The 136,794-nt window shown below is 41.5% G+C and overlaps 1 long non-coding RNA gene across 1 annotated transcript; it reads right to left on the minus strand.

Annotated features, from left to right (window-relative positions):
- Positions 1–40,248: 40,248 nt before the first annotated feature.
- On the minus strand, positions 40,249–118,709 carry LOC138793738 (uncharacterized). Its single transcript, XR_011363329.1, has 3 exons — positions 118,369–118,709; positions 116,264–116,302; positions 40,249–40,369 (listed from the first exon to the last, which is right to left on the minus strand). It is a non-coding gene; the product is annotated as an uncharacterized lncRNA (long non-coding RNA).
- Between the last annotated feature and the right edge of the window lie 18,085 nt (positions 118,710–136,794).

Raw genomic sequence — 136,794 nt, forward strand, 5'->3', positions numbered from 1 at the left:
CAGCAGTGAGGAGATGGACCAACAGATTCTGTTTGGACAAATGGGTGTCAGAGGGGGGCAGCCATAGGAGTACTAGTTGCGAAGTTATAACAATAGGTTTGCCACACATCTCTTTAATGGCTGCAATCACCTGCGTCCAGAAGGGGGTGAGGAGGGGACATGTCCAGAAAATATGGGTTAATGTGCCTCCCAGGCTACCATGCTCATTGTTTATGGTGGATTTTATTTAATGACAGTATAGGTGTCCAGTCACTCTATGATGAAGGTAGCGATCATGGTATGACCTTTATATGCTTGTATTATATTAGTAATATTTTCTTTATATAGTGGACTTTATTCAGTGACCACACAGGGCACAGATGTCAAACTGTGGTTCTTCAGCTGTCGCAAAAATAAAATTCCCATCACGCCTAGACCGCTAAAGCTTTGGTTTCATCCACCCATAAATGATGGGAATTGTAGGTTTACAACAGCTGAAGGGCCTTGAATCTGATACCCTTGGTATAATGATATTGGTCATTGTGTTGTTATGATGGTCGTGGTCATGGTCTCATTACCTATATTGCCATTATATGTAAGAAGAGATAGAATGGTTAAAGGGGTTATCCAGGATTAAAATAGATGTTAAATTGAAAGGCATTATTACAAAGTATAATTGGTCCCACAGAAAAAGCTGTCATATGGTTCTGTAATTGGACAAATAAAAGAGTTATGGCTCTTAAAGGATGACAAGGAAAAAAGGAAAATGCAAAAAAGACCAATAATGTGGGATCAATAACATTATATTTAAAAAAAAATAATTGAAGAACAACAAAATCCAGCACTCACCAATATCCAGCAACAGACTTCAGTAAAGGTAATGGCACAGGGAGGAGAAGCCCTCGGGCTGGTTGCCCTTCTGACTTTATTGTTCTCCCATTGTTCATTCATGACTGCTGCACTATTGCTACCCTCAGTCTGGACAGTAGTCAAGAGCTATTTTATAGTGAACTCCAGGAAAGTACATGAATCCAGTGTTAGTGGCGGTTAGTGTCTGCTTCTTACCAGACTTATTATATTTTAATATTTCACAATTTATGACATACATTACCATTTTTTTTATGGGGGGGGGGGGGGGGTTACAGTTGTTATTATATAGTTGCTATTAGAAATTGAAAAATTTGAATTAATTTTATTTCAATAGTTTTAAACCCTCTCCCATCTTTTTTAAATGTTTTTTTTTACACTTTTTTAGTTGCCTGAGGAGTTTAATAACCACCTGATTTTTTTTGTACAGATCATATCTATCTATCTATCTATCTATATGTATTGCAACAATCTGTTTAATTAGCATTCTACTAGGGGCAGTCTACAGGCAGCCATAATAACTGATTAACTGTCTAGATTCTGTGATTACTGGTCTCTGATACCAGTCATTGACATTTCCAAATAGCAGAAAGCACCTGCTATGTATGACCAGCTCCATATTTTCCAACATGTACATTTATATTTTGTGTAAGGAAGGGGTTACTGTTTACTTGTAGACCTCTTAAATAGACTACAAAGCAAGCACAAAATGTAAAAATAAAAATTTAAAATTGGATTAACCCATGTACAAAACTCATCAATAAATAAATAAAAATTAGTTTCATACAAGCATAATACTGGTACATTTCTACAAGTTCTGGCCAACCCATGGGTCTATAGATCCAACCTGACAGCATCATAGTTATATGTTATGAATTAAGATTTTGAGATCCAGGTTCAGGCCAGGATTTAAAAGCCATAATATTGGCAATGTACTTGTATTGGAAAATGTACAGCACTTAAATAAAACTGGCCTTAGTTTATGTTCACACACTCAGGCCTTTAATTGTAATTATTCAATACAAAGCAAGGAACAGATTATAAATTCAGGACACATATAAATGAAAGACTGAGGCCTCTCCTCCCCCCTTTCAAATCTATTTGTGCCTTTGGATTCAATAATTGCAATTAAAAAACCTGAAGGTGTGACCACACCCTTATTCTGTTTAGTTAATTAGGTTTGTACACAATGGTATATTCTCTGCGGTCACCTCGGGGAGTTCAGAGCGGGGCCGCGCGGTGACCCCGCTCTGAACCGCCACGGTCCCGGGTGCAGCATGTAGCTCGGGACCACGGCTATTAGCGGCCACGGTCCAATCGGCGTGCGCGCTGATTAAGGATTCAGATGCAGCTGTCAAGGTTGACAGCTGCATCAGAATCCTTTATGCAGCCTCATCCCTGGTGTCTAGTGGGGGGGATCACCCCCCGGGATGTTGTCCCGGAGGTACAATCCACATGTCTGTACTGGTCGGGTGTCTGCGCCGTAATGGCGCTGACCCCGTCTCGGTACTCGATTGCTTCCGGCTGCGGCAGCCGGAAGCAAACGAGTGCCTATCTCATTGATCTATGCTGTATAACTTTACAGCATAAAATTCAATGAGAGATCAGTGTGCATATGCTAGAAGTCCCCCAGGGGGACTTCTAGTATAAGTGTAAAAAAAAAAAAAAAAGTGTTGTTGTTAATAAATAGCCCCCTCCCCTAATAAAAGTTTGAATCACCCCCCTTCTCCCATGTTATAAATAAAAATAAATAAATAAACATGATTGTTATCGCCGCGTGCGTAATCACCCGAACTATTAATTTATTTAATTACTGATCTTGCATGGTAAACGGCATAAGCGTAGAAAAATCCAAAAGTGGAAAATTGCACAGCTTAATTGGATTGTGGGCACAGCAACAAACACAATGTAAAGTACGGTCGGCAGCCGTACTTCGTATTGTGTGTACAACTACTTTCTACGGCTGCCTCCATAAAAACTGCAGCCATAAAAAATAGAGATGCTCATTATTTTCTGCGGTCACAGTTCAACAACCGCCATAGTGTATACTGTGTGTATATACTACGGTGGTTGTTGCATTGAAATCAATGCAAACATATTGATTTAATTACCAACAGATGTAATTTTCACTGAAAAGAACGGCAGTTGTTAATGAAATTAGTACATTGTGTGAACATAGCCTAAATTGTGTTCCAACCATATTTAATAAAAATATAAATCTGTGAACGACCGATCAGCGTCTTATTCCATGCGAACGATTTGCAAACAAGCAACGATAAAAATAGGTCTAGGTCTCACTAAGCAATCAACGATTTCTCGTTCGTTGTTTAATCGTTAACTGCTATTTAACAGAACAAGTATCGCTAGTTTCCAAACTTCCAGGGTAACGGCGCATGCCCCGGGAGGGCTATATATGGCATCACTTAATTCTGGCTCTCATCACTGGAACGTACATCTGCAGTGTGTAATGCGCTATTACTACAAATATAAATCTGCGATTCTTGTTATACTTTTTGGTAAAATTTTATGAGGATCTCTATTACATCAAGTTGATAACATGACAGGAGATCCCATACAAAACAAATTCACCTCTTTCGGGGTTAGACCTTCAAAAGGAACTGAGTCATTAACAATGTATATAGTACTGTGGCATGTATCGGTACTTGTAACTAATATATATATATATATATATATATATATATATATATATATATATATATATATATATATGAGTAATATTGTTGTTCTTCATGACTTGCTATTTTAAAGTGGAGGTAAAATATAATAATATATAGGCAGCTTCTGTACCCTAAACTTGCGGTGCTTAATGACTTGAATACATTAGGTTTCAATTGATAGCCATAGTTGTATATTAATCAGTTTATAAGATTTGCCTTTCAATAGCATAGTGCATTTATATGTTAATTTCACCATTGTACCATTTTACCTGCAGCTTTTCTAGGAATGTATATCCCCCTCTTCTGAAATGTTATCACGTTTAATTGCCTGATCTTATTTGGGTTGCAATCATAGTCATTAATTAGCAAGAAGGTGAGGGACAGCATCATATCTAACTATCTGTTATGGCTGCTTTAATGAGGAAAATACCTGCCATCATTTTAAAGGCATCTTGTATATTTCACAAATACAGCTTGCTGCTGCATTCTCATTTAGACTGTGAACATCAAAGGAAATTGGTGTCAGGTGTGAATGGAAGCTGTTGAATACATTATGCGTTGAAGAAACTGAATATTGTGTCTGCATTAGCTGGATGTGGGGCAGATTATAACATTATCAAAACTATAGGTAATTAGCTAAAACTTTTAAGGGGATGGTGTGCAAAATTGGCTGTAATTATTTGCAGGATAATTTGAAATGAAGAGACTACTATTTGTACTCGGTGGAAGCTTTTATTATGGTTAAGGAGATACTTTTTACGTGAAGCACCATAAGTACAATTTGTGATGTAGAGTGATATTAATATTACAAGTGTGCGCAATATGCAGTGTGTTTAAATAAATACTCGCTGCCAAGATGAGACTATTGAGCCATAACAATATGAAAACCTGATACTCTAATGTAGCTCTACTGGTAGACACACTCTTTTGCTTGCAATTTGTATAACACTGCATGCATTTATAATTTGTCAACAAGCCCCATTATTGGTCTCTTACAATATACATTCAGTCCAGGTGCTTAAAAAAATCAAAGATTTAAAGGGATCCTTTACTTTATTTTATGTTTGATATATTTAAAGATAAAATAGGGCCTTTGTTATAGGTGCTATAGTGATGTGTTATATCATACAATGTACACATATTTAGCATTACTATGTACAGGAGAACTAGAGGATTAATTTGTGGGGTAAATATTAATCAATAATAATATGTGAAAAAAGACAGGGAGACAAATCAGTGAAGAGAGGGGGGCAGGGTGACCAGTGTGCAGTGGGGGCAGACTGGGGGCAGAGTATACAGGGTGACCAGTCTATTGTGAGGTTAGAGACACAAGAGAGCTGGGTCATGGGGCAGTTTGTGTGTGAAGAATGGCGGTATGTTGGTGTAATTTGGGGTCTGAATTAATTTTGGGGTCCAGTGTCTGTATTTAGCAGTCTGGTTGAGGTCTGGAATAATGTTGTGAATTAAATTGGAAGTGAGGGGGTAGTACATTATTTTATACTTTAACCCCTTGATGACACCGTTCTCCAGCCTTGCTGCATAGAATAACATTACACTAGGGCTTGAGCTAAAGATGGATCAGGAAGCTCCGCCTCCTAATTCACAGGTACAAACAGCAGGGAGCGGAGACAATGGCGCCTCTGTTAAGGTACTTAAGCACCAAATTCAAAATGGAAGTAATTTAGAAAATGAAAAGGGAGCACAGTCCTGCCTGATAATCATGTTTTTTTTTAATTTTTTTAAAACTCTACATGTACACGGTAAATATGACATTATCTATCCCATACTATGAACACCACGCTAGTGCTGCCATAGTTACAGTAAGGTGGGGGTGGGGGCCCAAGTTTGGTGAACAGCCCCGGGCCAATGGTAAAGTTAATCAGACCCTGGTCATGATGCTCACAACTCTTGCTCTTAGAGGTGGTTAATGATCAGAGACCCCCCTCCCCTATACTATCCATAAGTTCTAAATAAGTGTAGAAGTAGACCTAATGATACAACAGAGACATGTTAAAACAGAGACATGAATTAAGACCTTAAACATCTTTTTGACATTTCCTTATGGTAATTCTGCACTTATATGAAGATTTTAGCTATCTAAGATCAACTGGTAGCTGACAGTTTGTCTCAACACCCCTTAAAAAAGACTTGTTGTTATGGAGTGTATCACAAGAGACCAGACTGTCAGACCTATTGTGTAGATCAAAGGTAGATTGGTGCTGGGTAGAGATGAGCGAACCAGGTTCGGGTTCAAGTCCACCCGAACCCGAACTTTCGGCATTTGATTAGCGGGGGCTGCTGAACTTGGATAAAGCTCTAAGGTTGTCTGGAAAACATGGATACAGTCAATGACTATATCCATGTTTTCCACATAGCCTTAGGGCTTTATCCAACTTCAGCAGCCACCGCTAATCAAATACCAAAAGTTCGGGTTCGGATGGACTCGAGCATGCTTGAGGTTCGCTCAAATCTAGTGCTGGGCTAACAGCTGAGTAGGGAAAAAGCAATGTACAGTACTATATCATTCCAACTGAGGTATTGTTATATTTTCAATTAAAATATATACTGGTGAAAACAATATTAAACCTTGCCTTAGCTATCATTTTACTAATTGCTGCTAAAGATTCTTTGATAGCTATTTTTACACCTTTTTCTAATTGTATTTTTATATGTACACAAAGGTGCTTATATAGAGTACAAAATGATTTTTCGGTATATCAACCATGTAAGAGAACAGCATTGGAAATGAGGACCAGTGAGAACAGAAGACATCTACAAAGCATATCTGTATCTGAGGAAGAGTCCCACAGAAATCACACCTCTATGAATTTGCCCATGGTGTGACATATAGTTGCAAGGAGATGTACACTTTCCTTTAATACATTTATATAATTATTTTATTAATTGCTTCACAACAAAGCACAATCTAAAGCATCTAAAATGCCTAACAGTGTGCCAGCCCAATCCTCCTGTTGTTATAGGAGAAAATAATGAACTCTCCCTGTAACATGTGTCCTACCAGCATTCCTCTGTATGCAAAATCTTCATCCATAGAATATCATGTCATTTTGAGGCTATGTTCCATCACAGTATGTTTGCTCAGTATCTTGGTCAGTATTTTTCAACCAAAACCAGGAGTGGATTGAAAACACATAAGTTCATGCACTGAATGTGTGTGAATTATTGGCAAATAGCATTATATTAAAATAACGGCAATTATTTGCCTTTAAATGATGGCCATCAACTAAATTTCGACAGTGTGTGAACATAGCCTTTTGTTGTTTTCAATTCATTCCAAAATACTAAGCAAAAATACTATGTGTGAACATTGACTGAATTGTAAGCATTTGCTTCAAACATTTAATATATTTGAAAAGACATACAGAGTAGCAATCTAAAAATGTAAGGTAGCTGTCATGATTGTACCTGATAAACCTGTGGTTTCAAGATCTGGCCGCCTTTACTGTGCCTGATGCGGCCATAGCGTTACATTGTGTGCCTATACTCGCTCCATACTCTGTGCTATTTATCTTGACTTATTGGTGTTCTGACTATGGCTCATGTCGCTGACTATGTGTTTGACTTTGATTTGGTCTTTATTTTATTCCTGGTGTGCCTCATTGATTTTGTTTGTCTTTTGTACTAGTATTGCTGACCACGCACCATTGTGTACTCTTGTAATTGTCTTGTATTTGTTGTATGTCCTGTAACAACTATTTTTGCGTAGGGGACGTCTCCAAGTCGTCCCATGACGCTTAGGATAAAATAAGGTAAATTGGCAGTGTCAGTGGGAATGGGACAGTGTCAAGGCTGCACTTGTCTCTGTGTCTTCTGTGTGTACCCTGACCAGTCCTGACAGTAGCTGTATCTTTTGGTACCTCTTTTATCATGATGAAATTATAATACTTTCCTTCATGTTGGGTCTCATTGGACACTTAAAAGAGACATTACACCTACTGTGGCTAGGCAGCTTAGGGTATGCAGGTATGTTTATGTTAATATTTCTATATCTCTTATATTTCTATAAATTCTTAAAGGGGTATTCCCCCCAAGAGCTAAAAAAAATGAAATGCTCCCAAACCTAGCTGGTCTTACTCACCAAGTCCCCCTGAGTGTTTTGAGACGTCTCCCATCTTTCTAGCTGCTGCCATTCCTGAGTTACAACTTTTTCTAAAACATGGTCTATATCCAAGATAGGAAACTACATTTCCCATCATGCAATGCTTCTACCTGATGATGGTGAAGTAGCAGAGCTGAGACAATGAAGGAGATGATGATACTGTAGCAGAGCTGAGATGGCTGTGCCGATGTAGCAGAGCTGCGTTGGCGGGGACGCCGGTGTAGCAGAGCTGAGTTGGCGGGGACGCCGATGTAGCAGAGCTGAGTTGGCAGGGACGCCGGTGTAGCAGAGCTGAGTTGGCGGGGACGCCGGTGTAGCAGAGCTGAGTTGGCGGGGACGCCGGTGTAGCAGAGCTGAGTTGGCGGGGACGCCGATGTAGCAGAGCTGAGTTGGCAGGGACGCCGGTGTAGCAGAGCTGAGTTGGCAGGGACGCCGGTGTAGCAGAGCTGAGTTGGCGGGGACGCCGGTGTAGCAGAGCTGAGTTGGCGGGGACGCCGGTGTAGCAGATCTGAGTTGGCGGGGACGCCGGTGTAGCAGAGCTGAGTTGGCGGGGACGCCGGTGTAGCAGAGCTAAGTTGTCGGGGACGCCAGTGTAGCAGAGCTGAGTTGGCGGGGACGCTGGTGTAGCAGAGCTGAGTTGGCGGGGACGCCGGTGTAGCAGAGCGGTGGCGGTGATGCGGGCAAATGCGAGGGGCGGAGCTTGCCGCAGGTGATCGCGGGGGTGGAGCTAGTTGTGGACGATTGCGGGGGCGGAGCTAGTCGCGGGCGATTGCGGTGGGCAGAGCTAGTCGCGGGCGATTGCGGGGGCAGAGCTAGTCGCGGGTGATTGTGGGGGGCGGAGCTAGTCACGGGCGATCGCGGGGGGCGGAGCTTGCCGGGGGGTGCCGCGGGTGAGTGCGGAGGCTATGCTGCGGGTGAGTGAGGGATGCCACGGGTGATGGGGGGGGCGGTTGGTTGTGGGCCAGGGGGCTGTGTGCTCCGGGTGAGTGCTGCCAGGAGGCTTTGGACACGGGGTGAGCTCTGGGCTGGTGGTGACCGGGTGGCTGCTGTTAGAGAGGGATGCAGTCACAGCTGCGCTGATCACTGTCTCCCTCTGTAACAGCAGCCACCGCATCAGTGTTCTCAGTCACTTCACTGTGCTGGGACTGAGGACACGTGATGCCGTCTTGGAGGGTGGGGGCCAGGAGCAGGGAGCGTGTCGGTGTGGACTGAGGTCTGATGATTCTATGCAATCCATGGAGGTGAATGCAGCTGGATAACAGCAAAACTGTGCAGAATCCATAATAACTTTATATTGGAAAGATGGAAAGCTACGGGTGGGCAGCGTATTAATGCAAAAATAATTTTGGGGGGAATACCCCTTTAATTTCAACATAATCCACTAATCAGCTAGTTAGTGATGAGCGAACATGTTCATTAATGTTCGTATGAACATAATGCTAATTGTTTGTGCTCGCCGATCATGAATAATTTGTTAAATAATCAGAAATCAAATGAAATGCGTACGCAAATGCATACGCAACTGCGTAATTTACACTTTGCACCTGATAATCTGTATGCATGTGCGTAGACTGAAATGCACACTTCTACTGAATGTTCGCCATTTGTTTGTGAATGTTCAACGAACACAAACTGATCACGATAATTTTTTTTCTTCATGTTCGTGTTGGGGATCTAAAGCAAACATCGGGATTCTCACTCAACACAAGTGCTAGTATTTGCTTTAGAGCATATCAAGTGTGTACATAACATAGATAAAACCTTGTCTCCTGAAGAATGGGGTCCCAGCCTTTTGATTTAATATATAATTGGGTACCAATTGGGTACTAAGAAGATGTGGAAGACTCCTGTCTACAAAAGAACTGGGAGCTGGATGAATAATCTTGGCAGAGGCAAAACCAGGAACTGGGCTCCCTCTCTCCATATTTTCTTATATTATATTATGCATATTATATTATATATTTTACATATTAAAATGGTTGCAATGTGAAATATTAATTTCCATTAGGCTTCAAAGCACAGAAGCATAGCACACAGTGTAACAAATAGACCACAGCATGTTTGTCATTTGTATTTCTTAGCTCACTTTCTAAGGTTCCCCTCAACAGAACACAATATTCAGTAGTTATTTTGTTCAGTAGTAATGTATTCGGTGTAATACCACCCTGCATTTCCTTTGCAGCAGTTTGACACTGACCTGTATTTGTAAAATAACCCACTGACCTGCATATGTATATTATATTATTGTGACTGGTGTTTGCAGTGTCAGCAGATATCAATGCCAGGTGACTAAACCTTATTCTTATTGTGAGATGCTTATGAAAAATTCATACATACTTCTAGGCAACATTAGCTCAAGTGCTGGTCCAAGTTTATTTTATTTTCATTCTACATTAACCCATCGAGGTAACAGAAAAGGAGATTGTATTCGCTTTACAGTCTGAAGGAAGTCGCAGGGCCACATCAAATATATACATATAATGTGATTGAGTAACATTCTGAAATAGAAAAAGGTATCATTTTTTATAATCAAACCTCCCTTCCCAAAAATAACACTGAATCTTTTATTCTAAAAAAAAAAAAATTGTAATAGAAAACACTTTGGAATGGCGAGTCTATGGATTACTTTGCTTTTACACTGTGTCCCTCTGCTGCCCTTAGTAATGCATTCAAAGTTTGGAAAGTTCAGAGCTCCTGGTAGTATTGCATCAAACTAAAATAGATCGCCCCCCCCCCCCCCCCGCGATGCGATCGCTGACTGAGGGGTGATCGATTCTTCCTACCCGGGCCGAGCCTCAGTATCTGTATGACGCTGATCTCGGCTCGACAATAGATTGCTTCTGGCTGCAGAAACCCTAAGCAATCTAAAACTGATCTCATTGATCAGTGTATTGTAAGTACACTGCAGTGATCTCAATGAGAGATCACTGCAGTAATAATAAAAGTCCCCCAGGGGGACTAAAAGTTAAAGTTGAAAAAAAAAAAAAAGTTTTTTTCATCAATAAAAAATCCCCTCCCCTAATAAAAGTCTGAATAACCCCCCTGTTCATATTTTATGAATAAAAATAAATAAATAAATAAACAAACATATTTGCTATCACCGCGTGTGTAATCGCCTGAACTATTAAATTATTACATTCCTGATCTCGCACTGTAAAATTGATGATTTTTGATCACATCAAATCAAGAAAAATTGCAATAAAAAGCGATCAAAAAGTCGCATATGCGCAATAAAGGTACCGATAGAAAGGACACATCATGGCGCAAAAAATGTCACCTCAGTCAGCCCCATAGACCAAAGGATAAAAGTGCTATAAGCCTAGGAATAGAGCGCTTTTACGAAAAATATATTTGTTAACAAAATTGGTCGAAATTGGTCCAGTGTTTAAGGGGTTAATTAACACCTCATCCCCAGTTGGGTAGCTACCATAGATGCAGGGAAGGCGGTTGCTATGGGGCCAAGGGAAGATAAGTCTCCTGTGTCCTTTTGCTTAACCCCTTATTTACTGCAGTGTGTAAGTGACCCAGTGTTCTCTAACATGCTGCAAAACAAAAAAAGGGTTAATACAGAAGACAATTAGCTCTCTGCCTCACTACTCAGATAAAATAAAAGTTACACAAGTTACATATCGTTGTAATCGTAACAACTTGAGGAACATATATAAAAAGACAGTTTTACCTCATGGCAAACGGCGTAAAAAAAAAAAAAAAACAAATAAAAAAAAAAGTTTTTTTTTTGTTTTTTTTGCAATTTCAAACATTTTTTTTTCTGGTTTTGCAGTGTACCTAATGAAAAAATTCATCCCGTCATTGCAAAGTACAATTAGTTGTGCAAAAAAATAAGTGCTCATGTGGGGTTCTAGGTGAAAAAATGCAACTGCTATTGCCTTTTAAGCACAATGAGGAAAAAACGAAAACGCAAAAATCGAAATTGGTCCGGTGTTTAAAGGGTTAATTAACACCCCATCCGCCATGCCCGCATGAAAAAATGTAGTTATGACTAGGGATGAGCGAACTTTTGAAAAGTTTGGTTCGGTTCGATCCCGCGAGCTTTTGTGAAGTTCGGGTTTGTACGAACTGAACCTAAAACGAACCTTGCTATAATGGCTGAATATTTGCAGATACAATAGTGGTAGTGTGATAGGGTATAGTTTCGTTAAGTTGCAGTTGCTATTACAATGAAAAAAGTGAAAAATTCAAAGTGCAAAAATAATGAAAAAAAAATTGTGAATAAAATAATAATAATAATAATAATAATTATAGTAATATAAATAGGCAGCAATTGATTGCTCTCAGGCCAGTATTGTTGAGAACAGACAAGTTGAGCGGCAGGAGGAGGTAGCAGTTGATGGCTCTCAGCCCAGTATTGTTAGAACAGACAAGTTGAGGAGCAGGAGGAGGCAGCACTTGATTGCACCCAGGCCAGTATTGTTGAGAACAGACAAGTTGAGGAGCAGGAGGAGGCAGCACTTGATTGCACCCAGGCCAGTATTGTTGAGAACAGACAAGTAAAGCAGCAGGAGGAGGAGGAGGCAGCAGCAGTTGATTGCTCTCAGACCAGTATTGTTGAGAACAGACAAGTTAAGCAGCAGGAGGAGGTGGCAGCAGTTGATTGCTCTCAGGCCAGTATTGTTGAGAAAAGACAAGTTGAGCAGCAGGAGGGGGCAGTAGTTGATTGCTATAAGGCCTGTATTGTTGAGAACTGACAAGTTAAGCAGCAGGAGGAGGCAGAAGTTGATTGCTCTCAGGACAGTATTGTTGAGAACAGAGAAGTTGAGCAGCAGGAGGAGGAAGCACTTGATTGCTCTCAAGCCAGTATTGTTGAGAACAGACAAGTTGAGGAGCAGGAGAAGGCAGCAATTGGTTGCACCCAGGCCAGTATTGTTGAGAACAGACAAGTTGAGCAGCAGGAGGAGGAGGCAGCAGTTGATTGCTCTCAAGCCAGTGTTGTTGAGAAGAGACAAGTTAAGCAGCAGGAGGCGGCAGCAGTTGATTGCTCTCAGGTCAGAATTGTTGAGAACAGACAAGTTGAGGAGCAACAGGAGGAGGCAGCAGTTGATTGCTTTCAGGCCAGTATCATTGAGAACTGACAAGTTGAGCAGCAGGAGGAGGAGGCAGCAGTTGATTGTAGGGATGAGCAAACTTTTGAAAAGTTCAGTTCGGTTTGATCCCCCGAACTTTCCTGAAGTTCGGGTTCTGACGAACCGAACCGAAAACGAACCTTGCAATAACGGCTGAATAATTGCAGCTACAATAGTGGGAGTGTGATAGGGTATAGTTTTGTGTAGTTGCAGTTGCTATTACAATGAAAAAAGTGGAAAAAATCAAATTGCAAAAATAGTGAAAAAAAAATAGCCAGCAAATCGGCAATAATGCCGAGCCGACTCCCCTAATGGTTAATATATTTAATTGATAGAACATATTTTTGTTGTAACAAAGTCACTTTCGTTGTTCAATAATTTAATTTAAACGATTAATTAAATATACTGTTAAAATAAATATATATATAAATAAATGTATATTTATATATATTTTTATTTTTTTACAGTATATTTAATTGCACAAGTATGGATTCGTTTAAATTATTGAACAACGAAATTAATTTTATTACAACGAAAATGTGTTTTATTAATTAAATATTAATTATTACAGGAAGCTCTTTTAAAGCCGTTAATTCATATACCCGGTAAAAAGAGCAAACTGTAATAATTAATACTTTACTTTAATTAAAACATCAAATGTTTCTTCTAATTATGCTATCACAATTGCATTATTAGAAGAAACATTTTGAATCATATGTGCGCTGAGCTAATCAGCTGATCGGCTCAGCGCACATATAATTAGCGGGTCCGCAGCACAGTGACTTCATTGTGCTGCGGACCAGCGAAGAGGACACATGGAGGTGAGTATACAGCTCTCCCCAACCCTCCCCTGCACTGCAGGAAGGGGGGTCACTTAACCCCTTCCTTGCTGGGATGGGTGCAGTTTGACATTAGTCTGGCCCCCAAGGGGTTAAGGGGGATGCAATGCATCCTCCCTTAACCCCTTGGGGGCCAGACTGTAAGCAGCGATCTGTAAAGATGCTGAATACTGTAAGGAGCACAACACCTCTCACAATGATGGGTGTTGTGCTCCTGTTTGTGTGTTTTTTGTGTGTTTCTCCCTTTTTGTTTTTCAGATATCGGTATCCTGTGGATTACGTCGGATTTAGTGGACTACGTCGATGACCAGCGGTTGTTTGAATTTTTTTTAAAAAATAAAATGGTCAATGAGGGGTGTGGGGGTGTTTTTATTTGAATAAAAAAAAATTCACTTGTGTATTGTCTTTATTTCTTTACTTTATAGACTTAGTAGTGGAAGCCGTCTAATAGACGGAATCCATTACTAAGTCGGGGCCTAGTGTTAGCCGGTATAAAATGGCTAACACTTACCCCCCATTATTACCCCAGTACCCAATGCCATCAGGGCTACTGGGAAGAGTCGGGTGCCAGTGGTCCCGGAGCGTCAAAATTGGCGCTCCTGGACTGGGGCGGCAGCAGGCTGGTAATATTTAGGCTGGGGAGGGCCTAAACCAATGGCTCTTCCCACCCTGGTGTTACCAGGCTGCTGTCGCTTGGTTTTTAACCCGGCTGGTTATGAAAATAGGGGGGACCCTATGCGTTTTTTTTAAATTATTTATTTAAAAAAAAAATGAGTAGGGTTCCCCCTATTTTCATAACCAGCCGGGTTAAAAACCAAGCGACAGCAGCCTGGTAACACCAGGGTGGGAAGAGCCAATGGTTTAGGCCCTCCCCAGCCTAAATATTACCAGCCTGCTGCCGCCCAGTCCAGGAGCGCCAATTTTGATGCTCCGGGACCACTGGCACCCGGCTCTTCCCAGTACCCCTGGTGGCATTGGGTACTGGGGTAATAATGGGGGGTAAGTGTTAGCCATTTTATGCCGGCTAACACTAGGCCCCGACTTAGTAATGGATTCCGTCTATTAGACGGCTTCCACTACTAAGTCTATAAAGTAAAGAAATAAAGACAATACACAAGTGAATTTTTTTTTTATTCAAATAAAAACACCCCCACACCCCTCATTGACCATTTTATTTTTTAAAAAAAATTCAAAAAACCGCTGGTCATCGACGTAGTCCACCAAATCCGACATAATCCACAGGATACCGATATCTGAAAAACAAAAAGGGAGAAACACACAAAAAACACACAAACAGGAGCACAACACCCATCATTGTGAGAGGTGTTGTGCTCCTTACAGTATTCAGCATCTTTACAGATCGCTGCTTACAGTCTGGCCCCCAAGGGGTTAAGGGAGGATGCATTGCATCCCCCTTAACCCCTTGGGGGCCAGACTGATGTCAGACTGCACCCATCCCAGCAAGGAAGGGGTTAAGTGACCCCCCTTCCTGCAGTGCAGGGGAGGGTTGGGGAGAGCTGTATACTCACCTCCATGTGTCCTCTTCGCTGGTCCGCAGCACAATGAAGTCACTGTGCTGCGGACCCGCTAATTATATGTGCGCTGAGCCGATCAGCTGATTAGCTCAGCGCACATATGATTCAAAATGTTTCTTCTAATAATGCAATTGTGATAGCATAATTAGAAGAAACATTTGATGTTTTAATTAAAGTAAAGTATTGAATATTACAGTTTGCTCTTTTTACCGGGTATATGAATTAACGGCTTAAAAAGAGCTTCCTGTAATAATTAATATTTAATTAATAAAGCACATTTTCGTTGTAATAAAATTTATTTCGTTGTTTAATTTAATTTAAACGAATCCATACTTGTGCAATTAAATATACTGTAAAAAAATAAAAATATATATAAATATACATTTATTTATATATATATATATATATTTATTTTAACAGTATATTTAATTGCACAATGATGGAATCGTTTTAATTAAATTATTGAACAACGAAAGGGAATTTATTACAACGAAAAAATGTTCTATTAATTAAATATATTAACCATTAGAGGCATCGGCATTACTGCAGAGGATCGCTAACCCCGTATTGCCGATTCCTCTAATACTGCAAATGAATCTAATTCATTATGGTTCGGTTCGCTCATCCCTAGTTGATTGCTCTCAGGCCAGAATTGTTGAGAACAGACAAGTTGAGCAGCAGTAGAATGCAGCACTTCATTGCACCCAGGCCAGTATTGTTGAGAACAGACAAGTTTAGCAGCAGGAGGAGGAAGCAGTTGATTGCTCTCAGGCCAGTGTTGTTGAGAACAGACAAGTTGAGCAGCAGGAGAAGGCAGCAGTTCATTGCTCTCAGGCTAGTATTGTTGAGAACAGACAAGTTGAGGAGCAGGAGGAGGCAGCAATTAACTGCACCCAGGCCAGTATTGTTGAGAACAGACAAGTTGAGGAGCAGGAGGAGGCAGCACTTGATTGCACCCAGGCCAGTATTGTTGAGAACAGACAAGTTGAGCAGCAGGAGAAGGCAGCAGTTCATTGCTCTCAGGCTAGTATTGTTGAGAACAGACAAGTTGAGGAGCAGGAGGAGGCAGCAATTAACTGCACCCAGGCCAGTATTGTTGAGAACAGACAAGTTGAGGAGCAGGAGGAGGCAGCACTTGATTGCACCCAGGCCAGTATTGTTGAGAACAGACAAGTTGAGCAGCAGGAGAAGGAGGCAGCAGTTTATTGCTCTCAGGCCAGAATTGTTGAGAACAGACCAGTTGAGCAGCAGCAGGAGGAATCAGTTGATTGCTCTCAGGCCAGTGTTGTTGAGAACAGACAAGTTGAGCAGCAGGAGGAGGCAGCAGTTGATTGCTCTCAGGCCAGTATTGTTGAGAACAGACAAGTTGAGGAGCAGGAGGAGGCAGCAATTGATTGCACCCAGGCCAGTATTGTCGAGAACAGACAAGTTGAGGAGCAGGAGGAGGCAGCACTTGATTGCACCCAGGCCAGTATTGTTGAGAACAGACAAGTTAAGCAGCAGGAGGAGGAAGCAGTTGATTGCTCTCAGGCCAGTATTGTTGAGAACAGACAAGGAGAAGGCAGCTTCAGCAGCTGTTGATTGCACCTAGTATGTTTCCAAATAGACAATTGACGGTGGGGGTATTAGTAGGAAAAGTATTCTTTGGACCCAGAAGGGCCTAGTACAGAGAAATGAAGTTGGAAGCTAAGAATATGCACGATTGTAGAAATCATTTTATATACATGACAAAAAGTTGATGTAGAGTTCAGCACAGGACAATCAACGTTAAAAAAAAACTCTAACATTACAGCTAATCTAGTAGGATTCGGATACGGTTAAATAGACAGACAACCTCACCCACAGAATCCATTAGGTGAAGAAAGGACATTTAAAAAGGCACAGATATAAGAAGGCTTTACCCCAGTTCCATTATCTAAAAATACGTGTCCAATTTTCATGAAATGGACACCTCACTGGCACTTGCTTTACAAATTGATGCAACTAATCTGGTGTCAAAGCTGTTGAATCTGGGCCTATGGCTGTTGGTGAGACATATATATATATTATAAATAAATGTATATATAAATATATATATATATATACATATCTTTTTAACACTAGTATAATGTCCTAACCGAGTGTAGCACCCAATCCAATGGATGTATGCTTTTCTGTTGTTTTTTTTTAGTGTTGTCACCAGCTGGCTTAAAGGATAAGTATGGGCAATTTATAAGTTTCTGGGTCAAGTAAAGGCACAGAAAGTTATTGATTGCCTGGACTTATCTTTTAAAGTCGGTAGGGGAAAAACCCCTGATGGGGTTTGGGAGTTATCTCCCACCCTCGCTTTTGTCACTTCCAAAAAAAACTCACCCTATGGGTACCTTCACATGTGGCTGCGGGTCTTCTGAGTAAAATCCACAGGGCATTTTTATACCGTTCATCAAACGGTGTTCAGACTGGGTATTTGCGTCCAGCCCGATAGTACTGAAGGGGGCATAAAATCAGCCAACGATGCGCTGTGGATTTTAGGCAGCAGAGAACCCCAAAAAAGCCTCCCATTGTAAAGGCACCCATAAATAAGGCAAGTTAACATGCCTTTCAGCAACTATTTGCTGCTCTAACTAACTGCGGAGGTCTTTTATATCACAGTTGAAGAACAGCAGCCTCCGTGATATATACCCCATAGACATCCTTATTCCACGTGTGACTGCATGAGAGGCGTGAAATCATTCGCACACAGAAGAACCCCATCGGGATTTGCGGTGCGAGAGTTTACTACTCTCATGATATCAACAAATACCTCAAGAACAGTTAGTACCCGCTCACAAAACGCTGAGCAGTGTTCCTTGGCACAGGTGCCAGGGATAGAACCCCACAGCTATAGTTCACAAAAGGTAAAATCCCCACTTTGTGAAGCATAGTCGTGGGGATTATTTTAGGGATGGTACTGTTCTTGGGGTATGGGTTGGATGGAGTATCGGTGTGAGGCATTAAGCTGGTGTGGAGATGTTAAATGGCCAACACACCATGGGCATTAAATCTGGAGATGGGGATCTGTTTATTCAAATGTATCCAAATTAAGTAGGGAATTTTTAAGGTGTTTTTTAAATTTTGGGTCTAAGGGGGGAACATTACTTAATAAGTTAAATTAAGGAATTTTTACGTTGAGCACATATTTAGGATATTAAGGACAGTTTCTTGGACACTTGTCTTGCCATGCAAGACGAGTGACTGATGACTTAGTCATTCATATCAGGCAGGGGGGTGGTATAATCCGATATAATCCAGGCACGCTTCATCTTCACAAAAGTCAGCATCTCAACACTGTGGCAAGAAAGCCTTGTTCTTTGCGGTGTTACAATGTTACTCGCCACAGTGAACACCCTCTCTGACGCCACACTACTGGCTGGGCAGGACAGCAGAGCCAAAGAAAACTCTGCCAGTTGAGGCCAAATGTCCAGTTTCTCTACCCAGTACTGCATGGGGTCGGTGACACTTTGGGGCAGGGTACAATCCAGGTAGGCAGTGACCTGGTGGGTGAGCGCAAGCTGGTCCACACCATGAGTCCGGTGTTTTGTCCCCTCTTCAGCAGCTGGCTGCATGAAATCACTCATCAGGGATTGTAGGCTGTAGGGACTTCTCACACCTCCACTAGTGGAGGTGAGAGTGGAGCGCGCTGGTTCCCCCCGAGAGGATGTTGTCAAGGAACCTGGCTGGTCTCGCTGGTAAGTTGAGACCAACTGACTGGTGAGTAGATCCCGGTAGAACACCAGTTTTGCCTCCCTCCGTGATGGCGGGAAAAATTCTGCCATTTTGTGGCGGAAGCGAGGGTCCACCAGGGTGGCCAGACAGTATTGGTCCCTCTGGCAGATGTCCACAATCCGGCTGTTATTCCGGAGACACTCCCGCACACACCTTGCCATCTGCACCAAGGACAACAACGAGCGCCTCTCCTCTAAACTGTCCTCGGTATTATTCCAGGGTCTTCCTCTACCACCTCATCCTCCATCTCCTCCTGTGATCGAGAGACAGAGAAGCCAGGTGGTGGTGTGTGGAATGGCTAGGCATAGACATCTTCCTCCTCCTCATCCTCCATCTGCACTTCATCCAGCTCTGGGCTCAAGGCGATGTTCAGCCTTGGAGTGGTGGTGTGGAAGTCCTCGCTGATGATGTTGTTCAGCGCACTTTCCAGAACATGGAGGAGTGGGATGATGTCATTGATCTCATAGTCCTGCCTGTTCACAAAGAGAGTCGCGTCCTCAAAAGCGATCAACAATTGACAGACTTCCCGCATTAACTGCCAGTGTGTAACTTGCAAGTCGCAGTGTGGCGTGAAGCTGCCTGATTGTCACATGAGGTAGTCTGTAACGGCTGACCTTTATTCATACAGGCGGTCCAGCATATAGAGGGCAGAATTCCAGTATGTTGGCACTTCGCAGATTAGACGATGTTGGGGCATACTGCACTGTCTCTGGATTCTGAACAGGGTGTTCCATGCAGTGTAGGAGTGGCTGAAATGTTTGCACACTCTGCGTGACATCCTCATAAGGTCTTGTAGTGCAGGAAATGATCAGAGAAACCTGTGAGCTATGAGATTTATCACATGTGCCATATAAGGTGTATGAGTCAGCCCTCCCCTCTGTTCCTCCCATTGTCCGCTACGACACTTCCCACATTAGTTGACGTGGGGTCAGCCATTGATCTATCTCCTCCCTGATGGTCCGGAGGAGCTCCTGCCCACTGTGGCTCCGTTCACCCAGGCTCACCAAATGGAGGACAGCCTGAGAGCGCTGGGCCTGACATCGGTGGTAAGACACCGGGGCAGGTTGGACTGCAGTGGTGGTGGAGGCAGAACTTGTGCTTCCCAATGCTGGCCCCCTAAAGCAACGTGGAGGTGACAGTGGCAAGAATGGGCCAACTTCCAGATGGTCTCCTGGGAGGATGTTGACCCAATGGGCAGTAACGGACATGTACTGGCCTTGCCCATAATTAGAGGACCAAACATCATCACTCAGGTGCACGGTCTTGGACATCGAGATTCCCAATGAGTCACAAAACTTTTTCTTCAAGTAACTGTGCAGAAATGGGACAGCTTTGCCAGAGATTTAGTGGCGGCTGGGCACTCGCCATCTGGAGTGCGCACACGCCATGAAATCTCTGAAAGGCTGGGAGTCCACAAGGTTGAACGGCAGGGACTGAAGCATCAGCAGATTAACCAGGTGTCCGGTCAGTTTCTGGGCCATGGGATGGCTGCTGGTCTCGGTCAGGGATTGCTGCCTCATTAGGTGTGTAGATGGCAGTGACACTGTGCTGCTGCTTGCACCTGAGGCTGAAGAGGCCTGAGTTCCACTGAGAGAATGCTGCATGATGGGATCTGCAGTGTATGGTGCATCCTGACAGGAGGTGGTATTGGGGTCACGGTTCTTCCAGGCCTGTTGGTGTTGCCTTTCTATATGCTTTCGCATCAATGTTGTCCCAGGATTATCACCCCTACCACGACTGACCCTCTCAATGCACAGCAGGCACAGAGCGATGTGCTTATCTGTCCCCAGGCAGAAGAGCTGCCAGACGACAGAGGACCGTGGTTTGCTGACAGCCACGGGGGGTGGGGGGTCTTGCGGCCTGTTCACTGCCACTGCTGCCTGAGGGGGCCCTCTCAGGATCAAGGCTTTGAGGTAATCAACTCTGTCTGGTAGTTTGTCTTCTACCCCTCCCTCTTGTGCCTTGATTCCTTGCAACTTCGGGATGTTGCTGCGTTGGTAGCACCTCTATTTTCTCCCCCAATGATGCAGAGGATAATGCAGTTTGAGGGCGCCATCAGCGACATCATCATCACCACTGCTACTTTCCTCCGGTGGCTGGGACAGGATATCAGGTGTGGCACTGGATGCCCCTCCCTGGCTCTGTTGACCGCTTACAGCCAACACCTCCTCTGGAGTCTCAGCATCTTCCACCCGCTGACTTTTGGGGACTACCTCATCATCAACACTAAAAAGTAGTAGAGACTCCAAGGGCAGATCAAGGTTTGCCAAGAGTTCCCTGGCAGAAGGTGCCCCAAAGGTGAGTGGCATAGTAATACCAGGGGACAGGGCAGAGGACCGTTCCATGTAAGGGTCGTGTCGGATGATCCAGCCGATGGTTGACTCCTCGTTTGGGAGCTTTGGGCGGTGGAACTGGGTAAGCCAATCTAGAACCGCTGGCTGTGTTGTTTTTACATGACCAGTAGGTGTCTGGGGTAGCTGCACCCTGCTGCCACACCTGTTACCCCGGCTGCCACCGGGCCTGGTGCTGCCACTTCTCCTACCCTCACCGCCTGCTGTTGCAGCCCTTGCCTGGGAAGTGCTGGAAGTAGAACGCTTGGACATATTTATTTGGTTGGGGAAAATTTAAATGAGAATTAAAAAAAAAAAAAGTGATAAGCGAGTTATTGGCCGGAAGGCACAAAGTTTCAACGAGTGATGCTTTGTGGGTTGATGGCACCCAGCAAAGCAGGAATGGACAGGTTTTGTGGGGCGCTGACCTAGCATCACACTTTATGGAGGGCTTGAACAAGTTTTGCTGCTATAGGTTACTTCACATATAACAGCTTATGAGAAACAAACTTTTTTTTTCTTTACTTTTTTTAAATATTTTGTTTTTTTTTTTGTTTTTTTTTACTTTTTTAAACTTTATTTTTTGAAAACTTTTTTAAAACTTTTTTTGTTGTGGCTAAATGGGGTTGACAGCACCCAGCCGTTTTGTGAGGCGCTGACTTAGCATCACACTCTATGGAGGGCTTGAACAAGTTTTGCTGCTATAGGATACTTATACCTATAACAGCTTATGAGAAACAAACTTTTTTTTTAACTTTTTTGCTTGCGGCTAAACGGGGTTTACGGCAGCCAGCAGAGCAGCAACGTGTATCGTGTACTCTCAGTCACGGGACAGGAGCTGGTTCAATGCTACCTGCTCTGACTCTTTTCTCACTTTTCTCTCCCGATTTTTTTTTTATCTCCCTAACTCTCCCTAGATCTCCCTATTTATTTATTTAAAGGCCTATCTCTCCCTATGTCTTGATATCTCAGTCTCTTTCCCTATGTATCAGCTTATCTTCTATATCCAGCTTTCCCTGGAGCTTGCTATTTTTTTCTCTCTTCCTCTCTCCTGCTTCTCTCACTAACACATTCTATTCCTTCTCCTCTCACTTTATCTATCTAGTTGTTTGGCTATCTATGTCTTTTCCCTCCCTCATCTGATATGGAGCTCCTTTCTCTGTGAACTCCAAACACACACTGAGAAGCTGCTGGTGCGCACAGGCACTTCCTGGTGCTGGGGATCCCCAAATATGCAGTCCATCAATATTCTCCATCTAAGTCTATGAGAGATTATTGAGTGAGGGTCAGGCCTGGTAGAGGATCTTGCTGCTGCGATTTCTCTCCCCAGCTATATCTTTTATTCAGAGCAGATCTTCACAGTGAGACCCACTCTGACCAATATTGTTTGACATGTCTGATGAATGTGAAAAGTTATTTTTAGTGACAGTGTCAATTTAAGTTGTGTGTGGTATTATAATTCAGCTCCTTTCACTTCAATGGAACAGAGATGCAAGACCAAACCCAAATTGTATCAATCAAAATGAAACTTTCTTAAAATTACTCTGTACCCACAATCTGACCGCCCAAACCGCTTGTTCCTGCAGATAGCTGCTTTTAATCCAAGATCTGTCCTGGGGTCCATTTGTCAGGTGATGCAGTTATTGTCCTAAAAAACAATGTTTAAACTTGCAGCCCTGTGCCCAACGGCCGTGGCCTATATTGTGTATGCATTAGCCTGGCACAACCTCTCTGTCCCTCCTCCCCGCCCTCCTCATCATTAGTAATGCTCAAGGCAGATTTTCTACAATTTATCACCTGTGTCAGCACGGCACATGGGCTTGATCATTAAGGCACCTGTGTAGTTTTTACTGCAGAGGAATAGGAGGGATGGAGGGGTGGTGCATAGTTAGGGCATAGATACTCCAAACCACGGCCGTTGGGCACAGGGCTGCAAGTTTAAAAGTTGTTTTTTAGGACAATAACTGCATCACCTGCCGAATGGACCCCAAGACAGATCTTGGATTAAAAGCAGCTATCTGAAGGTACAAGTGGTTTGGGGGGGGGGGTCAGATTGTGGGTACAGAGTCGCTCTAACTCTGGAGGGCTCCAGAGGGTGTTCTGCTGCTCCAAATAAGATGACATTTGGGCAACGGACACTTCACATTATGTCCTAACATTATTAAACCTTATAAGTGCACTTCACTTTCACATGTAGCTGTCATGAATATGCTGGGGGTGCTGTACAGGATGGCACCACTAGATACTGCCAGTGTTGCTGGGCATTTTCCAGCTTGCAAAAAGAGGAGATTCCAAGTGTCATCATCCCAGATCCCAATCCTTGCTGCAGGGGCCTCCCAGAATTTGTGTGCCCACTGTCAAAAAAAAATTTAGTTTGACTGCTACACTCTACATCAGTGTTTCACAACTCCAGCCATCAAGTACCCACAACAGGTCATGCTTTTAGGATATCCCATGCAAAGAACACCTGTGGCGATACTTTATATGCTGACTGCAGTTGTAAGGAAATCCTCCAAACGTGATCTGTTGCGGGTCTTTGAGGACTGGATTTGGGAAACTCCGGTCTACGTCATTCAAGAGGGAAGCCGTGATTATCTGGCTAAATATTTGCGAAACAGTGAACAGTGTAGAAAATCTCATAATCCTAATCATAGTTTTTGAAAGGTTAGATTTCTGTTTCACCACCTGCTGAAATCCAATCACGTGTAAAGAATTTTAACATAAATATATTTTTTGGCTTAGTAATGAAGAATTGCTTTAATAATAAAGGGTGTTAAGGCCATTTGCAAGAGTAAGTTTAAACAAGCATTTCCTAGAAGATGTTTATACAGCAATTTCTTACTTTTTAGAAAGATGTGAACAACCAATCTGGCTGCAACTTAAGCCCAAATGTATGCAGTGGGTTAAATCTATTTCATAATCTTTGGCCAAATCATTAAAAGGGATTGTCTGAGACATTTAAATAAACTAGCATTGCATTGACTTTTGCATATTGTATGCTCTATATTTATTTTTAATTTCCATTACAGCACTTCTTTTGTTCTCAGGGAGTCACATGACCTGTGATTTCTTTATTTCCTGTGATGTCATGTTTAATGTCTGTTTCCTATTCCTTTAAATGAACGCAATGTCACAGTATGTTTACACTAGGTTAAAAAAAAAGAAAAGAAAGAAGGCATCAGCTTTTTCTTTTTAAAAAGACATCGGTTATTGCCACATTTTAATTAACTTCAATGCAATGTATGTCAATGGAATGATGGACGTCCATCGCACACGGTGTATTAAATGATGGTGATCTGTGTGGACAAAATAATGATAATGTCAATTATTTTCAGACGTCTTTTGCAAACAGTGGACATTATTTTGTAGTTGTTCACACACAGTTTTTCTTTTTTCACAATCCTTTCTGCGTCTTTAAAATTCAAAGAATTTTTCATTTAAAGACACACCCAAAGGGCAATTAGTCCACCTAGGGCTAGATTCCTACGTAACGGGTCCAAAGTGGATTTTATGCTATAAATTTGCAGCGAAATCTGCTGCGGATCCCTTGCCTTTAATTTTCAATCAGATTACATACGATTGACATCACACTGCGAGTATGTAAGTGATAGCTCCCTTAACCTCCCTGTCGGCCGGAGCATACATTACCTGTTTGACACTGGCTCGCTTCAGGGGCTCCCGGCGTCGGGTCATCAAGCCGGGAACCCCCAAAGCAAACCGGATCGTGGAGCAGATAATGTATGCTCTGGCTGGCAGGGGGCTAAGGGAGCTGTAACTTACATACTCGCAGCAGGATGTAAATCCCACAGCGAGTATGTAATCTGGTTGAAAATTACATGCTAGAGATCCGCAGCGAATTTTGCTGTGAATTTGCAGTTTGAAATCTGCTGCAAATCCGTAACGTGTGAATCTGGCCTAAACTAGAATAATGTACCAATAGCTGTCATTGCACTGACTGGCGGCCAAACAGCGAAATAACAGACGTCATTTTAAAAAATAATAAACGGGAACAAAACACTTTGTGGGAACATATCCTATGACCCAGCAGGTGTCCCTCCCATGGGCTGACTGGAATTCCATATTGATTTTAGCCCTGCTCCTGTAGGTGGAGCTAATATTGGAGCCCCCCTGGGGACAGGGACAAAGTAATGGCAATCTGTGTACAGCACTGCAGAATAAGATGGTGCTAAATTTTATATATATATATATATATATATATATATATATATATATATATATATATCATCATTTTCTTGTAAAGATCTACAGTTGCAGGCCAGTGCTGCCTATGTCTGTAATATGGAGAGGTTACTTTAGGTTTCTGCTTGGAAGTGCTACGTCACCATTCTTTTTACTGCCACGGCCATTGTTCTATTTACTGAACGGCCATTGTTTAATGCTATCTATGGCCGGAATTAAAGGAGAAGTCCAGGCAAAGCTAAGTGCTGGGGAAGTCAAGGATAAAAGTAATAACGCTTTCTTACCTTCCCAGCTCCAGTGCTGGTGGCCGCGTACTGCCGCTCTGGTACCCGGGTCTCCGGCTGCTTTTTAGACTGAGCTGGGGCCAGAGTCGTGACATGTAAGGTCCATTCATCCTGTCAGCAGCCGTAGCGGGGTCCTGCCTTGGCTGCTGAAAGGCTGAGTGGACCACACATATAGTGACTCAGGGACCTGGGGACTGGAGCAGCGGTACGCTTCCACCAGTGCTGGAGCTGGGGAGGTAAGAGTATGTTATTACTTTTATCCTCCCCCTCCCTAGCATTTGTCAAAAAAATAGCTTTGCTTGGACTTCTCCTTTAACCCCTTGCTTCCGCAGCCTGTTTTGGCCTTAATGCCCAGGGCCTATTTTTTAAACTTGACTACTCTCTATGTAGTGATAATTCTGCAATGCTTTTAATGATATATATATATATATATATATGTATATATTGACCTTGGAAAACTTCAAAATGTTGTGTGTTTTATTGTAATATTAAATGGCAATCATTTCCTTAAAGGCAAAAAAATAAATAAATAAATATAATGGTTTACAGAAGACAAAAGTATAGAAATATTGCAAGCTGTTACATTCATTATCCAATCTACATTTTGGACTATAATTGTATCAGGTGCTGAATCGGGAAAACTGAATAACAAAATTTAATTGTCATGATTTTTAATAAACTAGACACTATATAATCATATTATGATCCGTTAGTATCCAATATATGAGAAGGTTTTTCTTTTCCAACAGAAAGGTAACAAACTGAATTACGTGCAGGTCTCTTGAAAAGAGAAAATTACTAGTGTGATTTAATGTAGCCGCGGTGGTCATATGGAGGCTGAAAAACAAGTCTAGAGAATTAGTGGTTTAATGGTTTTACTAATATCTGTGGGTTGCTTTCCCATGCTGTGTGTTGTTGGGTATGTAATTGCAGTGCATGTAAGCCTGTGGGAAAATGACCTATTTCCAATCCAAGTTTCTTTCACCATTTGCAGATTGTAGGTTGTAGTTTATGTTTTTCATGGTCAGCACATAGAGGTCAGAAAGCATTCTATTCCATATTAACACTATAGTGAAATCTGGACAAAAAGACTTATTCAGCTGCATAAGGGCAAGGATACAAACTGACAAGCAGGAAGGCTATTTGTATAGTGGAATTAAGGTCCAAGGTGGTGAACACACCTCCCATTTCTAATTCCACAGCTGGGCTGACACATAACAATGGGAATTAATGGATGGCTTGCCTCCATTCACGCTTGTCACAATAGCATTCTACTTGGAAAAAGGTCTCTTCTCATAATAGTTCTTCTAACTTTTCCTTTTCACACAAGCAGGGCAATACACCTTAATTGATAGGTGTCAAGATCTAAGAACTTTTATTCATGGTAACAAAGGGATAATTTATAGATTTAAAGGAACCAATGTACAGCTAGTTTGAGAATCATTCTTTTCTGTTTAGAATCATTGGTTTGGATACATGCTTTCAATGTAGCCATTCGGAAAATGGGAAGTCCGTCTTACATAGATAGGTAGATAAAAAATACACTTAAAATAAGTCTATTGTCACATTTACTGAATATACATGTTAAAGTAATATCTATTTTTAGATAACATTTGCTAACTACTATTGAAAGGCACTTTTAGTACTTTAACCCCTTAGCGACCCATGACATACCTGGTATATTATGGAGTCACAAAGGGGGTTCAGCTCCGGGAACCATGGCTATTACCGCTGCAGGCCCATCGGTGCACCAGCTAATTAGGCATTCAAATGCCTATATCTAAATAGACAACAGTATTTAAATGCTCTTAAAATGTCATCCCTGGTGGTCTAGTGGATGATCTGTGCTTCTGGCAGTACCAGGGGTCTGCGCCACAATGATGCTGATCCTGGCTGATCTATGGGATCCAGAAGCCCAAAGTAATTGAGCACTGATCTCTATGAGAGATCAGTGCAGTCATCATAGAAGTCCCCCAGGAAGACTACAAATTACTGTAAAAAAAAATAAAAAATCATTAATAAAAATCACCCCCCCTTTTCCCATTTTATAAATTAAAATAAACATGTTTGATATTGCCGCGTTCAGAATCGCTCAAACTTTTAAATTATCACATTCCTGATCTTACAGGTTAAACGGCGTAAGCGCAAAAACCTGCAAAGTACAAAATTTACAATTTTTTGTTACATTAAATCTAGAAAAATTGGAAAAAAAGTGATCCAAAAGTCTCATATTTGCCAGCAACTACCAATAGAAAGTATAGAGCATGGTGCAAAAAATTACACCAAATAGCCCCATAGACCAAAAAAATAAAAGCAATTTTAAACACATTTAGATTTTTTTTTTTTTTTTTACGTTTACATTTTATTTATTCACTGACGTGAGGGGGGGAAATGGGCTTGTGCATCTGTAGGTGAAAAAAATGCAAGCAATATGGCCTTTTAAACATTACCATTTACCCACTGCTCATTGAAAAAACATTGATCCAGTGGAGGCCCATTGGCAGCAATGCCAAATGGAGGTCACACCACTCTGGAATCATAGGTTAATTTGGGGCCATTATTCAAGCAGCTCATCGTATGCCTCCAGCACCTTGTCCTGTTATAATGACATAACACACCCTTCCCCAGAAACATATATTGCTTATTATTTTGCTCTAGTTTTTAAATAACCAAGAATCAATTAGTTTTGTAGTTCTGTACTTCTCAGATAATCAATGTAATACCTGGTTGAGCAGTTGCTCAATAACCAGAATGCACCACCACTCCTCAGCTGTTTATCAGAGCTCTCCCCTTCTGCAGCACTCCTGCCAGTCCCCTGCCCAGAAATGGTGTACAACATTGCTTAAAACATTAGAACAGTCTACAGTACCTTCTGTATCATTGCATGTCTGTTCCTCTGCCTTTTGCATTGTTCAACACATGTATGCTGTAAACACACTTCATTTTTACCTAAATGTCCTAGAGGAGATAGGGAAGATCTGTGGAATGAATACACCAAACTGAAGATTAAAGGACTACACAACTTAATGTTAACCAATCAAAAGTATACGTCTTTGAGTTTTTTTTAAGCAAACATGCAATCAAGGCCTGCACAAAAATCACATATTGTAACTTGTACAAACCAGAAAACTAGCATACAAGCTTTTAAAAATAACCAAATGCAGATACAACCAACTACATTTTAAAGGGATACTTCGACAACTTTTTGTTCTTTTAAATCAATTGGTTTCATAAAATTATATAGATTTGTAATTTACTTTTATTAAAAAAAAAAACTGCCTTGCAGTACTTTTCAGCTGTTGTATGTCCTGCAAAAAGTGGTGTATCCTTTCCAGTCTGACCCATTGCGCGGGGGGGAGATCTGACCCACTAGACACCAGGGACAGTGTCTGACGTATAAAGCATTTAAATGCAGCTGTCATGTTTGACAGCTGCATTGAAATGCTTAATTAGACGGTGCGGCAACGGGACCTGTGCCGGCTAATAGAGGCTCTCCCCAGCTACAGATAGCAGCCGGGAGCAGCGCCATTCAGAGCGGGGTCCCCTCTCTACTCCCCTTGCGCCACCGTGACGCTAAGGGGTAAATTTATCCCCAAAGAGAAGTCAGAAAATTCACTCAACTCTAATGGCCACCTTTTTCATTCTCTGAAACTGATGGCAAAAAATAGGCAAAATTAGCTAAAGATTGTTTCTTGCAAGAATTGTTTATCTCTAGCAGGCAAGGGAATCTCTGATGGTTTAATATATTCTTGCTAAAACAGATAAGGTCTTTGTATGTGTATGTTATGGCTGTGAGTATACTATTTAATTGTGTCACTAACAAATTCACATTAGAATTAGCACATTTATTAGATATACATTTCTAACATTCAACGTTATTTTCTATTTGGTGTATTAAAGCATTTATACGAGATGTTAAATTTGTTAAAACTGTAAAATTATTTTTATTACTCAGTCCCATAGTTAAAAATAGTCATGCATAAAAGTTGCAATGGCAAAAGAATAATATTTTGTAACCGATAACCACACACTTATTTGCCGCACCTGGCTAGATACTCAAACACCATTTCTATAGAACTAGAGCTAGCAAAAGTAAGTTTTAACCTACCATACAAAATGAAATTTAAAGCTGCTATTCAGCCTTTCAGTTGTCAATGTAAGCTATCAAGGTGTTACTTTTTTAAAACAAGAACTTATTTCAGATGTGCTAGTCAGTGCAATATTAACCTTTTTTTATGGAGCGAAAACTGTTTACACAAGCCAAGTATTTTTTTAATAGTCATTTGTCATTTACATAACACTGAGTAACCCGTCTTGGGAAAATCTTAAACTACAGAAAAGCTTCTATAATATTTTTTGACACGCAAGACTTTATGGAGAAAAACTTATATTCATCAGCAGTAGATTCATAGTGCTTTCTGTTTGACTTCCCATATCCTAGTGGAACATTGGTGTTTTCTTTGGCACTATATGGAAGCTAAGACAGGAGAACAGTTGTGTGGTTTAACCTAGCTATAGGAAAAAAGGTGTATTTTTCTGTTATGTATATTTTATATTTTAAACATTTCTTTAAAGAAATGTGCATACTATGGGGGTACTAAAAATCCAAATCCAAGAATATGGAATATAGCAGCATTTGTGTCAGTAACAGTAATATGTGTATTTGATTTTATTAGTTTTATGGTCCTGGTCAAGTTGTTGAGAACTTACAGCTTGTTAAAAAATATTTTGTGACTTGTTCTTACTGAAATTTTAAAGGGCAATGCAATATCCACATGAAATAGGAACCAAAATGGAGCATATGTAAAAAAAACTCAAAGGGTGTAAAATATACACAGGTGCAAACTGCCCACAGCAACCAATCACAGCTAGTATTTCATTTTACCAGAGCTGAATGCTGAGCTGTGATTGGTTGCTGTGGGCAGTTTACATCAGTGTATATTTTACACCCTTTGATAAATCTCCCCTATGTGTTTTTGCATAGGTATGGAATGGGAAAATGATATAAACATAATAATGCATAGAGTTTTTTTTCACTTTTGGTGCATTTAAGGGAATGTATTACTTTTTTTTTAATACAGCATGCTCTAGGCATGGTGTTTCATGGGGTTTCTCTATAAGGCTTAAAATGGATAAACCATTCTTGTTAAATAGCTCCACTTAAAGAAAATGCCATCCAGTTTGTGAATTAGGCTTAAAGTGTAACTGTCATTTAACTTTTTTATTGCAGAAATCAATAGTACTAAGTGATTTTTTTTTTTTAAAACTCCGTAATAGGTTTTTATTAGGTACTCCAAAAGCAGTTCCCCTTTACTTCGTATCTGTGCATTATCAGGCAAAGCCATCTTCATTAGGGCGGGCTCACACTACGGAATTCTCGCGGACAAAGTCGGCGGAATTCCGTCCGCTGTCCGCCCGCACATCTGGGCGCTTTTCCGCTGGTCCCATAGACACCATTCTATGGGCCGGCGTATTCCGCTATATGCTGAAAGAAGTGTCATGTCACTTCTTTTAGCGGATCGCGGAATACGCCGGCCCATAGAATGGTGTCTATGGAGCCGGCGGAAAAGCGCCTGCCCGTTCGGGCGGACAGCTGACGGAATTCCGCGGACAATGTCCGCGAGAATTCCGTAGTGTGAACCCGCCCTTACAGAGGAGCAAAGTGAAGATAGGTTTGCTGAGTCCGTTATAACCTAAAGAGGTTGGAAGGGTTGAGGGGATGAGTGAGCAGGAAGAGGGCAGAGGCACATTATGCAGTTTGCAGACTGGCCACATAAAACACTGGATTCAGATGTCAGAAAGGACAGTGCTTATCTGGGAGCTTGGTGAGAGAAGATTGCAGGTTGTTGTTTTGTACAGTCATTCTTTTCTCCTCTCTGTGCTTACTCACTCCCTTCAGCGGCTCCCCTCTCCATAGAGCATAATGGACACAGAAATCCTGCTTCTTCTGAAGTGAGGGGGGAAGTAAGAAAATAGCTTTTTGAGTACAAAAGGAAACCTTTTGCTTAACAAAACCTATTACAGAGTTTCTTAAAATCATCTCTCCTATTGATAGTTATTGATTTCTGAAAAAGGACATTTAAATGACAGTTATGCTTTAAGCCTAATTAGTACTGCCCCGGACAGACCCCCAAACCGTTGTTATCTTTTTGCATAGGGACAGAGGAACAGAGACAAAAAAACATTTTACTCACTCCAGATTTTGTTTATAGTGAATTTCACTTTTCATATTGACTTCTATAACACATCTGCCAAACACAAAATGGCTAAAAAAAAAAAACTGGAAAAAATGTGAAGAACATGCAATTTAAAATTAAGTTTTGTGTGAAATCACCTTCACATTTTTTTTTTGTGTGCATGTTTTCTGACAAGTAAAAAACGTTGTGAATTATGTTTTGAGAGGCATTTGTTTTAGTGCTATAGCGTTCTTCATTTTGAAAAAAAAAAAAAACACAAAAAACTATGGACTAAAAAAATATACAAAGATATATTAACCCCTTAAGGACAGAGCCAAATTCGATTTTTGCGTTTTCGTTTTTTCCTCCTTGTGCATCAAAGGCCATAGCACTTGCATTTTTCCACCTAGAAACCCACATGAGCCCTTATTTTTTGCGTCACTAATTGTACTTTGCAATGACAGGCTGAATTTTTGCATAAAGTATACTGCGAAACCAGAAAAAAATTCAAAGTGTGGTGAAATTGAAAAAAAGAATGCATTTTGTTTATTTGGGGGAAATGTGTTTTTACGCCATACGCCCTGAAGTAAAATTGACTTGTTATGCACGTTCCTCAAGTCGTTACGATTAAAACAATATATAACATGTATAACTTATATTGTATCGGATGGCCTGTAAAAAATTCAAACCATTGTCAACAAATATACGTCACTTAAAACCGCTCCATTCCCAGGCTTATAGCGCTTTTATCCTTTGGTCTATGGGGCTGTGTCAGGTGTCATTTTTTGTGCCATGATGTGTTCTTTCTATCGGTACCTTGATTGCGCATATTCGACTTTTTGATCGCTTTTTATTACAATTTTTCTGGATTTGATGCGACCAAAAATATGCAATTTTGCACTTTGGGATTTTTTTGCGCTTACGCCGTTCACCATACGAGATCAGGAATGTGATTAATTAATAGTTTGGGCGATTACGCACGTGGCGATAGCAAACATGTTTGTTTATTTATTTATTTGTTTACTTTTATTTATAACCTGGGAAAAGGGGGGTGATTCAGACTTTTATTAGGGGAGGGGGCTTTTTATTGACAACAACACTATATATTTTTTTTTACACATATACTAGAAGCCCCCCTGGGGGACTTCTAGTATATACACTTTGATTTCTCATTGAGATCTCTGCAGCATAGATATGCTTTAGAGATCCATGACATAGGCACTCGTTTACTTCCGGCTACTGCAGCCGGAAGTAAACGAGTGGCGAGCCGGGGACGGCGCCATCTTGGAGGAGCGATCTCCGCCACTAGACACCAGGGAGACGCTGGATCCGGTAATGTTTGACAGCTGCATCTGATTACTGTATTAGCGGGCACGGCGATCGGACCGTGCCCGCTAATACCTACGGCTTGTAGCCCGGGACCGCTGCGGTTCAGAGCGGGGTCGCCGTGCGGCCCCGCTCTAAACGCCCTTACCGGCAATAGGGCGTACCTATACACCGTTTGTCGTTAAGGGGTTAAGGGCTGTTGCCCGTTTACTCACTTGACCGCGTCCTGTGTTCCCGTGATGAAACTACAATAAACTGATTAGCGTTTATGGATTGGTGAGTGCCTCATCTTTACTACTTACATAAAGATACTCCATTTATGCTCTTGCTGTTGCGGATGATTGAGTACCACTGGTACCGAAGGGTGGACTAGCTGCAGTTCACCTGCTGAGGTCAATAGTGCCGATGTGGGACTTCTGTTGGAGACAATAAATATATATATATATATATATATATATATATATATAATCTCAACAAGTTTGTACTGGCCTAAATATATCATAGTTTTCATACTATAGTGCCTGTGTTTTATAATCCACAGTCAGGGTGGCCTGCTAATCATGCTGAAACAATGCTGTGCTGATCTATCATTTACTGCTGCACAGTCCTTTCTCTTTTCATTCTAGGCACTGGGAGGAGTCAAAAAATCTTCTACTAGGTACTAAACTATGGCAGGGACCTGTATGTATAAATATGAATGTGTGTCTGTGTGTGTATCTATGAAGCAGACCGGTGTGTGTAGTATGGTTGTGAATGTTTGTGCAGCAGACATTTGTGTGTGTGTTGTGGGAAAAGTTTGGCAAAAGCTGTTACAGTATAACTATGCCCAGTGCTCAATGATAATTCTAAAAAGCACAGGGATATATTTTGCATCTCAATTATAATTTACTGAATGATGCCCTATGTCTGTTATTCCCATATCATTCCCATAAGGAGGACACTACTAGTAATCCAGTTAAATTGAAAGCTTTAGGCTATGTTCACACTACGTAAGTTTCCGGCCGTAGCGCGTTCCGTGAATAAGCGGCCGGAGACTTACATAGTTTGCGTACAATGGAAAGTATACGATGTACGGCTGCACAGTTCACACTACATACGAACTTACGCCCGGATCGTACGCGGCGCCGTAAAAAATGAACCAGACCATTGTTTGAGGACGAAAATGCCGTAGCTTACGCCCGTAGCGTTGCATGCGGTCCCGTACGTAGTGGTGATTTCTTCATTTTTGCAGCTTTTTGTGCCGATCCAAAAGGTTCTGTGGGGTGTCCGGGGCTAGCCGAAGATTTCCAAGTAAAAGACCGCTGTCATATCGCTACGTAGGGCGCTCAGGAAGCGTAAGTAGACTACGGGCGTAAGTTCGCGGTCCGTACGTAGCCGGCTGCAAGTAGCGTAAATCTCCGGCCGGAGTTTACCGCGTATATGTGAAAATATGCGGCCGGACATATTCGCAGTTTGAACATAGCCTTAAAGTGCATAGTATGAGGAATATGTATATATCATGAAGAATGTCTTAAAAGAGAAGGAGCTAAAAAGTTAAAGGATCTTTTGGTAGATATTGGCCATCTGGAAACAATAAATCCAACCCTTCTGCTGTGGTGAAAGCTGAATTGTCTTCTGTTCGGTAAAATATCCTATCCATACTAGATAAGAGGTCCTTGTGCCACAGGGATAAGATGACATGTATTTATTTTGAATATGGAGAGAAGTGTGATCGTCTTCTTGTGAGAACTATTAATCCTCCTCAGCAATAATCATACTTTTTCTCCATTAATTCTCTTTTCTAAGGCCAGATTTTCTTTACTTCAGAAATTCTTGAGGAATTTAGGTTGAAGTACACTTCCTTATATAACATAGGAGACAACTCTGTCAATGATCTTGGTTTCCATGAGGTACAGGCATCCTATTAAATTTGCTTTGCCCAGGATTCCAGCTGCAGAGGCATCCCAAATGGAGGTTGACTTTGACAGGGGGGGTTGACTGAGGTTTTGAAGTCTATGAATTGTATAGTTATTCTCTACATTTCTGGTATGGAGATAGAAAGTGATAGGCTCTCAAAAGGCGATTGACATAGATAGATCAGAATAATATATACAAATATAGTTGGATTATGACACAATAGATCTCATGTTTACCGAATTTATGGGTTTAAAATCTAGTTTTATGTATAGAATAATAATAATACAGAAATAATACAAATAATACAAAAAATACAAAAACACAAATATATATATGAAACACGAAATAAAAAATGAAATTGTATCTCAATGTGCTATGGTGAACTTTTCAGATGCAGTGAAGCAGCTATATACGGTCTTGTTCATAGTCTATCTGCTTACTTGATCGGTATTGACTTACTTATGTTTATATTTTACCATGCAGTATTAGTTCATATGCCACAATGAATAAAATATGATATAGAGTATAAGAAGATGATAAAAAATGTTAAAAAAATGATGGAATGAATATTGCCACTTTTAAAATAGAGAAAGCGGTGCAGGGCCCTTGCTTTACTGCATTTGCAATTGTTAGGTTCCCGTTTACATATCCCTTATACCTTAGATAGGACAAATATATAAAGTCAAGTATATATATATTTTTATGTGGGGGAAGTCCACCTCTCACCAGTCCTTGTGGGTTATAGGAGCTCCTGTATAGTAGTTATAACGCAGCAGCTGACGGACCTGTGCGGTGATAGTATCGTGTCCTGCAATATACAGCCACTGAAAACTTCTTTCCCACCGCCTATCCCGCATGCAAGGCACACACCGCATGCAAAGCACTTTATGCAAAGCACCTTATCCGAGAACCACGGGGGGGGACGCCCCCTGTCCACTTGGATCTGCATGATAGAACGCTATAGATTCAACCAGCCTTTGCTGTGGAACACTAAGTCCAACATAAGAAACAGTCCAACAGTGAAGAGAGGGGAGCACGCCAGCTGCCACGATACTATCACCGCACAGGTCCGTCAGCTGCTGCGATATAACTACTATACAGGAGCTCCTATAACCCACAAGGACTGGTAAGAGGTGGACTTCCACCACATAAAAATATATATATATACTTGACTTTATATATTTGTCCTATCTAAGGATATAAGGGATATGTAAACGGCAACCTAACAATTGCAAATGCGGTAAAGCAAGGGCCCTGCACCGCTTTCTCTATTTTAAAAGTGGCAATATTCATTCCATCATTTTTTAACATTTTTTATCATCTTCTTATACTCTATATCATATTTTATTTATTGTTGCATATGAACTAATACTGCATGGTAAAATAAACATAAGTAAGTCAATACCGATCAAGTAAGCAGATAGACTATGAACAAGACCGTATATAGCTGCTTCACTGCATCTGAAAAGTTCACCATAGCACATTGAGATACAATTTTATTTTTTATTTCGTGTTTCATATATATATTTGTGTTTTTGTATTTTTTGTATTATTTGTATTATTTCTATTAATATTTTTCTATACATAAAACTAGATTTTAAACCCAGAAATTCGGTAATCATGAGATCCATTGTGTCATAATCCAACTATATTTGTATATATTATTCTGATCTATCTATGTCAATTGCCTTTTGAGAGCCTATCACTTTCTATCTCCATACCACATATCTATTATAGTTCTAACAGGTGCAGAACTAGTTAGTGCACTCAAGGTTTTGACATATACCAGATCGCCCATAGACTTTTTCAGTCGAGCACACCATACTACCGTTTCTATTCTCTACATTTAGTAGTCCTTCAAATACACACATGGTCAAGTACAGCATATACTGTACATCTCATGACTGAGTTTAACACAATTTTGGTGTGAAAGGCTGATAAAATCTCACACCAGAAATCTCAGGATATGCTGAGCTAGGAGGTAAATTTAAAGAGGGTACATCTTTATCTCAGCAGCAGCAGAGGGCACTCAGGAGACATTATCATATTCCCCCTTTCTTCTTGAAACATCTGATATCGATTCTCCCTTCTACTTTGTGCTAAAAATAAATATTCAGACCCTTTAGGTTTACCCAAACTTTTGCACGATGGACCCAAACTTTGAGCCACAAAAATTGCTATAAAAAGGGTATTGGAAGGGGTAGAGGGCTGAAAATGCAACCAACATGTGAATTAAAAACAGGACAAGCTATTGCAAATTAAAAAGAAAATTTTAAATAATATGTTTATCGAAATTTCAATTTCCATTTCCTGACTGTAAAACAGCAACAAGTAACAAATATTAGATTAAACTGTTGCAACTAGAGATGAGCGAACCTCGAGCATGCTCGAGTCGATCCGAACCCGAACTTTCGAAATTTGATTAGCGATGGCTGCTGAAGTTGGATAAAGCCCTAAGGCTATGTGGAAAACATGGATATAGTCATTGGCTGTATCCATGTTTTCCAGACAACCTTAGAGCTTTATCCAAGTTAAGCAGCCCGGCTAATCAAATGCTGATCGTTCAGGTTCGGATCGACTCGAACCTGAACCCGGTTCGCTCATCTCTATTTGCAACCTTCTGCAGTGTTGAAAGTGGTAAGAAGAGTAGCGGTGATGATGCTTGCAATGGGGTAATGACAAGGTTCGAGGCCCCACATGGACTGAAGTCCATGAGAGCCTAGAGGAAGAAGAGGTTGACATATCTGCCAAATAGGCATCCTCCGATTTGGAAAAAAGAAACTCTGGAGAACTTCAAGAGCTGACTGCCTCACATCTTTGTAAATGTTCCAAGTCCAAACACACAATGAAATCCATCCAATTTAATTAGATAAAGTGAAGGATTGACGGGCCAATTCAAGGAAAGATGATGATCGATAATGGGAAAAATTTTACAGCAGCTGTGGGCTGATCCTGCTTGATTAGCATCGTTTACCTGGCGCATTTTCAGAACTTGGTGGTGCAGAGCTGACATGACAAAGCTTCTGCATAAAGTACATGGCGTGTGTATATTTTACACATTTTCACCCTGCTGCTTACCTGTATGCACTGCAACGTAACTTGGACCTTCCCACTCACCACTCAAATGTGACGTAGCCACAATGCTGCAGCGACTGTTCAAGCAGAAGCAGGCCATAATGGAGGATTGGGCAAAGAATTAGGAGGAAAAATTGGAAGATTCTCATGAGTGATCCGCAATATGAGCATACTGAATGTGATAAGGCCACTTTACCGTGAGGCAGAGCAGGAACTTATTGTGCACGAGTATGTGTACCCAGAACTCCAGGTAACGACCGATTGGGGTTCCCCACTCAACTTCTCGATAAATTGGACAGATTTTGCCCTTTTTTTTTTTTATTAAACTCATTTTATTAAAACTGTTGGATGTAAACAAGTAAAGTAATATGCATAGCACAAAGTACCGTAAAAGACAAATTCGATAAAAGCAAATAAAGAGCAAATAGAGAAATATAAGAAAACATTCTGCATGTACAGAAGGCACTGCCTTAAAAGAGTTACATAAACAACAGTGATAAACAATTAACCCCTTAATGCGGCGACCCCGCTTTGAACCGCCGTGGTCCTAAGTGCGCTAATCCCGGCTCGGCACTTGATTGCTTCCTGCTGCATTGTAGCCGGAAGCATTCCAGTGCCTATCTTATTGATCTATGCTGTATAACTATATAACATAGATCTCAATGAGAGATCAGTGTGCATATACTAGAAGTCCCCCAGGGGGCTTCTAGTATATGTGTAAAAAAAAAAAAGTGTGTCATTATTAATAAAAAAAGCCCCCTCCCCTAATAAAAGTTTAAATCACCCGCCTTTTCCCATGTTATAAATAAAAATAAACATGTTTGTTATTGCTGCGTGCGTAATCGCCCGAACTATTAATTTATCACATTTGTGATCTCGCACGGTAAACAGCGTAAGGTTAAAAAAAAATCCCAAAGTGGAAAATTGCGCATTTTTTGTCGCATCAAATCTAGAAAAATTGTAATAAAAAGCGATCAAAAAGTCACATATGCGCAATCAAAGGAACCGATAGAAAGAACATATCATGGCACAAAAAATTACACCTCACACTGCCCTTTATAGACCAAAGGATAAAAGCGTTATAAGCCTGGGAATAGAGTGATTTTAAGGAACATATATTTGTTAACAATGGTTTGAATTTTTTACAAGCCATCAGATAAAAGAAAAGTTATACATGTAAAATATCATTGTAATTGTAACCACTTGAGGAACATATATAACAAGACAGTTTTACCCCAGGTCGAACAGCATAAAAACAAATACCTCCCAAATAAACAAAATGCGTTTTTTTTTTGTTTTTTTTTTCAATTTCACCACACATTTATTAGTTTTTTTTTCTGGTTATGCATTGTACTTTATGAAAAAATTCAGCCTGTCATTGCAAAGTACAATTAGTGGCACAAAAAATAAGGGCTCATGTGGGGTTCTAGGTGATAAAAATGCAAGTGCTATGGCCTTTTAAGCACAAGGAAGAAAAAAACGGAAGAGCAAAAATCTAAATTGGCCCAGTCCTTAAGGGGTTAACCTATAAAACTGTTGGTACAGTACGTGTAATTCCAGGCAAACTCTCACCATCAAGAGAGCAAAACGTGTTCTGCGAGCACCAGCCCAGTCAATTCCCGCAGATAAATTCCAATCAGCAAACCACTAAGAATCAGGGACAACAGTCAGAGGGGAATTCTTCCAAACCTCCCTTATTTTAGAAAATTTTCTCGGGCACCCTCTTTTTTGGTAAACCACCTTTTCAAAAGGTATGACAGTATTTACCAACCGTTTCCACATTAGCAGTGTTGGCAAGTCATCCACCATCCATTTTAAAACAATAGTTTTACGTGCCAAAAATAATATTTCTCGTAAAAATATATGGGTGCAGGTCTGCCAGTGTTCCTCCGCCAGTAGGCCAAACAGACATATCTCAAGACTCTGAGGCACTGGTATCTTCAGCAAAGATGTAAGGAAGTTAGTAACCTCCTGCCAGAAAGCGTGTATTGGCGAGTACAACCAGCATCAGCTGCTCAACAACCTAAGCATTCCGAGGACAGAAGTGGGCACATACAAAATAGTCTAAGAGGGGTTAAAGAGGATTAATGTATAATATGCAATTGTATTAACTTAATATTGGCCGCTGGAGATACATGGAGGTGAGATTCCATTATTTCTTCCCAATCCTCATCATCAAATGTGCAGAGGGATTGTGTCCACTTGTCACGTACCGGCAAAGGTCTGAACGCCATTGTCTCTGAAAAGAGATGAGTATATAGTGTGAATACTAGACCTTGGTGACCCTGCGATTTAAGTAAATATATTAATGGGTATGAGGAGATAGTGGGATTGTCCCCCATTTGTCTAAAATGTTGCTGCAAAGCATTCCGTACTTGTAAGAATCATAAAAACTGCGCTCGCGGGACATCAAATTGAGTTTGTAGCTGGGTGAAGGAAAGACACATAGAGCCACTTTAGAAATCACCAATTGTACACAGATTTTGCCCTTTTTACATTGAAGGTGCTGGTTTGCTCTATGGCAATAGTGCTGTCCTAACAGGTGTTTCACAAAGCAGGGGTAGCCATCATAGACAAGCATATTCACCTATTCACAGCCAAAGTGGACAAGACAAGATAAAAATGTACTGTGATGTGAGGGAGAAAGAGTTTGAGCCCTGATCTACCAACAACTTCTGCCCCTGCCTGCTTAGCAATCTTGTTCTAGGCCTCAAGCACTAAAATAAATTAGACTGCAATGAACACATGGCAGAGGTAAAGGGGCTTTGGGTGGTGAAAACCTTCCCAAAAGACCCCATTTTTTATCAATTAAAAGGACAGGGGGTAGTTCTGCCTGCTGGGGAGAGGTTTCAGGTTTGAAACCTGCCTAGACAATTAATGACTTTCTCATGCAGAGGGTGTGTAGGAGAGGAGAAACTGTTAGGAGGAGGGATAACATGCAAGCCACTTTAAGAAGTGTCATAGACACTGCAGCAACGTAACATAATCTGATACCTTTCAAAAGTTTGCCATTAACATGTTTGGACACAATGAATTGATTTGGCAATACTGCAAACTGCTTAATTAACCACACTGTTATCCCCTTAATACAGGAAACCCTTTGTTATTTAGTAAACAGGTCAAGATTGTATTAGTGGCCACAAACTCTTTACCATTAGTCAAGCTGTGGTGACCCTCAGAAAAAAAAAAAGTTGCATTGAGTAAAAAATAATATAATTTTAGTTTTTAATATAATTTTTATTTGAAATGTAATTTTAGTTTAAATTTGAAATGTGCTCAATGTACTAATTAATACTTTACTTGAATTAAAACAGCAAATGTTTCTTCTAATGATGCTATTTTTTTATCACAATACCAACATTAGAAGAAACATTTAGATTTATATGTCCGCTCAGCTGATTGGCTGAGCGGACATATAAAGAGCCGGTCCCGCCACACTAAGCTTGGTGTGCCGGGGACCAGCGAAGAGAGAAGATAGAAGACATCGGAGGGTGAGAAGAAAGCCCCCCCCCTGCACTACACCCATCCCAGCAAGGAAGGGGGGTCACTTAACCCCTTCTTTGCTGGTATGGGTGCAGTCTGACATCAGTCTGGCCCCCAAGGGGTTAAGTGGAGACCCTTACTTAGCCCCCTTGGGGCCAGATTGTTCAGTATGGCACCTAAAGGGTTAAGGGGGATGCAATGCATCCTCCCTTAACCCCTTGGGTGCCACACTGTAAGCAGCGATCTGTAAAGATGCTACATACTGTAAGGTGCACAACACCGCTCACAATGATGGGTGCTGTGCTCCTGTTTGTGTGTTTTTTTGTGTGTTTCTCCCTTTTTTTCTCAGATATCGGCATCCTGTGGATTACAGCGGATTCGATGGACTACGTTGATGAACAGCGGTTGTTGGGATTTTTTTTTTTTATAAAATGGTCAACAAGGGGTGTGGGGGTGTTTTTATTTGAATAAAAAATATTTCACTTGTGTTGTGTCTTTATTTCTTTACTATATAGACTTAGTAGTGGAAGCCGTCTAATAGGCGAAATCCATTACTAAGTCAGGGCTTAGTGTTAGCCGGTATAAAATGGCTAACACTAATCCCCCCATTAATACCCCAGTACCCAATGCCACCAGGGGTACTGGGAAGAGCCGCGTGCCAATGGTCCCGGAGCATCATAATTGGCGCTCCTGGACTGGGCGGCAGCAGGCTGGTAATATTAAGTCTGGGGAGGGCCAAAAACAATGGCCCTTCCCACCCTGGTGTTACTAGGCTGCTGTTGCTTGGTTTTTAACCCCTATGAAAATAGGATGAACCCTACACGTTTTTTTATTAATTATTTATTTTATTTTTTTTAAAAAGGATAGGATTCCCCCTATTTTCATAACCAGCCAGGTTAAAAACCAAGCAACAGCAGCCTAGTAACACCAGGGTGTGAAGGGCTATTGTTTTTGGCCCTCCCCAGCCTTAATATTACCAGCCTGCTGCCGCCCAGTCCAGGAGCACCAATTTTGACCCTCCAGGACCACTGGCGGCATTGGGTACTGGGGTTATAATGGGGGGGTTAGTGTTAGCCATTTTATACCGGCTAACACTAAGCCCTGACTTAGTAATGGATTCCGTCTAATAGATGGCTTCCACTACTAAGTTTATAAAGTAAAGAAATAAAGACACAACACAAGTGAAAAATATTTTTTATTCAAATAAAAACACACCCACACCCCTTGTTGACCATTTTATAAAAAAAAAAAAAAAAAATCCCAACAACTTCTGGTCATCGACGTAGTCCATCGAATCCGTCGTAATCCACAGGATACCGATATCTGAAAAACAAAAAGGGAGAAACACAAAAAAACACACAAACAGGAGCACTGCACCCATCATTGTGAGCGGTGTTGTGCACCTTACAGTATGCAGCATCTTTACAGATCGCTGCTTACAGTGTGGCACCCAAGGGGTTAAGGGAGGATGCATTGCATCCCCCTTAACCCTTTAAGTGCCATACTGAACAATCTGGTCCCATGGGGGCTAAGTAAGGGACCCCACTTAACCCCTTGGGGGCCAGACTGATGTCAGACTGCACCCATACCAGCAAGGAAGGGGTTAAGTGACCCCCCCTTCCTTGCTGGGATGGGTGTAGTGCAGGGGGGAGCTTTCTTCTCACCCTCTGATGTCTTCTATCTTCTTTCTTCTATCTTCTCTCTTCTTTCTTCTATCTTTTCTCTTCGCCGGTCCCCGACACACTGAGCTTAGTGTGACGGGACTGGCTCTTATATGTCCGCTCAGCCAATCAGCAGAGCGGACATATAAATCTAAATATTTCTTATAATGTTGCTATGGTGATAAAAAAAATAGCATCATTAGAAGAAACATTTGCTGTTTTACTTAAAGTATTAATTAGTACTTTGAGCTTTATTATCGGCAATAGGTTTTGCCGGCAATAGAGCTTCCTGTAGTAGTTAATATTTAATTAATAAAACACATTTTCGTTCTAATAAAGGTATTTTCGTTGTTCAATATCTTAATTAAAACGAATACATACTTTTGCAATTAAATACATATTTTTTTATTTTTTTATTAACAGTATATGTAATTGCAAAAGCATGGATTCATTTTAATTAAGCTATTGAACAATGAAAATAACTTTTTTTTAATAATTAAATTTTAACTATTACAGGAATCGTCATTATTGCCGGGGATCGCTAACCCCGGTAATACCGATCCCTGTAATATTGCTTCCCTGCTTTCCCAGGGAGCAGTAAACTTTATTAAAACAGCTAAATAATTGTTTAGCTGTTTTAGTAAAGTTAATTTAGATTTGAATATTCGATCATATATTCGATCGAACTCGAATATTTCGAATACTGCAGTATTCGATCGAATAGCTATTCGAACGAATACTATTAGCTCATCTCTAGTCTCTACTTCCAAATCTATCCCCACAATTGTATTCCAACACTCTTCCTATTCCCTTAAGAACTTGTTGTTACTGAACAAGGATAACATGTTGAAAAAACAGAGCGCCAAAACTGGTCCCGCTACACTTAGAATGTAACAGGAAATAGGTCAACACAGGTGTATTCTGTACAATCATCAGCTTTTATATATGGCAGCGGCCTGGATGTGACACAGATTTTTTTTTTATAATTAGCGCAGAACGCCAAAATTGGCCCCACTACATATAGAATGTAACATCAAATAGGTCAACACAGGCATATTCTGGAAGTATGTGTGTAAATAGAAACTATACATTAATTTTAATAAAATAAAAACAAAATAATATAACTTTATTAAAACACTGAATTGACAGAAGGTTTTTAGTCTCTGGGGTACCCCTTTAATGTGAGTTTATTAGAAAGCAATCTATTCAAATTACATTTCGATCACATCAACCTTTATCAGATTCTATTAAAAGAAAAAACTGGCATGCCACGTTTGACTTTTATTTGATTACAAAAGGTGTATTGGGGGATTTGTTCTTCTTCTTTTTTTTCTAAGAAATATGCCCAGACAGGCTCCCCTACTTCCAGTGTTTTCATGGGGCTCCTTAGCCTGCTGTGTAGCAAGGGTTGGGGTATGCAGTTGCAGTTGTATGGTAACATTGGTTAAGTGGACAGGACCAATATTCCTAATTACCTATTCTGAATAGATTTTCATGTCTTCTTTTAGACTTATTTACATCATAGAACACTGTACAATATATTGGACAAAATTGAATTATCTTAATTTACCAAAAAGAGAAAGTAATTTGCAGAACATAATGCTGTATAATAAGAGTTTTGCAAATCTCTTTTTCTCTGACGTGTCCTTTCACTAAGCATTCTTCTTAACTCAATGTCCTCATGACCCCTTTGGTAACAGATACAATTCATTTCTTATGCAGACTGCCAAAAAGATTCACGATATATGGCACTGCATATCTTTACTTCATTATTTCCTTATAGCAAAAGCTTGAAACTGTAATGTGCGATAAAGAAAAGGTGCCAACACGACATTTACTACTGCTAATATGAATCTGATTTATTCTGCAACAAGTACAATCTTAACTCTTCCTTTTCTATCAACTGGAGTTCAATACCTGGGCTCAGGAGAAAATAAAATTGTATTAATTAAATGAACTTCAATAAAAGAAGGAAGCACCGATTTTAATGTATTCCTGAAATTGTGTAAAAAAGGAACACTGGCTACATGTGGGAAAGTGTTATCACTGTGCATTAATAGAATGCATGGTATTTCCTTTGGGTATCGTCCTTCAAGAACACAATCTAATAATTAACCTATGTTGCATTTGACATAAATAAAAAAAAAGTATTATATACAAGAAGATTACATACTGCGGCACTTCACTTTAAAAGCTTCATCTTTATTGTATCAAAAACACATAACAGGACATAGAGCTTCTTATCTTTCAGTGTTCCTTCCACTATTTCATCTTTCAGATTCCTACTAATCTGAGAGGTGAATTAGTGGACAGGAGACTGAAAGATATGAAGCTGAATAGAACATGGTTAGAGGATGTGGTACCGCAGAGGAATCATAATTTTAGGAACTGTAACATATGTGATCAGATGGTGGAGAAATAAGATATAAGAGTAGGAGGTAAATAATATTTGATAAAGGATTTCATCACGCCAAAAAAATAATGTGATATATTTACTTTTTTGTCCTTATAATTTCTATTACATTGGAGAAACCATTCGAAAAGTACAGATAAGGATGAAAAACATATGCGTTCACTTACTACTGATAAAGGTTGTCCCTGATTAACCCCTTAAAGACAGAGCCAATATCGATTTTTGCACTTCCGTTTTTTTACTCCTTGTGCTTAAAAGGCCAGAGCAGTTGCATTTTTTCACCCATAAGCCCATATGAGCCCTTATTTTTTGCACCACTAATTTTACTTTGCAATGAAAGGCTGAATTTTTTCATAAAGTACACTGTAAAACCAGAAAAAAAATATAAATGCGTGGTGAAATTGAAAAAAAAAAAAAGCATTCTGTTTATTTAGGGGGTATTTGTTTCTACGCCGTTCGCCCTGGGGTAAAACTGACTTGTTACATATGTTCCTCAAGTCGTTATGATTACAACTATATGTAACATGTATAGCTCTTCTTTTATGTGATGGCTTGTAAAAAATTCAAACCATTGTTAACAAATATATGTTCCTTAAAATCACTCTATTCCCAGGCTCTGAACAGCCTGAGGCGGCCGCAGGGCATAAATACACACCCGCGGTTGTTAAAGGAGAAGTCCAGCAAATTTTTTAAATTAAAGTATTCACCAATATACACTTATTACGGGAAATGCACATAAAGTGCTTTTTCCCTGCACTTACTATTGCATCAAGGCTTCACTTCCTGGATAAAATGGTGATCTCAGGACCCGACTCCCAGGGCTGTGCGGGCTGTGGCTGCTGGAGAGGATGATGGCAGGGGGACACTGAGGGACACATGGCACTGGTCGGACACTGAGCATCCCTCTGCTATCATCCTCTCCAACAGCCACAGCCAGCACAGCTCTGGGAGTCGGGTCGTGACATCACCATGTTATCCAGGAAGTTAAGCCTTGATGCAATAGTAAGTGCAAGGAAAAAAAAGAACTTTATAAGCATTTCCAATAATAAGTGTATATTGTTAATTTGTATAACTTTTGGCGGGCCATGCAATACTTTAATGAAAATTTTCACCGGACTTCTCCTTTAACCCCTAGGTGACCTAGAACGTACCGGTACGCCATGGGTGATGGTCACCAGACGTCCCTGGGCATACCATTTTGTCCTATGCTATGAAGCGCGCTCCGAAGCGGCATTTAAGTGTAAGTGACAGGGGCAGTACTCCTACACTTACCCCCGCAGTGTGACTGTATCGGACTGCCAGAGGTCTCTTACCTTGCTCCTTGCGGTCCGATCAGCGATCTGCTCATTGAGTCTGACACAGGCAGGCTCAATAAGCAGAACGCCTATAACACTGATCAATGCTATGCCTATGGCAGAGCATTGTACAGTGTCTGCAATCTAATGATTGCAGGTAAAAGTCCCCCAGGGAGACTTAAAATGACTAAAAAAATATGTTTTTATAAATACCCAAAGCCCCTCCCCCAATAAAAGTTAAAATCACCCCCTTTCCTATTATATAAATAAAACATATGGGAACTTATAAATAAATAAACATATATACCATAGCATGCGTAATTATCCGATCTATTAAAATATAACAATCGTCATCGGGAACGGCGTAAATGAAAAGAGGGGAAAAAACCGCCAGAATTACCATTAGAGAATCTGTGTAAACCTGCATATGTTTATGTTCGGGTGGACCTACAGAATATTGGTATCATGTCGCTTTTACCATATATAGCATCATGTAAACACAACCCCCCCCCCCTCAAAGTATTCTATTTTTACAATTACACCAACTTACATCTTCATAAATAATATTTTGGGGTTCCATTATACATGTTATGGTAGAATGAAAAATGCCATTACAAAGTACAACTGTTCCTGAAAAAAACAAGCCCTCACATGGCCCTGTAGATAGAAAAATGAATGTTCTAGAGCTCTTAGAAAGGGGCACATTTGTTTTGTTATTTGGAGTGTTTTTGGTTTTACACCATTCGCCCTGGGGTAAAACTGTCTTGTTATATATGTTCCTCAAGTCGTTATGATTACAACGATATGTAACATGTTTAACTTTTATTTTATTTGATGGCTTTTAAATAATTCAAACCATTGTTAACAAATATGTGTTCCTTAAAATCGCTCTATTACCATGCTTATAGCGCCTTTGGTCTATGGGGCTGTGTGAGGTGTCATTTTTTGAGCCATGATGTGTACTTTCTATCAGTACCTTGATTGCACAAATGCAACTTTTTGATCTCTTATTACAATTTTGCACAATTTTGCAATTTGGGATTTTTTTTTACCGTGCGAGATCAGGAATTAAATAAATTAATATTTTGGGTGATTACTCACACGGTGATACCAAACATGTTTGTTTGTTTATATATTTATTTTTATTTATAACATGGGAAAAGGGGGATGGTTCAAACTTTTATTAGGGGAGGGGGCTTTTTACTAATAACAAACTTTTTTTTTTTTACACTTATACTAGAAGCCTGCCTGGGGGACTTCTAGTATAAGTACACTGATCTCTCATTGAGATCTATGCAGTATAGTTATACTGCATAGATCAATGAGATAGGCACTCGATTGCTTTCGGCTGCTGCAATCGAGTGCCGAGCCGGGATCAGCGCCATTACGGCGGAGACCCTGGCTGGGCGAGGACACAGGGATCGCTCCTCTGCAACAAAGTTGCAGGGGGGCGATCCCTCCACTAGACACCAGGGATAAGGCTGCAAGAAGTATTCAGGTGCATCTAAATACTTAGTGAGCTCGACAATCGGACCGTGCCCACTACAAGCGGCACCCAGGACCGCGGCGGTTCAGAGAGGGGCCGCCGCGCGGCACAGCTCTGAAGTCCCCTAAGCGGCCCAGGATGTACGTGTACGCCCAGGGTCATCTAGGGGTTAATATCCCATATGAGTTAGTTCCACAGATCTGATAGAAATGTTTTAAAATTTGCAGGTTTGAAGAGGGTGAACCACATGAAAGAGGGAATATCCATAAGAAACTTCTACAAGTGGAAGCCTGCTATATAATAGAGACAAAATCAGTGGGCAGTCTCGGCCTAAATGTTAGGAATAATTACAGTGTATTTCTCTGAAGTTTTTGTATACATGCTTTTATATAATTCCTTTAATGCAAATGAACTGTGATTATATGTATTTAATTGGAAGTGATACTACCCTGTTTGTCTTTGGAAAGTGAAAGTGCAAACTAGCCCACCTGACCCCCATCCCCCCCCCCACACACACTAGCCCACCTGACCCCCATCCCCCCCACACACTAGCCCATCTGACCCCCACCCCCCACACACACACACACTAACCCACCTGAAACCCATCCCTACACACTAGCCCACCTGACCCCCATCCCCCCACACACACTAGCCCACCTGACCCCCATCCCCCCCACACACTAGCCCATCTGACCCCCCACACACACACACACACACTAACCCACCTGACCCCCATCCCCACACACTAGCCCACCTGATCCCCATCTATCCCCACAAACACTAGCCCACCTGATCCCCATCTATCCCCACAAACACTAGCCCACCTGACCTCATCCCTCACCACAGCCAGGGCTGTGATGGAGTCAGCATGCGGCAGCATAACTTTCTGTATGCGGACGCGTGTCAGCGAACATGGCTACGCGTGTCAGGACTGACAAGCATGTCATAGGTTTGCCATCAGGGCTCTAGGGTGAAGTTACGACCTCTGCAGCAAAGATTACATTCTTGGCCTTCTGTCTCTGCTTTAGTTGTGTCTTCCATGTTTGGACAGGTCTCTACTCCTCTGTTCTTCTGTATTTCTCTGCCTGGACCTATGAGTTTGTGTCCAGGACTTGGTTTCCCATAAAGGAATCTTCTGTCCTTCAGTCTGCGCTCTTGATAGCTTTGTCCAGCATAGATAGCTTTATCTAGCATTTGGTCTTGCATTCAGTGTTTCTGGTATTCTAACCTTTTGCCTGTTTTATTATTATTCTTTGTCGTTTTGATGCTGTATCTTGGTTTGCCCTCTGGTTGTGTTGCTGCTAGGCTTTTGTCTTCCATTTACCTTGTTACCGTCTCTGGTTTTCATCCTTCGTTCATTTTGTCCATCATTTCTCTTGCTACCATCTTCGGCTTTTGTCCTCTGTTTGCCTGTTTCTGAATACCCGTTCTTTCTTACTTTGTACCTCACTGCCTTCTCAGTTTTGACCTCTGGCTGTTTTTGTGGCTATACCTTTGTCTGCCGTTATTGTACTACATTGCTCGTCTGGTATTGACCTTGGCCTGTTTGACTATTCTATTCTACGTCTTTTTCTATTCTACGTTTTTACACTTATTTCAGAGCAGGGACTGATGCCCAGATCATGGACCCGCTCTGCAGGTAGCAGAGGGGTCCTGGCCCTAGGGCCCACTTGTCTTGTCTTTTTGTTCCCCTTGGCCCTGACAATAACTTTCTGATCAGTGGCAGTCTAAATGAACAACTCAATTTTTTTTCTGCAGAATTGGACAATGATGCAATGGAAGAAGGTGTTAAAGCTGATACACAATGCAAAAACAAACTCATATACAGTGCACAAGTGGGCAGTACTGTTAACTCTTTACTATGGGATATTTTTGCAGATATGTGGCAGATTCACATAAATCTATAAGTGACTGTATTTGCATTGTGTATGGATTTTGACACTCTCTTCCATTGCATCACTGTCCACTTCTTACAGTATGTGTGGCCAATTGAGGACCCTTTTGGCAATGAACCGTGGTTAGCATGACATGTCTGTGGCTATGCACCCTCACAGATAGCAATGTGTAATGCAGTGTGTTTTGACACCTTCCTATTATAGCCAGAATTAACTTTTTTTAATAAAAATAATTTGTAATATGCTCTTCTGTGACTTCAGACCAGTCCAATCCCCACACACATCAATGATCCACAGGTGTCTCATCCTGTCTCTGGTTCTCGGAATATCTTTCCCTGGAAGGCTTTTGGTTGATACTACCCAACTGCCATTCAACCATTGTCAAAGTTGCCCAAATCCGTATACCTACCCATTTTTTCTGTTTTTGATACATCATCTTTGAGAACTCGATGTTCACTTGCTGCCTAGTAAATACCCCCCCCCCCCCCCATGGTTGTCATTGTCACAAGATTATCAATGTTATTAATTCCACCAATAATCCCCTGAGTATGTTCAACGTTATAGATGATCATATATACAGTGTGTGTGTGTATATATATATATATATATATATATATATACCAACCACATCTATTTGGACACAACAAAGTGACATTCAGCTCATGTTTTTTTAAATATAAACACATGCTAAAAGGAAGTTATAGAGAAATAAAGGAGAAAATGTTTCTGTTTTGTTAGTTTGTGTCCTGAATGAGGCTTTTGTGTGTAAAGAAGAAACCTGATCTTGTGCCTGGAGCCATGCCCTCTGGTATACAGGCCACTGTGTCTGCCTCTGCCCTGAAGTACCACAGCAAGAGAAACTAACACGGCAGGCATCAACAGACTGGCACTGGCTTTTGTAAGATCTAATTTACTTTTACAGAATTGATGAAAAAGACTCTTTTGTGTCCTTCCCCAGTAGCCTGCACTTGTAAGCATATGACCTATTTCACGGGGATACACGCAATAAACATTATAGAGGGATTTTACTTTTCGATAATAAAACCTATACACCTTGACAAGTTTCCAGAAATCTGCTGCTTTCATTTCTCATCCCATCTGTTCTTCTTTCCCTGGTGCTATTTGTTCGTATTTCCTCTAGCTAAATGTTGTATTGCCCCCACTATGCTTGAGGGAAAGGGCAGGGATTGATCATTTTACAGGACAGGGAGACGTTTATTTTGGGCATGAGAGCAGTGCAATGAATTTCTTCGTTTCCTGTCCCAAGCTGCTGAAGAATAAAATTCTTTAGTAAGAAAGGAAAAAAAAAATCCAGCCTGTTTAGCTATAATGGAAGGGGGAGGGAATGTAGAAGCGGCAATGTCAGGAGGCCATTAGGCTGCTTATCTGTCTTTCTACTTTGGCCTGTGAAAGCTCCCAGCTCAGCATGCCATGTGTCAAATCTATCATTTGATATGTCAGGAACTATTATTCCCTCTTTTGTCACCAGTTTTGACCAAAGGATGAAAAATTGCTGTCTTACACAGACAAAATTATTGCTGGGAAAAAGGGCAACTTGAGCACACAGGGATACACCAAGGTGAAACATGGGGAATCTCTCTTAGATTAGGTGTAGGTTAAAAGAATATTGATCTGTGTGTTAAAACTGTTGATCTCACTCAGCAGAGGATGACAAATAGTTGAGATGGCAAAATTGAGAGTCTCCAAGGACATCAAAGCTTTTCCGTGATTTTTGAGAGTGTTTGTTTTGGTTTTGCTGTTCTGCTCTAGGGATTTCTATTACTTGAGGAAGAGGATGCAGTGGTTCTCACGAATTGCTCCACCGAGCTGCTTTGTCTACACTCTGAGCTGCAATTAAAAGCAATTAGTTGGCAATTAAAAGACAATGCTGTGCAGAGGGATAGCAGTGTGCTATTGTCTGCTGTCTTATTAACCGCTGGAGGAGTTGGTTAAATGCTACCGACAAGTGACTCAGATGCACACTGCCCAGTTTTGTAATTTAATAAGAAGATGATGTATGTGGTTCATCTGCATTTTATGCAATTTTTTTTTTCAATCACAAAAAAGACATAGAGGCAGTAGGCACAAATATGTGTAGAGGTGTATGACAGTTTGGCAGCATGCAGAACACAGTTGTAACATTTTCTTTCTGTTAGCTCCTATTCATATCACATTTGGCCATTCTTCTCAAACAACCGTTTTTTGGGGAGTGGGGGGGACTACCTATCATCCCTCACCATTCCCTCCATCCATCCCCTCCTTGGTTGAACTTGATAGATATGATAGATAGATAGATTTTAACGGGACAAAGCAAGACTACTAGAGAACACAAGGCTTGCAGCATTTAATTAACCCTAAGGCTGCCTGGAAAACATGGATACAGCTTCAACCATACAATGTTTGTTTTTGACCATTTGACGCCCATTGGGTCATCATTTCACGCCCATTATTTCAAAACAATGGCTGTTATCTCCACAGATAACGGACATTGTTTTACAATAATGGGAGTTATTTGGGCGCAAAATGGAAAAAAAAATCCATCAAACAGAAAAAAATGGGTGGTGGTGGCCATAGGCTATATCCATGTTTTCCTGGACTCCCTAGGGCATACTTCAATTTGGACAAACCTGAGTATGCTTAGTATCTCTAGGAACTACCTATTTCTTCTGTCCTATTAAAAAATTGATATATTTTTTTTGTACAATGCAAGTCTATGGCAACAGTATGTTTCAGGACAGGATAACTGCATCTTTTTATCATACCATACTGTCTGCCATTTTATTGTCCACTATTGTATTTTCCAACAAAACATGCAATTGGTATTAAACCTCCTAAATAGGTACTACATTTTGTCCATTTCAATAATGTATACTTTAAAGAGTCACTGTCGTATTTTTTTTTTGCAGAAATCAATAGTCCAGGTGATTTTAAGAAACTTTGTAATTGGGTTTATTAGCCAAATCTGCCATTATCTGCATGTAAAAAGCCTTTTCCCAGGCCCCCCCCCCCCCTCCTTCCTCTTTTTCATCCACTCCAAAAAATCTGAAAATTGTGACTTGTTGCAGGAGTCGTACCCTGTCTGCTCTAGGGAGAGGGGAGGGGGAGGAGGAAGGAGGGAGTTAGCGGGCAGCAGAAAGCAGATAACAGAGGATTACAGGCACAGAGCTGGGTGACAGCTGTAATCTGAGCTCAGACAGGTCACTGGTGATGGTCAGAAGAGATAACGGTGAGGGATTTGTAGATTAACTCTTTGTTGTCCTGTTTTGGTCTTTTCTTTAGCTCTCTCCATAGGAGAACAATGAAGACAGGGGGAAAGCTTCGAACTGCTTTTTCATGATAAAAATGCATTTTTCGGATAATAAACCCAATTACAAAGTTTCTTAAAATCGCCAGGACTATTGATTTCTGCAAAAAAAAAATTCACGACAGTGACACTTTAAATGTAATATACAGTATTTATTTTTAACTTTTAATTATCAAGTTTTTTTTACATATAATTTAAAAACTTTATTTAAAGTTTCTTCTTTAAGATGTTTTTAATCCCTCAAGGGTACTTGGCCACACTGTATTGCTATGTATTGCTCTTTGACCATTCTGTTAGTACACCCTGCATTTGCACTAAGATCGTAAGCCTAGTACCATTATTACAAGGGGTTGCAACACATGTGTAACTCAGTACTAGTTAGGTTCAGAAGTGCAATTTATACCACACGCATATTCCTTTTCAATTATCTTTTCCAGAAAATCGAGAAGGGGTATTACAATTAAAATATAACTTTTACTAATTCCTATTAAAACTTAATCCTCACATGACACAAACAAACTATCTACATATAGTGGCCTCAGACCTTCCAAAGCCAATAGAGCCACCGCAACAATCACAGAAACATCAGGGGTTGAGCAGACAAATGATAAATGCTGTTATCTCACCCATCTGACGTCTTGTTCAAGCAATGTTCCTTCTGAGTCACTTGCAGAGGTAGGGAGAGTCCAGCGTCCAGGTGTTGGAGACCCACTAGCCCTAATATGCCCTAATTGGGTTATAGGCCGTACTACCCCTGCTCGCACAGGGAACGACGGGGCACTCGCCCTTAAAAGGGCGACCCCTGCCCCGAACTACCCCTTTGTAAGAAAAACCCTAATTTTTCCCTTCCTAACGTGCAGGTCCCCCACCTTCCAACGCGTTTCTGCCAGGTATACTGGGGTTATCAAGGAAGCAAGGCACAGAGGGAAAACAAATATAAAACACAAGATAAATTAATCCAAAAAATTATTAATAAGGCTCCGGTATGGTGTCCGTGCCCATTGGGGTACGCATGGATGGTCGCCGCAGTGGAAGTTGACCCCCTTCTTGGCGTTCGTATAGAGCCAGGACGCTATGGGAGCAGTGGCTACCTGTTCCTGCGCCGATACACAGGGATTAAATCGCTTCAGTCCACGCTGCAAACCGTCCGACGTGCCGCGTCACTACGCATTGTGACGTCATCACGTCATTCTCACGGTGCGCTGCGGCATCACCTAAGCAACCTCTGTACACAACTCAAGCGCCGTCTAGTGAACCAAAAGAGCCCATTGGGTTTTAAGCAGGATATCGCAAACTGGCTACAAGGTTACTGGAAACAGGGAGATCTATTTACACTATGTATTTACACTATATACAAATGTACAAAAAACACATATAATAATCAAAAGACAACACGGTGAGAACCGAAAGCTTTACATCCCTAATGTGCATACTATATGAACTGTATATGAGAAATTCTCGAATAGCATGCTAAACGCCAATAACAGACCACAAGTTACAGGAAACATGAGAAACTTAGTTGCTCATTTAGCCCATTTGGCGCTGTTGTTTTTAACCTGAATATCAATTCAGTTTCTCTCTGAAGGACTTTCTTGTCCCAGTTCCCTCCCCGTACTGGGGGCTGCACCACATCAAGGCCCATGAATTTTAAACCTCTAACATCTCCTCCATGCTCCGTATTCATGTCCCTAGCCAAAGGCTTATCCATCTCATGTTTTATGTCACATAGATGTTCGCCAATCCTACGGCGGAATTCGCGTATCGTTTTCCCCACGTACTCCTTACAGCAGCCATGCGTAGCCTTATAAATAACACCTTTTGTCCTACAATTTATAAAGCTCTTGATGTCATATCTTATGCCAGTTACATTGCTCCTGAACTCTCTACCTATCTCTACGTGGCTACATGCCACGCAGCCACTACATCGAAAGCAGCCTACCATGGGCCAATCCAGCCAGGTCCTGTTCATGGGGGGCATGAAATGACTTTTGATTAGTCTATCCCTTAGACTCCTCCCCCTTCTAAACGTAATTTCTGGTCTTAGACCTATTTTGTCCTGTAGATCTGGGTCCATCCTCAGGATGTCCCAATGTCTATTCAGGGTCTCACATATTTGTGTTGCACCCGAATCATATGTCCCTATGACCTGAGTGGTTGTGGTATCTTCCTGTCTTTATTGAGGTGTTAGTAGGGCCATTCCTGCCTTATTTTTGGCCTCCCAGTAGGCTTTTTTGAGAACATTGTCAGGGTAGCCCCTAGACAAGAACCTTTGCCAAAGGTCTCTAGCCTGGGCTTCAAATTCCTCCTCCGTGGAGCAGTTCCGCCTTAAACGTAAGTATTGCCCCTTTGGTATTCCCATTTTGAGGGGTCTTGGATGGCTACTCTGCCAATGGAGGAGTGAATTTGTAGAGGTGGGTTTACGGTATAGCGTGGTGGTTAACCCTTTCCCGCACGAGGACGTAACTGTACGTCCTCGCGCGGGTGCGGGCGTTCAGAACGGGGCCGCGCGGCGACCCCGCTCTGAACCGCGCCGATCCCGGGTGCCGCTTGTAGCCCGGGACCGCCAGTATTAGCGGGCAGGGTCCGATCGCCATGCCCGCTAATACAGTAATCAGATGGGGCTGTCAAACATGACAGCTGCATCCGATTACCGGCTGCAGCACTTCCCTGGTGTCTAGTGGAGGAGATCGCTCCTCCGGGACAACGTCCCGGAGGAGCGATCTCCCTGTCTGATGCCGGCCAGGGACTCGTCCAAGATGGCGCCGTCCCCGGCTCGGCACTCGTTTGTATTCGGCTGCAGCAGCCGAAAGCAAACGAGTGCCGATCTCATTGATCTTTGCTGTATAACTATACAGCAAAGATCTCAATGAGAGATCAAAGTATAAATACTGGAAGTCCCCTAGGGGGGCTTCTGGTATATGTGTAAAAAAAAAAAAAAAGTATTGTTATAAGTAAAAAGCCCCCTCCCCTAATAAAAGTCTGAATCACCCCCCTTTTCCCAGGTTATAAATAAAAGTAAACAAATAAATAAATAAACATGTTTGCTATCGCCGCGTGCATAATCGCCCGAACTATTAATTAATCACATTCCTGATCTCGCACGGTAAACAACGTCAGCGCAAAAAAATCCCAAAGTGCAAAATTAAGCATTTTTGGTTGCATCAAATCCAGAAAAAATTTAATAAAAGGCGATCAAAAAGTCGTATATGCGCAATCAAGATATTGATAGAAAGAACACATCATGGCGCAAAAAATGACACCTCACACAGCCCCATAGACCAAAGGATAAAAGCGTTATAAGCCTGGGAATGGAGCAATTTTAAGGAACGTATATTTGTTAACAATGGTTTGAATTTTTTACAGGCCATCAGATACAATATAAGTTATACATGTTATATATCATTTTAATCGTAACAACTTGAGGAACATATATAACAAGTCAGTTTTACCCCAGGGCGAATGGCGTAAAAACACATTCCCCCCAAATAAAAGAAATGCGTTTTTTTTTTCAATTTCACCACACTTTGAATTTTTTTCTGGTTTCGTAGTAAACTTTATGCAAAAATTCAACCTGCCATTTCAAAGTACAATTAGTGATGCAAAAAATAAGGGCTCATGTGGGTTTCTAGGTGTAAAAATGCAAGTGCTATGGCCTTTTAAGCACAAGGAGGAAAAAACGAAAACGCAAAAATGAAAATTAGCCTGGTCCCGAAGGGGTTAAGTTACCACCTCCATCACGTGAAATAAGGACATCCAAGGCCAAACGATCCTTATGTATTTCATACGTGAAATTCAAATTCACATCGTTGATGTCAAGACTCTTGAAATCCACGAAAAAGAGGCCTACCCTCTCCGTGTAGTTGGCATTGTCCTCATTAAACACCTTGGCTTCCTCCCACCAACCCAGGAAGAGGTTAGCAACCGTGGGGGCACAAGGGCTCCCCATGGCCACTCCCCTGAGCTGGTGGAAGAGACGCCGGTTAAAGGTGAAGATATTTCTGGAGTAAATCGCAATAGATCAACAATAAATTTATTGTGACGTTCAAACTGGCGTCCCCTGCTACGTAGGAAGAACTCAATCGCCGCAATGCCCAAATTATGATCTATCGAGGTGTACAATGCCTCAACGTCTATGCTAGCAAGAAATGACTGTTCATCCAGCGACACTCCCTCCAATTTTTTAAGGAGGTCGGTTGTGTCCCTTGTATATGATGGTAAAGACATTACGAACGATTGGAGTATTTTATCGATATACACTCCAATGTTTTGGGTCAGACTGTCTACTCCCGAGACGATTGGCCTCCCTTTCAAGGGAGTCGTCCTTTTGTGGATCTTAGGTAAGGGGTAAAACGTGGCCATGACAGGGTGTTTAGGTATCAGAAATTATCTCCAGTATTAACTGAAGAATTTCACACGATACCCAGAAAGACACAAGAAGAAGCACAATGACGAACATGAAAGCCAATCAACACGGTCTCTAAGCGGAGGCTTAACTAGACAACAGCGGTGCCATGGGGCCCTTGTAAAGATTCTTCTGCTTTGGACTAGAAAAAGAAGAAGGTAGTAAGAATGTAGAATGTATCCTTGCAGTGTGGACTTAAAAATTATGACTTTTCTCACATAGATTTGGGAAGTGCTGGAGTCAATTCAGAGGCTCCCTGGGCAACATAACTTGCAAGTAGCTTGTTCTTCTCACAGACACTTCTGGAATACATGACTTGGGATCTTGAAGAGGAAGCCCATCTCTTCACAATGGAGGCAAAATCTTCTCCTTACTCTTTCTTCTTACAGTTTAGACTGGTTTAGGTCAATTCCTTTTTAGGTTAGCAGGGATCTGGACTAAAAACTGCTCTCATTGGTAGAGGGGCATCATGTGGCCAAATCAAATGCGTTCCATACATTGACTCTAGGTGTGGTAAAGACACAGCAGAAATGTTATCCCGTGCACTGACAATTAACACAGTATCAGCATACGAGCTACACAAGCTCTGTTTAGAATGCGAAGCAAATTATTCCTCAGCCACACAACAACATCATGCATATTGCAGCTAGAAAACGGGTACTAGGGCACTGCACTAGGGACTGTCGCTAAGCCAGTCTTTATTTTTTATTTGCTCAACACCCTGGGGTTATGTGGAAGAGGGCCCCCTACCCCAAAATAACTGACTAAAGGGTTGAACAGCCAGGATCAGCTTAATGTCTGATTCATGCCAATGCCAGTAGGTGTTAGCAGTAACACACAGCTGGCATCAGTTGTATATGGAGCAGATTTCGCTTTTGAGTCTGCTTCATACTCTCTAACCCAAATTATGGAATACATGTTCATCAAATGTCAGGTAGGAATTAAATGGTCATTGAACATTGCAAAATACCTCCTTTCCGGATTAGCATGCTGCTAAGTATGCCAGTATTTACTATAGAAAGAGTGCCAATAAATGTTTTACATTTTCTAATTATTTTTAAAATATTTGTATGAGCCACTAGATGCTGCAGACTGTCATTTTAATCCACCCAGAGAAAACAACACAATGAACAAATGCCAACCACTGTGCTTTAAACACAATAAAAAACACACACAAAATAATCACTACCTGCAAACAGCAAAACAACACACTGAATGTTCCTAAAATGTAAACAATACTTTTTAGATGGATTTAACTAGTAATAGTACCCACACAAAGAATATCAGCAGTGCAATAGTTTGGAGAACCCCAGTTGTTATAGTATTGGACATACAATGTCTCCTAAAAGGAATCTGTCAGCACCTGGATCCCACCCGAGGTGCTGACAGTGTGCTGTCGCTAGCAGTCCCCTGGTGAGCATGTTACCTTTTGGAAATTTGTCTGTGGAGAGGAGAGGATTATGCACAATCTCAGGTCTCCTACTGTAATGAAGAGTCAAAGAGGAGTTGTGGCTCAGTATTTTCTTCCACCTCCCTGTTCTTCATGAATAATTCAGTCAGTCAGTATTTGCCAATATAGGACTGATCTGCAATCAGATATAGTTAAATCTCAGAGCTCAAATGTGCTGGAGCTGTGGTCTAAGAGTAAACCAGCTGTATAGAGCCCACCAGAAGTTATTTTTTTATGTTCAAATGCCCTAATGGAAATTAAATAAAATGATTTCTTTTTTTCTAATTATTGTATAATTTTCTAATTATTGTATAATTTTTAAAAGAGCAAAGAATTCCCAATCAGGTCCAATTTAGTTTAGTATTTTTAATACAAAGATGAGGAAAATGCGACTTCCAGTTCCAGCGCGCACAGGATGGCAGCACTGTGAAGGAGCTCCCACAGTAACTCGCTATAGACTCGGCTCCCAGCTGTTACCCGTTACCACGGTAAATACCAGAGCACCTGGCATACTCCTCTACCCGTTAGGGACATGGAGAAACAACAGCAGCGCGCTGGGAAGCAACACAGAGCCCCCTCTTCCTCTATACCTCTCCCACAGAGGGAGAAAACAAAATCCAAGATGGCTGTGTCTCCTCACACAGCAGCGCAGCACATCACCACAGGAGACACAAATATAAATCATTCACCTCCTACTTCTTCTGAAATGGTCACAAATGACCCCAACACTGAATCTTTTATTCCTGGACTGTCTATTTCCTGTAAATCACTAGCCATAGAAGTGGCCAAAATAATAATACCAGACATTACTGCTTCCTTGGAAGCCACTATAATGACCTCACTATCTGCTATACAGGGAGACATTTCTCATCATACCTCCCAAATACATAAATTAGAAGAGCGCCTAGGGTTAGTGGAGGATGAACTAGCCACGACTAAATCTAAGCTACAAACAACTATGAAACTTACAGCAACATTAAGGGACAAGACAGATGATCTAGAAAATAGATCAAGACGGAGTAACCTTCGCATAATAGGTCTGCCTGAAAGCATAGCATTGTCACAATTATCCATCATCTGTACCTCAGAATTACCACAGACCCTAGGTTTACAAGGCTCTTGTCAAGTAGAAAGGGCACATCGTATAGGCCCTCCAGCAAACACTTTAACCCCTTCCAAAAAGGCGACTACTAACAAACCGAGACAATCGATAGTCAAATATCTTAATTATGCAAATAAAGCTGCTATTTTACAGGCGTTTAGGAAAATGAAAACTGAAGTTCTTATAAGAGGTCACAAAATTCTGATATTCAATGACTATTCTGCTACAGTAGTCCAAAAACGAAAAGCATTTGCACCAATATGTACGGCTCTAGTACAGCAGAAAATTAGATTTGCACTCTTCTTCCCTGCTATTCTAAAAGTCTTCAAATCAGATGGATCTACCAGTGTATACCAGACCCCTGAAGAAGCTTGGTCTCTCCTAGAGAATTTGAGAGACCCGACTTCTGCTACTCCTCCTGGGGATAAGAACAAGAGACGACGTCTTGATAGTCCTACATCTCCTTCAGCAGATATGGAGTGATGAACTATACTGACTAACATGTCTAACAAGAGTCACCATCTTACTTCAGATATTTATTTATAACTCCTATTCCTTTGTATTCCATCATTTTCTCCCTTTACTTATGCTCCTCCTATTCTACTATGACTTCTTAAGGTTTCACCTTAAAGAAAGAGTTTTCCTTTACCAAATTAGTCATGGCATTTGTTTACTTGTACAAATCCTGCTTGAATAGGAAAATGTATAGGAAGAGATATTGCTATGTAGTATTATTGATATTAGCGAGTTACGTTTTCTCGCCATGTTTCTATTTGTTTTCTATTTCTTCTTTTTCTTGTATCTTTCTATTTTCTCACCAGGCTATATGCCCGCTCGGAGTCAGCGAATACTCTGTATGTTTCTGTGTGAAAAAAGTGAAGTCTTATACCAACTTTCTTTCGCTTATTTAGTTGTAAGATTTAGATATATTGCAATATTATTGCTATACTGCTCTCTGTATATATTATGTAAGGTTTTTTTCAGTTTTTATGCTCTCAGGTCTAATTGTAACATGAGTCTTTCATCTATATTTTTCTTATCCCTACTACTGCTGTGTGCTCTTGGGGTGCCTGCCTCTTATCACTTCATCCGCTCCTGGCTTTTATGAAAATCGTTTCTTGGAATGTAAAAGGTCTGCGTTCTCCTTCCAAAAGAGCGCTCATCCTTAAACACCTTAGAAGACTGGGAGCGGATGTAGCGTTATTACAGGAATCTCATTTGTCTAATTCAGATTATGTTAGAATGAAAAGGTTTTGGGTAGGTGAAGTCTTTGGCTCTCCTGCTCAAAATAGGAAGCGTCGTGTGGTAACTCTTATTCATAGAAATTTTGTCCACTCTATTGTTTCTCAAACCTCAGACTCAGAAGGGAGATTTCACCACATGGTTTTGGATACTCCATCTGGACATATAAGCTTATATAATGTTTATGGCCCTAATAACAGACGAGCTCCATTTTTCCAACACTTAGAATCGTCCCTTCTTCAAGATGGTGAATCCAAAATAATAGTAGGAGGTGACCTCAATACAGTTTTACACCCGCATGAAGATAGGAAACGTTCCACTCCTCTGACAAGGAATTCTCCTCCTCCTGAATTATTTTTAACAAATTTGTTATCTAGTACTCATCTAGTGGATTCCTGGCGTCATCTTCATCCTGAAGAAAGAGAATTTTCTTTTTTCTCACATTCTCAGATGGCTTGGTCCAGACGTGACTATATGTTAGTCTCACAGGGAGCCTTGAGCCTACTAGATGACTCTGTCATAAATGATATGGTTATATCTGACCATTCTCCTATTACTTTAACCCTTTATGATTCTTACCCTAAAGGAACAGACATTATTTGGAGATTCCCAGCAGTTTTAGCTTCAGATGAAGTCTTCAAAAATCTTCTTAAAAAATGGTGGTCACAGTTTTGCGACACTAATTCGCAACATATCACAACTCCTATACTGTTCTGGGAAACTGCCAAAGCTGTACTAAGGGGCAATATAATCTCTTATCTCTCTGCACGTAAAAAAGAAGTGACCACCTCTTACAATACTCTTACTACTAAACTTCGTAATGCATACACTACCTTCTTATCTTTACCTTCTGAACAAAATAAATCCCTTTGGTGTATAGCAAAAAAGGAATTTGAATTAGCTCAAGAAAAACTAAAAAATTTATATAAAGATCACTATTTTTCTCGTCTTTATAAATGTGGTAATAAAACAGGAAAATTATTAGCTAACTTAGCAAAGAGTAAATGCCCTATTTCCCATATCAAAAATATGAAAGATCATAATGGTTTATTACATTCTGATCCAAAAACTATTTCTAATATTCTTCAAAAATTTTACTGATTTCTTTACTCTTCTGATCTTATAGATCCTTTAGCGGGTCAACAGTTTCTCCAGTCTCTGAATCTTCCAAAATTGGATGAATCTTCTCTGGCATCATTAAATGCCCCCATCTCTCCTGAGGATATCTCTAAAACAATATCTTCCCTTCATAATAATAAAACACCAGGGCCAGATGGATTTAGTGGAGAATTTTATAAAGTTCTAAATACTGATCTGGTACCAACTCTCCAAAAAGTATATCAACATTTAATAGATAATAAATGCATGTTACCTTCAGGGGAAATGGCCTATATTAGTTTACTCCATAAACAAGGGAAAGACCCACAACTTCCATCCTCATATCGGCCTATTTCTCTTATAAATCAAGATTTAAAAATTCTTTTCTCCCTAAGTTGATTAGTAGCCACCAAGTTGGCTTTATAAAGGGCCACTCAGCGATAACTCATATTAGGACAGTTCTAACCGTACAGGAAGTAGTACGATGAAGGGAAAATCCAAACCATTCACCAGGACTGCTTGCCTTAGACGCTGAAAAGGCATTTGATAATCTTAACTGGGAATGGGTGGATATGACCCTCTCTCGTTATGGCATTACAGGACCTTTTAAAGATCTTATCTCTACCATATACAATAACCCAATAGCTCGCATTCATACACCTGGATTCTTGTCTGACACTTTCCCAATCCTTAAAGGAACCAGACAAGGTTGCTCAATGTCCCCCCTTCTTTTTGATTTAGCATTAGAGCCCTTAATTAGATTTCTTCTCCTCACACCTGAATTTAAAGGCATTCAAGTAGGCAATGAAGAAGTACGTATAGCTTGCTTCGCTGATGACACCTTATTATTCCTAGAAAATCCCACATCACACATCCCTGGTGTTTTAAAAATCTTGAAAAACTTTGGCTCATTTTCTGGTTTTAAAATTAATATTACTAAAAGCCAATTGTTACCCTTAATACCACACTTGGCTCCCCATATTTACCCTGAAGGTATAGGTATAGCAAAACAACACCTTTTATATTTAGGAATTAAAATTGGACATACCCTTTTTTCTCTCTACTCATTAAATTATATCCCAATCTTCCAAAAAATAGAACAAGAACTTGATAGGTGGAAAAATTTACCCCTTTCAATCTTAGGCCGTATTCATCTTATTAAGATGATGTCATTTGCTAAATTATTGTATCCCTTACAAATGATCCCCTTACTACTAAAACATAAGGATATTTCTCGACTCAGATCAGCCTTTACCAAATGTATTTGGAGGTCAAAACGACCAAGAATAGCATATGATACTCTCAGCCTCCCCAAACATAAAGGTGGTGCTCAATTACCTAATATCAGATTCTATAATTTGCCCTCCATTTTCAGACACATCAGAGACTGGATTAACGGTACTTCTTTCTTTTCTAATTATTCCTTGGAGTCTGCTCTTTCTTCTCCTTGGTCTTTGGCTTCGCTTCTTCACTTCTCTATTTCAGAACTACCCTCACATTTAAAACACAATGTTATTATCGCTGATACCGTTGCCACATGGAAAGCTTTAAGAAAATTGTATAAACTCCCATTTAGTCTTTCTAAGTTTTTCTCATTATGGGACAATCCCCTCTTTCTACATGGTAACATCAATCCTGACTATATGGTATGGAAACAAAAACAAATCACTCACTTAAGTAACTTATTGGACTCAGATAAGGGAGAGTTGTTATCTTGGGAAAAATTTAGAGACATGTATGATATCCCTCCCCATCACTAGGTTTTATTTGAACAACTGTGTTCTTTTGCTATTAATAGAGTTAAATCTTGTGCGAAGGCAGAAAAAACTAATGATTTTGATGTTCTATGCTCCAATTCTTCTCCCACCTTATCTCTTTCAAAAATATACCGTAGGATATGTGTTGATTCCTTACACAAATCTCCACCCCCTTTTCTTCGGAAATGGGCTGCAGAAATACAAACAGATAATTTGGAACAAAAATTGCTAAATAGCATCCGATATGTTACTGCAGCCACTCCCAGTGTGAAATTGAGGGAAATCCACTTCCGGCTACTCCATAAGGCAATTTACGCTTTTAACTTTTCTTACTCCACCATGCCAGATGATTTCTTGACATATTGTCCAAAATGTAAAGAACCTAGCGCAGATTTATTACACTGTGTTTGGTCTTGTTCTCAAATTCAGACATACTGGCAATTAGTACAAACCTTTATTCAGAATACATGGAATGAATTCATACCTCTAACTCTACTCAGTTATGTTTTTCATGTTGTGGTGGCCGGGGATGGAGATCCCTCTGAAAAACCTATAGCCTCAAAATGTATTCATCTTACTCTGTTATTGGCCTTAAAAGGCTTACTAAACCACTGGATCTCTGACACACTTCCCACTATTTCTGAGCTAACAACCTCGCTTAAAGAAACTCTTCATTGGGAAATGCTGGATGCAATCCGCAACAAAGATGTTTCCACAAAAAATTTCATTAAAAAAATGGAAATTTTTTCTCATAAAGGTTATGTCGCAGGAGGAGAGGGAAGCTGTTATGAAACACTTTTGTAATACTGTTTGGTATCAGACGGCGGAGGCAAGGGGCACCCTAGGAGTACTCAGAGTTCCTTAATTATATTAAAGATAGAGATTCTTTTATTCTACATTTCTTTCGATCCTGTAGAGCATTAATTTTTGTTCTTTAGATTCTATTGTTTTTTATAGCAAAATTGTTTTCAAATTTACTATATTGTATCCTATTTATGTCTTCCTTTGATATGTAACTGTATTGTTATAGATAAAATTTGAAAAATCTAATAAAAATATTTGGAAAAAAAAAAGATGAGGAAAATAAACAAAATAATTATTTTTATTTTTATTATCATTGTATTAAAAACTAATTTAATTAACTGATTGGAAATTCTTTGCACTTTGAAAAATTATACAATGAAGAGAAAAAATAAAAATCTATATTCAAACCAAAGAAAGTACAGACAATTTACCCCCTAGTTCACAGCTCCAACACATTTGGGCACAGAGATTCAACTATATCAGTGTTTCTTTCAGACATAAACTGCCTACAGAAGACTGATCGGCAGTCAGAGACACTGTATGACATCTGAGGATATCTTCATACTACAGAATACATGCAGAGACTTCAAGCAGATTCTACCATACAGCTTCCGCTTGAAGTGCCACCCATCCCATAGACTCATATCATTGAGTCAATTGGATGGGCAGAATGTGGAAAGTGGATGCCGCGCGACAGAATCTGCTTGAAGTCTCCACGCATATTTTGTAGTGGGAACATACCTTAATGATTAGGAATCTTCTTTTAAAACCTTCCAATTCCAGCACATTGTTAAAGGGCAATGTATTTTAATTCCAAGTATTGAGATTACACAGTTTCAGTTGTGTTTTGCTATTTTATTTAGGCTATAGATATACACCGGAGGATCAAGTTTGTTAACCTTTCAGTTTTTTCTATATTTCTACATACATTTTAAATTACATCAGTAGTTTAGTAGTAGTCTTAGATAAAATAAACCAAATTAAACAAATTAGAAAAAAATATTAGACTTGGCCATTTATTTATTGAGGAAAATAAACTAATACGTATTATCTGTGAGTAGTAGTGTTGAGCATGCTCTATTGATCGAGCATCAGGGTTCTTGATCAAGCACCATGCTTACTGCAAGACTCATTAGAACTCTAAGAGGGACATTTATCATTTGCACAATGTTTTTTGCACTAGAACACTTTTTATGTGCTGTGCAAAAAACTCCTGACCCTTTGCATAATTTTTGATTCGGCGCACAGGCTGTGATAATTATTGCACAATTTTTGCATGCTTTTTTTTGGCTTATACAGCTTGGCTCAAAAACTATGCCAGGATCTGACTGGAATACTGCTGCACATTTTTTTTATGCAAACATGGAAAAATTACACATGACAAATCTGGCTAATAGAGTAGCTAACAAGAAACCACACCCCTTTATGCCCTCTGCGTGAAAAAAAGAAAGCTTTGATAATTGTTTAAAAATTATTCAGCATCAAACTTTGGCTAGCTGCACTGTTTCTCTCCCCTTTCCTTGTAGATTGTACGTCCATGCGGACAGGGTCCTCCATCCCCATGTACCAGTTTGCTATTTACCTAACATGTTTTGATTTGGCAATGTTCTGTTTGTCACCCCCTATCACTTGTACAGTGCTCTGGAATTAATGACACTTTAAAAATAATAAATAATAATAATTTTAGCCTATTCCTCCACACAAAACAGCTTCTACTATTATCATCTGTTATGTTGATGGGGTTCCTCCCATGAATTTCTTTCTTTGAGTCCAATTGGATTAACCCCTCTGGGGCTACTTCTGAGTGAACAAGGCAAAGATATAAAGTAGATTTTCCTCTTTGTGTGTGTGCAGTGGATGCTGCTAGTCTCCAGTCACCATGTCCTAAACAACTGAAAACTAGACTAGATGGACCAGGTGGTCTTTTTTTGCTGAAATCTTCAGCTAACAATGTCAGATGCCTGTGATATAGTAGTCAGACATTGGCCCAGGCCTACGTCGTATTTGCTTGTGAGCCCAAAAAAGAATGTGGGGTGTGGCATATGTGTCCAGCTGCCAATCAAGACATTAGATCCAGACATCATTGTCAGCAGTCTCAGCAACTCTTCTGCCCTGCGAATGGTCAGAGTCGTGGAGTTGGAGTCGGAGCTGTAAAGAATTATTCACAGAATAACACACATTACAAAGTTATACAACTTTGTAATGTATGTTATGTCTGTGAATGGCCCCCTTCCCCGTGTCTTACCCCCCCCCCCACCCGTGTACCTGGAAGTGTTGGTGCATTATACATTACCTGATCCGTGTCGCGCTTGTCCTCCATCTTGTGCCAAACGTCATCTTTGGCCGAATCGCTGCCGCCGTCCCCCCATTGCCGCGTCATAACTGTGCTCAGCCGCGATTGGCTGAGCACAGTTATGCTCAGCCAATCGCGGTTGAGCAGCTGATGACGCGGCCGCATCATCAGCTGCGATTGGCTGAGCATAGTTATGCTCAGCCAATTGCGGCTGAGCATCGGATGACGCTGCAGAGGGCGGCCGGCATTCGGGACAGTCGGAGCTGTTCGCCGTCCGTCCGAAGAAGACGTCACTGACTGAAGATCGGAGACGGGGGGCATCACGTGACAGGTATGTATAGCGCACCACACTTCCGGGTACATGGGTGGGGGTGGTGGGACATGGGGAAGGGGGCCATTCACAGACATAACATACATTACAAAGTTGTATAACTTTGTAATGTGTGTTATTCTGTGAATAATTCTTTACCGACGCACTACCCCTTTAATTTTTATGCCTCTAACATACACACAGCCTTCTGCAGCCATAGCACACTGAAGAAAAACACACAATCTTCTCCCAGAGAGAAAATGCCACATTGGGAATAGAGTTTACTGCTCCACATCTTATGGCTTCTTGTCCTCCGCCTTCTCTATATTACACATATTACACTGCTACTCATATGTAATCATCCAAGAAGAGAACAGCACTGATTTACCCCACACAATGGACTTCAAGCTCAGAAGCAAACCCCAACCACCCCTATCTAATAGGGCTAGCGCTTTATTACTGATATATGGAGGAAATGTTACACCCTGTGAGAAAATGTGTTTCTGTTTTTTATAAATAAAGGCCTTAGATTGATAGAACATAAAACATATTAATGAGGAACAGTTCTAAAATTCATATGAAAACTCAATAATAAAAGTTTGGAAGATTTTTTTTTTAAAGCCGGAGTTGGTACATTTTTTTTTGACTCCAACTCTGACCAAAACTAGCTCCGACTCCAACTCCACGACTCTGACCATTCGCAGGGCAGAAGAGTTGCTGAGACTGCTGACAATGATGTCTGGATCTCTGGTCTTGACTGGCAGCTGGACACATATGCCACACCCCACAGATTCCAAGCTTGTATTTAGCAGGATTCCAAGCTTGTGTGCACTACAGTCTCAGCCTCTTATTAGCAGCAAAGTCAGTACTTTGGACCGTTACATTTCTCAAGTGTATCTTAAAGTGTCACTCTCGTTTCATTTCTTTCTTTTTTTTTTTTTGCAGAAATCAATAGTCCAGACGATTTTAAGAAACTTTGTATTTGGAATTATAAGGCAAATATGCCATTATCTGCATTAAAAAAGAATTTCACAGGTCCTCCCCCCTCCTCTCTCTCATCCACTGCTTATTATCAGGAAATCTTGACTGTTTTACATCAGTTGAGCCCTGTCTGTTCTATGAAGAGGGTAGGAGGAAGGAGGGAGGGAGATTAGTCGGCAGCAGAGAGCAGAGAACAAAGGATTACACAGCAGGAACTGTGTGAAAACTGCTATTCAGGGGTCAGAGAGGTCAGTGCTGACTTGAGAAGAGATAGCCCTGTGATGTAGTTGTACATTAACTCTTTGTTGTCCTGTTTTGGTTTCTCATCTCCCTCCACCCCTGCCCTCTCCATAGAGAACAATGAAGACGGGGTGAGAGCTTTAAACTGCTTTTTCATGATACAAAGTTTCTTAAAATCGCCTGTACTATTGATTTCCGCAAAAATAAATAAATAAACAACAGTGACATTTTAATTAACCCTTGTGTATATAAGGCCATATCATGTGCATTTATCGCCTAGAGACCCAGAGGAGCCCTTAATTTTGCGCCACTAATTGTACTTTGGCAGATTTAATGTTTGCCTAAAATATGCCGTTAAACCAGAAAAAAAAATGTGTGGTGAAACTGAAAAAAAAATAAAAAACACAATATTTTTTTTTAGAATTTTTTTTTTACGCCGTTTACCCTAGGGTTAAACGGACTTGTTATATATATTCCTAAAGTTAGTATGATTACAACGATATGTAACCCGGCCGGACGTGTGCGCCCGAAACTACGGCCGTAGAAATATGGCCATACGGGCTAGTCGTGAAACTACGGCCGTTGTTTAATTTTGCTTCCTAGCCTGTTTCTAAGTGGGCTGAAACAGGTCATTCATTTGGAATTCTGCGCCCAGCCCAATAAAGCACACAGAAATTTTTTTATTTCAAAATCAAGTTTAGTTCAGCTGAAATAAATATTCTGTGCGTGGCCACATTGAAATTCACGGCGGTTGTTGGAGCATTACTGGCCGGAAACAATTGACATGTTCATTTTTCATGGGGCCGTATAAACAACAGCCGTTGTCTGATACGTAGTGTGCATTGTACGACTGTAGTTCATATATATTGCAGCCATGGGTATAAATCTCAAAACAACAGCTGTAGTTTTGCGGCGAGGACTACGGCCGTAGTTTTATGTAGTGTGAACATAGCCTTAAAAAATATATGTTCCTTAAAATTGCTCCATTCCCATGCTTATAACCCTTTTTTTCCCCTTAGTCTATGGGGCTGTGTGAGGTGTAATTTTTTGTGCCATGATCTGTACTTGTAGCTTTTTTGCTTATATGCAACTTTTTGATTGCTTTTATTACAATTATATACAATAATATGCAATTTTGCACTTTGGAATTTTTTGCGCTCACACCGTTTACCGTGTGAGAACGGGATATGTGATATTTAATAGTTCAGCCGATTACGCACCCGGTGATGCCAAACATGTTTAATTATTTATTTTTATTTATAAAATGGGGAAAGGGGGTGATTCTGACTTTTATTACGGGAGGGGATTTTTTTTATTAATAAGAAAACATTTATTTATTTATTTATTTATTTTACACACATACTAGAAGTCCCCCTGGGGGACTTCCAGTTTGACTTCTCTTATCTCTCATTGAGATCTATGCAGAAAGCCGAGCCGGGATCAGCGCCATTACGGCGCAGACTCTGGCCGGAGCAGATGCGGGGATCGCCCCTCCACAATCGCGTTGTGGGGGGGCGATAACCCCACTAGACCACCAGGGAAGGGGGCAGTAAGTATTTAGATGCAACTGTCAACTTAATTAGCGGGCACGGCGAACGGACCAAGCCCACTAATAGCTGCGGTCCTGGGTTGCAGATAGCACCCGGGAATGCGGCAGTTCAGAGCGGAGTCGTGCCGTATAGTAACGTCCTGGTGCAGCTAGGGGTTAAGAAATCATTTGTGATACTGTCTGTTAAAAAGGGTTATGCAAACCTGCAATTTCTGAACCTACTGGGCCAGTGTATCCAAACATAAAGTATTTCATGAAGATCCTCTGAGCCTTTGCATTTAATCTTAAGATAATTCTTATTGTGCTGCCAAACCCGTGTATCTGATCCTATGAAAATTCACATACGTGTTCAAGTACACCTAAGAAATTCTGTGACTTTGCATCTATGCCTGTAATGTGTGATACTGTCTACTTAGCAGGTGTATCTAAGCTGTTCTTGTGTGATTCTATCTATTAACTGTATCTAAGGCTATTATTTAAGACTAGAGATGAGCGAGTACTAAAATGCTCGGGTGCTCGATACTCGAGACAAATATTTCCCGATGCTCGGGTGCTCGTTTCGAGTAACGAACCCCATTTAAGTCAATGGGAAACTCAAGCATTTTTGCAGGGGACCAAAGCTATGCACAGGGAAGGTTGCCTGAAAACCTGGAAACCTTAGAAAATAATGGAAACAACACAGAAATTGGCAGGAAACCGCAGGGACAGCATGAATGAATCCCTCTGGGGCTGGCTAATCGCAACATTATGCCAAATTATGGGCAACAGCTGGTTGGTGTCCCTCAATACAATTTTGCTGATCCAGACCAAGATGGGCAAGGCACATATGCTGGCACATGTTAGTAAAGCACCCAACTAGGTGCAACAAAGCATGGCAGTGACAAAAGAGTGACCAAGTTAGACTGAGGTAGCACCTGAACCACTCAAAAGAAACATTTTCATGCACCCTTTTAAATCACGTTGCCTATGACAACTACAGATGTCATAGGCAAGGGGGAAATCAAACAGCACCCTACGCTAACTGTCATTGTGTGTGTGCTATGTGGTCAGACACATTCTACAGTGGTGTGGTTCTCATAGAAACCATGTAAGAGACCCTATAACTGGTGCTTTTTTTTTAAAGGCACCACGTGCACAGGCAGGGCCGGCCTTAGGGTAAATAGCGCCTGTGCGAAACCTTTTTTTGGCGCCCCCCCCCCTTAAGGTAAAATAAAGCTCCTTCAGCCTCCCACCCCTGCAAACAACATGCAACACCCATCACCCTCCCCCCTTCTCCGCCATACACACAGCTACCCTCCCCCCATGCACAAAAGTTCCCCCCAGCAATTTACACAACTACCCGAGTACCCCCCCAGCCATACACACAACTACCCGAGTACCCCTCCAGCCATACACACAACTACCCGAGTACCCCTCCAGCCATACACACAACTACCCGAGTACTCCCCCAGCCATACACACAACTACCCCCCCAGCCATACACAAAACTACCCCCCCAGCCATTCACCCAACTACCCGACTACCCCCCCCCCCAGCCATACAAACAAGTACCCCCCCAGCCCCACACACAACTAGAAACTTTTAAGCTAAAGCCAGGAATGGATTTGAGATGAGGAGAAATCTCAGTCTTTCCTTCATGACCTGTGCTCTGTTTATAGTCTGTTTCTGACTTTGGCTTCAATAATCTGTCAGTTAAATCTGTCTGTGTAATGTCACCCTTACACATATCCTCCTGAGCAAGTAAAATGTACATCTAATGCTGTGTTTCCATATTTGCATTCAGAATGCATTTTTAAACACATGGAAAACAACGTCCCTATGGCCCTAAGAGCCGTGCCATATTGTCAATAATCCCCACAACATTGCACGGCTATTGGACAGGAAATGGCAGCGCGGTTTTATCCATGTTTGGACACCAATGTGGTAAGAGCCTAAGGCTGGGTTCACACTGCATTTTTGCAATCCTTTTTTTTCTCATCTGTTTTTTGCTAAAAACGGATGCATTTGTGTGCATCCGTTTTGATCCATTTTTCCATTGACGGATCCATTTTTTTTTACAGATGCAAAAACGTAGCTGACACTACTTTTGTGTCCATTAAAAAAAAAACAATCCGTTTTTTTTTTTTTACTATCAAACATATCAATGTTTATTAAAAGTACAAAGACACATAGCACAAAGCCAATGGGCCTACAATCGGCCTTCAACATGAAAGGAAGAAAACAAACAACAATACAATAATCGAGTGCAGATAAGTGCAAAAAGAAAAAAAATAGAAATAAAGTACAAACAAGAAAGTCCAGTATCCGTCGTCCCATCATATGGAAATATAATATGAAATGTCCTTCACATGAGCTGAAGTAATCCAGGGTGTCCAAGTCTTCTCGAAAGCTTCCACAGTGTCCCCCCTTATTGACGCAATTTTTTCAGAAAGCATAATATCATTTACACGATCTTTAATCTTATCTAGAGAAAGATGAGGTTTTTTCCAGCAAGAGGCAATATAGATCCTAGCTGCTAGCAAAATAAATTGTGCCAATTTAAACAGGCGATAGGGAAGCCTAGATGGCTTAACTCCAAATAGGCACGCTTGAGGTGTGCTAGGGAAAGGCCGGCCAATTACGTCCACCACCAGCTGAATCACCTGTGTCCACAATCTCTGGACTACAGGGCAAGACCACCAAATGTGGTGCATGTCTCCTATCTCCTGACAGCCTCGAAAACAAAATGGAGACACCTCTGGGTATACGGCATGCAACCTAGCAGGAACATAATAAGTCCTATGTAATATCTTAAGGGCAGTCTCTGCAAGGGATACCTGCCAACTCTCTTTGCTAAGCAGTTCACTACTATTTTTCCATTGCAATGGTGACAAAGTTATATGTAAGTCAGTCTCCCATTGGGTCATGTAGGGGAGTTTTTTGTCAGCAGGCAACAAACTCAATAATGAGTAAAGCATAGATAGCATGCCGGACATACCAGGGGTGTATAATGCCAGGCGCTCAAAATCCGTAGGCGAAATATCCACTCCTTATGCTTTGAGTGAACCAAAAAATGAATAAATCTGCTGCAAATGAAACCTCTCAGATGGGGGTGGACTAAACTGGCGATCACATTCCTCCATAGTATATATACGCTTTCTACATAGAAAATCTTGCAAACAGAGCAAATTGTTCACTTTCCACCAAGCAAATTGAGATTGCAAAAGACCAGGTGGAAAATGAGGATTACCTAAGAGAGGGGTCAACGGGGAAACCACCAATTGGAGCTTATTCTTAAATCTCACCCGCCTCCACAGTGCAAGAGAATACAACACTAACTGTGCAGATGCATGTAAACGTGGTAAAGTAGGCGCACAGGACCACATCAAGGCTTGTACTGAGTAAGGCAGGATCAAGTCAGACTCCAGTTGGACCCAGCTAGGAGCAATACCCTTGATATTGACCAGGAGCAGTTGGGCCAATCGGGCTGCGGTATAGTAGTGGCGTAAATGGGGAACAGACAAGCCTCCAGAACGCTTATGAATAAACATCACAGATCTAGCAATCCTTGGACGCTTACCGTTCCAAATAAAACGCAAAAAGGTCACGCTGCAGGCTAACTAAATCTGAATTTACTACAGTTATTGGTAAACATCTAAAGTATTATAAGACACGCGGGAGCACCACCATCCTGACCGCATTTATTCTACCCAGCCAAGAAAGATGAGGAACATTCCATTTTTTAAGATCAGCACGTATGGAAGAAAAAAGGGAGGGATAATTAGAAGAATAAAGGGCAGAAAGAGAAGGAGAAAGTTTGATACCCAAGTAAGACAGCGTGCGAGAGTGGGGAGAAAACCCAAAATTGGAGTTAATCAGCTGCTGTTGTGGGGAGGGGACATTACAGTATAAAGTCTCTGACTTAGACTGATTGATCCTAAGACCAGAGAGTTTAGCAAAGTCCGCCAGAGTAGCAAAAAGATTTGGTAGGGAAGTTAGAGGAGAGTTAAAGTAAGGAGTGAGTCGTCGGCGAAAAGATGTAACTTATAAGAACGTCCTGCAATGTCTACTCCCTTAATGTCTGGATGCAAGCGAATGGAAGTCGCCAGGGGCTCCATAGCAAGTGCAAAGAGCGCAGGAGAAAGTGGACACCCTTGACGGGTTCCCCGAGCAATGCGATTAACTTGAGCATATGAGGAGGGGAGTTTCAGATGGGCAGAAGGGGAGGAGTACAGAAGATGAAGTATACTCATAAAGGGACCCCCAAAGCCCATACAGCGCATGACTTCAAAGAGATAGGCCCAGGACACACTATCAAATGCCTTTTCTATATCAAGGCCCAACAACATCAAGGACCGTCAGTGTGCATTAGACCACTGTATTAGGTCCAAGACTTTGCGAACGTTGTCCGGGGCCTGCCTTCCTGGGATAAAGCCTACTTGATCTAAGTGAATCAATGAAGGAAGAAGGAGATTGAGACGGGCAGAGAGAATAGAAGTGAGAATCTTAGCATCCAAGTTTATGAGGGATATGGGGCGGTAATTTGCAGTTAAAGTAGGGTCTTTGTTGGGCTTTGGGATTACTGTGATCAGTGCATCAAGGAATTCAGGGGGGACTTAGGTGCGGTCAGACAGTGAATTATAAAAAGAGAGAAGAGGGTTAAGGAGGAGAGATAGGAACTTCTTAAAGTACAGTGCTGAAAAACCGTCAGGACCTGGGGCTTTTCCCAGCTTCCGATGGCCAATAGCTGCAGAAAGCTCCTCAGCGGATATAGGACTACTCAAAGCATCACGAGCTTCCTGTGAAATAGTGGGGAGAGGAAGAGCGCGCATGAAGTCCTGTATCTTGGACGGGGAGGGAGGAGAAAATTCAGAATAAAGGGAAGAATAGAAGGAATGAACCGCTTTATAAATGCGGTCAGGATGGGAGGTATAAAGTCCCGGATGTACCTGCAGTCTATGAATCTGGTTCAGCTTTTGTTTTTGTGCCAACATGCGGGCCAAGAGTCTATCTGGCTTGTTAGCCCACTTATAGTACGTAGCTTGGGTCCAACGGAGTGCCTTCTCAGTCCTGTGGGAAAGTAAAGCATTGAGTTTCAGTTTAGTATCAGATATAGCTTTATACAAGAAGATGTTAGGGTTACGCTGATGAGCCATCTGCAGTCTAATAAGCTTATTTTCCAGGGCAATCTGAGCTTTGTTACGGTCCTTTTTAACCCCCGTGGCAACTGCAATCAGCCGCCCTCTCATGTAGGCATATGGGCCAACCAAACCCAGCAAGGGTCCGACGACGACGTGGTGTTGGTCTGAAAAAAAGACTGAAGGTCTTTCTGTAATTGCTGTTTAATGCGGGGATTAGTAAGCAGAGATTCGTTTAGGCGCCATCTAAATGGCGTAGACAACTTCCCCGTAAGATGAAACTCCGCCAACACCACGTCATGGTCCGACCAAGCAGAAAGGACATGTCTAGCATACAGTAAATGCGGTAGGGCGGTGGAATTAGTCAGGATCCAATCTATTCTGGTATAGTGATGATGGGTAGGGGAATAGTACGAGTACCCCTGTGCTGTGCCATTAAATTCCCTCCAAACATCCGCAATACCCAGATTCTGGAAGGATGACGTGAGGAGACGTTGTTGGGTACCAGTACGTCTCAGGGGTGCTGTATTAGATCTGTCCAGTTTATCATTATAAACCATATTAAAGTCACCCGCCCAAAGTAACATGTCATATTGGAGAGTGGAGAGGGTAGTGCATAAAGAAGTAAAAAAGGTCAGGGGGTCGTCTGTCGGGGCTTAGGAATTAACTATACAAATATTTCTATCATACACACTCCCTTGTAGAACAAGAAACCTACCCTCAGGGTCCACAGTAGTAGTATGAATTTTTATGGGGAAAGAGTTATGAAATAATAACAAGACTCCCCGGGATTTGGAGTGATAAGTGGCAATATAGTAAGTCGAGTACTGCGGGTGGAAATATCTAGGGTGTGAGGTAGGAGTAAAGTGGCATTCCTGCAGCGCAATGATGTCGGGCTTGTGTTTAATGTAGTCCCTGAACGCCTTTTTCCTCTTTACAGGGGAATTAAACCCCCTGACATTATGAGATAGTACTCTACACATAACAGACAGCACAAAGAGATGCTAAGTGGAACAGGGAGAACGGGTAGACAAAGAGCATTAAGGCAAGGCTCCAAGGAGCAAGATATATCAGCAGATGGAAGGAAGAACAGACGACAGGTACATGTAAAACATAAAATGGGCTGCACTGAATAACAAAACAGAAATAAAGGCAAAACATAAGTTGGTGAACAAAAGCAAAAACTGCTGGGAAAGCGATCAGCGTAACAGTACGCCAACAGCTTCCAGGCATACCAACAGGTATGGTAGGCAACATGGGTAACTATCCGCGACCGGCCGCAACCGACCACTACTGGCAGTCAGGGAACCATTCAATCCAAACGATCACTTCAGTCTGATGCATGGTCAACATCTCCCCGGGCAGGTCTGCGACGGGCAGGAGACTTGGGTAGGTTCCAGGAACACATCGGGCGCGGGGCCCGCTGTGGTTTAGCCCTAGAATGCGTATTGGGGGCCTTTTAGGCCCCCATGCTTACTTTTTTGCTATTATCTGCAAAATTACTTAAGTTAGAATTTTGAAACTCCAGGTAATCCTCAAGTATGTCGTTTTTGGTAATATCCAGTTGTTCATATAATTTTTTTCATAGGCATTTCGGTGTAACAATGCTTTTTTTGTGAAAACCACATCTGTACGTGTTGGGGGCCTTTTAGGCCCCCATGTATATTTTATCATTTTCTCAGTAGTGTTTGTGTCTCAAGTTACTTTATTTGTACTCAGTAATGCTGGTGGGGGGGCCAGGGTGTGGATAATGCCATATGAGGATGTCATGTGATTTTGTGAGGGAGTGGTAAGGCCATGACATCATCTCAGGTCCTTCGGAATACAGTAATGAGCTGTGTATAGAGTAATGACGACAGTATACACTGTGAGCTAATTGTGAAGGACCTGAGATAAGATAAGATGTTGAGAGGAAGACTGATTCAGTTTCAGTTTCTCTGATTCTAAGAAGCCTGCAAATGGTAAAGCTATTGAGCTAAAGACATCCAGAGAATTGTACACCACCTAAAATAAAGTATAAAAGGTAAGAGCTGCTGAGGGTGAGAGGAGGGAGGGGGCACATTACCCTTACAGTGTGTCACACACAAGCAAAGAGTGGACAATCTTGATTGTGTTCATTGTTTTTTTCATAGTTTGCTAACATCTAGTCAGCAATGGCGCAGTCTTCCACCAAGCATCTGACTGAACAAGAGATTGAAGCAATTATGTTTCAAAGTGATGATGAAAGTGAACTATCTTTGTCCGATGACGAGTACCTGCCACCAGAGAATCAAACATCCTCAAGTGATTCTTCTTCTTCTGATGATGAAGAAGTGAATACAGTGGATCCTCAAGAAGTGATAAGTAGAACATCCAAAACGAATATTTTTTGGGACAGTAAACCTACATTAGTCGGACGTACTGCAATCCATAATATTGTGAGACAGGCTCAAGGAGCCGTGGGAAGTCACAGGTACTTTTCCCCTAAAGACGTATTCTGTACTTTTTTTTCTGACAATATGGCAGAAGAGGTCCTTTTATGTTCAAACCTAGAAGGAAGACGTATTGCTTCTGCAAAAAATAAGTCCTGGAAAAATATCTCAAAAGAGGAACTTTATGCATACATTGGACTTTTACTGCTGGCAGGAAGTCAAAAATCGTATGATGTTCCTATACGAGAATTATTTCTGGACCCACTTTCTGATCCACACTATAAGGCGACAATGTCAGTGGACAGATATGAGGAAATTAGAAGACATATTCGATTTGATGATAAGCGAACACGTGCATTGAGGTTTGAAACAGACAAATTAGCCCCTATCAGTTATATTTGGAACATATTTATCAAAAATTGCACCAAACTTTACAATCCTAGTGCTAATGTTACAGTAGATGAGCAACTTGTACCGTTCAGAGGACGCTGCAAGTTCATACAATACATGCCCAGCGAGCCAGCCAAATATGGAATCAAAATCTTCTGGATGTGTGATTCGGCATGTTATTATGGCATAAATGGCGTAATCTACTGTGGCAAAGAGGTTGGTGCACCAGCACAGAAGGATCTGGGGTCAGAAATTGTCAAAACTCTTGCTGTTCCAATATTCAGTTCAGGTAGAAACATTACCATGGACAATTATTTCACCAATGTTGAACTAGGCAATTTTCTGCTTCAAAAACATATTACACTTGTTGGTACTATCAAGGCAAACCGCCGAGAAATTCCAGAAGCACTGAAACACAATCGTCAGCGAGCACTTTATGAGAGTGTGTTTGGATTCAATAACAAAGCGACTTTGGTATCTTACAAAGCAAAGAAGGAGAAATCAGTGATTTTACTCAGTACCATGCATCACAATTGCAGTATTGACAGCAATGACAGAAAATTAAAGCCAGAAATCATCCTGTATTACAATAAAACTAAAGGAGGTGTAGACACAATGGATGAGATGGTGGGAGAATATTCATGCAAGAGGCAAACAAAACGATGGCCTGTAGTACTTTTTTCAAATATGCTTGATGTAGCAGCCCTGAATTCATTCATCATTTATACAGAAAATCATCCAGAATTCCATGCACGGAGGAAGGACAGGAGACGCCTATTTTTGAAGGACCTTTGTCATGAGCTTGTAATGCCTCACATGATACAGCAAAGTGACGTGAAAGGCTTGATAAAGCAAACTAAAGAAGCAATGAAACGGTGTGGCGTACAGTTTCAGATGATTCCAGGGCCAGGAGAAAGAAAAAGAAAGCGCTGTTTCATGTGTCCAAGAAACGTAGAAAGGAAAACTGAGAGATTTTGTTCAATTTGTAAGGAAAATGTCTGCAAAGAACATTCTTCCGAAAAAATAACTTGTCAAAATTGTTTGGAAGACTAATAGAATAGAAAAGAAACATAATAGAAATGTAGCTGCAGCTAGTTTGGTATAGAATTATATGCGTTTTTTCATATGTTTGTGAGAAATTTGGAAAAAAATAATTTTTTTGGTTTTATTTGTGAAAAATTAGTAAAATTTTGTTTACTAGTCATATTTTATTTAGCAGTTTTAAAATAAACTTGTAGAAGTTTTATATAAGTGTGTTTTTCCATGTGATTCGCATGGGGGCCTAAAAGGCCCCCAACACGTTAATATGAAGATTTCTGATGTCACGCATTCCTTAAAAGAGAGGCCTCCATCTTCACATACTATGTCTTCCTTTTTCAAGGCCTCACGGGCCTCCAGTGTGGACCGAACCAGGTAGGAATGGTTGTTGATGGTAAAGCTCAAAGAAAATGGGAAGCCCCATCGATATTCCACGCCTTGTTTCACAAGCGCCATAGTAATAGGGCGGAAGGAGCTGCGGCGTTTCAGGGTGGACGGAGCTAAGTCCGTGTACAGGTGGACAGAGGGCGGCATCCCAGGCAGGGGATCCAAGTTGCGCGCCGCAGCCATGATGGCGTCTCTCATTTCTGGGTAGTGAAGGCACAGTATAATGTCTCTAGGAATATCAGCATTGCGAGGCTTAGTAAGCGCTCTATGTATTCTGTCAAAACGGAGCATCTCCTCTAGGGCAGTAGGGAGTAAGGCCTTAAAGAGTGTGGATTTCAGGTCCTCGTAAGATTCAGCCATACCTCTTATCCGTATGTTAGCACGGCGGGACCGGTTTTCAAGGTCCTCAAGCTTCAGCTCCATTATGTCCAGACGTTCAGCATGTTCCACCACATCTTGGCGGTCAGAGTCCAATGTGTCTGTAATCTCATCCATCTTTTGCTCCACGTCCGCCACCCTCTGTCCCAGCTCCTGTACTTGGGCTGTAAAGTCAGTTAACACCTTATGCAGTTCTTGCCGGAATAATGCCTTGATAGATTTAAAAAAGGCAGGAGTATCCTGTGGATCCGGGAGCTGTGCTGCGTCGCTCTCTCCCTCAGGAGTCTGTGAGGTAGGCAAGATGGCGCCCGCGTCTTCCTGTGAGGCCTGCATGGAGCGGAAGATGTCCGGAATAGACTGGGAAAAACGATTGGTAAGCTTCTCTTTTTTGTCCTCCGAACGCTTCTAGGCAGGGTTCCCCTCCGGCCTGTCATAGTCAGGTGCTAGTTTGCCAAAGATTGGCGCTGAATTATGCCGGTGTTAGCAAGGGTAGAGCTCAGCTCACATGGGACACGTCTTCCTCAGTGAGCCGCGCGCATGCGCCTCCCCCGTTTTTTTTTTTTTTTTTTCAATGGAAGTCTTTTGAAAAAAAACGGATTGCAAAAACGCAGTGTGAACCCAGCCTAACACCACCTGCTGGCCACAAAAGGGGGGAAAAGACTGAAAACAAATGGGTAGTTTTCCTGATAAATGCTATGTAACATGTAAGGGCTATTTTATAATACTTTATTGAAAAGTTTGTGTTTCTATCTGGGGTTCTATGTGACCTGGAAATAAATAAAGTTGTATATATATATATATATATATATATATATATATATATATATATATATATATATATATACATACATACGCAGCATGTATGCAGTGCATCATAGCTATCTATCAGCATCCCATCATAATTGGGCCCCGTTCAGATGACTTCGGCTGGTGTCTATGGTCAGACCGCTTGCTGCTGGTATACGCAGATGTAACAGGACACAATAGTGCAGTATATCACTATTTAGTCCAGTTATATTTGTGTATATCAATGGGAAGTGGCCTGACCAGTCACTGGCTGACTACATTCTGGCAATAAAAGTGAATGGGATCTGTGTTTTGTGGTGGGCTGATGATGGTGATGATGTATGACACTGGCTGCACTCACAGGTATGCTGTGTATTAGGGACCCCACATGGTATACACACATCTGGCCTCTCCTGCCTCCTTAGCCGTGACTTTTATTTATTACAGCAAGTCAGGTTTAACTCTTTCACTGCTTTTCACCATATATTTGTTTCATTAGCTGCAGTGTAAGGGTTAAACCTGTCCTGCCCTGATAAATCAGTTACAGATAAGGAGACAAACACGGCAGGAGAATGGAGTCACCCCTCCCAGGCTGTGACAGGACTGCTGCCCCCACCTCAGTGTAAAGCTTTGCTGTCCCTGTCACAGCCCACTCCCAGCTTCTTGGCAGGATTGACGGCATGAGCAGAGACAGAGGTAAAGCAGGGATATTACTCACACTGTCTTCTGTCAGGACGGGTCAGCCGGGGGAGGGGCGCTTCCTCTCACTTTCTGCTGTGGCCTCCAGTCTCCCTTCACAGAGCAGCTAAGCTTATTGGTGGAACAGCAGGGGAGCTTGTACTGTTCCACCAATCAGCAACAAAGATGCCCTGCAGCAAGCACGGAGAGTGGAGAGGAGGATTAAACCACTGCAGGAGGCAGGAGGGGGGCGCTCTGGCAGACAGATGCACATCTAACTTAGAAACAGAAGTTAGATGTGCTTTCTGTCTATCTGCCAGAGCGCCCCAAACGAACTACTATGTGAGGAGGAGGCCAGGGGCTCTGGAAGATAGACAGAAAGCACATCTAACTTCTGTTCCTAAATTAGATGTGCAGCTGTCTGCCAGAGCGCCCCCTGCTGGCCGGGAGTGAGGCACCCTGTGCAATCATACAGGTCGCACACCCCAAAGGCCGGCCCTGTGCACAGGACACAGCACAGTGAGGATAGTTATAGCTAAACTACAGATCCCAGCCAGCCAAGAGAATGTCAGCAACAGGACAAATTGACTACTGACAGCAGATTTAGAGTATGTGTGTAACTGGTGCTTTTTTTTTTTTTTTTTTTAAAGCATCCATTGCGCAGGACACAGCACAGTGAGGATAGCTATAGGTAAACTACAGATCCCAGCCAGCCAAGAGAATTTTAGCAACAGAACAAATTGATTACTGACAGCTGCACTACAAGTCAAAGCCAGCAGCCAAGAGTAAAAAAAAAATAGGTTTTGAAAATTCTAAGCCCTTAGGAGTGTTGGGTTCTTTGTGTTATATTCCTGCCTAACCCCACACTAATTTCCTGCTTAACCCTCTCCCTGTAAGACAGCAGCTCTCTGCCTAATCTCTAGAGATGAGTGAACCGCTTCAGCCGGTATGGGATCCGGTTCGGATTTTTCCAAAAATCCGAGTCCAATTGGATTCAGATTTTTGGAAATCCGCTACGATTTTTTTTTTCTTGCTTTCTAAAATGGCAGCCACCGTTCTAGAAAGCAGGAAGTGTTCCGGGCGGGAAAAGCGCTTTCCCATGATGCCCGTAACACATCCAATCAGCAGAAATCTTGCACTAGCCCACCCTCTGTGTGACGTCGGTATTGCTTTAAGAGGAGCGGTCACAGGACCGCACCACACAGTGTGTAAAGAGAGCGAGAGAGGAAGCAAGCTGCTGTTGTGTACTACAGACTACTGAGAAGATATTGTGGGAAAGGAAAGGAAAGATTAGGAAAGCGGAGAGCAGAAACATCTAGTGATTAATTGAGAGAGAAATAAAGAGAGGGCGAAAGACAGATAGATTAGGCATAGGACAGCAAAGGGTGCACGGAACCAAAACTTGCTGTGCAGATAACAAGTCCTATACTTCTGATAGTGTGTATATCACATCCATCTTATCCTGAGAGACAAAAATACCTGGTGCAGGTGTATAGCATTATATCTTAAAAAAGTGCTATATATATATATATATATATATATATATATATATATATATATATACTCCAATTCCTTGTGAAAACAGCGGAATCCCCTTTGTGACACACAGTCCTCAATCAGGTTGGCTAACACCCAATACGTAGTCCAGGAAAAAAGTTTGGGAAGACAGCGCCCTTTTGTAGGTTAAAAAGATTTCTTTATTTTTCAATATGCACACACAGAAAATTTACGACGTTTCGGCTCCTCTAATACATCCTGAGCCTTCCTCAAGTATAGTGCTACTACAGACTTACACCATATTTAAATATATATAAACCAATCACCAGGTTGTGATAATAAAACCATTAACCAATCAATAAGTTCCATAGGCGGGGACACAGTCACAGGTTATTTTATATCCATTATATCCGAGTATACATCTTTATATATATATTAGCTTTCTCCAAAGCCTGTTATTATTCATACCCTCTCCTACGGGCACACGATCTCCTACCGATCCCCGAAGGACTCCTCCGCACGGATAGACACACCACCTCCTCGCCACCGCTTGTAAACAAAGGGACTGCGGCTGCGCACACCCTAGATCCCCATAGGCGAACATGTCGTCATAGTGAATCGACACTATCCATGTGATTGGTGCATTGTCCATGATACGTCAGCATATGCAAACCACATATCCGCCTCCATTGGTGTCTAGCAGGACCATGGTTACCAAGCCACGGTTCGTACCGATGCAGTCAATTTCGCCATGCAATAGAGCAAAAAGGAAGCCGATTCCACGGCTACTACGGCTATCATACATAGTTCATACCTAAGGCTGCGGTTTCTTCAGCATCGGTATTCCGCTCACTTCCAAGGCTGTAATGTCCTCCAAATATTCTATTCAGGACCACAATATCATCCTCGATATGGAAGTATCATTATTGTTGTTGAAGTTTCATTCATCTTTAAAGTACCGTGTCATGTCGACATGTTATGCTTTTTCAATGCTATCCGTTCTTTGCGTGTCGTTCACATCTCTTGCACTCCTTTTCAACCATCCAGTTGGTAAAAGTCATGTCAGAAGTATTTTCAATACGTTATCTGGACAGTATATCATCTTTACCAAAGTAATGCATTTGTAGAATACATGACATGTTCGCCAGTGGTCCGGACCGTGCGCTCGCCCCACTCCCGATGTCTCCACGGTCGGTGCAAGGCACTGCAATAAGTCCCCGTGCAGAATGGGATCCCCCGTTCACCAGATTTGACCGTGTGTCACTTAGGTGTGGCCCTCGCCTAAAAAATGATAAAAATAATCCATATTAAAACCAATAAAAGAACATTATTTACAAATAGAAAAGTAGCAAAATGAAAATTGTGTAGGAAAATCACAGGAAAACACCCAGGTTGTATTCTAAATTCATGCCGCGAGGCCAAATACAATCCAGGGTGTGTATCCAACGCATCTCTTTTTGTTTTAATAACTTTTCTCTATCTCCTCCTCTTCGTAGTACTGGTACACTGTCTATTACTCTGAATCTAAATTGACTGACAGTATGACCACACTCCACAAAATGTTTCGCCACAGGGTGTTCAACTTTTTTCAATCTTATCGTACTCTTGTGGTTATTCATACGAGTCTTGACCTCAGTGGTCGTCTCCCCAATGTATGTCAAACCACATGGGCATAGTATCTGATAGATTACATACTTAGACTCACAGGTATATCTCTGTCTAATCAAGTACTTCTTGCCCGTATGGGGATGTTGGAAAGACTCTCCCTTCAACATATTATTGCAATTGCTACAATGTAGACATGAAAAATTCCCATTTTTTACACGTGTCAATACTCTCTGGGGTTCCCTCTTGTTTGACCCTACATCCGAGTGGACCAGGACATCCCTGATATTCTTGCCTTTTTTATAGGCCATCATTGGGGCTTGCAAAAACTCTCTACTCCCCACTATATGGGCTATATGTTGACACAAAGGGAATACGCCCTGCTCCCCCGTCTCTCACTCTGGGGGCCAGGGTGTCCTCCCTCGTCACTGTGCCTAATCTTTCCCTATGTTTATTTAGTAATTGTCCGGGGTAGCCCCGCTTGTGAAATTTTTTACACATAGCGTCTACATTTTTTTCTAAGTTCTCACTCTCACTCGTGATTCGGCGTACCCTAAGTAATTGGCTCCACGGGAGCGATCTAAGCATCGGTTTGGGGTGATTACTGTCATAGCAAGTCAGATTGTTTCGATCCGTGTTTTTTACATAAAGGTCAGTCTGTAGCTTACCGTCCCTTAAGTACACTAGGGTGTCTAAAAATTGTAGTTCCACCTTAGATGAGACCATGGTAAATTTTAGTTCCTCATGCAAATTATTAATGTAAGAAAAAAATTCATTTAATGGTTCTACTGGACCCACCCATACCACAAAAACATCATCAATATAGCGCCACCAGCACTGAATGTGATCCATAAAAGGCAAAACAAAAATGTGTTGCTCCTCGAGGGCGGCCATATATAAGTTCTGACTTGCTATGACAGTAATCACCCCAAACCGATGCTGAGATCGCTCCCGTGGAGCCAATTACTTAGGGTACGCCGAATCACGAGTGAGAGTGAGAACTTAGAAAAAAATGTAGACGCTATGTGTAAAAAATTTCACAAGCGGGGCTACCCCGGACAATTACTAAATAAACATAGGGAAAGATTAGGCACAGTGACGAGGGAGGACACCCTGGCCCCCAGAGTGAGAGACGGGGGAGCAGGGCGTATTCCCTTTGTGTCAACATATAGCCCATATAGTGGGGAGTAGAGAGTTTTTGCAAGCCCCAATGATGGCCTATAAAAAAGGCAAGAATATCAGGGATGTCCTGGTCCACTCGGATGTAGGGTCAAACAAGAGGGAACCCCAGAGAGTATTGACACGTGTAAAAAATGGGAATTTTCCATGTCTACATTGTAGCAATTGCAATAATATAATGAAGGGAGAGTCTTTCCAACGTCCCCATACGGGCAAGAAGTACTTGATTAGACAGAGATATACCTGTGAGTCTAAGTATGTAATCTATCAGATACTATGCCCATGTGGTTTGACATACATTGGGGAGACGACCACTGAGGTCAAGACTCGTATGAATAACCACAAGAGTACGATAAGATTGAAAAAAGTTGAACACCCTGTGGCGAAACATTTTGTGGAGTGTGGTCATACTGTCAGTCAATTTAGATTCAGAGTAATAGACAGTGTACCAGTACTACGAAGAGGAGGAGATAGAGAAAAGTTATTAAAACAAAAAGAGATGCGTTGGATACACACCCTGGATTGTATTTGGCCTCGCGGCATGAATTTAGAATACAACCTGGGTGTTTTCCTGTGATTTTCCTACACAATTTTCATTTTGCTACTTTTCTATTTGTAAATAATGTTCTTTTATTGGTTTTAATATGGATTATTTTTATCATTTTTTAGGCGAGGGCCACACCTAAGTGACACACGGTCAAATCTGGTGAACGGGGGATCCCATTCTGCACGGGGACTTATTGCAGTGCCTTGCACCGACCGTGGAGACATCGGGAGTGGGGCGAGCGCACGGTCCGGACTACTGGCGAACATGTCATGTATTCTACAAATGCATTACCTTGGTAAAGATGATATACTGTCCAGATAACGTATTGAAAATACTTCTGACATGACTTTTACCAACTGGATGGTTGAAAAGGAGTGCAAGAGATGTGAACGACACGCAAAGAACGGATAGCATTGAAAAAGCATAACATGTCGACATGACACGGTACTTTAAAGATGAATGAAACCTCAACAACAATAATGATACTTCCATATCGAGGATGATATTGTGGTCCTGAATAGAATATTTGGAGGACATTACAGCCTTGGAAGTGAGCGGAATACCGATGCTGAAGAAACCGCAGCCTTAGGTATGAACTATGTATGATAGCCGTAGTAGCCGTGGAATCAGCTTCCTTTTTGCTCTATTGCATGGCGAAATTGACTGCATCGGTACGAACCGTGGCTTGGTAACCATGGTCCCGCTAGACGCCAATGGAGGCGGATATGTGGTTTGCATATGCTGACGTATCATGGACAATGCACCAATCATATGGATAGTGTCGATTCACTATGACGACATGTTCGCCTATGGGGATCTGGGGTGTGCGCAGCCGCAGTCCCTTTGTTTACAAGCGGTGGCGAGGAGGCGGTGTGTCTATCCGTGCGGAGGAGTCCTTCGGGGATCGGTAGGAGATCGTGTGCCCGTAGGAGAGGGTATGAATAATAACAGGCTTTGGAGAAAGCTAATATATATATAAAGATGTATACTCGGATATAATGGATATAAAATAACCTGTGACTGTGTCCCCGCCTATGGAACTTATTGATTGGTTAATGGTTTTATTATCACAACCTGGTGATTGGTTTATATATATTTAAATATGGTGTAAGTCTGTAGTAGCACTATACTTGAGGAAGGCTCAAGATGTATTCGAGGAGCCGAAACGTCGTAAATTTTCTGTGTGTGCACATGCCAAAATAAAGAAATCTTTTTAACCTACAAAAGGACGCTGTCTTCCCAAACTTTTTTCCTATATATATATATATATATATATATATATATATATATATATATACACAATTTCTATACTTGGACCCTTCTGATAGTGTGTTTATCACATCCGTCTTATCCTGAGAGACAAAAATACCTGGTGCAGGTGTATAGCATCATATCTTAAAATAAGTGCTATCTATCTATCTATCTATCTATCTATCTATCTATATATATATACTCACCAGACACTTTATTAGGTACACCTGTCCAACTGCACACTACCACTTAATTTGTAATTAGCCAATCACATGGCGGCAACTCAGTGCATTTAGGCATGTAGACATGGTCAAGACAATCTCCTGCAGTTCAAACCGAGCATCAGTATGGGGAAGAAAGGTGATTTGAGTGCCTGGTTGTTGGCGCCAGAAGGGCTGGTCTGAGTATTTCAGAAACTGCTGATCTACTGGGATTTTCACGCACAACCATCTCTAGGGTTTACAGAGAATGGTCCGAAAAAGAAAAAACATCCAGTGAGCGGCAGTTCTGTGGGCGGAAATGCCTTGTTGATGCCAGAGGTCAGAGGAGAATGGGCAGACTGGTTCGAGCTGATAGAAAGGCAACAGTGACTCAAATAGCCAACCGTTACAACCAAGGTAGGCAGAAGAGCATCTCTGAACGCACAGTACGTCGAACTTTGAGGCAGATGGGCTACAGCAGCAGAAGACCACCCGTTACTAGCATGGTGTACCTAATAAAGTGGCCAGTGAGTGTATATATATATATATATATATATATATATATATATATATATATATATAGACAATTTCTATACTTGGACCCTTCTGATTGATAGTGTGTACATCACATCCATCTTATCCTGAGATACAAAAATACCTGGTGCAGGTGTATAGCAGAATATCTTTTAAAAAAAGGTCTCTCTCTCTCTCTCTCTCTCTCTCTCTCTCTCTAGGACAATTTCTATACTTGTCCTATATATTACAAGTCCTATATATATATTTACAGTATATATATATATATATATATATATATATATATATATATATGTCCTATATATTACAGAAAATACTGTTCTCATCTACCAAGTGTATCAGAATTTGAATATAAAGTCATGGCTCAGCCAAAGTCTTCATCCCATTTACAGACTGTGCTGTCAATGGCTCGAAAGCTGTGTAACCATTTGAGCCATTCAAGTCGCTCTCACCACATCCTCCTCGACCTGGAGCGGAGGAATGGTTTTCCCAACCATCGTCTCATTTGCGATGTAGCCACGCGGTGGAACTCCACCCCCCACATGTTGGACAAGCTCTATGAGCAGAGGAAAGCCTTGACTGATTTCCTCTTGATACAGGTGGAAACGGCGACTCCCCTGTGTAACCCGGAGCTCGGCCAGTGGCAGCTCATGCATGACACCTGCCGCTTGCTACGACCCTTTGAGGAGGTCACCTTTCTGGTCAGTGGGCAAGACACAGGACTGAGCGCCATCATACCCATGCTTCATGTACTGGAGATGATGCTGATGCGAAGGGGGAAGAGGTCTTGCCACTGTCGCAGCCTGGGTCGCTGGAGGGAGAGGAAGTTGAGGAGGAGGAGGAGGACCTGAATGCACAGGAACTCTTAGGGGAGACGGGAGGAGGAGAAGGAGATAAGCCTTTCTGTCAGACCAGAGGAGTATATGCAGCGCTATGAGGAGGATGGAGGCAGTACCCATTGGCAGTATGCTGTGGAGACGGAGGCAGGGACTCATTCCCACTCCCTGGTGGAAATGGCTAAGCGCATGTTGATATGCTTTCGGGCAGACCCATGCTTGCAAAGTATTCGTCAACGGTATGAGTTCTGGCTGGCCACACTACTGGACCCACAGTATTGCAACCAGCTGTGTAAATTCATTCACCCTTCCCAACGGGAGGAAAAAATGAATTATTATAGAGAGGAGCTGGGTGCACAGTGGCAGCCTTTGGAACACGGCGCTCTCATTTATGCCATTTCCACCAGGGCCACACCAGCAGCGCTGCTTCTGCCACATCCTCCTCTAGCAGCTTGGGTGGCATGAGCAGCGGCACCAGTCTGAGCCTGATGTACATGATGCACGCTTTCATGCAGCCACAGGCTGGGGTAACAGGAGCACCCACACAGCAGCAGGACATGGCGGCACACCTCAAACAGCAAGTCCAGATGTTGTTGTCTCGAGTATCGCAAGATGCTTGTCCAAGTAACAAGCAACATCGAGTACCCTAATACTTGAATGAGTACCAAGCTCGGACGAGCATGCTTGCTTATCTCTATTTAAGACATAGTTATACTGTACCAATGCATCTAATCTCATCTAATCTAGGGTAAAAATTTAGGGGTTAACATGGGTCATTTTATAGGCAAACACTAAGCACCAGCTTAGTAATGGCTGCCATCTATCAGACAATTTCCATGACAAAGCTTGTAAAGTGAAAATAAATAAATAAATAAATAAATAAATAAAATACACAAGGGATCTTTTTTTTTATTGAAATAAAAACACCCCCAGATACTTAGTTGCCTTTTTTTTTCATCAAAGTAGGCCCCCAAATCTAATGTCATTGTGAGGATAACGGTACTTGAAAAACAAACCAAGAAAAAGGGGAGACAAATTCCTAGAGCAATCATGTGATTGTCACCAGAGCAACTCCCCTGTGCCTGCATTGTAAACTCATAGCGCAGTGCAGGGTGCAGGGTGCAGGGCGCAGGCACAGGCAGAGAGAGAGAAAGTAACTTCCCTGTGCCTGTATCTTCAGACTGATTGCCACTGCTAGCCATCTTCTCCTTTTCTGAGCTGTAAAAGCAGCTTCCCCATGCTGTTGGCATCTCCAGGGTCCCCTGATCATGGTTCTGTCATTATAGTAGGAACCCTGAATATCCATACAGCAGAGGGGAGCTGCTTTTGACAGCTCAGGTTTGCGGAGTAGGGAGGGCAGTGAAGATATCCGTGGCAGGGAGAACTGTTCTAATGAATGTCTGCAGCATGAGGTATATGTTGCAGGGACAGTAGTTAGAGATGCGGGGATCATCCAGAAGAGCTGTCAGGCACCAACTCTTTGAAAAAGGGTCATTGTGTGACAGTTTTTAACTGCTATATTGCCACCCATTGGGAATAAAATATAATTATATATAGATATATATATACAGTATATATATATATATATATATATATATATATATATATACACACACACACACACACACACACAGTTATGCAGTGACGCTTATGGCCATTACATTACTGTTAAAAAAATAAAAAATTGGGAAGGGAACTTGGCTTGAAAAGTTTGAGTATTGCTGTTCTATATCACCCGCTTACAGTATAAGCAGGGCCTTTTGTGGTTCTAGTTTGTGCCAATAGAGCCTTAAATTCCTCTCATTTTAGCCAGGGGCCGCGGGTATTAGCCGCCACGTCCAGCTAATTAACTATTCAAATGCAGCTGTCAAAGCCGACAGCTGCATTTGAATAGTAACTGTGCCCCCTATCCCTGGTGTCTAGTGGGGGAGATCTCCCCCCCGCAATGCAATCACGGAGGGGAGATCCGTTGTAATGAGCCGGCCGGGGCTCAGCGTCGGAATGACACTGATCCCGACTCGGCATTCCATGTATGTGGTCTGCAGCAGACCATTATAATAGAGAACCGATGTGATGGATCATTGCTCTACTATATTCACAGCGTTGATCTCAATGGGAGATCAGTGCTGTGTATATAGAAGTCCCCCAGGGTGCTTCTAATTACTGTATGTGAAAATATAATAAAGTGTTTTTATTAATTAAAAAAACCCCTCCCCTAATAAAAGTTTGAAGCACCCCCTTTTCCCATTTTATAAATAAAAATAAATAATTAAATAAACATATTTGGTATCGCCACGTGCGTAATCGCCAGAACTATTAAGTGATTACGTTCCTGATTTTGCACGGTAAACGGTGTAAGCGCAAAAAAAAAAATGCCAAAGTGCTGAATTGTGCATTAAATTCAGAAAAAAATGTAATAAAAAGTAATCAAAAAGTCGCATATAAGCAAACAAGGTACCGAAAGAAAGAACAGATCGCGGCGCAAAAAAAAAATGAAATGACACCTCACACAGCCCCACAAACCAAACAATAAAAGGGTGATAAGGATGGGAATAGAGCGATTTTAAACACATTTAGTTTTCTTTAAAAGGTTGGAATTTTTTAAAAGCCATCAAATAATATAAAAGTTATACAAGTTATATATCGTTGTATTCGTACTGACTTGAGGAACATAGATAACATGTTTTACCATAGGGCAAACAACGTAAATACGAAACTCCTCAAAATAAAAGTAATTACACCTTTTTTTTTCAAATTTCACTGCACATATCATTTTTTTCTGTTTTTTTCAGCATATTTTATAGAAAAATTATGTCTGTATTTGCAAAATTAGGGTTTATGTGAATCTGTAGGGGGAAATATGCAAGCACAGTGGCTTTTAAAACATGAGGAGGAAAAAACGTAAAAGCAAAAATGAAAACTGTCTCCGTCCTTAGAGGGTTAAAAAGACATCAATTATTGCAGTTATTTAATTGGATGGGATGATGGACGTCCAATGCACACAATGTATTAAATAAACGGATGTTGTCTGCATGGACATTAAAATAATGATCATGTCAATTATTTTTCTACGTCTTTTGCAAACAGCGGGCGTTGTTATTTTGTGGTTCAAACACAGTTTTTCTTTTTTCATCGTCCTATCATTTTTTTTTTTACTAATAAAGTCAATGGACTGTTCAAGTAAAGATGCAAAAAAGGGGTCCGTGGAGCCTCAGTTACGAGTCACAAACACGGGAATAGCCAGATATCCCTTTCTCCAGAGAAGGAAGCCCATTGCCAAGGGGTGCCTCCTAGTGGGGAGAGCACCAAACCACCCTGATACGTAGTCCCTCAGGTCCCCACTCTGTTACGGGCTTTGGGACCTAAATAGGGAAACACCAGGGTGGCCCCTGTGAGTCAAAGTCTAACTCTGTGGCGAGTATAACGACATAAGACAAGGGTTACCAAGGCTAGGCATCCATCCACAGACTGCAGTTTCGGGGTATTTGCCCCTCATCAGTGTGGAGCAGGATTCTGGCTACTGGGGCAATGATAAATAGACCAACAAAACACAACAATCACTCAGGGAGAACAGTGAAAAATTCCAATGGAGTACTCATTTATGAGTCTCCATTGATTGTCCCATACAAAATTTGAATATGCAAAAAAGGGGTCCGTGGAGCCTCGGTTACGAGTCTCAAAACACGGGAATAGCCAGATATCCCTCTCTCCAGAGAAGGAAGCCCATTGCCAAGGGGTGCCTCCTAGTGGGGAGAGCACCAAACCACCCTGATACATAGTCCCGCAGCAGATTTGATCTAAATAACTGAACACAGCATTAAATTTGCACCATCAAATCTGCTGCGGATCTGCTGCAGATCCAGTGTGTGTGAAGGCACCCTTAATAAGATTTGTAAGGAATACATATAGTGGTGGCAAAGCAAAAATATGTTCTACAAATTTACTCAAAATCTAAAACCCAAGATGCAAGTGTGGAGAAGTGATGGTGTATGTGGATGAAATAATAAAGGAACTAAGACGGCTCATATATCAATATTACTTGCACCGTTCATTTCACACACAAACCATGTTTTCAATGTCTGTATTTTAAAGCTTTACTATGTAACATTTTGAAATGTCATAATACAAGAAGAAATCCATAGGGATGTGCACATTTCAGTGATTCACTTCAACACATACATTGAAGTCAAATTCCTGAGGTACTTTCCATGTGAATAGCTGACTGCCTGTAGATATATTTCATAGCAAAGAGTAATAGGGTCAATATGAGTTTTACTCGAGAACGTTACAGGGAAAAAAAGCAAGCAATATAGTAGAACATTTACGTGAACATTTTTTATTTGAAATATGTATTATACTGGGACACGTTCTTTTATGCATTTGAATTCAGATTACAAATCTGAACGTATAACAGTAATAACACTAATAAAATATTTTGGTTTTATTTAACATTTTTAAAAACTGTTGTTTTTTTTTCTATTGTCACTTTACCTTAAATGATACATTAACCCTTTTGTGACTACCCATACTTACATGCATACACCACAAAGCACCTATCTGCTAAAGTTTGTTGAGAGGAACATAATGGTACAATAGGCCCAGTTGCAATATTTTTGTCGATACCTGCTGCAAACAAGTTTTTTTTTTTTTTAACCCCTTCAAGACCAAGCCTATTTGCACCTAAAAGACCAGGCTCATTTTTCAAAATCTGACCTGTCTCACTTTATGCGCTTATAGCTCAGTGATGCTTTAACGTATGCTAGCGATTCTGAGATTGTTTTTTCGTCACATATGGTACTTTAAATAAGTGGCAAAATATGGTCACTACTTTGTGTGTTTTTTGTGAAAAAAAAATAGCATTTTATGAACTTTGAAATTCTCTGCTTCTAAAAAAAGAAAGTTGTATCACATAAATTAGTTACAAAGTCACATTACCGATATGACCTCTTTATTCTGGCTTCATTTCATAAACATATTTTACTTTTTTAGGGTGTTACAGGACTTTATCAGCAAATTACCACATTTTCGTGAAAGTTTTCAAAAGGGATCAGTTTTTAGGGACCAGTTCTTTTTTTAAGTTGATTTAGGAGGTTTGTATACTGGAAACCCCATAAGTGACCCTATTTTGGAAGCTACACACCTTAAAGAATTAATCTAGGGGTATAACAAACATTTTAACCCTACAGGGGCTGGAGGAAAGTATTCACCATTAGGCCGTAAAAAATTGAAAAATTAAAATTTTCCAATAATATATACGTTTAGATTAAAGTTTCTCATTTTCAAAAGGAACATGAGAGAAAAAGCACCCCAAAATTTGTAATGCAGGTTTTCTTGAGTACAACGGTACCCCATATGTGGGCTTAAACCACTGTATGGGCACACAGCAGGGCTCAGAAGGAAGGAAGCACCATTTAGCTTTTCCATTGCAGATTTTGCTGAAGAAGTTTCCGAGCGCCAGGTGCGTTTGCAGAGCCCCTGTAGTGTCAGCAGAGAGAAAAAAAACCATTAGTCACCCCATTTTGGAAAGTACACCCCTCAAAGAATTCATCTTGGGGTAGGATTAGCATTTTGACCCCACAGGTGTTAGAGGAAAGTATTCAAAATTAGACAGTAAAAATGAAAAACTCCAATTTTTCCAACAATATCGTTTAGTTTAAAATTTCTCAATTTCATGAGGAACAAGAGAAAAAAAGTACCTCAAAATTTGTAACGCAGGTTCTCCTAAGTGAAAAGGTACCTCATATGTGGGCATAAACTACTGCATGGGCACACATCGGGGCTCAGAAGGAAAGGATCGCCAATTAGCTTTTTCAATGCCGAATTTGCTGAAGAAGTTTCTGAGCGCCAGGTGCGTTTGCAGTGCTCCTATAGTGCCAGCGGAGTAAAATCTCGCCATAAGTCACACCATTTTGGAAAGTGCACCCCTCAAGGAATTCATTTTGGGGTGTGGTGAGCATTTTGACCCACAGAGGAAAGTATACAAAAGTAGACAGTAAAAATGAAAAACTCAAATTTTTCCAATAATATGTTCCTTTAATTTGAAATTTCTCAATTTCATGAGGAACAGGAGAGAAAATTCACCCGAACATCTGTAACGCAGGTTTTCCTGAGTAGAACGGTACCCCATATGTGGGTATAAACCACTGTATGGTCACACAGCGGGGCTCAGAAGGGAAGGAGCACCAATTAGCATTTTCCGTGCAGATTTTTCTGAAGTAGTTTCTGAGCGCCAGGTGCGTTTGCAGAGCCCCTGTAGTGCCAGTGGAGTTAACCCCCCATAAGTCACCCCATTTTAGAAAGTACACCCCTCAAAGAATTCATCTTGGGGTGTGGTGAACATTTTGACCCCACAGGTATTAGAGGAAAGTATTCAAAAGGTTCTCCTGAGTAGAACGGTACCCCAGATGTGGGCATAAACCACTGAATGGGCACACAGCCGGGCTCAGAAGGAAGGGAGCGCCAATTAGCATTTTCTGTGCAGATTTTTCTGAAGAAGTTTCTGAGCTCCGGGTGCGTTTGCAGTGCCCCTGTAATATGTACAGAATAGAACCCCCCTCCCCCCAAAAGTCACTCCATTTTGGAGAGTACACGCCTCAAAGAATTCATCTTTGGGTAGGATGAGCATTTTGACCCCACTGGTATTAGAAGAAAGTATTCAAAATTGGCCAGTAATAATGAAAAACTCGATTTTTTTTCCAATAATATGTTGGTTTAGTTTGAAATTTCAAAATTTCACAAGGAACAGGAGAAAAAATGTACCCCAAAATCTGTAATGCAGGTTCTCCTGAGTACAACAGTACCCCATATGTGGGTATAAACCACTGTATGGGCACACAGCGGGGCTCAGAAGGGAAGGAGTGCCAATATGCTGGAGCAAAACCGCAGCTAGTAATAGTTATTAAAATAGCGCAGTTACTAAAATAAAATAAATAAGATTACAGGTAGTGCAGGGTGGTTACGGACAGTCTGGGGTGGTTATGGGTAATCTGGAGGTGGTTACGGTCAACATGGGGTGGTCACGGGCAACCTGCTGTGGTTACGGCAACCTGGGGTGGTTAGAGGCAACCTGGGGTGGTTACAAGAAACTTGGGTTAGTTACAGGCAACGTGGGTTGGTTACGGACAACCTGCTGTGGTTACAGACAATCTAGGGTGGTTACAGGCAACCTGCTGTGGTTACGGGAAACATGGGGTGGTTACGGGCAACGTGGGGTGGTTACGGACAATCTGGGCTGGTTACGGACAATCTGGGGTGGTTACGGCAACCTGGAGTGTTTAGAGGCAACCTGGGGTGGTTACAAGAAACTTGGGTTAGTTACAGGCAACCTGGGGTGGATAGAGGCAACCTGGGCTGGATACGGACAACCTGCTGTGGTTACAGACAATCTAGGGTGGTTACAGGCAACCTGCTGTGGTTACGGGAAACATGGGGTGGTTACAGGCAACGTGGGGTGGTTACGGACAATCTGGGGTGGTTACGGACAATCTGGGGTGGTTACGGACAATCTGGGGTGGTTACAGACAATCTGGGGTGGTTACAGACAATCTGGGGTGGTTACGGACAATATGGGGTGGTTACGGATAAACTGGAGTCCTTATAGGAAATCTGGGGTGGGTACCTGTAATCTGGCGTGGTTACGGGCAATCTTAAGGGGGTCATTGGCAATTTGGGGTGGTTAGAGGCAATGTGCGGTTGTCAGTGGCAAGGTGCGGTGGTCAGAGGCAAGGTGCGGTGGTCAGAGGCAAGGTGCGGTGGTCAGATGCAAGGTGCGGTGGTCAGAGGCAAGGTTCGGTGGTCATAGGCAAGGTGCGGTGGTCAGAGGCAAGGTGCGGTGGTCAGAGGCGACGTGCGGTGGTCAGAGGCAACCTGCGGTGGTCAGAGGCAATCTGCGGTGGTTGCGTGCAATCTGGGGGGTTACATGTAATCTGGCATGATTACGGGCAAGCTGGGGTGGTTATGCGCAACCTGCAGTGGTTACGGGCAACCTGGGGGGTTACAGAAAATCTGGGATTGTTACAGATAAACTGAAGTGCTTATAGGTAATCTGGGGTGGGTACATGTAATTTGGGCTGGTTACAGGCAATCTGGAGGTGGTCACTGGCAACGTGCGGTGGTTAGAGGCAACGTGCGGTGGTTACGGGCAACGTGTGGTGGTTACGGGCAACGTGCGGTGGTTACGTGTAATCTGGGGGGTTACGTGCAATCTGTCGTGATTACGGACAACCTGGGGTGGTTACGGGCAACCTGCGGTGGTTACGGGTAATCTGGTGGGGTTAGGGGTAATTTGGGAGTAAACTGCAATTATTACTATAATAAAAAGTGTGTGTTTTATTTTTTTGTATGTTTGTCACTTTTTGTACTTTACACATGGGGTAGGGTGGATGACTGGGGGACAGGGGTGACTGGGGGGGTTGTGGGTGACTTGGGGGGGACGGACACATCACTTTTTATCCCGTCACCAATCATTTATGGTGACAGGGGATAAAAAGTGCCGGCGGCACATGGCACAAGCCATCAGCGGTATATAGTATATATCGCTGATCGCTTGTACCGGGACCCCACAGGGGGGACCCCGATCACTGCCCCATGCTCTCCGCTGCCTCCGGTGGCGGAGAGCAGGGGGTTTTCATTCATTTTTACTGTTAGATCACGGTGAACAGACATTAGTCTGTTCACAGTGATGGGGGCGGCCATCTTGGATCTGATGGCCGCCGCGGGGAGGGGGGTTAGTGAGTGGGGCACTAGGGGGGCTGATCTGGGGGGAGATGAAAAACCGCGGCGGCACCAGCCCATTAGTCACCTCCGTATCGGCGGTCACTAAGGGGTTAATGGGGGTCAGCTGCGGGATCGCAGCTGATTCTCATTATCTCCGGTGCTGTACTCAGATGAGAGCGGGATCGCTATCTCTGCAGCGATCCCGCTCTCATCATGAAACTCATGCAATAGGAACGTATATATACATGTTACTGACGTGAAGGGGTTAATAAGCTCAATTGTTACTATGTCAGTAGGCTCCTTTTGTCATTTGTTGGCACCCTAGAGCTAGTCATTTACACTTTTTAAAAAATAAATAAAAAATCTTAAAGGGATTGGCCCCATAATAAAATGTTGCATTGTACAGTATTAGTAAATTTACTCACTGCACTTAATGACAGCAGTTCCCTGTGTACCTCATAGACCTAAAATCAGACATCCCTTCCTCCGATCTATGCTGTCCTGCTCTGTGGTGAGTCTGTCCATAAAATTAGCCAGCATGGAGGAGCATGTGACAATACCCTGCCCCCAGTGTCCACCACTGAACTTGTGTATACCTATAGAAGACACAGGGGGAGGGACATGGTCACATGGTCAGGAGCTCCTGACGAAGTTGCATAGAGCAACGTAACGCGTTGGGCTTCGGTCTCTCTGTCTTATAGGTATTCCTGCATTACAGGTTGTATATGTAGTTTATTATAATGTTGTAGCATCTATATGTACAGGGGGTGGGTCACGTACATCTCTTACCGGGAGTATTGTATTCTTACTTGCTAAGCCATACCTGCATGTCTATATGACATACTTTTCCCTCACTAGGGAACTGGTGATTACCAATCACCTTTTTGGACAGCGAGAGTGGCACACATTATTTTGGTGTTGCTATGTGGTGGTTTTTGTTTTAATTGTTTTTAACATCTTTTCTCTGTGTTTCAATAAAGATTGTTATCTTATTAACTGGTTGTGCTGCAACTTTGTGCTTGCCTTTCCTTTCCTTCTTCTATTATGTCTTTTTTTACTTAGCCTAATGTTAACACAAATTTGAGATCTCTAGATCAAACATTCAAAAGTTCTTCTTTTATATAGAGGTTTTCCACTTCTTGATGATCAAAAGTGAAGAGCACTTGATTAGCAGTACGTGGTTCTAATTAGGAATCTTGATAGATAAGGATGCAGTAAGATTTTATCAACTTTGCTTTATCTTTTGTAGGTGGGTTAGTAACGGGCTCAGTGACATGTAAAAGACTGGAAGGTAGTTAGTAGAGATGAGCGTATTTCATTACAAACTAAGCAAAGCGCTTAGTTTACTCTGCACTAGGCTTATACACCGGATGTCTTTGTTCTCTGTGCTGTTCCCATCCACTCCACCCCGAGTGCCTGGAAAAGCTGAATCCAGTCCTGGTATACTTCTGCCAGTTGCCAATCACAGCAACCCAACATGGCTGTTCGTCTGGTATCCCAACCTGTTGTTTGTTAGTAGTTCCTACTATATGTAAACTATGTTTACATATGTACAATGTAGAGTATCACTACACAATCTCTTAGATGCAAAAAGTCAATTTAAAGTGACAGCCGACTCAGTTTTCAGTTTTTAGTGTTAGGCCTCACAGCAAGCCTTAGGCTGCAATAATTTCCAGGTCCCTGTAAACCTGCTAAAGCAAGTAACTAAGCTGCAGCATTACCCTACAACCTGTTCTAGTTGAAACCTTTGCTACGGACACATCTGGGCCACATACACTGTGAAATCATGGCATTGCGTGAAATAATGAGGTTTCACCCAATACTGCCTACTGTCTATGCTAAGAAGAAAGTTCTACTCAAGCATTGTTCTTATTCCAGACAAGGACAATCAGGTAGTCTGGAAAGGCAACAATCCATCAAGGCATCACTTTCTTTACCTAATTTTTGTCTGCATTAATCAGAGTTAACACTGAGAGACCTATACTTTAGTTCTTTTACATTTCAGTTTGCCAGTTCTGCAGGAATTCTCTACAGCAGTCTCAGTTAGTTGGACTGAATAACATCAATATCACTCCTAGCAACATTAAGCTGCATACACTACCCCAGCAACACTTACAAAACTGTATTCCAGTAAAGTGTAATTTCTAAAGGGAACTTTGACCATTAGAGATGAGCGAAGCTCGAGAACGCTCAGGTTCCTCTAAACTTGAGCGTCCAGCATTTGATTACCAGTGGCTAAAGAAGTTGGATGCAGGTCTAAGGCTGCCTGAAAAACATGGATACAGCCACAGGTTGTATCAATGTTTTCCAGGACTCCATAGAGCTATATCCAACTTTTTTGGCCAGTGCTATTCAAATGCTGCATGCTCTACTTTGGAGAAACCCGAGTGTGCTCGATCTTCGCTAATCTCTAGTGACTACATATTTAATGTCCACTTCACTGCCTCTGTCATATCAGACTGTTTTGTCTGTATTGCTACACAGAGACTATCATTAACCTCTTAAGGAGGGAGCTAATTTTTATTTTTGCGTTGTCGTTTTTACCTCCTTGTGTTTAAAAGGCCATAGCACTTGCATTTTTTCACTTAAAAACCCACATGGGCCCTTATTTTTTGCGGCACTAATTGAAATTTGCAATGGCAGACATATTTTTTGCATAAAATATGCTGCGAAACCAGAAAAAAATTATATGCGCTGTGAAATTGAAAATAAAAAACGCAATTCTTTTTCTTTGTTTTTTTTTTTTTTTCGTTTTTACGCCATTTGTCCTAAGGAAAAACTGACATGTTATATATGTTCTTCAAGTCGGTACGATTAAAATGATATGCAACTTGCATAACTTTTATATTATTTGATGGCTTTTAAAAAAAAATAAAACCTTTTACAGCAAAAAAAGTTCCCTAAAATTGCTCTGTTCCCATGTTTATAGCGCTTTTATCCTTTAGTCTATGGGGCTGATTAAGGTGTAATTTTTTGCTCCATGATGTGTTCTTTCTATCGGTACCTTGATTGCGTATATGCGACTTTTTGATCGCTTTTCATTACAATGTTTTTGGATTTGATGCGACCAAAAATGCGAATTTTTTGCATTTTGGCGGGTATTTGCGCTTACGCTGTTTACCTTGCAAGATCAGGAATGTGATAAATTAATAGTTCGCACAATCACGTACGCGGCTATACCAAACATGTTTGTTTATTTATTTTTATTTATAAAATGGGAAAACGGGGGTGATTCAGACTTTTATTAGGTGAGGGGTTTTTGTATTTATAAAAACACTTTTTTCTTTCACATTCTAACATTAATTTGAAGTCCCCCTGTGGGACTTCTTATACAGCTAAACTGATCTCTCATAGACATCAGTGTAGCTGTATAATACAGCACCGATCCATCAGATCGGTGCTCTATTGCTTTGTTCTGCTGCAGACCATTGCAATAGAATACCGAGCCGGGATCAGTGTCATTAAGTCGCTGAGGCCCGGCTTGGTAAGAGCAAGGGACCCCCCCTCCGCGGTCAAATCGCGCAGGGGGGGGGGATTTCCTGCCACTGGACACCAGGGATGGGCTGCATTTAACACTGTTAGATGCAGCTGTCATGTTTGACAGCTGCATCTAACGGCGTTAATTAGCGGGAGCGGCGATCGGGCCGCTCCTGCTAATAGTCACAGTCCCATGCTGCAGATAGCAGTCGGGATCGCAGCAGTTCAGAGCGGGGTCACGGCGCGGCCCCCCTCTGAACTCCTCTTGCGGGCACATGCTGTACAGGTATGGCATATGTCCTTAAGAGATTAAAGAATTAAAAGTTGTATTACCTCTGTCTCTAGAAGTCTCATTCCTACACTAAAACGAAGGACAGTGGGTTAACAACATCACCCTGTCACATGACACATCAGAGAAACTACATCACTCAATCCCTCAGCTAGTCATGCAACATAACAATCACTAATGATATAATAATAATAATAATAATAATACCACCTATAGATTATTACTCTGTAAGTCAATATCCAACTTACTAAAGAGGCGTGAAACATGAAGGATATTGGCCAAACCAGAGACACTCATCTAACAGAGACAGTCATCTAACTGTTACAGTTGCATTTTTTGTGTTTTTGTGTGTTTGCAACTTCAGCCATAGCAACGTGCTCCTGCCTAGTGTGAATGGTGTTCTAGGAGAGCTGACCAAATTTGTCCTTTTTTTCTGTGTTCCAGATGGGGGAGTGGCTGCCTCTACTTGGTCATGCACTCCATCTGTCCCACCCAGATAGTGTAATTACTTGTGCCGGTATAAGACAGATCTTGCATGCCCAGAGCATAGGCGTATTTCATGCCATGGAGAGGCCATAGTACAGTGTAGGACTGCCCCGTTATGAGGACACCGTAACGTAGTGGTGTAGTTTACTACCATTTTCAAATGGTAACCAAGAGCCCCATTAATTTTTGTAGAAGTTTTTTTTGGCAGTTGGAGGGGGGGCTGCTTTTAACTATTTTCATGTCTGTAGAGGGTCTGTATCTTGCCATTGCGGTGAGCTTTTGCTTTTTTTGTGTGTTTTTGTGTGTTTGCATCTAACAGTTTGTTGACTGGACGAGATGCCTTTAATACAGCTCTTGGAGGGTATCAGTTCTTCTTCAAGAGTACTTACAGGCAATGCTTTCAGGGTAAGACATATGTAAATTAGCTATCCTCCAGAAGGAAAGTAATATGTCTCTCCAGTGCCCTTATTGGTCGCTAACCTGTAAGTCTATTTATGACCCATTGAGGAGTCTTGACATACAGTGACATACAGTGCTGTCTACAGATGAATAACTCTGGTTTAACAGTTATCCCCTGTTATGTAATGACTTTCTGGGTAGCTACCAATAAGTTACAGTAAAGAGACAGTTCTCTTCTTTCTGGGACTAAAGCACTGCTGTTGTGTCCATGTGTGAATAATCATCCTTTTTTTAAAGAGAGAGAGACATTACTCTAACGTACTGTAGGGAGAATCACAATTGGATCTGATGAAATTGGTGCTTCACTGTATAATAGAAACAAGTTTTTCATGTTAATTCAGGAGTGTCAAAACTCTTACGCCCCCCTTTTTCAGCAAAAGTTCAGTCTTAACATTTTGATTTCCCAGCCATTTGTCTTCATTACATTATACATGTTGGGCTGTCTCTTCAGTCTTAATGCTATAACAAATTAAAACATAAGATTTGAACCTTTATTTCCCCGTGGAACTTGAAGATGGAACCAGATGGTTTTGGCAAGGAAACAAAGCCTTTTATTCTGTGTTCATTCATTATAGCAAAAGTTTACACACTTACTGTAAATGATACATTTACTAAAATTACATTACCTTTATTCAATTGGGTATTATCTAGTATGCATGTAGAGAGAAAAAGCAGTATCCAATTATGGTACATTTTGCTGCAGAGATTCTTGGTCTATTAAATTGAATTCTGATATCACATAATATACTGTACTTTATAACAATAGATTATTTTCCACATTCTCTTTGTACTTTACTATTCACATTTAATATTGCTAGTCCTGAAATCATTACATGCACCAGTAAAACTGTAGTGTCTTAGATGAGAGTATGAATTTTTTATTGGGTAACTGTTTAATAGACTTGACAAGTAGACATGGCTGGGTTGAACCTGAATTTTCTATGTGTATACGTTGTTTGTCACACAATGTGTTCCTGTTTAGTTCTACCTCTCTGATCAATTCCAGAACATGAACAAGTCAAGTTACTTTCAATGGAAAAAAGTTCAAGACATAACATATACATCCTGAAGCTAGACACATAGGAGCAGGTCAGGATACCTGCTTAGTATATATCTGTACACTGAGATCTTTTGGCAATAAAACATTTAAAATTAATTTCTCCTTTTATGTTTGAATATAGGAAGACGTGACGTTAACAAATTAATTGGCGCTCTCCCATGATTTTCTGTTTTAGAAGTGAATGAAGATTTATGTATATGTCACAGAGCTAAATTTGTCTTTTAATGTTTTTTTTTTTTTAAATATCTGTGGAGTTATGTCATAAAATTACTCTGCAGAACACCCTTGGTTCCAGAGCAGTGTGGGTATGATAGGGGTTATAATCCATATAACACAAAAGCAAGTACAATAAGCAAGAATGAAGTATATGACAGACTGGTATAAAGTAAGGGCCCTATTATACGGAGCGATAATTGGCCAAATCGGCCCCAATTCAGTCAATTATCGCTCTGTGTAATAGAGAGAACGGTCAGCTGAAGAAACGATCATCTGCTGACCGTTTCTTTAGGTCCTGACATAAAATTATTGGCTGCCGACCGTGCATCGCTACGTGTAATAGCGATGTGCGGATGACAGCTGACGATTCATGGTACCATAGTAATATAGTTAATAAGGTTGAAAGAAGACAAAGAGTCCATCAGGTTCAACCTAGAGAAACCCTACTGTGTTGATCCAGAGGAAGGCAAAAACCCTACGAGGTAGATGACAATTGCCCCATCACAGGGAGAAAATTTCTTCCAGACTCCAATGGCGAATAGAATAATAACTTCTAATGAATGCTCAAACTTGTAATATAAGATTCAACAAACAGTTAATACTTGTTAATTACCTTTCCACATTCCCACGATGTCTTTGCAGCCCTTGCTAAACAATTATCGGGCCATGTAATAGGCCTAAAATCTCATGCATTTTAGGACCTGCAATTACGGACAGACTGCGGACCCATATGTTTTAAACACCCCGTTCACATATCCATGCATGTTAAAGGGCCATGTTTCTGTGAATAAAAATTCAAATTGTTGAATGGATCATCATTCTTTCATGAGTGGGTCCATGCATTGTGGACAGCTACAGATGCTGTCTGTTCCTACAGGTCTGCAGCTACAGATTGCCCTTGGGACAGGTGTGTGATGTGTTAGAGAAAACTGATCCCACAAAGTTAGGGACAATTTCGTAGGAAGCAATCTAACCTAAAGTAGCGGACACATAGGGATTCAAATGAACATGGCAAGAACATACAAAGTCTATGCAGATGCTGTATATATTCAGATGAAAAGAACCCCCAAACTACTGTTTTAGAGAAAACCACAAGGCTACCATGTTGCCATGTGCTATTCTAAATCTTTATGTACTATATTGAAAAGATGATTATGATTTCTAAGTTTGCTGCAAGCTAACTTCTTGGAAGCAGTCTGCTGAATCCTCCTTGACCTATAATTGAGATCAATGATTTTGATGTACAATTAAAATCTAATGTGTTCAGTAATTCTTCCGCTTCTAACCATCAAACATTTTATTTTTAGACCAAAAGAGCAAGTGCCTTTGACTAGGAAAAAAATGTATAATCAATTGGGTGATTTCCAGATTCCCTCATATAACTCAATTAGTTACTGTCTGTGTAGTTGGCCTGATTTTGCCAACTGTGTTCCTTATTGTTTAATGGGACAATGCCAAGTTACCCTAGCGGCAAAGTCTTTGTATTTGTTCTGTGATCAAGAGGGAGCTGAAGGTGAAATTGAGAAAGGGAGCTTTTTGGCACAGATACATGTGCAAAACTAGGTGTAGCCATTTAGGCTAAGATATTTGTTTTATGGGATAGCTAATGAACAGTGTTCTGTAGGTGAGTCCTCCTGAGAATGTTGGGCACCTTGCCCTTTTTCCAGCTGACGAATAGCTAGCTGCAAACCATTGCTGGCAGGCATTCTGAGAATTTCAACAGATAGGAAACAATGCCAATCTCTTACGACTAAATAATTTGTCTAATAGGATAATAGATCCCAAATATATCATACTGTGTCTACACAAATTTAGTACATTCACAAGTCGACTCCTGAACCAAGATTTACTGTGTTTGCTACAAAATAAAATATTTGTATTGTATTTTTATAAAAAACTGATGTTAGAGGCAGCTTTCAGGTTTATAGGGCTCCGGTCTTTATCTGTCTTAGTTTCAAGGATCAACACATAGAAAGAACTACTCAGCCATACACTTTATTATGATCAACATTTATTAATGTATGGATTTTACTGTACGTTGAAACACTGAGATTAGGCTTTTTATCAGAATATTATATTATTGGACATTTCACAGTTAATAGAAAATCCCTTTTATTATAAAGCAATATACTATATATATACACACAGTATATATATATATATATATATATATATATATATATATATATATATATATATAAAAAATATATATATATATATATAGATAGATAGATAGATAGATAGATAGATATAGTGGTGCCTTGGATTACAAGCATAATCCGTTTTCAGGACTGTGCTTGTAATCCACTCTTGAACAGAAGCAAATTTTCCCATAAGAATCATAGAAATGCAGACAATTGGTTCCACACCCCAAAAATAATGATTTATTATTCTGAATAACATGTAACACTAATGAAACAAACATTCAGAAACAGCAGAATATGTGATATTATAAGTTACTGAACAGTAATGGAGATGGGATGGGAATCACAAGGGCTGATAGAGACTGCAGGGAGCATGAAGTAATGAGCTGGACAGATGTGCACACATGCATTCAGCACTCTCTGTCTGAGGAGAGAGGGGTTACAGCTATGAAGAGATTAGCTCCACAGTCCTGTCCCCTGATGCAAGCCCCAGCCTGAAGTGGATCTGCTATGATTTGGAAGGTGAGGGAGACTTCCTGGGTCAGAGTACAGGGCTGTAGGCTCTGCTATGCAGACCATGCCCCTCCTCCACTCGCGCTGCCATCCAGGAGCTCTTAAACCAAAGCAATGCTCTTAAACCAAGTCACAATTTATAAAAACTGTGAACTCTTAAAGGGGTTATCGAGCGTGGGGGCTATTTTTAGATCTGGCCGGGGAGGAGGTGGCTGCATCGCGGCGCTCCGGTGCCCGGTTCCCGGCCGCTTCCGGGTGTCTGATGCAGGGCCCGAGACGTGACGTCTCAGGTCCACTCAGCCACTCGTGAAGGAGTCAAGATATATATATATATATATATATATATATATATATTATACACACACACACACACACACACATTCAGTGGGGGAAGTATTTTATACACTGCAGATTTTGCCAAGTTTTTTTACCTGCAAAGATTATTGAGTTTGTAATTTTTTATCATAGGTCGACTTCAACTGTGAAAGACCATGTTTATAAAAAAAATCTAGAAAATCACATTGTTTAATCCTCAACCCTTTAAGGACAGAGTCCAATATGGCCTTAACCCCTTAACGACACAGGTCGTATATTTAAACTCTGTGGTTGCCTCAGGGACTTCAGAGGGGGGCCCCCACTCTGAACCGCCGCGGTCCCGGGTTCGGCATGTAGCCCAGGACCGCGGCTATTAGCGGGCACAGTCCGATCACCGTGCCTGCTAATCAAGTAATCAGATGCAGCTGTCAAAGTTGACAGCTGCATCTGATTGCTTGCTGTCTCTCATACCTGGTGGTCTAGTGCGGTAGATCGCCCCCCTGGGGCATTGTCCCATAGGAGCAATCCACACATCCTTTACTGGCTGGGGTCAGAACCGTAATGGTGCTGATCCCGGCTCAGCAATCGATTGCTTTCGGCTGCAGTAGCCAAAAGCAATCCAGTGCCTATCTCATTGATCTATGCTGTATAACTATACAGCATAGATCTCAATGAGAGATCAGTGTGCATATACTAGAAATCCCCCAGGGGGGCTTCTAGTATATGTGTAAAAAAATAAAAATAAAGTGTTATTATTGATAAAAAAAAAACTCCCCTAATAAAAGTTTCAATCACCCCCCTTTTCCCATGTCATAAATAAAAATAAATAAATAAACATGTTATTTATCAACGCGTGCATAATCGCTCAAACTGTTAACTAATCAAATTCATGATCTCGCATGGTAAACGGCGTAAGCGCAAAAAAAATCCCAAAGTGGAAAATTGCGCATTTTTGGTCGCATCAAATCCAGAAAAATGGTAATTAAAGCTATCAAAAGTCGCATATGCGCAATCAAGGTAACGATAGAAAGTAAACATCATGACGCAAAAAATGACACCTTACACAGCCCCATAGACCAAAGGATAAAAGCGCTATTAGCCTGGGAATGGAGCGACTTTAAGGAACATATTTATGTGAACAATGGTTTGAATTTTTTACAAGCCATCAGATAAAAGAAAAGTTATACATGTTACATATCGTTGTAATCGTAACAACGTGAGGAACAAATACAAGTCGGTTTTACTCCAGGGTGAACGGCATAAAAGCAAATACCGCTCAAATAAACAAAATGCGTAATTTTTTTTTCTCTGGTTTTGCAGTGTACTTTATGAAAAAATTCAGCCTGTCATTGCAAAGTACAATTACTGGTGCAAAAAATAAGGGCTCATGTGGGGTTCCAGGTGAAAAAATGCAAGTGCTCTAGCCTTTTAAGCACAAGGAGGAAAAAAACGGAAGTGCAAAAATTTAAAATTGGCTCTGTCTTTAAGGGGTTAAGGACGGCAACAATTTTCAATTTAGCGTTTTTGTTTTTCCCTCCTTACCGTCTAAGAGCTATAACTCTTTTAGTTTTCCAGCTACCGGGCTATGGGAATAATAAAGGTTTATTTTAATAGATCGGACAATTACGCACGCTACGGTATATAATATGTTTATGTATTTATTTTTATGTGTTTTATTTATAAAATGGGGAAGGGGGGGGGTGATTTTAAACTTTTATTGGGGTAGGGACTATAGCTTTTTTTTTTACTTTTAATTTTTTTTTTTACACTTTTTATGTCCGCTTAGGAGAATTTATCATTTTTACATTACATTTAATACACTGATCATTGCTATGCTATAGCATAGCATTGATCAGTATCATTTGTGATCTCTGCAGACTCTATACAATCACCTATCACCTATCTGACTGCCTGGAGAAAGGTAAGGGACCCCAGGCAGTCAGAACGATCGGAACCCTCAGGGCGTGTGCGTGAAAAGTGTCCATCATGCTTAATAAGTGTACATATATGTATCAGTGCTTAAGTGCCTTGAAAAAATTATTACAACATACATGGAGCATAAAGAAGTTCACTCACTATACAGTAGTCAATGAAGCAAGGAGTCATTTAGCATAGAAGAGTCATTTAGCATAGAAGCGAAAGACATCTCCAATGTGTATGTGGTCCAGAATCTCGGCCTGAATGGCATATAGCCTGCAACATAATACAGTCCAGTAAGTGTATCATCTCCACTCCGACCCACCGATCCACAATCTAGGCCTGGCTAACATTACAGCTTAACAGATATCTTGACCATTCTGGATATACTGTGGGCACATTCTGCGTAGGGCAACATTAGTACGTTAAGCATATGGCCGCATTGTAAACAGTATTATGTGACCGGGTATGTATCAGTATCTAAATCACAATTACAATTGTTGGCCAGAGGTTTTAATTTCTGCCCTAGCCATCCCAGTTGGTTTGAGTAAGATTTAGGTCAGTTCAGCTGATATTGCTTAAAAAAACCTTTGACTGTAACAATTTAAACATTAAGGCTGACAGTGCCTTTACACCCCCACCATCTTTTCTGCAGTAGAAACATTAAGCCAGTTGCTAAATGACCAGAGAATTTTACAAACACTGGTGGGAGAGGGTGAGGTGGTGCATCCCAATTTAAAGTCTGCTGATCTGACAGTATTGAATGCCCTTGTCCATGACCACAATTTAGTCATTAAAAATGCTGACAAGGGAGGATCGTATTGTGGTCATGGACAAGCTATATTTGAAGAAGGCGTATAGACAACTATGTGACACTAATGTGTATATTCTGTTGACATATGATCCCAAGTTTTGAATCATGTAGCTGATAATAAATATTGTACAGGAGGGATTGCAACATCATATAATAGACATGTAGCTTACTGAATATTTAGTGGTCAAATATCCTAGAATGCTACTACTTTACTTTCTAAGTGTCCACCAGGTCACTCAATAGTATTGAGAAGAGACTCTGTTATGAGACATGTCTCAACCTTCCTTGATAAAGTCCTTAGACATATTGCAACTAATGCTAGATCATATCTTAGGGACTCTACACTGTTCCTAAGAGGGATAAGAGAATGAACAATCCAAGAACAAGTGATCCTGTTGACACTTAACATTGTAAGTTTATACACGTTGACTGGACAATAACTGGGAATTAACCCCTTAACGACATCGGGCGTACCCATACGCCCCCGTTGCCTGGGCTTTAACGCAAACGGGCGTATAGGTACGCCCGATGTTTCCCGATCGCTGTGTGTTCACACACAGCGGTCGGGGAAGATGGCCTGCTATAAATCATAGCAGGCCATCTTAGCTTCACTGCACGGGGGGTGGTTAACACCCCCCGTGCTTACGATCGCCGCTATAGGCTGATCAATTCAGATCAGCCAATAGCGGCGATCGGAACCTTTCCGGGTCATCGGTGACCCGATGACCCGGAAAAAAATGGCGGTCGGTGCTGTCCGAGGACAGCACCGACCGCCATTACTGTAAATGCCACCGGCGATCGGGCCGGTGGCACGGCGATCAGAGTCCCACAATATAGTAAATACCTGCCCTGGACCCCTCAGCTAGGTAGCCGAGGGGTCCAGAGCAGGTATTTGTACATTACTCACCTGTCCCGGGCTCCTGATCGGCGTCTTCCGGGTTCGCGGCGTCCTCGTCTTCGTTCGGGTCTTCGGCTTCCTCCGTGACGTCACGTTCGGCTTCTCTCGGCTATTTTCGGCTCCAGCGTCGGCTTCTTCCGTATTTTGCGCTCTGCTGCCCTCTAGCGGCTGATATGTGTAATACACTTATCAGCAGCTACAGGGATGTTCAGAATATAGAAAAAGTTTTTTATTTTTTTTTCAAATTTTTTTTTTTCTATTTTCCACACCCTATCGCCGCTGAGTGTTGATCAGCATCGCACGAAAGTGCGCTGCTAATCAGCAACTCCTCCTTTTTGGCGTAGGGTGTTTTTTTTCTATATTCTACTGCCACGGTCTGCTTATAAGTGCCGCACATAAGTGCGGCATTTATCAGCAACTCCTTTGTTGGCGTAGTTTTTTTTTTATACTTACTGTAAAAAAACACTACATTACACCACACTACATTGAATAAAGTTTGACACTACACCACTACATACCCCATATACTAGTCCCCGTATAAAGATGGCCCCTAGGGTGTTTTCGGTGTCGGACGCATACATTATTGCCTCCGACACCGAAACAGCCAGTAAGGATGAATGGGGGGATCCTTCTTTCCTCCATTCATCCTCATCATCCAGTGACGTGTCTGGGGATAGCGTAGCGTACGCTGCCCCCCAGACACGTCTTTTCCGCCAGTACCGTCCCAATAAGAGATGGCGGTATGGTGTGAAATTCTACAAACTGTGTGAGCGTACCTCAGGGTACACTTACAGATTTAGGGTACGTGCACACTGCGGAATGGCAAAGGATAACCCTTTGTGCATTCCGCACCTGGCACCCGCCGGCGTACTGATGCAGGCGTGTGTCTCCACCCGTGTCATAGACTCCATGTTATGCATGGGCGGATTCCATCGTCCGTCCAAAGAATGAACACGTTGGACGGAGAGCGGAATCCGCCCGTGCATAGAATGGAGTCTATGACACGGACGGAGACGTGCGCCTGCATCAGTCCGCCGGTGGGTGCCAGCTGCGGAATGCACGAAGGGTTATCTGTCGCGATTCCGCAGTGTGCACGTACCCTTAGAGTGTATGTAGGAAGGGACACCCGAATGCAGCCCCCAGATGCCCCCTCCCCCCCCATCCGCGGAACAAGTGGGGAGATCGTCCGGGAACGGATCTTCCCACTGCTGGATAAAGGTCACCACCGGTACGGGGATAACCTTTATACCAGCACCCCCGCTTCCGGTCCCTCGCTGCCCGAGCTACTGTAGCTTGCGGCATGATCCGAACATATCAGAAGCAGTAATAGAGCCCTAATATTTAGCAGCCATGGAGCGGACCCAGCGCTTCTGGATATGAAGGACCCCGGATCGCACCAGGACAACATTTTCCAGGTGACGTCCCCCACACCGGAGAACGGGAGACCCCAGAAGAAGTGCAGAGTGTGGCGTAACAGGGGGATCAGGAAGGACACCATTTACCAGTGTGACACCTGTCCTGATCACCCCGGCCTCTGCATACTGGATCGCTCCAAGGCGCACCACACGTCACTGGGGTTCTACATTATCTAAATTCTGTCCCTTATTCCTATTTCAGGGGTCACGTTGATCCAGGGATTATTCTGATCGCCATTATGGAGTCGGGAAGGAATTTTTCCCCTGTGATGAGGCTACTGTCGTCTGCCTCACGAGGGTTTTTTGCCTTCCTCTGGATCAACACAGGTTGAATTTGATGGACACCTGTCATTTTCAACCTTATAAACTAATAGTTGCCCTAATACCCCCAAATAAATTAGAATTGTCCCTTTTCCCCAGCTAAGTAGGTATGGCCACCATTCCCATTAGAGGATGCCATGATACAATTACAAAGCCTCTGTGCGGCCAGGACAGTAGAAACCCCCCACAAGTGACCCCATTCTGGAAACTACACCCCATAAGGAATCTAACAAGTGGGGCAGCGGGGATATGGCCCCCTGATGACGGCCACATTTGAAAAAAATTGTATTTTTTATTTTCTCGGCACATGTTCTACGTAAGTGCCCGTCACCAGTGGGGTCCATATCCTCACTGCACCCCTTGTTAGATTCCTTATGGGGTGTAGTTCCCAGAATGGGGTCACTTGTTGGGGGTTTCTACTGTGCTGGCAGCACAGGAGCTTTGTAATTGCGACATGGCCTCTATCCTCCATTCCAGCCTCTAAATGGCGCTCTGTCCCTTTGGTGACTTGCCCTGTGCCCATATGGCACATTATGTCCACATGTGGGGTATTTTCGTACTCAGGGGAAACTACCCTACACGTTTTGTGTTCATTTTCTTTTTTAACCCCTTGTGGAAATGGAAAAAAATCAAGGCTAGACCAACATTTAGTGTAATTTTTGTAAAATTTTTACTCTAAATCATTAATCTTGTCATGATTTTTTCATTTTCACAAGGGGTTAAAAGATAAAAAAAACATTTAATGTGTAGCGCAATTTCCCCTGAGTACGGAAATACCCCACATGTGTACATAAAGCGCCATTCGGGTGCAGGGTAAGCCTCCGAAGGGACGGAGCGCCATTTGGTTTTTGAAGGCTGGATTTGGATGGAATGGATTTCGAGGGGCCATGTTGCATTCAAAAGGCCCCTGTGTTGCCAAGACAGTTGAAACCCCCCACAAGTGACCCCATTATGGAAACTACACCCCTCAGGGAATGTAACAAGGGGTGTAGTGAGCATATGGACCCCACTGGTGACGGGCACAAATGTGGAACAATGTGGCGTGAAAATGAAATATTACATTTTTTACACTATAATGTTGGTTTAGCCTTGAATTTATCATTTTCACAAGGGGTTAAAAGAGGAAAAAAAAACAAAATGTGTAGAGCAATTTCCCCCGAGTCCGTAAATACCCCACATGTGGACATAAAGCGCCATGTGGGCGCAGGGCAAGCCTCCGAAGGGAAGGAGCGCCAATTGGCTTTTGGAAGCTGAATTTGGCTAGAATGGATGATGAAAGCCATGTCGCATTTACAGAGCCCTCGTGCTGCCAAAACACTGGAAACCCCCCACAAGTGACCCCATTCTGGAAACTGCACCCCTCAAGGAATCTAACAAGGGGTGCAGTGAGGATATGGATCCCTTGATGACGGGCACATTTGTGCCATGAAAGTGAAAAAATGAAATTTTTTACTTTTACGTCACATTGTTCCACATTTGTGCCCGTCAGCAGTGGGGTCCATATGCTCACTGCCCCCCTTGTTAGATTCCTTGAGGGGTGTAGTTTCCAGAATGGAGTCACTTGTGGGGGGTTTCCAGTGTCTTGGCAGCACAAGGGCTCTGTAAATGCGACATGGCGCTTGAAATCCTTTTCAGTGAAATTCAGCTTCCAAAAGCCAATTGGCGCTCCTTCCCTTTGGAGGCTCGTCCTGCGCCCCCTTGGCACTTTATCGCCACATGTGGGGTATTTCCGTACTCGGGAGAAACTGCGCTACACATTTTGTGTCTTTTTTTGCCTCTTACCCCTTTAAGAAAATGAAAAATTGAAGGCTAGAACAAGGTTTTAGTGTAAAAAATTAAAAAAAAAATTTTCACGCCATATTGTTCGGAAAATCTGTGAAGCACCTATGGGGTCCAGATGCTCACCGCACCCCTTGTTACATTCCTTGAGGGGTGTAGTTTTCTAAATGGTGTCCCTTTAGGGGTGTTTTTTAGGTTTTGGCACCCCAGAGCCTCTGCCAACCTGAAGTGGTACAGTCAAAAATGACCAAATATAACGGAGGCGTTGAAAATCACTAGGCGCTCCCTTATATCTGAGGCTTGTGGTTGCGTCAAATAGCGCAATAGGGTCACATATGGGGTATTTCTATAAACTGCAGAAACGGGACAATAATTATTGGGGTGCATTTCTCTGGTAATAGGTTTATAATTATGAAAAATATTGGATTACAATAAAATCTCTCCACAGAAAATTAAAATTTTCAAATTCCTTACACACTTAGCTTTTATTTCTGTGACTCCCCTAAAGGGTTTAAAACACTTTCTGGATATGCTTTTGCGGAGCTTGGGGGGTGCAGTTTCTGAAATGGGGTGCTTTGTGGGGCTTTCTTACATACAGGCCCCTCAAATACACTTTAAACCTGAACAGGTCCCTAAAAATATCTGATTTTGAAATTTGACTGAAAATTTGGAAATTTGCTGCTAATGTTTTAAGCTCCCTATTGTCTAAAAAAAATGAAAGATCGTTTAATAAATGCCGCCAACATAAAGTAGACATGTTGCTAATGCTATTTAATATATAATTTATGTGGTATAACCACTTTCTGTATACGCAAAAAAGTTTCAAAGTTGGAAAAATGCATTTTTTCACATTTTTTCACATTATTTGGGATTTTTTCATAAAGATTTGTTATGAGTATCGACTCCAATTTACCAGAAATGTAAAGTACAATATGTCACGAGAAAACAATCTCAGAATCAGCCGGATAGGTAAAAGCATCCCGAAGTTATTAATGACAAAAGTGTCACAGGTCATATTCATAAAATTTGTCTCTGTCATTAAGGCCATTTCAGGCTCTGTCCTTAAGGGGTTAATGCAGTGAATTGTATTTTGGGACAAAGACACCTGTCACACAAGGATCGTGAATACATCATGCATCTGTTAGAAGTAGACTTTACACACAATTATTTTACATTTGATTATCAGATCTACTTACAAGAAAGAGGCATGGCAATGGGTGTGAATTATACACCAAGTACACAAAGATTGTCATGGCCTAACTGGAGGAGACGTTCGTCTATGTGGCCCACCACTACCGGCATGTGCCGATGTGGTGGCGCTACATAGATGACGTGTTCTTGGTGAGTGGACAGGAGACTATTCCAGTCTGAGGGAATTTGTAACTTATCTTAATATTATCGATGAAACTATTAAATTCCCAATGACATCCAATAGGAAACAAATTAACTATCTGGATGTGACTGTGACAAATCAAGTTCAAGAGCTAATCTTTAAAATATTTATACTAAACAGAGTGGAACAATATGTTGCGATATAAGAGCTGCAATCCCACGAAGATGATTAAATTCTTGCCGCAAATGAGAATTATTGACAAACCAGAGGGCTTACAAACAGCCTTAGATAAGATGTCTAGCTAATTGTAAATTTATGGAAAAGGCCTCAGAGTTTAAACATCCAATAACAGGCAAAGTGTTTAAAATTAAACAACATCTTACCTTTATTTTAGTCAGGGTTGTCTATGCACTGTGGTGTCCCTGTGGAAAAATGTATATTGGTGAGATCACATGGGATTTAAAAACCAGGATAAACCAACATAGCCAGGATAAACCAACCAAAAAACAATTTAAAAAGTAATCTTAACATTTTGCGGAGATTTGGCTCTCAGAAAGAGACCTTCGCTTTATGGTAGTGAACTGTGTGTGATCCCCTAAAAGAGAGCAAAATAGAAAGTTGACCCTTAAGAAAAAAAAATGGATCTTCAAATTGGAGGCCCTGGGAGAACATGGTTTAAATGTACATACTGATCATCACAGACGTGCAATGAAAAAAAAAATCCAGTATATAGATAACACAACAGCTGAAGCTCACAGTTCATCCTCTCCCTTCTGGTGGAATGACCTCTGCGCAAGTCATACTTATAAAATGCTTCAGTTATTGTAAGGTCTGGGTGGATCAATTGTGCCTATTTTCACAGGACTTACTGTAAAGCACATTTCTAAATGCTGCTAAAGCTGTTAAAAATCAGGCAAGAAACTGATTAGAATAAAAGAACTGTGGGTGAGATTTATCAAAGGGTGTAAAATTTAGACTGGTTCAAACTGCCAACATCAACCAATAACAGCTTCTCTTACCTTTCACCAGAGCTGTAAGCTGAGCTGTAATTGGTTGCTGTGGCCAGTTTGCACCAGTCTAAATTTTACACCCTTTGATAAATCTCCCCCAGTGTCTGGTGCTAATCAGTAAAAACAACTCTAGGTGATACATTCAACTTAAAGTGTACAGGCTATGGTTTATGCTGTGTACTGCTTATGTCTATTGACTTGGAGACAGAGTATCCTGTCACCTAGGCTTCCGTATCACAAACAGGACCATATGATATTATAAGGTCCTATGGTGTTGTCAACATACTAGAAATAGTAGTGTAACAGTACACTCTGCCTTCAACTGCATACAGAAGGTATGAGCAACCTGAAGCATTGACCATGTTTGTACTACTATATAAAGACAGATTCTGCAATGCACATTTTATAGAAAAATAATGTTCACACGGCTGCACAATAATGATTTCTCTGTATAGAGTATATGTAGCTACTCCCTAATGTTATATAATAGCGAATAGGTGATACTTCATTACTATGTCATGACTAGGGACAGTAATATATTTTAATGAAGCGAATCTGTAATATGTAAAATCAGTGAACAATACTATCTAAAGATTTATTCCTCTATATCTCATCATATACACTGTATTGTTACAGAGTTACATAGATAATACAGTTGAAAAAAGACACATGTCCATCAAGTTCAACCATTGTCTTTCTTAATAATCACATGCACGCATTAAAACTGGCCCTTCTTACATATGGTGCCAAGTCATGTCTTAGTACATTTGGCCGGACTTGATTCAGGCATTTACCAAATTTATTAGTAGCATGGGACACACTTGAGGCAAAACAGGAACTTTGCTTTGTTGCCTGTTTTTTCTTTAATATGAACCATTTGTACACAGCAGCCTATTAATTTATTGCAGATTTACTTATACTTCTTTCATTACATTCTTTCCTTTATCCTTAAATCTAGTTTACAATAGGATTTTGCAACCTTTAAACATTCAACATATTCTAGTTAGAAAAAAAAATGTGATATAAAAATAGGTTTTCTTCATCTTTTCTCAAGCCAATCACATAAAACCTATACCTTGTCATTTCCATGCCATCTTAAACAATTTATGTCCTCATACATCATGTGCTGTGTACTCTATCTCTAGTAAAATGTCAGGCTTGTTTGCTTTGTTTTTTTTTTATATATATATATATATATATATATATATATATATTGTAGCTTTTGTCAATGTCAAAGGGAACCTGTTAACAATAGAGTACTTGCAGTATGTAATCTAAACAATGTGGATGCAGCTAAGCATGTATAAATTCAGTATTGGCATACACATTGCACTATGATAATACTTTGTTCATGTGGGCATTTATATCAATTTATGTATATTGATTTACCATAGGGAATGATTGTGTGAGAATTATTATAATATTCAGCAATATTAGTACTATAGCATTACTATTAAAATGTTTAAAAAAATACAAACCTTTCGTTATTAAATTTAAATTATTAAATTCGAAGTTATAACATGTTTGGGGTCTTAGGGCTGAGACTCCTTCCAGTTGTTAGTTATAGTCAGTAAAGTGCACGGCAATGTCAAGTCTTAACTGGCAACTCAACCCGACTTATTACAGGAGGCAGTCTCCAAAGGTATATAATAGAGCCCATCTCCTGCAGTGAATTGGATTGGGTGGCCAGGTTGGGAGTGAAGTGCCCAGCTATAATTAATTATAGATGGCCAGTAACTATTAATTATTGTCTCTGATAGAAGTCTTAAAGTGATACTGCCAATTTTCCTGTGTGCTTTAACCATTGTTGGACAGTGCCAATAAGGTCCTGGGCTTAATGTCAGTTGAACCGCCTCTCCCTGCCTCATCACAGGGATAGCATGGCTAACAGCACTGGACTGAGGCAGGGAGAGGGGCTTAACAGACACTAGGTGACTGTGTCCACCAATGAAATGAAGCAATTTTAGAGCATAAAGAAGACATAGACAAGTTTTATAAAGGTATATAGAATGGGCATCATCTAAGCTTGTGGATAATGTGGAGAACCATACATAGAGTAAGAGGGATGACAAATAAACAGATTATGCAGGGAAAATGTAAACTTTGCTTACAGCTTCCTCCTAGCATAACACAATAAACTAACCATGCTTAAAGTGTCTCGTTACCCACAATCTACCCCTCCACACCGCTTGTACCATCAGATAGCTGCATTTAATCTAAGATTTGTCCTGCGGTCCATTCGTCAGGTGATGCACTTATTGTCCTAAAAACAACTTTTAAACTTGCAGCCCTGTGTCAAATTGGTGTGCCCTAAGATTGCACTGCCTCTATGTATCTCCTCCCCACCCTCCTCATCATTAGGAATGCCCCCTGACAGGATTTCTTCTATTCATCACTTGTCTGAACAATTCACATGTGCTGGATCGTTAAGTCCCATGTGCAGTGTTCAGATAAGTAGTGATTAGGAGATCCTACCCAGGGGCATTTCTAATGATGCAGAGCACGGTGAGGAGGAACAAAGAGACAGTACAGGCCTAGGGCACGGTACAAGCGGTTTGAAGGGTACAGTCGCTTTAATCCCCCTCTCCCACTGATCCTGCTCTGTCATCTTCTCTTCCTAGTGGTGTTCACGTTCTGCTGGTTTGCACTAGCGCCTTGGTCTCCTCTCAGCCAATCACAAAGCTAAGTGGGGTGCGGCTGTCAGATCTGCAACACAGCTAGGTCCGGAAGGTGGTACAGTGAGGGCAGCAGGTGGAAAGTTGTGTGTGTTTGGGTGTGTGTGTGTGTGGGGGGGGGCAGGTGAGGGGGTTAAGTATGGTTGGTTTATTGTATTACGCCAGAGGGAGGCTGTAAGCAAAGTTAAAGTTTTCCCTGGACAACCCTTTTTAACCTTCAGATGACAAAGTGTCATGTAGCCTTTTTTTTTTAAATACAGCATTGGTAGCTCAGTGACTTCCAGCTTATGCCCAATGTCACCACTGCCACCTAAGTTAATCAAATCTCTACTTAATTTTGAATTATGCCAGTCACCTCTGTTCTAATGTGCTGGGTCCATGTTTTACAGCGTTGTTCAAATGGGCTATCATGTAAAGAAAAGCAAGAAATGGATTTTATAGGAATGGGAAGTATAAAGAAAGATTGTATCCTCTCTGCTGGATCCACTTCTGGCTTTGGCCCAAAAACCGCAGTGGTGATTTTCCAAAAACTGCTGTGTGTGAGACCTGCCCTATTCTTGAAGAAAATCAGGGCATGGAAAGCAAATTCCCCTTATTAGAATAATAAAATGATTGTGAACTAGAATTAACTAAACCACCAGTAAGAAAAGATTATCTGGATTATTTTATAATTGACACATACACATATATGCTAAGACAATGGAATTCTGGAGGTCATTGGTATAGTTGTTGCTTTTTGACATAGCATTTTTGTGAATACAATGTAATAAAATAGTAGTTTAGTAATAATGCTCCCTAACTACTAAACATATACTACTACTACTACTACTACTACTATTACTACTACTACTACTACTACTACTACTAATAATAATAATAATAATAATAATAATAATAATAAATCTCAGCGTTAAATGTTTCATCCTTAAAGATTTGGATTTCACATTTGATTGGATTAACATTGTGGTTAACGTAAAAAGGAGAAAATATGAAATACATTGTTTTGTTTTGTTTTTTTACAATTGTTCTTCATCTAATACTTCTGGCTAAGAAATAGGCCACCAAAACTTTGCTTCTTTGTATACTTTTAATTAAACTTTTGAAGTACAAAAAAATAATAACAATAATTTCACCTGTTTCCTTTCCCTACCCATAGAATATTATCCATTTCTCATTTGTTGTCCACTAGAACATATGATCCTCCATAGAATAAACCCTTCTTTGCTTTGTTCAATGTATCATACAGTACATATATAGTATAACCTAAACTCTTCATTTATGTATGTTGTAACAAATCACAAAAGATTTAATGCTTGCCCCATAAAAGTAACTAGTAAAATTTCAAATTAAGGTAATCTGTCAGCCATTTCCATTTCTCTGAAGGAAGAAGGCATAATCAAAAGCCCAAGTGACAATGAGTTGACAGTAAGATTTTGTAGTAAATGATTCCAGAGTCTCTGGCCTGCGGAGAAGCTGAAGAAGTCCCCAGCAGACCTGATTAATTCCAGTTTCTCCAGCTGCCAGGGGAGCAGAGGCTAAGCAGTTTCACAGAGAGGAGCCTATTACCACGACTAGGCTGAAATAGATCTAATCAACTTGCAGGCGCTCAAAAGGAAACTTTACAGGTTTAGGCAGTGCTTTAAAATAATGACTACAAAGGATCATGGGAGTATAAAGCATTTAGTTTTTATTATACAGCAATGAAAATATCTGCTCTGGTTAAGCCATGCTAATTTATCAGATATAACAATACAATCTAGATGTCGCCTATGAATGTTTATTGATATTTTTGCCCTGTATTTGCACGTTTAAGGCAGTTTCACATTTTTGTGCTTTGATTACTTAATTTGTAATTGTAAGGGATGTGTCCACACTATATTTCTAATGCACTTTTAATATACTCACTGGGAAAGTGTATATGTACATTGACATGCTTTTTTTTTTAATTAAAACATATGAATAGTGGTATAAAGTTAATTTCAACAAGGGCGCCTCTGGCTGATAAAAGCCACTATTTGCCAATACAGTGGTATCCCTTCAAGGCAATAAACAGAAGTATATGCTGATAAATCCCAAAGTATACCTACAATGTACACTGCAAATGAACAAACCTTAAGGCTAATACATACTGTAATGGAAATTTTAATTGAAACAAAATTTACTTTAAATGTCAAACATGGCTACCATTATACTGTAGATGGAATTACTATTTTACAGCATTTATGTGCAATGAAACAACTTACAATATCTTCAACTTTTATTTTTTCCTCTACAGAGCCACATAAGGGCTTTTTTGTGGGACAAAATGAACTTTGTAACAACACCCTTTATTTTCCCACAACTTATATAATGCAAAACAGAAAAAATAAATAGTGAGAGGAAATTGAAAAAAAAAAAAAAAAAAAAGAAAGAAATCCTATCTGTATTCCTCAGGTTGGTACAATTACTATAATATCTTTGTATAGTTTTCTACATGTTTTACTAATTTAAAAAAGTAAAAACTTTTCTAAATAATAAAATAAAATAAAAAAACAAATAAATACATTTTCTGACCTCTATAGCTTTTTAAAATCGCCACCTACTGGGCTGATCAGACATTTTATGCAGAAGTTTATGCCATTGACATTTTTGCAGTAATACTAAAGATATTTATGTTTGTTGTTTGTCCTTTTTGTTTTGAGGAATGGGTAAAGGGTGTTGGATTTGAATTTTTATCATGGGATATACACTTTTGTAGTTCCTCTATGAACAAATCACTCAATTGCTCATACACAATGGAATACATATTGATCCATTAGATTGATGCTCTACTGGTACAGGCTATTGTAGGCAGTCTGTATTAATTCCTGGGTCAGGCAGCCATGAGAGGCCTAACAGAGGTTTCGGGCTATCCTAAAAATGGATAAGTTCCCTGCTATTGCATCAGCTTCAGCTGATCCATGCATCTTCACTACCAATGACATCCTGTAAGGCCATTTAAAGGGGTACTCCTGAGGGAAAAAAATTTTTTTGAAAACATCTGGTGTAAGAAAGTTATACACATTTGTAAATTACATCTATTAAAATAAATAAATTAAATGTAATTAAACAAACAACAACTGATGTCTACCTAGAGCAGGGGTGTCAAACTCAGGCCCTCTAGCTGTTGCAAAACTACAATTCCCATCATGCCTGGACAGCCAAAGCTTTAGCTTTGGCTGTCCAGGCATGATAGGAATTGTAGTCTTCTAACAGCTGGAGGGCCTGGGTTTGATACCTATGACCTAAAGAGGTGGCAGAAGAAAGAAGCCAGTCAGACTGGAATGAATACATCACTTCCTGCAGAGCATACAGCTGCTGTTAAGTACTGGAAACCTTTTTAAACAGAAATAATTTACAAATCTGTATAGCTTTCTGACATCAGGTGATTTACATTTTTTCTTTGGAATACCCTTTCAAATGCTAGTTGAATAGCATAGCAACTGATCCATGTGAGGGACTAAAAACAGGATATCTAAGCTGGAGAATTTGTCTGCCCCCATACCTGTCAAGATTACAACTAATGAAAAGTCAGGTGCCTTCCGGGCTTACTATGTTGATGACCTAGAGTACTGGTTGAGAAGAAACAAGATACTTATACTAGGTATCATGGAGAGAGCTGAGGGTAAAGACTGTTGAACATTCACTAACCAGTAGCTGCCTGATGCTGTCTTTTCCCCTGCGTTCAACATTAAATGGACACAATAAGCCTCTGCATGACCCCCAGCACGGGAGCCCCTCCACAACCCTTTCTTCCCAGGCAGAGATAGAGATGTGCTGCTTCACGCAGCTCGATGTAAGGGCACAGTTATTTATTAGTCCTCTACAATCCTAATGTTTCCTGATTTCTATTTTTGTCTGCAGAAGACGAGAGCTACTTTCAGTGCTAAAAAGAGTACGTTTTATGAGTTCCAGATTCTGCATTCAATATAATTCTCCGCCAGGCTTATTGGCCGCACCTCTCTAAACAGATGATGTGTGGCCAATAACAATGAATTTAATGGCCACATAAACAATGCAGCAATAAATTAATTTATTGTGCCATGTAAAGGCTCTGCAAAGCCACACACGGCCATACATCAGGCTGTGTAAAAGTGCCCTGAGGACACTACACACCTGCAACTGATCTGATGCTGTAGGCACTGGTGCTAAGTCTGGATGCTGTAGACACTCCCCAGTGTTCTAGAATTATTAAAGCGACTCTGTACCCACAATCTGACCCCCCCAAACCACTTGTACCTTCAGATATCTTCTTTTATTCCAAGATCTGTCCTGCGGTCCGTTCGGCAGGTGATGCAGTTATTGTCCCAAATGGGAGTATCTGTGCCCTAACTTTGCACCACCCCTCCGATCCTCCTCCCCACCCTATTCATCATTAGGAATGCTCCAGGCAGATTGCCTCCTATTCCCCACCTGTGGGGCTGGATCGTTAAGGACCTGTGCAATGTTCAGCATGGAGAAAATGTTTCAGTGGCGTTCCTAATGATGAAGAGGGTGGGGAGGAGGGACAGAGAGGTTGTTCAAAGTTAGGGCACAGATACTCCCGTTTGGGCTTCAAGTTTAAAAGTATTTTTATAGGACAATAACTGCATCACCTGCTGAATGGACCACAGGACAGATCTTGGGTTAAAGGCAGCTATCCGAAGCTACAAGTGGTTTGGGGGGTCAGATTGTGGGTACAGAGTCACTTTAAATACAGACAGAAGCTGACCACGGTGCCTTCCCACCTGGGTATTTAAATACCAACACCCCTATAGGACACTCATCAGGAGATTTGCTTCCCTTTTAGATAAGAAAGTGTATCTTTCTGTGCAGTATATCCCCTTGGCTGTAGACCTTTCCATACTGAGTGGCTTCTTCTTCTCAGGTAGACTGTAGTAGACTTTAGTGTTGTAATTGTGTTGTTACTGTTGCCATTGTGGCTACCTGGTTAGGTAACTGTGTTGAGGTCAGCTTCTGAAATATAGTTGTTAGTTTTGAATACTAATTGGGTGGAGTCCCTTCTAGATTTTTTGACTGCTTGCTGAAGAACCCTCAAATCGTGTCTAGTCACAAAAACTTTTTTATGTCTTGAAAGCTGAAATGAGAGGCTAACAAAAGTCCAAAAAAGGGATAATACACCTCTATGAAAACTCTATTACAGTAAAAAGGTCATGCCCATGAGCCTAAAAGGAGGCCAATTACATTATGCAGGGGACAATTTATCTGAATAGAACATTTATTTTTAGATGAATCCAGACCAATGTAACTACCCACAAATACAGTCATTTTGTAATGCTCCGAAAAAGAAAAAAAATCATTTTGGCTGGTTTAGAATGAGAGTTCAAAATGGTATCACTAAATGAACAGTCAACTTTGTTAAAAGAACATATAGCTAAGTAATGGCACATTATTACACAATCTTGCTTTTCTGATACAGATCTATGTACTAACAGCCGGAGAAACATATTTTATTTGGATACAGCTTGTACCAAAGAAAAGCGAGAGTCATATTGTCATTGGAAATATTCTGCTTTGACACATTAACTTTGGATTAAATTGTTATCTGTCAAAAATCATTTATAAACACTTTTTCTTAATATCACTACATAAGGTGTCATTCTGGCCTAATTTGGCAGTGCTTACTAATCACAGACAAAGATCTTACTTGAAAAAAAACAAAAACAAATTAATGATACAAGGGCAGGTTCAAAGAATTCCCAGCAGGATGCAGTTGAAGCACAATTCTATATGGGGCAGTGTGAGGGAGGCTGCCACATGACTACCAGGAAGGGCAAGGGGAGGACATGGACAGTGAGCTGTGGAGTTCCCCCACCCAGCTGTCCCTACCTACTTGGCACAAGGCAGCCCTAGGTGACTGTGGGCAACTGGGCGACATCCCCTAACCTGACCCTAAGATGTTAGTGACTGGTGCAAATGAAACAGAGTGTTCAAGTACTAAATCATAGCTAAGAGTGCAGTCTCCGCCATATACCACAAACAGAGGACCACGAAGAGGTCCAAACAGACATGGGCATGACTGGCAGATTGCACATAAACAAACTACCGATAAACAGCAGCTCACACATCTACTACTCATGAAGCCTATTTGCCCCACCTATATTTGATCAGGTGGGTTACTCAACACCCTCTAAATGCACCATGAATGCACAAAGTAACGACACCCCAGGCAAAGTCCAGAATTACTAAATCAAAGACAAACCACAATGCTATATAGAGAAGGTTGTATAGATGCAAAAAAAGAGATGAATAGCTGCCTACGCACCTATCACTCCTGAATTAGCTTCATCCTCAGTGCCACATACCCTATGGGAACTAAATAGCAGGTTAGAGACAACTAACCAGAAGTTTGTGTCCCTTTCAGTGCTAAACACCAAGTACTGACATCCCACTTGGGCAGTGCATACTTGCATTCTTATGATAAAATGGATGAAGGACTAGATAGAAATGCAAAGCATAAAAAGGTAGTCATGTATGCGATTAGATAAAGTAATGGTGCATTTACATGGAACAATTATTGTTCGAATTTTCACAATAACAATTGCATTTGAGCAATAATCGACTCATGTAAACATAGCGAACGATCAAGCAACGAGCGAGAAATCGTTCATTGTGATCTTTCAACATGTTCTCAAATCGTCGTTGGTCGTTCGCTAAAAATTCGCAGAATGCTTCGTGTAAACAGTCTTTCAAAGATTCACCCTATGTGTGAGATGGGCTTAAGCGATCTTCATCACAATCCCGATTTTTCTAACAAATTTTCTAACATTTTTTCTATTTATTTATTTATTTATCTAAACGCTGATCATTATAAAAACCAAATTGTTGCTTCAAAATCGTTAAACGATCGATTGGGCGAATTATTGCTTCATGCAAACAGACCATAAATGAACCTGACACCCAGACTTTATCACCTGCAGCGAAATTATGAAGCATATAAAGAGGAAGAATACAGTAGATACACTACACAGTTAATCTTCACGTAGAAGCTATATGCTCTCTTTAAAAGAAAAAAACCTTCATAGAATATCACTATGATCTTGTTTTATTTATATATTTAGTAAAGATTACTTTCATCTCTTTATTAAATGAGATACACTTGTATAGTACTGTTGTACATCTGTAAATAATAACCAACAGAGGGAAACATATTCATCCAAATACTAGATATATAAATCTAATAAAGGTAATTGATAGAGATCTAAGTTTTAAGAATGTCACATATGATAGAATACAGGAGTTAAGCTTGAAGCAAATTGCCCATGGTGAACGGCTGGACAGCGTTGTGTACATCTGTGGTGAACATGTCTGTTTTACTCCAGTTTGTGTGTTTGAATATATGACACATTAAAGTATTATAAATATTTAGTAATTCTTATAAAAAAAAATACATATTTTTTTAATCAAGTTAAAGAAGTTGTCTGCCTTGGACAATGTTTGCTTTGATATACTGTTAGGTTCCCTACTGATTATCTATGTTATTGGCACAAATGTATCCAAAAAGCATTGCCTTCTCTGAACGTGTCACTGTTGTTACAAAAACTTTTGACATTTAATAGAAACATGTCAAAAGTTTTGATCTGTCCGTGCCTGAAATGTTCACACTCGTATTGATCAGGAGATAAAGCTAGGAGAGGACCACACTGCAGCGCGAGCTGTAATGTTATGTTGTAATCTTATCATTAACCCCTTGCCGCATATGGACGTACCGGCACGTCCAAATCTGCAGCCCGTTCCTGCAGATGGACGTGCCAGTACGTCCTCGGGATGACAGGGCACAGGAGCTGCGCTCCTGTCATCCCCGGCGGGGCCCAGCTGTCAGTGATAGCCGGGCACCCGCCGCAACTGCCGAGATCCAGAATGTGCCCGGATCTCGGCAGTTAACCCCTTAGTGACCGCCGATACAGCAGTCACTAATGGGCCGGTGCCTCCGCTGCATTTCATCTCCCCCCACCGTGAATCCACGGCGGGGGGGAGATGAAATAAGTCAAATCAGATCCCAGATCAGCCCCTCTAGTGGGCTGGTCACTAACCAGGATAAAAAGTGTTAGTGTCCGTCCCCCCAGTCGCCAACTCTGAAAATTTAAAGTGACAGAGACCAATTTGGTCTCTGTCACTAAACTATGATAACTGTGATAGAAAATATCACAGTAATCATAGAAATACAGTGAAAATGAATGTGTAAAAGAGAAAAAAGTGAAAAACATACAAAAAAATAAAACACACACTTTTTATTATAGTAATAATTGCAGTTTACTCCCAAATTACCCCTAACCCCCCCAGATTACCCGTAACCGCCCCAGGTTGTCCGTAATCATGCCAGATAGCACGTAACCCCCCAGATTACACGTAACCACTGCACGTTGCCCGTAACAACCGCATGTTGCCCGTGACCACCGCACAATGCCAGTGACCCCCTCCAGATTGTCCGTAATCACACCAAATTACATGTACCCACCCCAGATTACCTATAAGCACTTAAGTTTATCCGTAACAATCCCAGATTGTCTGTAACCCTCCCAGGTTGCCCGTAACCACTGCAGGTTGCGCATAGCCAACCCAGGTTGCCCGTAATCATGCCGGATTACATGTAACCCCCCCAGATTGCATGCAACCACCGCACGTTTCCTCTGACCACAACAGGTTGCCTCTGACCACCGCACGTTGTCTCTGACCACCACAGGTTGCCTCTGACCACCGCACGTTGCCTCTGACCACCGCACGTTGCCTCTGACCACCGCACGTTGCCTCTGACCACCGCACCTTGCCACTGACCACCGCACGTCGCCTTTTACCACCGCACGCTGCCTCTAACCACCGCACGTTGCCTCTTACCACCCCAAATTGCCAATGACCCCCTCCAGATTGCCCGTAACCACGCCAGATTACAGGTACCCACCTCAGATTACCTATAAGCCCTTCAGTTTTTCCGTAACCACCCCAGATTGCCCGTAACCACCCCAGATTGTCTGTAACCACCCCAGATTGTCTGTAACCACCCCACATTGCCCTTAACCACCCCACGTTGCCCTTAACCACCCCACGTTTCCTGTAACCACCCCATGTTTCCCGTAACCACAGCAGGTTGCCTGTAACCACCCTAGATTGCCTGTAACCACCCCAGGTTGTCCGTAACCACAGCAGGTTGTCCGTATCCACCCCAGGTTGCCCGTAACCACCCCAAATTGCCCCTAACCACCCCATATTGCCCGTAACCACCCCAGGTTGCCTGTGACAACCCCATGTTCACCGTATCCACCCCAGATTACCCGTAACCACCCCATGTTGACCGTATCCACCCCAGATTACCCGTAACCACCCCAGGTTGACCGTATCCACCTCCAGATTACCCGGAACCACCCCAGACTCTCCGTAACCACCTCCAGATTACCCGGTACCCCGCCATGTTGACTGTATCCACCCCAGATTACCCGTAACCACCCTAGGTTGACCGTATCCACCTCCAGATTCCCGGAACCACCCCAGACTCTCCGTAACCACCTCCAGATTACCCGCAACCACCCCATGTTGACCGTATCCACCCCAGATTATCCGTAACCACCCCAGGTTGACCGTATCCACCTCCAGATTACCCGGAACCACCCCAGACTCTCCGTAACCACCTCCAGATTACCCGGAACCACGTCAGACTCTCCGGAACCACCCCACATTACCTGTAATCTCATTTTTTTAAATTTTGTTTTAGTAACTGCGCTATTCTAATAACTATTACTAGCTGTGGTTTTTCTCCAGCAAATTGGCGCTCCTTCCCTTCTGAGCCCCGCTGTGTGTCCATACAGTGGTTTATGCCCACATATCGGGGACCGTTGTACTCAGGAGAACCTGCGTTACAGATTTTGGGGTACATTTTTTCTCCTGCTCCTTGTGAAATTTAGAAATTTCAAACTAAACCAACGAATTATTGGAAAAATTCGAGTTTTTAATTTTTACTGGCCAATTATGAATACTTTCCTCCAATACCTGTGGGGTCAAAAAGCTCACCACACCCCAAGATGAATTCTTTGAGGGGTTCACTTTCCAAAATGGGGTGACTTATGGGGGGGGGGTTCACTCCACTGGCACTACAGGGGCACTGCAAACGCACCTGGCGCTCAGAAACTTCTTCAGCAAAATCTGCACTGAAAATGCTAATTGGCGCTCCCTTCCCTCTGAGCCCCGATGTGTGCCCATACAATTGGTAATGCCCACGTATGAGGTACCGTTCTACTCAGGAGAACCTACGTTACTGTTTTTGGGGTGAACTTTCTCTCCTGTTTCTCTAGAAATTGAGAAATTTCAAATTAAAGGAATATATTATTGGAAATCTACTTTTGAATACTTTCCTCTAATACCTGTGGGGTCAAAATGGTCACCACACCCCAAGATGAATTCTCTGAGCGGTGCACTTTCCAAAATGGAGTGACTTATGGGGAGATTTTACTCCGCTGACACTACAGGGGCTCTGCAAATGCACCTGGTGCTCAGAAACTTCTTCAGCAAAATCTGCATTGAAAAGGCTTATTGGCGCTCCTTTCCTTCTGAGCCCCGCTGTGTGCCCATACAGTGGTTTATGCCCACATATGGGGTACCATTGTACTCAGGAGAACCTGCGTTACAAATTTTGGGGTATGTTTCTTTCTTGTTCCTTGTGAAATTGAGAAATTTCTAACTAAACGAACATATTATTGGAAAAAATTGATCTTTTCATTTTTACTGTCTAATTTTCAATACTTTCCTCTAATACCTATGGGGTCAAAATGGTCACCACACCCCAAGATGAATTCTTTGAGGGGTGCACTTACCAAAGTGGGGTGACTTATGGTGGGATTTTACTCCACTGGCACTACAGGGGCACTGCAAACGCACCTGGCGCTCAGAAACTTCTTCAGCAAAATCTGCATTGAAAAAGCTAATTGGCGCTCCTTCCGTTCTGAGCCCTGCTGTGTGCCTATACAGTGGTTTATGCCCACATATGAGGAACCTTTTTTACTCAGGAGAACCTGTGGTACAAATTTTAGGGTACTTTTTTTCTCTTGTTCCTTGTGAAATTGAGAAATTTCAAACTAAACAAACATATTATTGGAAAAATTCGATTTTTTCATTTTTACTGACTAATTTTGAATACATTCCTCTAATACTTGTGGGGTCAAAATGCTCATCCTACCCCAAGATGAATTCTTTGAGGAGTTTACTTTCCGAAATGGGGTGACTTGTGGGGGGGTTCGATTCTGCTGACACTGCAGGGGCGCTGCAAACGCACCTGGTGCTCAGAAACTTCTTCAGCAAAATCTGCATTGGAAATGCTAATTGGTGCTCCTTCCATTCTGAGCCCCGCTGTGTGCCCATAAAGTGGTTTACGCCCACATATGGGGTACCGTTGTACTCATGAGAACCTGCGTTACAAATTTTGGGGTGCTTTTTCTCTCATGTTCCTTTTAAAAATGATAAAATTTAATCTAAACGAATACATTATTGGAAAATTTTAATTTTCCATTTTTTTACGGCCTAATGGTGAATACTTTGCTCCAGCCCCTGTAGGGTTAAAATGCTCATTATACCCCTTGATTAATTCATTAACGTGTGTAGTTTCCAAAATGGGGTCACTTATGGGGGTTTCCAGTATATAAGCCTCCTAAATCAACTTAAAAATAGAACTGGTCCCTAAAAAAAAAATCAGTTTTGGAAACTTTCACGAAAATTTGATAAATTTCTAAGCCCCGTAACACCCTTAAAAAGTAAAATATGTTTATTTAATGAAGCCAGAATAAAGAGGACATATTGGTAATATGACCTAGTAACTAATTTATGTAATACGACTTTATTTTTTTAGGAGCAGAGAATTTCAAAGTTCATAAAATGCTATTTTTTTTAATTTTTCATGATATTTTGATGTTTTTTTTACAAAAAACACACAAAGTAGTGACCAAATTTTGCCACTAATATAAAGTGCCATATGTGACGAAAAAACAATCTCAGAATCTCTAGCATACGGTAAAGCATCACTGAGCTATAAGCGCATAAAGTAAGTAAGGTCAGATTTTGAAAAATGAGCCTGGTCATTAACCCCTTAACGACATCGGGCGTAAACTTACGCCCTCGCGCCCTGGTACTTGGCGCATCAGGGCGTAAATTTACGCCCGATGTTTCCCCGATCGCTGCGTGTTCACACACAGCGGTCGGGGAAGATGGCCTGCTATAAATCATAGCAGGCCATCGTAGCTTCACGGCACGGGGGGTGGTTAACACCCCCCGTGCTTACGATCGCCGCTATAGGCTGATCAATTCAGATCAGCCAATAGCGGCGATCGGAACCTTTCCGGGTCATCGGCGACCCGATGACCCGGAAAAAAAATGGCGGTCGGTGCTGTCCGAGGACGGCACCGACCGCCATTACTGTAAAAAGTAATGGTGATCGCCGTGCCACCGGCCCGATCGCCGTGAACGGCCGCCCGGCCGTTCACGGCGATCGGGCCGGTGGCACGGCGATCAGAGTCCCAGAAAATAGTAAATACCTGCCCTGGACCCCTCAGCTAGGTAGCCGAGGGGTCCAGAGCAGGTATTTGTACATTACTCACCTGTCCCGGGCTCCTGATCGGCGTCTTCCGGGTTCGCGGCGTCCTCCATCTTTCCGTTCGGTCTTCGGGTCTTTCCGGCGATCCCCGTCGTCTTCTCTCGGCTATTTTCGGCTCCAGCCTCGTCATTTTCCGGAATTTGCGCTCTGCTGCCCTCTAGCGGCTGATATGTGTAATACACGTATCAGCCACTATAGGGATGTTCAGAATGTAGAAAAATTTTTATTTTTTTTTTCCCAATTTTTTTTTTTCTATTTTCCGCACCCTATCGCCGCTGAGTGTTGATCAGCATCGCACGAAAGTGCGCTGCTAATCAGCAACTCCTCCTTTTTGGCGTAGGGTGTTTTTTTTCTATATTCTACTGCCACGGTCTGCTGATAGGTGCCGCACATAAGTGCGACATTTATCAGCAACTCCTTTGTTGGCGTAGGTTTTTTTTTTATACTTACTGTAAAAAAACACGTAAAAAACACTACATTACACCACACTACATTGAATAAAGTTGACACTACACCACTACATACCCCATATACCAATCCCCGTATAAAGATGGCCCCCAGGGTGTTTTCGGCGTCAGAGGGATACGTTATTATTACCTCCGACACCGAAACAGCCAGTGAGGATGAATGGGGGGATCCTTCTTTCCTCCATTCATCCTCATCATCCTCATCATCCTGTGACGTGTCTGGTGGTAGCGTAGCGTACGCTGCCCCCCAGACACGTCTTTTCCACCAGTACCGTCCCAATAAGAGATCATGGTATGGCGTGAAATTCTCCAAACTCTGTGAGCGTACCTCTGGGTACACTTACAGATTTAGGGTACGTGCACACTGCGGAATGGCGAAGGATAACCCTTTGTGCATTCCGCAGCTGGCACCCGCCGGCGGACTGATGCGGGCGCATGTCTCTACCCGTGTCATAGACTCCATTCTATGCACGGGCGGAATCCGTCGTCCATCCAAAGAATGAATACGTTGTACGGAGAGCGGAATCTGCCCGTGCATAGAATGGAGTCTATGACACGGACGGAGACGTGCGCCTGCATCAGTCCGCCGGCGGGTGCCAACTGTGGAATGCACGAAGGGTTATCTGTCGCGATTCCGCAGTGTGCACGTACCCTTAGAGTGTATGTAGGAAGGGACACCCGAATCCAGCCCCAGATGCCCCCTCCCCCCCCCCCCCCATCCTCGGAGTTAGTGGGGAGATCATTCGGGAACTGATCTTCCCACTGCTGGATAAAGGTCACCACCTGTACGGGGATAACTTTTATACCAGCACCCCCTCTTCTGGTCCCTCGCTGCCCGAGCTACTGTAGCTTGCGGCATGATCCGAACATATCAGAAGTAGTAATAGCGCCCTAATATTTAGTAGCCATGGAGCGGACCCAGCGCTTCTGGATATGAAGGACCCCGTATCGCACCAGGGAAACATTTTCCAGGTGACGTCCCCCACACTGGAGAAAGGGAGACCCCAGAAGAAGTGCAGAGTGTGGGGTAACAGGGGGATCAGGAAGGACACCATTTTCCAGTGTGACACCTGTCCTGATCCCCCCGGCCTCTGCATACTGGATCGCTCCAAGGCGTACCACACGTCATTGGGGTTCTACATTGTCTAAATTCTGTCCCTTATTCCTATTTCAGGGGTCATGTTGATCCAGGGATTATTCTGATCGCCATTATGGAGTCGGGAAGGAATATTTCTCCTGTGATGAGGCTACTGTCGTCTGCCTCATGAGGGTTTTTTGCCTTCCTCTGGATCAACACAGGTTGAATTTGATGGACACCTGTCATTTTCCACCTTATAAACTAATAATTGGCCTAATACCCCCAAATAAATTAGAATTGTCCCTTTTCCCCAGCTAAATAGGTATGGCCGCCATTCCCATTAGAGGATGCCATGATGCAATTACAAAGCCTCTGTGCGGCCAGGACAGTGGAAACCCCCCACAAGTGACCCCATTCTGGAAACTACACCCCATAAGGAATCTAACAAGGGGGGCAGCGGGGATATGGCCCCCTGGTGACGGCCACATTTGGGACGTGAAAATGAAAAAAAATGGTATTTTTTATTTTCTCGGCATATGTTCTACGTAAGTGACTGTCACCAGTGGGGTCCATATCCTCACTGCACCCCTTGTTAGATTCCTTATGGGGTGTAGTTTCCAGAATGGGGTCACTTGTGGGGGGTTTCTACTGTCCTGGCAGCACAGGAGCTTTGTAATTGCGACATGGCCTCCATCCTCCATTCCAGCCTCTAAATGGCGCTCTGTCCCTTTGGTGGCTTGCCCTGTGCCCATATGGCACATTATGCCCACATGTGGGGTATTTTCGTACTCAGGGGAAACTACCCTACACGTTTTGTGTTCATTTTCTTTTTTAACCCCTTGTGGAAATGGAAAAAATCAAGGCTAGACCAACATTTAGTGTAAATTTTTGTAAAGTTTTTACTCTAAATCATTAATCTTGTCATGATTTTTTCATTTTCACAAGGGGCTAAAAGATTAAAAAAAACAATAAATGTGTAGAGCAATTTCCCCTGAGTACGGAAATACCCCACATGTGGACATAAAGCGCCATGCGGGTGCAGGGTAAGCCTCCAAAGGGAAGGAGCGCCATTTCGTTTTTGAAGGCTGGATTTGAATGGAATGGATTTCGAGGGGCCATGTTGCATTTAAAAGGCCTCTGTGTTGCCAAGACAGTTGAAAAACCCCACAAGTGACCCCATTATGGAAACTGCACCCCTCAGGGAATGTAACAAGGGGTGTAGTGAGCATATGGACCCCACTGGTGACTGGCACAAATATGGAACAATGTGGCGTGAAAATGAAATATTACATTTTTTACACTATAATGTTGGTTTAGCCTTGAATTTATCATTTTCACAAGGGGTTAAAAGAGAAAAAAACACACAATATGTGTAGAGCAATTTCCCCCGAGTCTGTAAATACCCCACATGTGGACATAAAGCGCCATGTGGGCGCAGGGCAAGCCTCCGAAGGGAAGGAGCGCCATTTGGATTTTGGAGGTTGGATTTGGCTAGAATGGATGATGAAAGCCATGTTGCATTTACAGAGCCCTCGTGCTGCCAAAACACTGGAAACCCCCCACAAGTGACCCCATTCTGGAAACTGCACCCCTCAGGGAATCTAACAAGGGGTGCAGTGAGGATATGGACCCCTTGATGACGGGCACATTTGTGCCATGAAAGTGAAAAAATTAAATTTTTTACTTTTACGTCACATTGTTCCACATTTGTGCCCGTCACCAGTGGGGTCCATATGCTCACTGCACCCCTTGTTAGATTCCTTGAGGGGAGTAGTTTCCAGAATGGAATCACTTGTGGGGGTTTCCAGTGTCTTGGCAGCACGAGGGCTCTGTAAATGCGACATGGCCCTTGAAATCCTTTCCAGTGAAATTCAGCTTCCAAAAGCCAATTGGCGCTCCTTCCCTTTGGAGGCTCGTCCTGCGCCCCCTTGGCACTTTATCGCCACATGTGGGGTATTTCCGTACTCGGGAGAAACTGCGCTACACATTTTGTGTCTTTTTTTTCCTCTTATCCCTTTAAGAAAATGAAAAATTGAAGGCTAGAACAACATTTTAGTGTAAAAAAAAAATTTTCTTTTTTCACGCCATATTGTTCGGAAAATCTGTGAAGCACCTGTGGGGTCCAAATGCTCACTGCACCCCTTGTTACATTCCTTGAGGGGTGTAGTTTTCTAAATGGTGTCCCTTTAGGGGTGTTTTTTAGGTTTTGGCACCCCAGAGCCTCTGCCAACCTGAAGTGGTACAGTCAGAAATGACCAAATATAACGGAGGCATTGAAATTCACTAGGCGCTCCTTTGTATCTGAGGCTTGTGGTTGCGTCAAATAGCGCAATAGGGCCACATATGGGGTATTTCTATAAACTGCAGAAACGGGGCAATAATTATTGGGGTGCATTTCTCTGGTAATAGGTTTATAATTATGAAAAATATTGGATTACAATAAAATCTCTGCACAGAAAATTAAAATTTTCAAATTTCTTACACACTTAGCTTTTATTTCTGTGACTCCCCTAAAGGGTTAAAACACTTTCTGGATATGCTTTTGCAGAGTGTGGGGGGTGCAGTTTCTGAAATGGGGAGCTTTGTGGGGCTTTCTAACATACAGGCCCCTCAAATACACTTTAAACCTGAACAGGTCCCTAAAAATATCTGATTTTGAAATTTTACTGAAAATTTGGAAATTTGCTGCTAATGTTTTAAGCTTCCTATCGTCTAAAAAAAAAATCGTTTAATAAATGCCGCCAACATAAAGTAGACATGTTGCTAATGCTATTTAATATATAATTTATGTGGTATAGCCAATTTCTGTATACGCAAAAAAGTTTCAAAGTTGGAAAAATGCAGTTTTTCACATTTTTTCACATTATTTGGGTTTTTTTCATAAAGATTCATTATGAGTATCGACTCCAATTTACCAGAAATGTGAAGTACAATATGTCACGAGAAAACAATCTCAGAATCAGCCGGATAGGTAAAAGCATCCCGAAGTTATTAATGAATAAAGTGACACAGGTCATATTCATAAAATTTGTCTCTGTCATTAAGGCCATTTCAAGCTCTGTCCTTAAGGGGTTAAGGCCCAAATAGTCTTGAAG

The sequence above is a fragment of the Dendropsophus ebraccatus genome, chromosome 5 (genome assembly GCF_027789765.1).
Source record: "Dendropsophus ebraccatus isolate aDenEbr1 chromosome 5, aDenEbr1.pat, whole genome shotgun sequence".
In the NCBI taxonomy this organism is placed as follows: Eukaryota; Metazoa; Chordata; class Amphibia; order Anura; family Hylidae; genus Dendropsophus; species Dendropsophus ebraccatus.